At 38.9% G+C, this 144,179-nt stretch overlaps 2 protein-coding genes across 3 annotated transcripts in view; one reads left to right on the top strand and one right to left on the bottom strand.

The window, feature by feature from the left end:
• Window positions 1–46,698: 46,698 nt before the first annotated feature.
• Window positions 46,699–107,154, top strand: ndst3 (N-deacetylase/N-sulfotransferase (heparan glucosaminyl) 3). Of its 2 annotated transcripts, XM_082164675.1 has the most exons (15): window positions 46,699–47,091; window positions 48,710–48,888; window positions 48,974–50,228; window positions 67,129–67,216; window positions 68,387–68,541; window positions 74,301–74,486; window positions 78,412–78,540; window positions 91,320–91,502; window positions 92,583–92,679; window positions 93,256–93,379; window positions 94,469–94,643; window positions 96,466–96,636; window positions 96,755–96,864; window positions 101,384–101,486; window positions 106,166–107,154. In XM_082164675.1, the coding sequence occupies exons 3-15, from the start codon at window positions 49,245–49,247 to the stop codon at window positions 106,283–106,285; spliced, it is 2,625 nt and encodes an 874-aa protein (XP_082020801.1). In that variant the 5' UTR covers window positions 46,699–47,091; window positions 48,710–48,888; window positions 48,974–49,244; the 3' UTR covers window positions 106,286–107,154. The 2 variants fall into 2 exon arrangements, with proteins under 2 accessions (XP_082020801.1, XP_082020800.1); XM_082164674.1 differs by lacking the exon at window positions 48,710–48,888.
• A 7,914-nt stretch (window positions 107,155–115,068) lies between these two features.
• prss12 (serine protease 12) overlaps window positions 115,069–144,179 on the bottom strand; it is a 50,094-nt gene continuing 20,983 nt past the window's right edge. Inside the window, exons 8-13 of the mRNA XM_082164676.1 lie at window positions 138,861–139,002; window positions 127,786–127,988; window positions 125,960–126,038; window positions 125,685–125,807; window positions 120,338–120,636; window positions 115,069–115,761 (exon numbers count right to left, since the gene is read on the bottom strand). Coding sequence (XP_082020802.1) covers window positions 115,454–115,761; window positions 120,338–120,636; window positions 125,685–125,807; window positions 125,960–126,038; window positions 127,786–127,988; window positions 138,861–139,002 — 1,154 coding nt within the window. The 3' untranslated portion in view covers window positions 115,069–115,453. The remainder of the gene's footprint in view (window positions 115,762–120,337; window positions 120,637–125,684; window positions 125,808–125,959; window positions 126,039–127,785; window positions 127,989–138,860; window positions 139,003–144,179) is intronic.

Genomic DNA, 144,179 nt, shown 5'->3' with positions numbered 1-144,179 from the left:
AATAATTGTGGCCAACGTGTTTTGGAGAAAAACAATTATTTGTGCATTTTTCTGAATGAAAGATCAAGAGAATAAACAATGCAGATTTATTTTTACAGCTATCTTTGATCATATTTACCATGGGTGTCAATAATTCTGACCACAACTGTAGGTGGCACAACACAATTGAAGTCTGTAAAATGTGTACCTTGAATGCAATGTAAGTCGCTTTGGATAAAAGCGTCTGCCAAATGCATAAATGTAAATGTAAATGTAATGTAAATGTCTACTTGAAAGGGAAGTTCTGACTTCCCATTTCTTTCCTATTGTGACTTGTGAAATGCTTCTCGAACAAGAAAAAATGTAGGGCAGGACTTGATTTTGTCTATCGGGAATTGATTAGTTGGCTGTGGTTTGCTATTGCTTTGATCTCATGTGAGTGACAGGTTGTCCCGCCCTCGCACCAGTAAACGCGTCATCATAGAAGAGATGTTGTTGCAAGAGGAAGTGGAAGTTATTTAAGTAAAAGATTATGAGGGCAGATGAATTTGCCTGAAGCCAAGATTCAGCTGTATAAAAAAAAAATAAAAAAATGTTTTTAAACATTTTGCTCAATATGATGTGCTGATAAAATTTTCATGCAATGTATTTTTAAGTCAATTTTATAAGCTCTGAGGATATTTTTAAAATAGCCAGATAGCTACATTTCAGCATCAAGTGCAGCAGGCTGGAATCAAATTCGGGCATACTATCTTTTTCTTTTTTTGCTGTGAGGAGAGAGTAGAGCAAAACTGCAAAATCAGCTCCAAGTCACACCAAGTAAAGAGTAAATTGAGCTTACTGGTTTACTGAAAGTGAGACTCAAGCCTTCCTCTGGCTCTGTGTGGGATTCAGCCTTTAGTTTGATTTGAGGTCCACCATTTGCTTTTCCTTTTGGTCTTTTTTGGCATTTTCAAAACTGTTGACAATATGAATAACTTGACAAAAGATATTGTGTTAAACAAACCAATCTTTTATGGGAAATATCCCATGCAGAATTTATCTTTTTGTCAAGTGTCTTGAGAGTTTGAGTACATACTGCATCATTCCTGCTATCCAGTACATTTACAGTACAGTACAGTCCCCATCATATCTTCTTAATATACTTGGGAAAAATAACTGCAATGACTAACGTACGCTCTTTATTTCCATCCTGTTAGATGTCATTTTCTTGTAATTGTGTAAATAATCAAGTTAATTCATAACATTTAGGTGTCTAAACTTTACCAGTCTGGTCTGGTGCAATCTTTTATAGAAATCATTATATAAATTACAACACAAACATTTTTAAATGTTAGACTTCAACAAAATGTACTTCATAACAGGAATGACCTTTTGCCAAAAATAATTGAATAACAAATAGTCATAATGAAGATCATTCATTAGGAGTATTTTTAAATTGATTATTTCTTGCAAAAGTGGAACAGATTCCCCCCCATTTGATGCCTGTAACACACATTCTGTCCCACAATTCTTACAACGGAAGGTTTGGCCTAAACCTGCTGTCAGACACTTTAAAGGAGGTGGCTATGAGATTTTAACCATCATGCCAAGTGGTGGGTGGCTATGTTGTGATTGGTTTCTAAATGGAAGTTGTTTCAAGGCCAATTAAGCAGCTACTGAAATTAATAGCTTTACAGCAGTTATAAATTAAAGTCCATCACTGCTGGCCAAACACTGCTGCAGAGAATGAGGAAAAACTGGTGAAAATGACGGGTGAAAATGACAGTGGAAATAAAGGTAAAGTTAATATAAGGGTGGACTAGATGGAGAAACAGAAAAGCCAAACTGAAAAGATGGAGAAAGTGTATGCGAAATCAGAGAAGAAATGTGTGAGTGTGACTCACTCATTAACCATATTTTGGGGACAACATTTTTATCTCTTGATCTCTTAAATTTGAGGATAGGGATGCCCTTATTTAATATATATATATATATATATATATATATATATATATATATATATATATATATATATATATATATATATATATATATATATATAATATAGGCCTATATATAGCCAAGTCAGGGTTTGAACCCTGGATCCCTTTTCACTAAACTGCACCAACACCATCTTATCTTATGCATATATAAATAATATCAAATATATGTTTATTTTCAAATTTCACGTCTTATCTCACCTATCCACATTATTCCTACACTGCATGACGCATTGTGCGAATTATGGGTGTATCTTACGTTAAACTGTAAACAATCAGTGAAAGACTAGCTCTATGGTGTAAGGCGTCCACTGGAGGCAAGTTGTAGAGAACCCAAATGCAGCTTTATTTCCAAAAACGTGATCAAACATAAAACAAAGGCATGTCAAGGCATGAAACTAGAAACTCAAAACATGGACATGGCTTCCCAACAGTGGTTACATGAAACACAAGACACATGGCAGGATCACATGACAAACAGGGGATCACATGACAGACATGAAGCATGACATGAGACATGAATCAAAACCAAATCGTGACATATGGACGCAATAATATATATTTTTTTAAACTGTGTACAATGACATTACATTATTCTACTCATCCTTCAACCATTGAACATTAAAAGGACATTTAAAAGTGTAAAAGCCTCAACAAGGTACTTTCAGACCATGAATAACCCCAAAAGCGTGAATCTTTCCACAGCAAAATCGGAAAGTTAAATATCACTGTGGTAATCTGTATTATGTAACATACGTTGCCTTAATAGTTAGTTTTTGTGTGTGTTTTTAGAAATTGTTGATTCGGTGTGTTTGAGTGCTCATTGTTACAATTACACAGCAAAAGTTCAGTGACATTTTTATTTGTGCATGGTAGAAAGCAAATACTGATACTGACATAATGACATACAATAAATATGGAAAATTGAACTACACGATTGAGGGAGCAGGCTACATAGTTAACTCAGAGAAAACGCTATACACTTGAGCAAATAGTTTGTGAATAGGCCACTACAAATGATGGCCGTGAAAGAGACTGTGAACACATTGAATAGGATATTTTTAGTTGATGAATAGCATTGGCTACTATTACACAGTAGCGATAACATTAAGCGCTCCAGAATAAAATATAATATTCAGAAATAAACAGTGTAGCTGACTTACAGATTTAGTTAACATCCACAAATGAATAAGCGCAACGATTCAGGGAGCAGGCTACACAGTGAACTCAGAGAAAACGCTACTTAAGCTCTGCTGCTTTCTTCGACACTCTCTGGGCCCTATCTTGCACCCAGCGCAATTGACTTTGTACACCGACGCATGTATCATCCCTATTTTGCACCCGCGCAAAGCGGACTTTTCCCTCCACAGAACCACGTCGGTTAACTAAGAAATACACTTGCGCTCCCAGGGGCGGTTCAGCGCAAAGAGGAGGCGTGTTCCGGCGCAAACGTTCCTTCATGCTATTTTGCAGGTTTAGAAAACAATTGCGCCACTAACCAGGAAAAAATAGTTTAAAGTCAGTGGCGCGTTGCTATTTTAAGGGCGCATGCTTGGCCATAATCAATGTAGCGTGTGCACAACGCGCACTTTGATTCTCTCATCTACACAGAAGCAGCAGTTTTCATTTTTGCAAATCATACATTAATAGATAGATAGATAGATAGATAGATAGATAGATAGATAGATAGATAGATAGATAGATAGATAGATAGATAGATAGATAGATAGATAGATAGACAATTTATTATAAAAGCATACATCTAACTTACACATTTACCCAAATTATCATACGCCTGTTTAACCGAAGTTAATTTGGGTGGGTTTCTCCATCCCCAATGTCCCTGACGAGAACGTCGGTCTCCTCGGCTGTGAAACGCTCCTGGCGTGCGCCTGGCAAATCCGCCGTTATAATAGGAATCCGCTTTAGAACAAGCGCGCCTGCTCTTAAAGGGAATGTGAGATGTCGCTCTGATTGGTTTATTTCACGTTACGCCCAAACCACACCTATGAATAATGAAGCTACTTCAGACCAACCCATTTTAGATTTGCGCCGGGCGCAAGAGTCATTTATCCCGCCAGTATAAAAGCAACAGCGCCGGAGATCCTCCCACAAAGTTACTTGCGCTTAGCGCTTGACACTTGCGTTTCAGATCGTTAAAATAGGGCCCTTTGTCTCTGGTCCTGCGCTTTGCTCACTCAGTGTGCAGTGTGAGAGGGGGAGTGGCCTGCGCTGTGCTCACTCAGTGTCAGTGTGAGAGGGGGAGTGGCCTCTGGTCCTGCGCTGTGCTAACTCAGTAGGCTTGTTCGACTTCATGCAGCTCTGTGCAGACCGATCGGCGGCTGACTTGAAGCAGTGCATGCCGGTTAGAAATTTTGTCCAACTTGATACAGCGCCGACGCCACGTGACTGTGACGTATGCCATCAAAGTACCGCGAGAGCGATTCGAGAGTAGCCGGAGAACTCAGCCTGCGCAGCTTCTCAAGAGCGGCTGCACTGGGCTGCACGAGCTCTGATGACGACACAGCTGTTCCACGATTGGCCGGATTCACCGCTTGACAACGATCACGTGTTTCATGTTTATTCGAACACCTTTAGTTCCTCTAAAGCTCACAAAGCAGTTTTTTATAACAGTAAACACTCTTTTCATGTAGTTGCGATGTTATATTGTGTCATGTTTATCAAATTAAAACTGATTAAAAAACGTAGACTCCACTTCATTGTTAGTAGCTTATGTTGAACTTTTTTCTTGTTCAAACAGATGCTGTATGAAGCAGTACATAAAGTATTGAATCAAAATGTCTCTGAAACATCTGTGCATTATTTGGCAAATATTGCATTTATTTCACTTCAGCTGTGGTAAAGTATGCAAACACCACGTGAGCGGTCACTACAGGAACCAGAAAGTGCCCGACTTCACGTCTCCGTTTGCAGCTCCTCCACGCCTACATACTCAGTGTGCAGTGTGAGAGGGGGAGTGGCCAGCTGCTAGAGCGGCAAAATGCCGGTGCGCGCTTCTTTTACCAATATATTTAACAATATATTTTGCATTTCTTATCCAAACAACGCCAAACTTGGCACTGCACTTACTCATGCCCGTAGCAAGACACCTGTCAATCCATCGGACTTACGGTCCGAGAGATATGTGAATAACAGACACACACACACACACACACACACACACACACACACACACACACACACACAAACAGACAGAAAGACATTCCTGTAATTTATAGATATAATATTCAGAAGTAAACAGTGTAGCTGACTTACAGATTCAGTTAACATCCACAAATGAATAAGCATGACAATTCAGGGAGCAGGCTACACAGTGAACTCCAAAAAAACGCTACGCTTGAGCAAACAGTTTGTGAATAGGCTACTACAAATGATGGCCATGAATAAAATATAATAATAATAATACATTTTATTTATAACGCACTTTACATCAATTCAATGACCTCAAAGTGCTACAATGCAAAACAGAGTAAAAACAGAGACATTAAAATAATACTTTTAGCCATAAAAGGCTTTTCTAAAAAGATGGGTTTTAAGGCCTTTTTTTAAAAGAGTCCACAGTCTGTGGGGCCCTTAGATGGACAGGGAGAGCATTCCACAGACTGGGTGCAACTGAACAGAAGGCGCGGTCACACATAGTTCGAAGCCTTGTCCTCAGAGGCTGGAGGAGGTTGGCCTGTCCAGAGCGGAGATGGCGTGATGAGGAAAGGGGGGTGATGAGTTGTTTGAGATATAAGGGGGGAGTGCCATGGAGGCACTGGTGGGACAGAATGGAAACTTTGAATTCAATCCTGTACTGGACAGGAAGCCAATGGAGTGATTTGAGGATGGGTGTGATGTGGTGGTACTTCCGCACGCCCATCAGGATCCTAGCAGCACAACTGCTGGATGTAAGCACAAATGTACTGCAACTGCTGGATGTTCTTGCTTGGGATCCCGATAAGGAGTGCGTTGCAATTGTCCAGCCTGGAGGAAACAAAGGCGTGGACAAGTTTTTCGGCATCGGGGAAAGTGAGTATGGGGCGGAGTTTTGCAATGTTCCTGAGATGAAAGAAGGAGGTTTTACAAAGATGTTTAATGTGGGCCTCAAAGGTCAAGTGAGGGTCCATTCTAACACCGAGGTTTGTGACTGAGGATGAGAGGTGGATGTCGTGGCCGGAGAAGGTGATGCTGGTGATGGTGGATGACCGGGTCTGGTGCGGAGTGCCAACAAGAATGGCTTCCGTTTTTGAGCTGTTGAGTTGCAGAAAGTTAGCCGCCATCCACGTCTTTATCTCCTCCAGGCAGGTGGAAAGTGTGGAAAGGGCTGCAGAGGGGGTTGGGTTTGTTTTGATGTAAAGTTGGGTGTCATCAGCGTAGCAATGGAAAGATATTCCATGCCGGCTGATGACATGACCAAGGGGGAGCATGTACAGTGTGAAGAGGGTGGGGCCAAGGACTGATCCTTGAGGGACACCACAAGTGACAGAGTGTGTGTCCGATTTAGCAGCACCCAGGGATACATACTCAGTTCTGTCCGTGAGGTATGATGTAAACCAGGCCAGAGTAGTATCAGAGAGTCCAATGAAGGAGTGGAGGCGGTGTAAAAGAATATGGTGGTCCACGGTGTCAAATGCTGCGGTGAGATCGAGAAGGATGAGCAGTGATGGAGAGCCAGCATCAGCCGTCATCAGCAGGTCATTAGTGACCCTGACCAAGGCATTTTCTGTACTGTGGCCAGAGCGAAAACCAGACTGGAACTTCTTATAAAGACTGTTTGTTATGAGATGATTGTGGAGTTGAGCAGAAACTACCTTTTCCAGCACCTTTGACATGAAAGGGAGGTTGGAGATGGGGCAGTAGTTGGCAGGTACTTCGGGGTCAAGGCTGGGCTTTTTGAGTAGTGGCTTGATGACCGCAGTTTTCAGAGACGTAGGGACTTGGCCAGACCGGAGAGACTGATTGATGATTTTGGTGATCATGGGACTTATTGCAGAGGAATGACTTTTTATCAGGGCTGAGGGAAATGGGTCCAGGTCACAGGTGGAGGGCTTCATCTTCCTTAGAAGGTCTTCGATGTCATGCTGAGTGATATCCATGAAACAGCAGAGGAGCTGTGTAGTCCCAGATTGAGGGTCAGTGGATGTTACTGGGGGGGGCAGAGGGACTAGGGAGAAGAGGGGGCGGGTGCGAGGGAGCAGATACAGCGGGGGGCTGAAGGGCACGGGGGCTGGAGAGAAGGGAACGGATCTTTTCAACTTTTGTTTTGAAGAAGGAGATGAAGGTATTGCAACGCTACTGCGTGTTATCTGAGTGTAGAGGGATCTGAGGTTTGAGGAGATGATTTATGGTTGAGAAAAGTAGCTTGGAGTTACCAGGGCTATTGTTGATTATGTGGGAGTAGAACCGGGACCGTGTGTCACTGAGGGACTTGCTGTAGGCCCTCTAATGTTCCTGGTACGCTAGCTTGTGAACAGCAAGTCCTGAGTCCTTGAAACGCCGTCCTTATGGTCGGACACGCCCAGATCGTGCACCGAGAGATTGCTGATAGAGGTGGAGTTGTTGATCAACAAATCAAGAGTGTGTCCTCTGGAGTCTGTTGGGACATTGATGTGTTGAGTGAAATTGAGACTGTCGAGAAGATCAATGAATTCAGCTACCGAGTAGGAAGGGGGATTGTTTACATGGATATTAAAATCACCAAGTATGATGATATTCCCTGGGGTTGAGTAGAGTGTGGTGAGGAGATCATGTATCTCAGGAATGAAAGCTGGGTTCGGTTGTACCAATCAGGAGCATTGTAGTGGAAAGTGGCCGTTTGCATTTGAATGCAAGGCATTCAAAAGAAGAGTGGACAGGCAGGGACAGGGGGGACAACTAAAAATCTACCCGGTGCACAACGGCAAGGCCACCACCGCGGCCAGTGGTGTGGGCCTTGCTAAGGTAGGTATAGCCAGGGGGACAGGCTTCATTTAAACTAGAGTAAACTTCTGGTTGTTGCCAGGTTTCAATTAGACACATGAAGTGTATATGCTCGTTGATGATGTGGTCATGAATAAAAGATGCCTTATTATTAAGGGATTGTGCATTTGAAAGTTCCATTTTGACTGGGGGTGCTGGGTTGACGGTAGCAGAGTGTCTCTGTAGGGGCCGGAGTAGGCTGGGATCCACTCCACGTTTTCTGTCCTGCTTGGAATGAAATAGCCTCTTGGTGGCAGCGCTCTGATGACGTGTCAGTTGTGCAACGGGCGTCCAGATTGAAGGAATGTACTGCTGAGCCTGCTGGTGGTGAACAAAGCATCTGCGTGTACTCCGGTGGACATAACGGGAGTGATGCAAAATTCTGAGTTCATTTATAAGGATGTTAAGTCCAGAAGTGATTGCAGAGTTGAGTTTGTGGAGTTGTGAGGAGGAATAACTGAACGCCATGCCAAACAAGGACGGAAGCCACCTAGCCTCGCTAACCGCTGGCCGAGAAGGTAGCCTGTCTGCCGATAGCCCGTTTTCGTGTGCCAGTGCCGATAGCAAGCCCCGTGCATGAGTCCCATAGACGGAAAGCAGTCAGACATAGAAGGACAGCCCAGACCATGAGCAGCCGACAAAAACCATTCCCTTTTCAAGCATCCAATGAAACTGAGGTGAGCTGCCGAGGGAGGTGGAGTCTAGGCTTTCATCCGCTCCAGTGTCCAGTCGCTCTCTTTGTGTTGCTGCCAGTCCCTCGAGAGCTGCACAGCTTTCTGGAGTAGGTTTGTAACAAATTTGCATAATGTCAGTCTATGGTCTTCACTGGCTGCATGTAGGGCCGGGAATCGAATACTTGAGTCTTCTTGATGTGTACAGTTAAATCCAATCTCTTAATTCCTTGGCACTGCACTTAAGCCCGTAGCAAGACACCTGTCAAGTTTGAAATCCATCGGACTAACGGTTCGAGAGATATGCGAATAACAGACATGCTTGTAGTTGTCCATCGAATCCGATGATGACGTCCACTTCCGTCTTTTAATGGTGAGTTTTCTGATGGCTGAATAATCCTATTCTGGATCCACATGTTCTATTGCAGGTCGGACATATATACATGGTATTGGTGTTACTGGTATTTATGGGAGTGTTTCTCCTGAGCCTTCTTTGTTGTCTCCTGACTGTCCTTTCCTTCTCCAGTGCTTGGGTCCCATCTAGACATAGCTGCCACCAGCTGTTGCGGTCAGCAGCCATGTTCTCCAGGTCCCCAGGTTTTATTTTGTACTTCTTTAGCACTGTCTTCAATTGGTCTTTGAAGCGTTTCTTCTGTCCTCCAGCAGAGCGCTGGCCTTGTTGTAGCTGGCCATATAGCACTCTGCGGGGCAGACGATTGTAGGGCATCCTTATGACATGCCCCAACCAGTGCAGTTGGTGCTGGGTGATTGTGGCCTCAATACTCTTGCAACCTGCTCTTCTGAGGATCTCAGTGTGGGGCACTCTGTCATGCCAAGTGATTCCCAGGATGCGCTGGAGACAGCAGATGTGGAAGTGTTCCAGGGACTTGATGTGGCGGCTGTAAGTAACCCAGGCTTCACAGCTGTAGAGGAGGGTGGTGATGCAGACCGCTTGGTAGACACAGATTTTTGTGTTGAGATGAAGGTTCTTATTCTGAAAAACCCGCCGCCGGAGTCTTCCAAAGGCAGCTGATGCTTGTTTGATTCTGTTCTGGATCTCATTGTCAATGCTATTGTCTTCAGAGATAATGCTCCCCAGGTATTTGAATGATGGAACAACCAACAGTTTTTCATCTGCAACAGAGAAGATGGGTGGTGCGGGTGGGAGGTTGCACTCCACTGGCAGATTATCACTGTTTTGGCAGTGTTGATGGTCAACCCCATCCTGCTATATGCCCTCACTGCTGTATCTAAGACAGACTGGAGGTCTTGTGAAGAGTGAGATACAAGAGCGCAGTCATCGGCATACTGCAGCTCAAGTATCCTCACTATGGTTAGTTTGGTGGTTGCCTGCAGTCTCCTGATATTAAAGAGGTTGCCGTCCAGCCTGTACGCTACTGTCACCTCACTGTTGTCTTCAATCTCCTTGTGGAGAAGCTGGGTGACACATATGAGGAAGATGTTAAAAAGCACTGGTGCCAGTATACAACCCTGACTGTTGACCTCCTATTATCACCCTAGCAGTCATTCCATCGTGAAACTGACGGAGGATGTTGACAAACTTAGTGGGGCATTCGAACCGGAGGAGGACTTCCCACAAGAGATCTCTCTGCACAGTGTCGAAGGCTTTGGAGAGGTCAACAAAAGCCATAAACAGATCTTTATGTTGCTCCCTGCACTTTTCCTGGAGTTGCCGGGTTGTGAAGACCATGTCGACTGTACTCCTGTTCCTTCTAAACCCGTACTGTGACTCGGGTAGCATAGATTCTGTGATGTCATTGATCAGTCTTTTGTAGCATCACCTTGGCCAGGACCTTACCTGCCACAGCAAGAAGTGATATGCCCCTATGGTTATCACAAATATCCCTATCCCCTTTGCTTTTATATATGGTGACAATACTAGCCCAAACCTTGGTGATGTAATGGTGTAGTGTTCTTGTGCAGAGATATCCTCCCTGTTTTAGCAGTTCTGCAGGAATATTGTCAGAGCCAGGAGACTTGTTGCACTTCAGGGAGCGGACAGCTGTCATAACCTTCAGGAAAGTTGGAGAATGGCTAAGGTTGTCAATAGGGGGAAATTCAGGAAGTGCATCCAGGATGGTATAGTCTGCATAAGAGTCCTGATTCAGTAGGGTGTTCAAATGTTCAGCCCACCTCTCCAGATGCTATTCTGTTTTTTCAGGACTTTGAGCCCATCTGCTGTTTTCAGGGGAGTGATGCAGTGACTTCTTGGGCCATAAATGGATTTGACTGTATTGTAAAAGTTGTGCATATAATTTCTGTCAGCGAATGACTGAATTTCATGAGCCTTCTCCATCCACCACTTGTTCTGTATGTTCCGCAGAGTTCTCTGCACTTCCCGACGATATTTTTGCCATTGCTGTCTGGCGGTGCTGGATAAAGGTTTTTTTAGGCTTTCCTGATGTGCTTTGTGCATGTTGCTTAGTAGATTATGTATGGACTCTGAGTTGTTATCAAACCAGTCTTGGTGGTTCTTGCTCTTATAGCCGATTGTTTGGGCTGCTGCTTAATGGAGGGCCGTAGTAATAGAGGTTCACTGCTGTTCTGAGTTCTAACTCCCCTAGTTTCTCAGCCAGGGAGCGACGAAACTCATTCCTTACAGTTGTGACTTCCAGGTGGACACAATCTAAACGCCTCCTACTGGGTCCATGTTTTCGCATGGGGGGGGGGGGCATTTTCATGAGGACTTTGGTCATGATCATGCGGTGATCTGTCTAGCATTCCGCACCTCTCATGGCCCGGGTTATGAGAACATCTCTGATGTCACAATGTCTGACGATGACATTGTAGCAACAATGACTATGGCATCCGGCCAGATGTTCTGAATTAGCGAATCCTGATTTGCAAAACACAGCTCGTTTCTTCTTGAGTAAACAAAGAGCATTCTGTTTACGACCCCCTTGGGGCATGTTGACCAGCGGGGGCGCCGCTTAGGCTAGGGCCTCCCTGGCACATGACACATTTATAACAAGCCGAGCGTTGAGCAAAAGGGTCGACCTAGTCCCTTGATTCAAATCTCGCCAACTCACGGGACTCACATCCTGAAAACCCCCGAAAGGGTGGGGGAAAGGACAAGAGTTCACCAAAGCAGCCTGAATTCTGAATGACACACACACATGTACATACACACACACACACAAACATCCTTTGTGTTTAACTTAACATCCTTTAATGTATGTAACTCAGACTTGTATCTGAACTTCCTGTATGTATGTGTGATTAATGTTGTTTTGATCATATAGTTATGATCTTCGAGTGTTTGGCTCTGAAATGTATTTTTGAAGAATGTTCTCCCAGTAGAATCGCATCCCGTAACCCGATCTCATTGGCAGGTCATAAAATTTGACCACCAAGCTCATCCAGCCCTATGCAAAGGAGACCACGGGGGCGCAACATTCCAACGCACACACACAAACACACTCTGGACTTTGAAACGGAAACCCCCTACAGAAAAGGACTTTTACCCATAAAGTCACTCTTAAATGTACTAAATATATCCCTTTTTGTGTTAAGAGGTGTGTGTAAACCATAGGAAAGCATATGTCCTATTGTAACATTAATAGAACTGCAAATGCCTATACTAATGCATAATAATGTATCTTTGCATTGCTACAACGTCTATATTCTATTTTTGATATCTCTGTAATCCTCTCCAGCTAACGGAGTTAAATTTCGATAACCAATTGCAGTAATTTGTATTGTTTGACATCTTTCATATGTCTGGAGCAAATCTTCTCAATTTCGATCTCTCACATGACTGTCAAAGTAGGCGTTTCTTCACAGACAAAGAAACCTCTTCCCGCTTCAGATCAGAAGATCCGATTCGCTGTTGCCATGAAAAAGGGGACGTGGGACACCGCTCACGGGACACTGATAAAAGTCCAAACTTTCAGGTTGCTCACTCTCTCAACGCTCTCAACTCAACGCTCTCAACCCTCATCTTCTTCTTCTCCACGCGCAGCGCTTCTCCTCCCAACGCAACCAGCTGGACAGGCCTTGGCTTCTCCTCTGGGACGCATGCCCGTGTCATGTAGAAGCTGCCGTTCTTTTGCAACTAAGTTCCTACTCGCCTTTTCCCCTCCACAAGGGAAATGATCTGAACTTTCTCGGTAACGTTAAATTCAAGTGAGCCTTTACATCGTCTTGCGAAACGACCCAGAAGACGAAGCTAGACGCAAACCAGCCGGACACGTGCACACGCGCGCCCCCTCTTCAGCACCACACTGAAAGAGCACAGAATCTTGCAAGTAACGTTATCTCTCTCTAAAAGCTGATTTCAGGTGTCCAGCTCTTAGGTCTGTGAATTAAGTTACCCTCTATCTCTTCTCTCTATTTCTTTCTTTCTTTCTTTCATTTCATTTTATTCTCTCTATCACGTTATGTTTTATGTTTTTGTTTGGTTAAATGTTTGTTTGTTTTACTGTTTGCATTTTTACGTACGTTTATATTGTAGCTCATATAATCTCTCTAGTTTACATTTATTAAAAAAATCCATTTATACTTTAACTGTCTCTGTGTTTGAAAACCCACCTTATGAGTCAATGAAATCAAAGATCTAAGCTACAAGCTCGATATTGACTACCTTGAGTAGTTTTAATTCATAAACTCAGAAAGTTTGATGTTCGTGGCCAGAAGATAAACTTTCTTGGAGTTTGTAAACAGGGATACTCCTTCTTAACTGTGATAGTCTTACATTTATTCGCTGGACGAATGACTGATGACGAGACCAGTTACAGAACGAGGTATTTCCGAAAATTGATAAAGTAATGTATATGCGATGTATGAATTATGACCATGAGTTATGATTAGTAATATTTCCCAAATTCCCTATATTCTTGAGCTAATTCGCATTGACCCAGAGTAATTTACGTTACAACATAATCAATCAGGTGCCAATGTTTGGAGCGTGGGTGCATCCATGATGTTTTGTATTTGGTCTTTTGCTGGAAGATGGTGTTGGTTATGGTCAGGTTGTGCTCAGAGCAGAGGGTAAGTAACCTCAAGCCATTTGTGTTGACCTGACCAATCTCGTGCCTGCCAAGAACTCCTTTCCATATCCCACTGTTCTGCCCAACACGAGCGTTGAAGTCCCCAAGCAGGAGGATCTTATCGTTCTTGGGGATCTGGTGGAGAGCCTCATCCAGTGTCTGGTAAAAGGAGTCTTTAGACTCACTATCAGATGGTAGAGTTGGAGCATACACACTTAGGAGAGTGGCATACTGGATCTTCACCACGGGTATACGGAGGGTCATTAGTCTTTCACTGATGCACACTGGTGTTTCAGAGAGTCTTGGCAGTATTGTGTTCTTAATGGCGAGTCCCACACCATGCAGATGTTGTCCACCTGGGGGGTAGCCTTTCCAGTAGAAGGTATAGCCCATGCCCTCCTCTGTTAGGGACCCATCACCAAGGAGCCTGGTTTCACTCAGGGCAGCAATGTCGATATCGTAGCGGCTCAGTTCGGCTGCAACCAGGGCTGTCCTTCAATGGGGTCTTTCGGACCTGTCATAGGAGTCCATGAGGGTTCTTATGTTCCATGTTGCCAGTTTAAGGGTTTAGAATTTGTTTCTTTTGTTTCGACCGCAGAAGTGGAATGACCCGACAGGCGCAGTATCCTGTCCAGGTGTAAATTGAGTGGGCATTTTTTAGGCCACCTTTTCTAGGCCCTTCCTCAGCTTGAGGTGAGCAGTGCAGTCCCTGAATAGGGCTGCTCAGTCGCACAAGGGTCTGCCGAGAACAGCTGCCACTCAACCCCAGCTGTTAGCGACCATATACCTTGTGCCGCTGACGTGCAGGGCTCTGACTAAGAGCTCCCAGTCTATTCAAACCTGCCCCCGTCGTCAGACACCCCATCGCCGCCAGACTTCAACCATAAGTAGATCCAGGAAATATTCACCGTTGGTCAGAGGTAAAAAACCTGCGCAAAGAATTTTTTTAAGTGCTAAAGGGGGTGCGCTCTCCCCAGTAGCACTAACTTCACCATGATGAGGTAGGTCTGGTGGCATGGGTGGGCCCAGGACGACCAGCTCCTCGTCCTGGCTGCAGGAGGCTGCCGGGACCTAGCTCTGTTTAGGCCCGCCTATTGCGTGTCTCCTGCGCATTGCTTTCCTGTTGGGGTGTGCTCCCTTAGCCTTGCCTCAATAGGCTAACCCACAAGGCAGTGGGGCTATTTACCCATAGCTGGGGCAGTGGTTGACGGGCGTCAGGGCGTGTCCACCGTGTGGTGGGCCTGCACACCACATCTCTGGGGCCCACTGCTGCTCCGAGATCCCCTGCAGTTTAGCCTGGGACTGCGAGGTACCCAGTTACCAAGTGTGGCAGCGAGGAGGCACTGCAGGAGTCTTGGAGGTGGAGAGGCTGTGTACTGGCAGAGGAGACTTACGCACTCGGCTCCTCTTTTCACCCCCTATGAGGGGGCTAGCCAGCGGCGGTAGTTAAAAAGCAGAAAGTTGCAAGCAGCATGCACTAACTACAAGCAGCTCCATACTCCACACTACTGCACTAGACGCTTCACACACACCCTGTGTCACACACACACACACACACACACAGACAGACAGACACACAGACAGACAGACGTTTCTGTAATTTATAGATAGATAATAAATTGTATTTACCTGTGAAAACAAACCTGGAAAGAGACTTTGAGGAGAAAAAAAGAGAGATTCTTCGTGCATTCCAGTGAATTATTAATGGCATATATCGTAAATTAAATCGGGAGAACAGACCACAAATGTGCAGTATTGACCTTTTTCATACTATTACAGCGGAATGCAAAAGGAAAAAAAAAGAAAAGAATCATGAGGAAAAGAATGGAGTGACTAAAAAGAGCTCTTGCCATATATATTCTTGTTATAACATGTCACGTTAAAATACCAAGTGTTACGTTATTCTCATGTTATTCTTAAATAAAACATGAACGAAAACTGATAGCTCACAGAGTCAAACTGACGGATAAGCTTTATATGTAGGGCAATCTTATGATTTGAAATGATTCGTTTCATTCTTTTTGAATGGAAGTTCCCCAAACCGGAAGTGCCACCCATAATTCAAAACGCAGTAAGGTGGATAGTGCAATGGGAACCAATGATTCCATTTCAAATAAATAAACAGGTTCTGAACACACTGCTACCAGCCAAACTAATCAACAAGGCCTCACACTGTGTGTGTGTGTGTGTGTGTGTGTGTGTGTGTGTGTGTGTGTGTGTGTGTGTGTGTGTGTGTGTGTGTGTGTGTGTGTGTGTGTGTGTGTGTGTGTGTGTGTGTGTGTGTGTGTGTGTGTGTGTGTGTGTGTGTGTTTGTGAATGGTGCTTCACTTCTGACTTTTTCCACTTAAAATGAGTTTGGTGTGTAACATTTGGTTTGTGTGTTTCTGCTTTGTTATAACGGCAGGTGCTATGGGAAAGTTTTGGCCTCTGAGGAAAATAAAAACTCTGCAGGGATCCTAGTGAGAGCCGTGTGTGTGTGCATCTATCAGGAGAGTGTGAAGGAGACTATTGTCTGTAAATTTTCAGTGGAGTGAATCTAATATATGTGGCTGATTTTCTTTAAGATCCAGACACACTCCCGCAGTCACACAGCATGAGACAGGAGTGTAAACAACGCATATGCTAATGTATAATAGTTAGTCAAAAACGTGTGGATGTCTTCCTGTGCATGAGTTCAACATGTATGTGTGTGTGTGTGTGTGTGTGTGTGTGTGTGTGTGTGTGTGTGTGTGTGTGTGTGTGTGTGTGTGTGTGTGTGTGTGTGTGTGTGTGTGTGTGTGTGTGTGTGTGTGTGTGTGTGTGTGTGTGTGTAGCCCATTTTTCCTGAAAGGCTTTGCAAGCCTCTGAGCTGAATGCTAACTGCCTTGCCTGGGGCACAACAGGCTACTACAACCTACACACACAGACACACACTTGCAAGGTTAAGCACTGGTGAAGCTCTAGAGTCCCACTTTCATATATTTTGCAACAGAGGTTAGCTTCGGAGAAACTGTGTGTGTGCTTTCGTGTGTGTTGGAAAGAGATTTGTATCTGAGATTGAAACTGTTCACTTTGTATGCATTTGTTTAACTAGCAATAATGGATTATTTAATATTATTGTACACAATTGTATCATTATGCAAAATTTAAATTACTCAGGTATTTGTTTCATTTTGTGAAGCCACATTGCACAAACACATTTGAAACCAACACATTTGATTGCGACAAACCAAGTTTGATAAAGTGCAAATAAGTCTTCAGAGCTACTGAGGAGGACAAGATTTTTTCAAATGCCTCAGAGGATTTGGATTATTATAGAAGTCCTTTTCCATCTTTAATTGTGAGATGAAATAAAGGTTTTTTTTATTTTTTATATATATATATATATATATATATATATATAATGGACAAGTCATAAAGACTCCAGTTGTGTATTGTTGTTTTTGCTGTTGTTGTTTTTTAAATGCTACATTTTGGGAAGTTCAAATCATTTTAGTTATGGCTGGTTCAGATTACACGATTTTAGCCCGATTTTGCCACGATCCGTTTGACTTAGAGTGTCGTGGGAATTCGTATAGACAACGGGCGTCGGGACGCAAGATTCGATCGTTTCATCTCGTATAGTGTGTCATAGCGGGCGACAGCCTACGTTGCGTCTGCGATGCTTCACGACACCACGACAAAAAGACTAGCATGTTTAATTTTTTTTTCGGTCCTCCACGACGGGTTCTATCACGTGTGACATTGACCAATAGGAGCACAGACGCATTTCAATACACAGCTTTCAAAAATGCCGAAACGAAATAGAGACGATGGTGTTGCTAAGTGGAATTATGAAATGGAGGAAAGGTTCGTGGAGCTGTGGCAACAGTACTCCTGCCTGTATGATGTTTCATCGAGAGAGTACCATGACAGAATTAAAAAAGAAAAATGCTGGCGAAAAATAGCAGAAGTACTTCAGCAACCCGGTGAGTAACTGTGTTAACTGACTGGAATTAGCATTAAGCTAACTAATCATTCATTAAATTGTACTTCGCTATAGATAAACTTGTTTGTGTGAGTGTGATTATGTATGTGTGTTACGAGTGAGAATGCGTGAGTGTGTGTGAATGAGCGAGCGAGCGAACATATTTTACCTCAAGTTCTCTTTGAAGGATTGACAGTCCATACTGTCCTCTTCGTGCAATCCAGGAACGTGTCCATTGTCGGGTTTTCTTTTTTTTTTTTTTTATCTTTTTCTGAACACAAGACAGCCAATACGAAAATCACCGCTTCATCCATTGTTTGTTTACGTTCGTTTCCGGAAGTCAGGCGCTACTAGTTTCGCCTTCACGCGCGTCTTCAAAGACGGCACGCGATGACTGGTCTGGAAGAAACGTGTAGTCTGACATGGTTCTTGTCCACGACACGACACGATTTTAGGAGTCAAAATCGTGTAATCTGACATAGTGACTATCGCATAAGACAAAAAAAATCGTGTAATCTGAACCGGCCATTAATCAATATGGATGTGTTAATTAAGTGGTTCAATAAATGATTCAGTGATTTTGATAGAAGTCTCTTATGCACACCAATGCTGATGCTGGTCAAAAATACAGTAAAAATAATGTAGTATTGTGAAATAGTATTACAATTTTAAATAAATAATATCTATTTTAATCCATTTAAAAATGTAATTTATTTGCTGTGATGGCAAAGCTGAATTTTCAGCAGACATAACTCCAGTCTTCAGTTTCACATGATCCTTCAGAAATCATTCCAATATGCTGATTTTATGCTCAAAAACATTTCTTACATTTCTGTAGAAAACATTTGTTCTCTCTCTATATTTTTGGAAGCAATTTATTGTTATGCATCACTATTATATAAATGATGGTGTTTTCTAGGTGGTGTGTGTGTGTGTGTGTGTGTGTGTGTGTGTGTGTGTGTGTGTGTGTGTGTGTGTGTGTGTGTGTGTGTGTGTGTGTGTGTGTGTGTGTGTGTGTGTGTGCGTGCGTGCATGTCTGTAGGTTTGGCTATTCCTTGTGAGGGCCAAATGTCCTCACTTATAGTGAAATAATATGAACCGAATAGTGAGGACATTTAACTGGTCCTCACAAGTTAAAGGTTCAATATGTAAGAAAGTTGTACTAAAATATCCAAAACCCACTTGCACTGTGTTATATATTTCTTTCAATTGTGTAATTACATTATCTTAAATGTTTCTAAGAATTTGTAAATTCAGAGAAATTCACAATTTGAAATAGTGCTCGTCCCTGACGTAATATCCCTGGTTTCCGCTTGTACTGCCATAGTAAACACGGCGACAGATGTGGACAACTGCGTAGTGCGTAACGTCTAGCGGAACACTGTTGTTGTTTCATTCAAACATTATGGACCATAGCAAGCAGACTTTGGGACAAAAGGAGAACTAAAACGAGGATCAATATAGGCTGCCTCGAGATGCCTAGAGCTCCGCGACAAACTTGGACTTGACAGAGCTTCACGACTTGACAGAGTGACGCCTCTCTTGCATGTACTTTATTAGACAGGTGAGGATACATAAAACGAATCAATGTTATATAGCTCAACATGATGAAACGTTAGAATATGATCAGTAGCCTATGTTATTCTAATGTTGATCTAGCTTACTAGTCTCATATAGCCAACAAACTAACACATAGAATAACACTATAACTTTCAACACACTCAAGTGCAGTTTAGTTTGATAGTGTAGACCAAGTGAAACAGCGCTGCGTTACCTCACAAGTTTAATTCATCAAATAAACTGACCTGTATGAATATTAATTCAGCATTTGCGGGTAGTTCGGTAGAATGAAATGTCCTTATTCCTTTATATCCTTATAACATTTATATATGAATGTTTTCACTCATTCATAAACATTATTAGATCCATCGGCATGACGACAAGTTCCATGATTCCGCTTATCACTGCTTCATCAATTTATGCCTCTGTTATTGTAAGAAGTTAGCGACCCCTAGCAGCGAAAAAAATGCATATTGTAGATTTAAAAAGGCTTATAAATCAGCAAAAACGAATATTATTTAAATCTAGTGTTCTACACATGTTTCTGTGATTTAGGGGTAGGGGTTGGATTAGGTCAAATGGAATATCATTAACCTGACATCACATCAGTGGAATTCTATGCAATGTCTATGCAATTTCACTAATATTGTAAAAAAATAAAATAAATTTAAACGTGTGTGTAAATATGTTCAATTTAATGCTAAATGAGATTTTGTGTGATAAATACTTTTTTATAATTTATAATTATATTTTCTATAATTTTATAATTAACCAGATCCCCCCCCCCCCCCCCTTAGTGTTTCTAGCTTCTTTTTATTATTAGCATGTATGCTAACTACTTATTTTAACTATGCATTTTTTCTTTAAATCATGAGTTGCTTGTAACTTAGGAAGCTATTCAAAGTATCTTCCCCACACTTTCATTTAACTTTTTCAAGTTAAAGCTAAATTTCTCCTTTAAAAAGAGAATCACACGAGTTTGGAGCAACATAAGGGCAAGTAGGCCTAAATAATGGCCGAATTTTCATAAAGTACAAAAGTCAAGAGAGAAAGTGAAAGAGGGAGAGTTGGTGAAGAAGGGATGATCAAGATTTAAAAGAAAAAAGTTGTGTATTGTGTCGAACAGGTCGTGTGTGTCGGCAGTTATACGCCTACGTCCTCCTCACAAACATGGAGGAGGGGAGAGAGGGATGTGGTTCACCACAACAGCAACCAAGGTGACGATCTACCTTAACGCACAGAAATACTCGCATGTATGCGTACACATACACACACACACACACACACACACCACGTTAAACTCCCACGCAGCTCCACATAACCCACAGACCCACGTGCTTTCATCAACATGTTTACAGTTTAAGCCACAAGAACACTTGTGACTGACACACACTTTAAACATACGCTTATAACACAATAACCCCAGACACACACTGTTACACAGCCACAAGGCAATTTATGAAGTGGTACGTCTGTGTTGTCTCAATGTTACTCCTCTGAGTCTGCAAGCAGCCTTTTTATGATTAGATAAAAAAAATTAAAAAATTAAAAAAACCTTAAACACGTCTCCCACACATGCGTTTAAATTCTCAGCCCAGATTCTGTCATTTCTTTTACTTGATATAATTACATTCTGCTCTCTGAATGGAAGGCATTTTAAAAAGATACAACTCATCAAATTGTCAGTCATGCCAGATTATTTTTCTCAGTGCAATATGAGGTGAATATTATGTCCTCTGTCTCAGATAATGAATAAATGTTATAATAATAAGTGACTCTTTAAAAGTCATAAATACAATGAAGTGCATGACTGTTTTGGAACTTTGGTGCTGTTTATATATTACATATAGTATTAGCATCATTGTGAGTGATTATTGCTGTTAGTAAAAAGCTGTATTTATGAAAGGTTGTTACTTGGGAAATGAAGCCCTTTGGTACGGCACTAGTGACAACACAACATTCTCATGAGAACAGTGTTAATGTCATCGATGTAATTACTGACGCAAATGTTTGTTGACAAATGTGTTTTTAGATTTCATTAGTGATGACAAAGATGAGATAAAAAATATGCACTACCTTTAAAACGTGTGGTCAGTAAGATTTTTTTTTTTTTTCTTATTGTTCATCAAATAATCCAGAAAAATTGGCCGTTTTCACAAAAATAAATACATTGTTTTTCAACATTGATAATAATAAGAAATATTTTTTGAGCACCAAATCAGCATATTATAATGATTTCTGAAGGAACTCTAAAAACTGGAATTCAACTTTGCCATCACAGGAATAAATAAAATTTTAATGTATATAATTTATACAGGAATTTCCGTCAGGATACAATGGACAAAAATTTATGAATATGACATATGACTGTTTAAAGGACATTTTCATCAAAGATCTAACTGAGTAAAAAAGTAAAAATGATCAGTGCATGAGACACTTTAACAAACTTACCACTAAACAATGGTGCTCTAATATATAAGCTTGAGAAACTACAAAATCCCAGGTCGATTCCGATTTTACTGCTTTAGGTCTGTGAGATGAAACGTTTACTTTATGCTGAGAAAACATTTCGCTGTCATGGGTGCTTAATAAATCAGTTATCAGATCCCAAATATGCGATTACTGCCTGAGCCCTCCGTGTCATCATATTCATATTACTGCACTCAGCAAAAGAGCAGTTGCCAAAAGTAAAGTGGTTTGGCCAGTGTGATGGAGGGAGGGAGAGAGAGAGAGACAAGGAGGGAGGTGGAAGGGAGAAAGATGGAGGGAGAAAAAAAGAAGTAAAACAGGAGATACAGAGGTGGGAGAGACGGAAAGGGAGGGAGGAAGGAAGAGAGAGAAAGAGAGATGACTTGTATTGGCTGTGAAAAACGTGTCCAGAATGATCATATCTCAGTGACAGGGAAGCTACTCAGCAGAAGGGGGAGTGTGTAAATGATCTGCCCCTGGACACATACACATGCACACACACTGACCTTGCTCAGTCATGGGGAAAAAATGAAGAAGAAAAAAACTTGAGATACGGTGTGAAATTAAAGGCGATCTACTGCACCTCTCAGTCATAAATCATCATGTAATTACTAGAGTCTATCGATCCCTATCTCTCTCTGCTTCCTCCCTATGTCTCTCTTACCCTCGTTCCTTTTGTCATTCTCTCATTTTTGCCTCCCTTTGTCTCATCTCTTTCATTTAACCTTTTACAGTCGACCCATCTCTCTCTGTCTGGATGTATCTATCAGTGGGGCAGAAGTGAAGAGGTGGGTGTAGGCTGAGGGAAGATGAGCACTACTCCTCTTTGAATGTTGAACCTTTGCTTTGGTTGTCGAATAACGAATAAGGTCCTGAAGTTGCCGGGGGAAACCACTCTGTTATTATCGACAGCCTCGGCCACCACCTTTAACTTTGTTACTATGACTCTATCAGAAATAATGCAGTAAATATAAACTCAACACTTCAAACACAAAAGAATCACTGGGATTTCTATTAATTCTCATATAATTGCTGCACAATTATTTAAAGGGTGTCACGGTTGGTTGCAGTAATGATGAGATAGCTGGGATCTATTCGCAGACAGTAACAGCTTATTTAACTCTAAACTACCAAAACACGAAAAAACAAACAGGAACAGAACAACCGAAAACGTGATGAGAATGGACCTAGAACTGAAAGAAATACAAAGCTTAAACACACAGGGCAAACTGATTATTAACAAAATAATAATACAAAAAAAGAACTACTGCAACCTGTAACGTTCTGGACTGGGGAGGATAAGCAACAAGCACAAACTAGGAATTCTCTAAAAAGACTTTAATGAGGTACACAGGAGTAACACATTTACATAAGACAATAGCCGACAAAGCACTAAACTGAACATGGAGTAGGGGAGAGCGGGGCACAACCTAACGCTTTTTGACTTTCTCAGTTTGTGTAAATCTACTTATGGTTCAGAGTATTTATTTTTTCCCACATTAATTTCCCACATGTCTAGTACCATTATGTGGTTTTGTTTTATTAATACAGTATGTACTTTTTTCTTGACATACCCCGAAAGAATGGAAGTGAAATGTGACAACATGCCCCATAGGTGGGGTACATTGTAACATGTGTGGGGCACATTGTAACATAACATATGACAGCTTAAAATGTTATCTGATCTAATAAAAAATATATACAAAACAAACTAAAATATTTTCTAAATAAAATACAATTAAAAAACTTTTTCATATAAAATAATGGCAATTTTTAATAATTAAATATAAACAAATTTTTGAGTTTTGACTACGAACACATGAAAACAAAGCTATACAACATAGTTCAAAACAAAGAAATAATTATTCATTTCTGAACATTGACTCTCAGTCTTTATTCACCTTTTTCTCATGTTTTCCCAATAAAATGAATAAAAGTATAGAATATAATAGCATATTTCTAATAGGGGCTCATTGTAACGCAGTGTTACAACATGCCCCCGCCTGCACAGCTGGGGTTTAAACCCTGCTAGTGTCTTCTGCTAGTTAGCGAAGCATTAAATAACTATCTCAACTGTTAAATAACATCTTGGAGATTAAAATAATATCAGATTTGTCTTATTTTAAATAAACACAAAAAATAGAGATGAAAAATTAACTTAAGTAAGAAATTTACTTTTGCTATGGTTTAATAAATGTCTATGGATATCTTCCCAAAAAAAAAAAGATTTTGGCAGATTTTTTTTTTTCTGTATAGTGTTGATATGGCAACTAGTAAATACACAAAGTTTCGTCATCCAAGCATCTGCGGAAGTATTTCAAACAAGCGTGTTACAACTAGCCCCGCGTTAGGTTGTGCCCCGCGCTCCCCTATATGTACAGGGGATAACAAGGAACTAAATTAGAAACAGCTGTTGATAATTAACCATATAAACAAACAAGGATGTAAACAGAAACCAAGGAAACCGGGACTAAACATAACAGAAACAGGAACTAAAGGAAATGGAACAAAATATCAAAAGTCCATAATCATGACACAACCACTTATAGCAACGCATTTCATTCCCATGCAGTGATAACATTTTATACATGGAATTAAAGGCCGCATACCAACAGTATAAACCAAGCTTTAATAGCGTCATTTCTAGCAGGTCACGTTAGTCAAGCTCGCATTAGCTGATCAACGTCTACCTATAGGAATACGACGCCTATCACTGTATATATATAAGCTCCTTCAGTATTATCAGCAGCTATCGCGTTTCTCAGGAGCTGATTAAATGTTGAAGTTCGGCTGGCAAACCACATCATCAGAATCGTGCAATCGGGAATTTAGCGAGATGAATTCATTCCCCACAAGGATTTCACCTCAGATTCATTCAAGTTCATGAACTTGAACACAAGATTCGCCGCATTGATCATAAGCTGCCTGATTTGGAAGTGACCTCAGTCTGCATTGCTGCTCGCATTGCTGCATTATTGACATGGGACTGATGTGATTCACTTCCCATTCATCTCTGAAAGTCTACACAAAGCTAAGCTATGTTTCTTTTTAATGCTCATTGCTAAAAGCTATCAGGGTATTGACAACATGCTTGTTGCTAATACTATCCGTGTTGCTTGGGCCTATCTAGTCTTCATTAAAATGCTCTTGCTAGGCTTATGCGATCATATTGGCTATGTGCGTTACTTATCTGTTGTCATTGGCAACTGCTCGGGTTGCACATGCTGTGCTTTTAGCACTATGCAGCACAGATTCAAGCAGCTTGCGGTGATAGTTAGGAAATAACAATTCATGGTGCAAACGGAATAATTTCTGCTGTGGCACAGCTCTAAAAAGACATAGTAAACAGTCACTATTCAGTTAATTCAGTTCAGCGTTGATTATGTCGGGTATCAGACACGTTTGGTCTATCAAGTTCTTGAAAACATAACGTTCTTAAAGCTATAGTGTATTGGAAATATGCTTGCTCTAAAGGCTATCTGTTGTTATTGAAACATTCTTGTGCTTAAGGCTATCTGGTTGCTATTGGAAACATGCTCAGATTTTTCTTTAAAGGGGGGTGCGACCAAAGTTTTAGAACCACTGCTCTAAAATCTGTTAGTTGCTGTTGGAAATATGGTTGTTTTAAAGTTATTTAGCCCAGTCATTGTTTGGAACATGGCTGTGTTTTAGGCCTATATCTGGTGTCATTGTCACATGCTGTGCTAAGCTTATCCAGGTCTCAGCAAAATGCTTGTCGTTGTTTCAGCAACATTGCTATCAGTACTGTACTGGTTGCTAATAATAATAAAACAATTATTTGTTACATTTATAACGCTTTTCTGGGCACTCAAAGCACTTTACATATGGAAGGGGGAATCTCCTCAACCACAACCAATGTGCAGCATCCACCATTTGCAATGCAATGCAAATGTTATTGAATATACGCTCATTACTTGGGCTTCTAGTATTATTGAGCATACTGTACTAAGCGACATGCTGTGGTAATCAAAGCGTTGTTTTAGCCTTATCTGATTGCATAGAATAAAGAATGAGCTTTTTTTTTTTCAATCTGATTATTGCACATGCTTGTGGCTTAAGCTTATCTAGATTATTGGTAACACACTGTGCAAATACACATTAGGTATGTTCACCGCAGAGGTCTGTCAGTCAACACTAACAACATCGTAGCTTGATGATCCCGTGAATGAGTGTGGAATCATGGCAGTTGTCATCTTCACCTCCACAACAATGGAATTCAGTACGACGGGAGCAGAAATCATGTTCATGAATGAGGAAGCACACTGTACTTCATTGCTTAGCTGTGCACTGCATATGACTCAGAGCTACAGGATGTATGCTTCCCCGACCGGACTACACTAGTTTTAATACTATTCCCATGGTTATATAACATGCTTGTTGTATCAGTTTTGTTGCCGCTAGTCAGAGCTATTACTGTAGGGTGTATGCTTCCCCTGCCAAACTACACTAGTTTTAGCAAATAGCAATAGTACCGCGATTTATACAACATGCTTGTTGTATCAGATTTTGCTGCTGCTAGGGGTGTAAGCTTCTCCCAATAGATCCCATATTGTTAAATTGTCTACAGCAACATGCTTGTTGCAATGTGTCCTTGCTTGCTCCAGCTTGGGGTGATGCTTCCCCCATTAGATTGGATCTATAGTGCCACTAACCTATATATATGCCACTAACATCATGATGTATTAACCATTTTATCAGCATCAGTCGTGTTGGGGGTAGTGTGTAAAAGACATCCAGAATTTCACTGTCAGTTTGTGTTGGGGGATATTGGCATGTGGTTTTGTTTTGGGGGGTTATTGCTGCTCTCCCTGCTCTTATCCATGCTAGGCTGCATGGATGCACGGGGAGTTCTTGCCCAGAACAGAACCGTACCGCCAATCATAACTGTATACAATTGCCAGTCGTATTTGACGATAGTGGTCCTGACAGAACTGAACTTCAGTCATAATCTTAAACTTGAAACAAACACAAAATAAATGTTCAGAACTTTAAATTGCCAATACATTAAATAGGATTACACATAGGAATATTTCTTTTTTTTTTTTTAAAACAGCAAGCCATTTAAAGTCCATGAGCTGTCAAAACAGAGAGCATATACTGTATATTCTCTGGCTCTGTGGGCATTATTGTCCGACTCCGAGTCAAAATGTTCAAAAGTTTCTGTTTTGATATTATCAGATGAGATTGTCCTGACTGAAGCGCGAGCTCGTGAGGCTCCGCCCTCTGGGCCGGCAGCAGCTGTTAATTTGCATTTAAAGGGATGCACACTAAAACAGCACGGTTTTCTGAGCCCCAAAAAATGACAATTTAAACATGCTGTAAAAAAATATCTGTTGGGTATTTTGAGCTAAAACTTCACATACATACTCTGGGGACATCAGAGACTTATTTTACATCTTGTGAAAAGGGTCATAATAGGTGCCCTTTAAGAAAAACCTAACTTGGCTTTCAGCTATTCCAAGAGATGACAGGAAATTAACGTTTTCAGTTTAAGAACATTTTAAGCAAAGTTAGTTTGACCTACCATGGCACTTTGATTTAGAAGATTCTGCCAAATTGATAAGATTTTTGGTGCTTAAATAATATAAAATACATCACATATCCTATGTAAACAAGTAATTGTTATCTGTGTTATTACTTTATTGCAGTTATGTTATCAACCAACTTCGCATGTGTGAATGAAACCACAAAAGACCATTTTGCAAAACAACAACAACAACAAACAAACAAATCTCATAAGGGTGCATGCCCTGGGACCAACTAAACGGTTCACACTTCAACCACCTCAAACTACGCCCTTGTTCAAACCAAAACTACGCCCTTGACTCACCCTCATGTCGTTCCAAACCCACAATACTTTTTTTGACAATAATGACAATTTTCATTTTGGAAATAACACTTTAAGAAAGTTTGTGAATGCAGATTTTTTATTAGGATTAGATTTTAGAAAACATTTTTATTTAGCTGATTTCTTCATGTTTGATTTATAATTTTTGTTTCTTTTTATGCAAAGTTAACAGCAAAATATAATTCTCCCCAAAGCAATATTGTAAGGAGATCATTCAACAGCTTCAAATATATGTGTGTGTGGTCTACTGAGGTTAAATCTGATTACGATTGGTCATTAAATGAAATGAGATGTTTGTCTTATACTCAGTGATTTAAATGTCACTTTTGCTATTTATGAAAAAATATTTGTTGAGTATGCTGTTTTTTGATATCTGGATGTTGTGTGTGTTTATTCAGAGGAATTGTGGGTATTAATCCAGAAACTGGATTGAAGACAAGAAAACAATGCAAGGAATAAACCAACATACTGTATACTGTATGGAGATTGAACAGGTATAGTTTAGCTTAATTATGGTTATAACTTATTTGTCATCTGCTTTTATCCACTATTAATACAAGCCTGCTGTAGCAGACCCCGTCCGAATGATGACCAAAATATACTGATGAGTTCAATTAAGTTTATTGTACATGACACAAAAGATGAAGCGTTAGTTTTACTCCAGAAAATCACTGTAACAGCAGCTAAATAAACACAGTATAAGATGTGAGCATTAAAGTCTTATCCATAAACTCTCTCTCTCTCCATTTCATGATGGAACATACACAGCAAAGTACACAAAACACTTGTTACAACTAACAGTAAACAAATATATACACACCTTTTCAGTCTGTGCTTAATAAACTGGTACACTGTAAATCCGAAAAAACTATTCGATGAGCTGTCATAAAGTGCGCGCTCTCACTTTCATTTCTGCCGTGATCAGTAGGCCTGTCGCTCCGGAGACTGTAAGCTGGATCACAAACAGTTGGTACAGATCCATCCTCGAGTAACAACGAGAGTAAATGAAGACTGCTATATTCATTCTTAGACATTCAATCTTTTCTACAGCTGCTCAAGCGTCGAAACAATGGAGGACTGTGTCCAGCTCCCTCAGGGCAGGTCTATGCTCAAACTGCAGTTTCAATCAACAGTCGTGGGAGGGGCCTGTGCAATTCTACGTCACATTGCATAGAATCTGAGAACAGCTCATTCTGAGACAGTGCTTATGATTTATTGAGATTGTAAAAAAAACACTGTGTGGATTTTTATCATTCTAGGGTGGTTCCCTTTCAAGGGAACTCGCGTTGCGTCGAAATTGACGCTATGGGGAACGCTTTGCGTGATGAGGTCTTGAAGCACATGTAAAATCAGTCCAATGGTGTGGCGGAACGTCAGAGGCGGGTGACGTCACGTACCAGGAAGCTATAAAAGCCAGCCCGAAACAGAAAACTGAAGCTTTCTGAGTCTTCAGTTGCGCTCTGTGTGAAATCTGTCCTTGTTATTTGGTGTTGTCTGTCTATATTGTATTATATATATATATTCAGAACTATGGCGAGTAAGCAGCAGCAGTTTAGAGTGTGTGTTCACCCCTGCCCGCGTTATTTAACGAGTGGGGACACTCACACTCTTTGTGTTGTCTGTTTGGGTGAAGAGCATGCCCAGTCAGCACTCGAGGGTGCTGGCTGTGAGCATTGCGATGCGCTTCCTATGCGTACGCTCAGATCCCGCCTGGCTTTATTTAACCAGGATCGCGTTCCCCAGGTCTCTGGTCCCGCCGCTGCCGAGGCACGGCGTCGATCACAGACCTGGGGTTCGCAAATGGATCTATCAGTGGATGTTGAGACGGGCTCTGCCTTATCTCAGCCTCTTTCTGATAGATCCAGTGCCTCTCATCAGGGTGTGGAAGCACGCGTTGCGGTTTCTTCCCCCCCCCCCCGATGGAGGCACCAATACTGCAATTGTCCAGCTCTGAGGAGTTGGACGTTGTTAGTATTGACGCTGAGTCTGAGGATTCGCCACCTCAGTCTCATGCGTTTGAGGAATTGCTTGATGTTGTTACAAGAGCTGTCGAGCGATTATCTGTTGAGTGGCCAGAAGATAGGCAGGGCGTTCGTTCGAAAAGCAAGCTCGACGAACGTTTCCTGCCATCTCGTGCACAGCCTCAGTGCAGAAGCCTTCCGTTTTTCCCCGATCTCCACACCGAGGTGTCGAGATCGTGGGGGAAACCAGTGTCATACAGAGTATATACTGCACAAACATCCCACTACTCTTCTATACACAATTATAAAGAGCATGGTTATGGGGAGATGCCGAGGGTGGAAGAGACGCTTGCGAGCTATCTCTCTCCAGCAACGGCATCTTCTCTGAAGGCTCCTGCATTACCATCCAAACCAGTAAAATTCACTTCTTCCCTGGTTCATAAAGCTTATGCCGCCGCCGGCCAAGCTGCAGCATGTTTGCACACTATGTCATTAATGCAAGCATACCAGGCAGAATTATTGGGTGATTGTGAGGAGGGCGGGTTATTGGTCCCGATACTGTGTCCGAACTGCGTAGAGCCACAGATTTATCTCTCAGGGCCACCAAGGAGACGGCCAAATCCATCGGCTGCTCTATGGCAGCCCTGGTGGCCACTGAAAGACATCTGTGGCTCAATCTAAGTGATATAAAGAACAAAGAAAAACATGTTCTTTTGGATGCACCGGTTTCCACTGAAGGTTTATTTGGAGACGCAGTTAATAGTGCTGTAGCGAAGTCACAAGAAGCTTCAAAACAGGCAGCTGCACTTCAGAAACTTCTCCCCCGCCGTTCTTTCTATGAGGCTGCTGAGCGGGAGCAGCCTCACTCCTCTAAAAAGAGCGCTGAGCACCGTGCCACTCAGAAACAGAGCGTTTCCTCCCGTGCTCCCCCACAAAAATCTCGGGGACACGGAGGGCGCTCTCAAACCCTGCAGTCTTCGAGGGGTAAAACGGATCTGCGGACCGTTATTACCGCCAAGAAGGCTGCTGGGAAAAAGTCCTGATGTCTGAGGGCTCAGGACAAATGAGGGTAGTCCCCCCCGAAGCAGAGCGGCCAACACCTCTTTTTACGGTGCCCTCAGGGGACCGGTCTGCCAACCCTGCCGCCTCCGGTGTTTCAGGGCGCAGCGGTCTCCGGCGAGCACATATCTCAAGGACCACCCGGAAACGTAGTGGCCTCGGGATGCCCGCCCCCTCTGAGGAGGGTGTTAGAGCAGTCTGTTCAGTCGTTCCCTGCCGGTGCGCCGTTACAGGGCGACGAACCGACTACTCAACAGCAACACAATCCAGAAACCAGTCTCGAGAGGCTGGTACCTCTAGTAGAATCTTTGACAGCGTGGTAGCTACTGTCAAATGTTTCTCGTTGGGTCCTGCAGACCGTGCAAAAAGGGTATCAGATACAATTCTAGAAACGCCCACCTCGGTTTATGGGGGTCCTGCCCACAGTGGTGGGCCCCGAGCAGGTTCTGGTTATGGAACAGGAAGTAAACACTCTGTTAGAGAAAGGGGCCATAGAATATGTACCTCCCTCCAACAGGGAAACCGGGTTTTACAGCCGGTACTTCATAGTTCCAAAGAAGGACGGGGGATTGCGTCCCATTTTAGATCTTCGAGTTCTGAATGAGTCAGTCATGCAGCTCAAGTTCAAAATGTTAACATTGAGACAATCGTGCCACAGATCAGGTCCGAGGACTGGTTTGTCACGATAGACCTCAAGGACGCATATTTCCATCCGTCCGTGTCATTGGAAGTTCCTGAGGTTTGCTTTCGGGGGCAAAGCATACCAATATCGAGTTCTTCCATTCGGCCTGGTTTTATCACCCCGCACTTTCACCAAATGCGTGGATGCAGCTCTGGTGCCTCTGCGCCTCCGGGGTATTCGCATCACGAACTACATCGACGATTGGTTGATTTTAGCTCAGTCGCATCAGATGGCGGTTCAACATCGAGATGTTGTTCTCGCCCATATGAAAGAGTTGGGGTTACGGCTGAACGCCAAAAAGAGTGTGCTTTCTCCATTTTAGAGGACCACTTTTTTAGGCGTGGTTTGGGATTCAGTGTCGATGCAGGCGCGCCTGTCACCGCCACGCATAGATTCCATCCTGGCAGCTGTGAAAAGTGTAAAGCTAGGCCAGCTACTCACTGTCAAACAGTTCCAGAGACTGTTGGGTCTCATGGCAGCAGCTTCCAACGGGATACCTTTTGGACTGTTGCACATGAGGCCCCTGCAGTGGTGGCTCAGGACCAGAGGGTTTTCCCCGAGGGGCAACCCATTTCGCACAATCAAGGTCACGCGGCGATGCCTACGTGCCTTGGTTATGTGGAAGAAACCTTGGTTCCTGTCCCAGGGCCCAGTGCTGGGAGCTCCTTGTCATCGCAAACTGCTAACGACGGATGCTTCCCTCACGGGTTGGGGAGCGGTCCTAGAGGGTCGCTCATCTCAAGGTCTGTGGGAAGACCATCATCGTTCCTGGCATATCTATCGCCTAGAGATGTTAGCTGTCTTCCGGGCTCTGAGGAGCTTTATCACAGGTCTCAGGGGACACCATGTGTTAGTGCATACGGACAACACGTCGGTAGTCGCCTATATCAACCACCAAGGGGGTTTGCGCTCGCGCCCATTATCCAATCTGGCATGCCATATCCTCTTGTGGTCCCAGGGGAAGTTGCTGTCACTCAGGGCAGCCTACATCCCCGGGGTCCAGAATATAGGAGCAGACACTCTGTCGAGACAGGGGCCGAGGCCCGGGGAATGGAGGCTCCACCCCCGAGGTGGTGGAGCTGATATGGACGAAGTTTGGCCAAGCATAAGTGGATCTGTTTGCATCTCGAGAGACGTCTCACTGTCCACTTTGGTTCTCCCTCACGCATCCAGCTCCTCTGGGACTGGATGCTATGGTACAGACGTGGCCGAGGCTACGTCTGTACGCCTTTCCCCCAGTTGCTCTGCTCCCGGGAGTTCTGGAGAGAGTTCGCAGGGACCGGGTTTCCCGATCTTGTGTCCCTCCTCGACGGGCCTCCTCTGGAGCTACCCGTCAGGAGGGACCTTCTGTCCCAAGCAGGGGGCTCGATTTTTCACCCCCGACCGGAACTGTGGAACCTGTGGGCTTGGCCTCTGAGGGGGCCCAGCTCATAGAGTCAGGTCTCTCAACTGAGGTTGTTGAGACCATTCTACAGTCCAGAGCTCCCTCCACGAGGAAACTTTATGCCCTGAACTGGAGAGTATTCACCTCTTTGTGTAGTGACCGTCGGTTGGATCCAGTCAACTGCCCAATTGGTACAGTTCTGGAGTTCCTGCAGGACCGGTTCACTGCAGGTCTGACCCCGTCCACTTTAAAGGTTTATGTGGCGGCCGTAGGTGCTTACCACAGTCCTTTGGGTGGAATGTCTGTGGGGAAAGACCCTTTGGTATCTCGTTTCCCTCGTGGCACTTGGAGGCCTTCTGTCCTCCTCCCTTTCGAAAAGCGGACCAGGAGGCGAATAATTTGCTTTGCCCTGTTCGGGCGTTAGACGCTTATGTCCACAGAGCTGCCCTGTGGCGTAAAAGCGATCAATTGTTTGTATGCTTTGGGTCCCCTAACAAGGGAGGTCCAGTGTCTAAGCAAAGGATGAGCAAGTGGGTGGTTGAGGCTATCTCACTTGCTTATGAGGCGGCTGGGCAGCCTTCTCCTTTGGCTGTCCGGTCGCACTCTACTAGGAGTATGGCGGCCTCTAAGGCTATATCAGGAGTATCTTTTCAGGACGTTTGTGATGCGGCAGGCTGGTCCTCACCGCACACCTTTGTCAGATGCTACTCTTCAGACCTAGACTCTACTCCAGGGTCTCAGGTTTTGTCTTCCTAGTGCTGCTCACTTGATTTCACACAGGACAGACATTTGTAGCTATGGTGGCGTTGGTATAGACGTTCCCCATAGCGTCAATTTCGACGCAACGCGAGTTCCCTTGAAAGGGAACGCCTCGGTTACGACTGTAACCTCGGTTCCCTGAAGAGGGAACGAGCGTTGCGTCGCCTTGCCATATCTCCTTCATGCCTGTCAGCACGACTTCAGACACTACGAAGCTTTCGTTTTCTGTTTCGGGCTGGCTTTTATAGCTTCCTGGTACGTGACGTCACCCGCCTCTGACGTTCCGCCACACCATTGGACTGATTTTACATGTGCTTCAAGACGTCATCACGCAAAGCGTTCCCCATAGCGTCAATTTCGACGCAAAGCTCGTTCCCTCTTCAGGGAACTGAGGTTACAGTCGTAACCGAGGCGTTTTGCTCACACACTGCCAACACACATTTATGTTCAAACACCATGTAAAAGTGAATTTTGCATAATAGGTGCCCTTTAATCTCCATTATTAGCAGAACACATTTTACACATGGGATAAACACTTTAGTCAGTAATTCAAGAAGGTCCATACACTTTAATCTTGATTCTAGCTTTTAATTGGCCTTATGTAACAGTAACATAGTTCTTGTAATATTTGTTACAATAAGGATATAATTACAGGATATAATTAATATTTTTCCTATTGCATTTGTTATGAAACATTGTATTTGAAGCGAACATTTTAAAATGATTTCTTACAAATTATAAATTAAAAATGTATTGCTTTAGTGTTATGAACTTATTCTAGAGAAGCACCAAAAACTTTCCTGTACAGGAAGACTGGCATTTTTTCTTTCATGTTTCAATTAAAGCAAAATACAATAACAGTAATTTAAAACTATCAAAAACAATATATTATTGTAATTATGTACAATATCTTATTTTACTGTAGAATTTACAGCAATTTTATCATACTCTCACAATTCATATAGCATAAAAACAGTAATACTGTAAATTGCAAATAACAGTAATTCTAAATATTTACTGTAAAATGTACAGCAATTGTTTATAGTGCACCCCAAAACATAAAATGACACTGGTACACTCTAAAAGGTTTAACTATGATTTACTACATTTTTTTGGTGAAACATTTTTACACTCAAACAATTGGACTACATTTAAAAGCTGTGAAATCAATGAAATATGTATGAATTGAGTAAATGCAAGTAAAAAAAAAAAAGTAAATCTGAGTAACTGCATCTGGTACATTAACAAATAAATTTGAGTAGAAATAATTTAACATTTAAAAACCAATATTTATGAGTAATATTAACCGTTTTTATTTATGAGTAATATTAACTTTTTTTATTTCCTAAACCTTTGTAAAATAGTATTCCATACAACCACCAGTATACATGACATTGGCCTTTATTGTCGATGAGTAGGCCACAGCAATACAGCATATTTTACACTGTTTTAACATGTAGCCTATACAATATTGCCTACATTTAAGCTCATTTAACAACCATTTTAGAACTAAAAATTAAACATTTAAACATTCAGGTATAGCCTAATTCAAGTGTAATCAACCGGTCTGTTATCCAATTTCCACCGGATCAGCGCTGGAGATGGACTCCTCTGCGGGTGAACTTCTAACTTCAGACTGCCGTCCTGCGTTTCACTCATAGCCGAAAGATACTGCGAGCGACTGACTCCATAACCTGCCAATAAACAAACAGTGCACAGTTCTGAGGACATTTTATCATCCAAATTAATTATATTCATTATCATTAGGAATAAAGTCGTGTGTTTTATGCAAGGCGTTTCTATCACGAGAAAAGACAAGCAAGTCGTTTAGGTGTCACATTAGGCCTCTGTATGTTGTTTTGCATTAAATAAAATAATTGAAAGCACAGTAATGATTTTATAGATTAAATAAAACATACACAAACCTGAATTTCACAGAGGAAATGCTCCAATTCTGCGATGCTGAGAAGAGAGAACTGTTCTGGAGACTGAAGAGAATTCAAACAGCCCGCGCTCACTCAACCGATGAGTTGTCCTCAGTCAGAGGGTGGGGAGGGGTGCATTGTTTTAATTGAGTAAACTTACTCAATTTCTTAAGAGTGTGTTAAAATATATTAATAATGTTGATTTGAATTAAAGGTATAGCGGAGGATCTTTCCAAATTTTAGATAAGACCCGCCCTCTCCACTTTTTGAAAAGTTTGATTGATTCACCAGAATGATTGACAATTAGGAGGACCAATAGTTTAGACTACCCACCAGGAAGTAAAACATCCTCCGCTATACCTTTAAGTATTTTTGTTTCTTCAAACAGATCAGTTTAATTCTCCATTCTCAAATATTTTGATAGAAATTTCACAAATATATTAAGTGTATTATAAATAAATAATTGGTTAGTCAAATACTGAATTCTTTTAGTGAAAATGTTTTAAATAACTACATTTTAGATAAAATTAACTGTTGGATTTTTAGTCGATTATTTTGTTTAACTCAAACAATCAAGTAAACGATATTTAGAGATTTTATTAAGTTAATAAAGTTAAATATTACTGTAATATTTACTAAGCCACAGAATTATTTTTTAGAGTGTAACCCATTCCAAAGGGATATGTTGCCCAAAAATAAAAGTCATTAATTACTCATCCTCATGTTGTTCTAAACCTGAACAAAAAAATGTCTGTGCTCTGGTGGGGGTTTCCCCATACAATGAAAGTCAATATACAAGTCACATTGGTTTGGAATGAAATGAGTAATTTATGAAATGTTTTTTTTTTTTTTTTTTTTTGGGGGTGAACTATTCCTGTAAGCAATAAGCAAGATATTTTGTTCTTTTTCAAACAAATTATGATTGCAAGGCAGTTGATAAAGACATTTCACATGGCTCATTGCACAATATGATCTCAAAACACTTTTACCATAACTAATACACATGTTAATATGGTAGCCTGTGTTATTTTCAAATGCAATAGAAAATTAACCTCTTTGCAGCACTCAACTGCTATGGTACATACAACAACCAATATAATAAAATGTTGCCAGATTTACGTTCTGGCAGAAAATAATTCTAATAAAATTAAAATCGCCACTCATTGGACATTTTTACTTTGAAAGTGTCACTAAACATGCAAGACGCAATGTAATATATTTGCAGAAATTTCACCACAGGCATCATTTTTCAGTGAGAGAAAATTACAAAAATCTTAAATCTCTTGCCAAACTTACATTTAAACTCGCCAATAACATCTAACCTTCAAAGAACACTAAAAGGCTGTATATTTCAGGTTGGTCTAGCTAATTCGCATGTGCAGAGTGAGCAAATGCTGAGTGCGAGTTTCATGACTCCAATTGTTATTAAACAGCAAGAACTATCGTAAAGACTTAGCAATGACTTTGTTGTTTGGCAATTGGCTCTTTTTATTTGAAACTTCCTTTACTTTACATATTGGTGGTTACAATTTCTCTCATTTACAATACATATAGAATTCATTTGTGTAACACAAGTGGCTTGTCTTTGTGACCACTCTCCTTTCCGCTCCACACCACTTACATGCTTTGACATGGTACAGTATGCCATCAACCCAGTCGGGACACTTGAAACGCTGAATGTCAAGATTAACAAATTAAGTAATGTTGTGAATGGATGTTTCTGTTACACAATGACAACAACATTTACCAGTTACAAAAATGGTGCTTAAAACCAAGAATGTAAAACTGGATATGTGAGTCACTGAGCGAGAGAGAGAGAGAGAGAGTGTGTGTGTGTGTGTGTGTGTGTGTGTGTGTGTGTGTGTGTGTGTGTGTGTGTGTGTGTGTGTGTGTGTGTGTGTGTGTGTGTGTGTGTGTCTTTACATCACTACAAACGAAACTACTGAAAACATACATCCTCACCAACTGAAAATTAGTGAGGTGAATCTGAATCTTTTTGCTTTTAAGAAACATGACACATGTCACACGACACACAATCATTGATGAACACTTTTGTAATATATCAGAAGTTAAAACTGAGTTACAGTGAAATTTTCTTTACACAAAAGGTTCTTACAGGTGACACTAATGTGCTTAGTTCATTCTTTTCCGTTACTTGGAGGAAATGTGCAATTGTGGTTACTTTGATTCAGTTAGACTGAAACTGATCAATAAAGAAAGTCATTTCAGGAGTCATTTAGACATTGATCAACTGATAATGTGTGTGTGTGTCTGTCTATTTGCTCTGGCCTGAAGGCAGGTTTATAAAATATGATGTACAATGTGATGAATTACGAGTACTCTATAAGCAGGCTGCACAGCTTTTGAGGACTGATTATTGAAGTATTGCCATATTCAGTATAATTTGGAGATGGATGCATGCATAAATTATTAAGGATATAAAGTTTCTTCTTTTGAAAATAAAATGTGACTTCCTGTCTGACTAACTCAGGCAGAAATGGAAAGTATAAACATGTTTGCTGTCAAAACTGAAATGGAAATGCACTTTGTCTTGAATGTTTGAAACTAGTTTTTCAAAAATGTTTTCAAAAACGTACATTCAAGTAGTCTTGAAGTGAACACTTTCATTTCTACTCCGCTAGATTCTGTTTGAATAAAATATTTCAACCCTTTTACTATTGGTGCAAAAACACGCAGCTCACAGCATCTTTATATCTCTAAATCCTATTTTAACCTGACACCAAGATTATACACTGTGCAGTTTTAATACAACCTTCGCTTTCAATTAAACTGATTTGAAGTATAGAAGCCTTACCGACCAGTTAAAAATAGCTATTCAATTCAGACATGCTACACACAGTACATAATCCTATGCGTTTCATTTGCATTGGTTTGACGTTCTCAGTGATGGGTAATGCTGGGGAAAACCACGGTCTGTTAGTCTCAGGCATAACCAGTTCAAACTCTGTATCCATTTAAAGATGTCTTAAGTGTATTAGCAATGAAACGTAAAACTACTGTGGAAAATTTCTGCTGCCCCAAAGAGAACTAAAAACATAATGGGCCCTATTTTAACGATCTGAAACGCAAGTATCAAGCGCGAAACGCAAGTAACTTTGTGGGCGGGTCTTGGGCGCTGTTGCTATTATACCGGCGGGATAAATGACTCTTGCGCCCGAGGCAAATCTAAAATGGGTTGGTCTGAAGGTTCATTATTCATAGGTGTGGTTTGGGCGTAACGTGAAATAAACCAATCAGAGCGACATCTCACATTCCCTTTAAGAGCAGGCGCGCTTGTTCCATGGCGGTTTGCTATTATAACGGCGGATTTGCCAGGCGCGCGCCAGGAGCGGTTCACAGCCGAGGAGACCGACGCTCTCGTCAGGGCCGTAAAAGACAGAGAAGTGACATTGGGGATGGAGAAACACACCCAAATCAGCTTCGGTTAAACAGGTGTATAATAATTTGGGTAAATGTGTAAGCTAGATTTATGCCTATTTTTTCACATCTTCATGGACACAACAATGATTTCCCTCATGTGTTAATATTTTTCCTTGTAATAATGTATGGTTTTCTAAAAATGAGAACTGCTGCGTCTATGTGTAGATGAGATAAGCAAAGTGTATGCGCGTTGTGCATTGGCACACATTGGTTATGGCCAAGCATGCGCCCTTAAAATAGCATATGAACAACATGCGCAACGCGCCACTGACTTTAGACTAGGTTTTTCCTGGTCAGTGGCGGAATTGTTTTCTAAACCTGCAAAATACGTTTGCGCCGGAACACGCCTCCTCTTTGCGCTGAACCGCCCCCAGGAGCGCAAATGCATTTGCTAGTTTACCGGCGTGCGTCTGTGGAGGGAAAAGTCCGCTGTGCATCGGGTGCAAAATAGGAATGATACATGCGTCGGTGTACAAAGTCAATTGCGCTGGGTGCAAGATAGGGCCCAATGACATGATAGTTAAGATAGTTTCCTAACATGCTTCCTAAACACCAATATCTGTTAGCATTCTCAATGGCAGTTAATGGTGGATATTTACAAAGATAAAGATGAAACAAAGATATTTACACATGAAATGACATAAAAAAGCTGATTTAAAGTCAAATGGCCAGTAAACCACCAAATGTTCTTTCCCATGCAAAAGCGCACATTATATAATTGTATTTTTTAAAAGCCAGGTTTTTTTTTTTGTTTTTTTGTTTTTGAGAATTTTCATTTAAATGTAGGTGTCACTGGTTGTACAAATGTTTTGAAAGAGGAACCGTGTTTTCACTTATCAGGAAATGCGTCCGAATGGCTTACTCGTCTTTGCATATCAAGCTGGGATTACACAAAATATTTTAACATCAGAAAGATTTCTTCTTTTTTTATCATCTCCCTTTTAAAATTTCCACCAACAAAAAAATACTATCTGAGTTTTTTTTAAGCTAGGTTAATCTACATCTATTAAAGAACCATTTAAAGTGCTTGTCAAGGATGCCTGAAGAACACTCAAAAACGTTAAGAGAATGTATCACAGATAAGCCTGGCTGATTTGCTGATGGAAAATGATGTGTGTCTGCTGAAGGCTGCTTGAAGCTGCTTGGCTGTCATAGTGGTGCTATCTCTTCACCAATCAAAGCGCAGGTAGGGGGTGACAAGGAATTTATCTCAGTGTTAGAGAGCTCTATATCTCATGGCCTCAATTACAGCATAGAGTGTTAAGCCTTCATTCAGAGTAGTGTGTACTATGTACGTGCGTGTTTTTTTTTTTTTTTTTTTTTTTTTGATGGTGTAAAAGAGGAAGAAAGACATGAATCAACAGCAATACCCTGACAGCAGGCAGGAGGTTTTGAAGCCTTGATAGCAAGATCACACAGTGGCGATGTGCTTGAGTGAGTGAGTGAGTGAGTGAGTGAGTGTGTTAGTGAAATAGAGACTGGAAAAGAAGGCTACAATATACTTGTCATAAAACGTGAGACTAAAATTTGACACTTTCAAATTATTGTTGGTATGCATAAAAATGAAGCAACTTATTATCTGCATCATTTCCAGCTTTCACTGGAAAGCAACACAAAATATATATTTATTTTTTTATTCCCGCATATATCAGGATGGGAATAAAAAAAATAAAAAATAAAAAATTGTGTTGCTTTCCAGTAACAAAAACAAAAAAAACATCTAAACATCCTTGAAACCGGATAAATTTACCTGACAAACAATTGAATAATAAGACTTGTTTTTATTTAATATATCTTGCTATTAAATATTTATGTTTCTTACCTCATTGGAAATTAGTTTTAAGAATAAACTAAATTTTATTAGAAAAAATTAAATATTTGCCCGTGAGGTCAGAAAAATAAACTTATTTGAAGATATACTCTCTGAAATTATTATTTTATTATACACATTTTGTTCTTATAAGCAAGCCACCTCAGCATAGGGCCCAATGAGAAGAGGACCTTAGTGAGCACCCTCCTGTCGGGGTTCTTCCCTTACAGCCTTGTCTGTGTTGTCTTTGTTTCATGTCTCTATGCTTTGTCTTTGTTTGTGTTTGCCATGTCCTGCTCTTGTTCCACCTCCTTGTTTCCCGTTACCACGCCCCCTTGTTTAGCCCTTGTCTAGTCCTCGTTTGCTTGATTGTTTTCACCTGATCCTCATGTGCTGTTCCCTTTATATTGTGCCTCTTTCCCTCATGTCTTTGCTGATTTGTTATGTGTGATCTTTGTGAGGCTCTGTTTACATGTACGTGGTTATTTTGAAAAATGGAGACAATGCCCCTCGTTTACACGCAGAGAATTTACCTCTGAAAATGATTCTTTCTAAAAACTCCGGCCAGAGTGGAGATTTTGGAAAACTCTGTTTGCATGTAAACGGAGAAAAACTGAGTTTTAGGCAGGGGGGTAATCGAGCTCTCGATTTCCGTACCACCCCCGGCGGCCGCCATTGGCTAACAAGCCTTCACCTGCTGTTAGCATCCCATTGACTCCCATTCATTTTGGCGTCACTTTGACAGCGAATAACTTTACATCTGAGGCGTTTAAAGACTCCATTTGTCCATTATTTATTTCTAAAGAAACACGACAATGTATAAAATGCTCCATTACCTTGTATCTTACGCCCCGTAGAAGCAGTTTTTGTAAAAACAGGCTAACGATTGCGTCATAACCACGCGACTCTCTGGAAATTACCGTAGAGACAGGAGGAGAAGCTCGCAGTCAATCGGGGGGACGTGGAGGCATAAAGTCCGATAAAGTCAAGGGAGAAGCCCATAGAGAATCGTAAAGTTTCTCCTGCTCCTAGCTCATGGACAGCTCCTACTCACGCTCTCCGTCTCTGCAAGTTTCGGAAGGGAATGATTCAGATTTCTCTTGGCACAGCTCCTAGAAGACTTACAACTGTCAGACAGGCTGCTCACGTCACATCCACGTCGTCAAGCTCAGTTTGAGTCTGCGCAGTTCGCTCGGCAATCAGGAAATGAGTGCTTCTAATTTGCTTCACTTTTCTCCGTTGAAACCTATGGGGTCGCTGTGTCCAGTTTATATACTGTCTATGGTTTTAGGCAGTTGACGTCACAGTATGCGACAGAACTTGCACTGCTAACCATAGACAGTATATAAACTGGACACAGCGACCCCATAGGTTTCAACGGAGAAAAGTGAAGCAAATTAGAAGCACTCATTTCCTGATTGCCGAGCGAACTGCGCAGACTCAAACTGAGCTTGATGACGTGAGCAGCCTGTCTGACAGTTGTAAGTCTTCTAGGAGCTGTGCCAAGAGAAATCTGAATCATTCCCTTCCGAAACTTGCAGAGACGGAGAGCGTGAGTAGGAGCTGTCCATGAGCTAGGAGCAGGAGCAACTTTATGACTCTCTATGGGCTTCTCCCTTGACTTTATCGGACTTTATGCCTCCACGTCCCCCCGATTGACTGCGAGCTTCTCCTCCTGTCTATACGGTAATTTCCAGAGAGTCGCGTGGTTATGACGCAATCGTTAGCCTGTTTTTACAAAAACTGCTTCTACGTGGCCATAACGTAAGATACAAGGTAATGGAGCCTTTTATACATTGTCGTGTTTCTTTAGAAATAAATAATGGACAAATGGAGTCTTTAAACGCCTCAGATGTAAAGTTATTCGCTGTCAAAGTGACGCCAAAATGAATGGGAGTCAATGGGATGCTAACAGCAGGTGAAGGCTTGTTAGCCAATGGCGGCCGCCGGGGGTGGTACGGAAATCGAGAGCTCGATTACCCCCCTGCTGCTAACATGGGCTTGAGCTTCTCGTTACACTGCCACCTACAGGTTTGGCATGCTCTTGATGGCATATACACGGGTTTGTGTAAACGAACACTTTTCTGAAAATGGAGAGAAGCCTGAGAGTGTTATTGTTCAGCTTGTCAGTCAGTGCTGCAGTTACTGCAGTTTCTGTCAGTTCTAGCTTTTTTTTGTGCTTTTTTTTTGTCTTTTCTTTGTTCCTGATTTTTAGTCTAGTCAAATCCTAGTCTTTATTTTGCTCTAGTTCTTCCAAGTGTTATTTTTGGTTCACCTCTTGTTTTTGCTTTTAACTAATCTTTTTTTTTTTTTTCTCTTTAGCTTTTCTTCAAGGTTGCAGTCTTATTTCTTTGTTTACTAGTTCCAGTTATTCATTTATAGAATTTATTGCTCCAGTTATATTTAGTTTCTTATTGTTTTCTGGTGTTCTATTTTTTGCCAGGTTTTTATTTTGCTCTTTTTGTTATCTCTTGTCTTGAGTTTTGTCTGTGTTGGTTCCTGTCTGCTCCTGAGATTCCCTGCCTGCTGGTTTCTTCTGCCTGGCAGGTTCAGGGTCTGTGTGCAGCAAGTATCAGATTTCTGCTTCATGGTTCCTTGCCCTGTCTTCACCACAACCACCTGCCTGGTCACGTCCTCTGCAGTACTTCGACATGTTGTCCTCTGGAGTTGGTTCCAGCAGTCACCCACAGCTGTCCTGTCGTTGTTTACTGTTGACCCTTCTGTTTGGACTGTTCTTGCCTCACTATCTTGTATGGTCTTCTGTTAATAAATATCACTCCTTTGCTCATTCTGTGTCTGGGTCTCCCCTATCTGAATCCTGACACCTCCCCCATATAGGAAAATGCACCCCTCCCCAACTTAATTGGCAGGCCAGCTTACTAGTGAAAAATTAGAGACATTTCCCTGTTGAAAAATCAGCTGACGGCAGCATGAATTTCCATTCTAATTTATGCAGTATAATTCTGGTTTGGTGCTGGTCTAGCTGGTTCACCAGCATAGCCTTTCTGCTTGATCAAGTTGTTTTGCTGATTCAGTTATTTTTGCTGTTTTTTTTTTTGTGGGACAAATCATCATATGCTTGAGAACAAGTATCCAAAACACAACATATGCTGGTGCTCAACTAGTGTCACAATCACGTTTGTTGTTTCGTCGTCTGCCTTAATCATTAATTTGGTGTCACAGACAATAATTATGTTCAGATGTACACTCATCAGTTATCATCACTGTATCAATCTTATCACCAGTATATAGGCTATGTTCGGTTCTGTTTCAGTTCAGTGTCCGGTGTATGTTATGATATGTTGCTTTGTTCTCTTGGATTTACCCGTGGATAATATTAAACCCTATATTTGAGCTCTTAACCTTCATCTTCGTCTTCATGTACATTACACAACACTAGTTGTAACAGCTATAGTCTTTTTAGAGTATTATTCAATTGTAATTATAATGATGATCTTTGTGCACTGGTGTGACTGTTCCAAGTTAATATTCTTTCATTTTAAATAATTTTATTAAAATGAATAAGTGTAATTTTATATATACATTTTGGCACTGTTTTGGACCAATTATTTTGGACCAAAAAAGTTAATGTCCATGTCATTTGTATGCAATGTGTATTGCATTTATATTCTGTATATTCGTTTAGCACACTGGAAAAAGAATTATAACCTAAGTAAATTCATAAAATGTATGGGTTAAATCATGCAGTTAAATATCTTTTAAGGCAGCAATTGCAGATCTACACTTTTTACAGTGCAATTTAATGAAACACAATTTAACATGCAACATGTTGTAATTCAAATTTCCAAATTTGCACTATAGAAAAATTCAGCTTGAGAGGTACACAGAACATTACAAACATATTTTTTTTAAGTTTAGAGATTAGTTGGAAGATTATTAAATGTGTTAATGTTTGAGGGGGGAGTTTGGAAGTTCATAATTTCCTTTAATTTTCTTTATGTGGGGGATGGTTTTGATAATTGTTAGTCCTATTGGGTTTAAATCTAAACGTTGACTTGAGTGTAACACAATGAATCCATAGACAACTGAGGAGCCACAATTAGAATAACAAATACGAGCTGGGCTTCCCCTGTCACACACACACAATACACACTCATCACACACACAATTACCCCCCCCCCCCCCCCCCCCCCCCCCCACACACACACACACACACACATACACATTCTCAAACACAAAGTCTCTCTCACTTACAATTTTCACACATATTCCCATCGTTCTCTCACAAACATACCTTCTCTCTTCTTTTACTTTCTTCTGGCTCTAGGCAGAAAACAATAGGTAGTAAATAATCAAATTAAACGCATGTTTTAGCAGAGAACTGCTGGAAGCTTTCAGCCCCATTAGCTCCAGATAGGAAGGAGGGAGAGGGGAGAAAGGGGTGGCATGGACAGGGAGGGAAACAGGAATGGAGAGGAGTGGTGGGAGAGCAAGAGGAAGGAGAGCTGAACGCTTGCCAGACCATCACATTTGGCCCAAATGAGGCATACACTAATGCTGCCTCTTCAGTGTATCTAAGAAGTGTGTGTGTGTGTGTGTGTGTGTGTGTGTGTGTGTGTGTGTGTGTGTGTGTGTGTGTGTGTGTGTGTGTGTGTGTGTGTGTGTGTGTGTGTGTGTGTGTGTGTGTGTGTGTGTGTGTGTGTGCTTGTGAGAGAGAGAGAGAGAGAGATTCTTTGGCTCCTGTCTGTATCAACTCATCAGACTTGCGGGCCACCCAACAGAAGCTCTCATCCTGCTTTAAATAGCTGTTTAACTTTGAGCGTGTGTGTATATGTTTGCATGCAGCGAGTGTTGGTTTGTTAATCAAATCACACTCAGTGTTTTAAATGGTTGAGTGCATGCACTCATGTTTGAACATGTCTCTAAAGAGCTCTTATGTTGTTTATGAGTATACAACCGTTTTCACTTCGTTATATTGTCCATTGTAAAATGACCTAATCATCAATCAAATCTGAACCCCCCTTCATCCTGTTTATAATCACATCAATCTTTTTCATGCCAGTTGTAGAATTCTGCAGAACAGTTTGGTCTACTCTGCCTTTAGCATTTCTGCAGTAGTCAGCACTGTCCTGTTTCATTTTGAGTTAAACCCTCAAACCGTTTTGATTTACGAAAAGCAGAACAGAAAATCCCACTCATGGAGACCAGACTGAGCATTGGAATTAAATGCTAGAGAAGTATGATGTTATGGTTTAAGTATCTACAACTGGGGATTTTCTTTTTCTTTTTTCTTCTACTACTTCTTCACCACACTGGAATGAATCCACCAAGGGTCAAATATGCTATTTTCTACACATTTTCTTTTACATTTTCTTTATGTTAAAAACCAGCAGCTGCAACAAGCATTACACAATGCCATTTTTGTGTTTTTTTATTATTTATTTTTCATTCAATTAAATTAATGTTAATAAATCAACATCTTTGAGACATTAAAATATGTTGCTGCATTGAAAATATTATGTAGGTTGTACAATAGAAATATGATGGCTTGAAATTAATCAAAATTGGCCTCTTCTGAAAATGCAGTCAATAATAAAATGACAAATCGCAATGTTACAAACACAAAATATTATCAGCAGTAGCCTATAACTGATTACAAAAATAGTTTTTGAATGAAAAATCCAAACAGATGTGATTGTTCATGCAGGGAATTCTGAGAATGCCCATTTCCCCATATTATAAGGCAATACATTTTATTGTCAAAACCCTAATTTTAGCCATATTTTATTTCATTTTTAACAATATTTAGAGTGCTATTTACAATATTTTTCAGTAAATTACATGTATTGTCTTTTAAAGTAGGCTACAATATATTTTACAGTATATGGTAAGGTAACTTATAATAGGTTAGCAGGTTTTTACTGTATAAAATTACTCTTTTTACAAACACTGAGTACGCATATTTGTATAAAGTATGACTACATGTAGGCTAATGGAGTATTATTTTGCATAGCTGCTTGCATATTTATTTAAATATAGGCCTACTACTATATTGTTATAACTATTATTAAGCGAAGAAAATAATTAGTAATTATACCGTGATAAAAAAAAGAGTAGCCTATAGCATAATAGCACTTGTCACACTTTCCATGTATTCGTAGGATATATAGCTACTTGCCATACCATTACGTAACATACCATAATATAAATTGCCAATCACTCTGAGCATCTCTCTCTCTCTCTCTCTCTCTCTCTCTCTCTCTCTGTGTGTGTGTGTTGGTGAGCTAAAGCGCAGAGAGCGGCAGCGACTCTATTCAGTCACTGCTGACAGTGGAGGGGAGTCCTGTGTCTCAGCGCTCCTCTCGGGATATTCTCTTCAGTTCGTCTTTTGAGCGCTTTTCTTTTCTCCAGTCCTGTCTCTCCTCCTGTCTCCAGACCTGTCTTCCCCCCCGCGCTCCTTTAATCCGTGTCGCAGTGAGAGAAAGGGGAAGAGGGCGCGGAGAGAATAGCGAGCCGGTCCCCGCATCATTCCAGATGGCTGCCTCTGAATCAGTGGATGAGATTGGGCGCTCGGGTTCAGAGCTGTAAGGAGCTGGTGTTCCGGAGAGAGGCGGCTCTGCTGTGACAGCTTCCCGCTCAGCTGCACCTCAGGTTCGGCTCAAGGTAAGAAAGCTCGTCGTCGGAGATGACGAAAGTGCGTCTAGTTTTGAGTTACGTTTAGTATTGTAACTTTGTGCTGTTTGGGGTGCTGAACGTCTTTGTGTGTGTGAGATTTAGAGATATGCTGTGCTGGAATGTCACATTACCGATATCGGACCGGAGATGCTGTGCGTTTAATTTCGCTCGCGTATTTAACGGCTTTAATAGTCTTTTATTTTAATACAATTTCTCTTGAGCAAAATCAGTTCCTAAGCGCGATTGACAACAGCCTCCGGTTTAGTTTGAAAAACAACCGTTAATACGCACAAACAATTGCACATGTGCATGTTTGTCTCCATTGTATAGCCATATCGTCTTGGGCTAATTTAAAAGTATTTGAAAACATTTTCTAAAATAATGTTCTAGCTTACAGAACATCGTGAACATTATAACTGTCTTAGTGTTCTTTTTAGAATCATTGCATGTGTTGAGGCTGCATTTACTTGTAAATTTAGGCTACTTTATGTTTGTTTGTTTGTTTCTGAATATTCGACTTTCATTTTCTCTTTTTGTTTTAGACTTTTCCTCAGGTTATTTTTGACATATTTTTTTAATCTTAAACAGAAACTGTAGTTTATTTAGGATTTTAACCAACATGTAGCCTATTAATGTAGTCTTGTCAAACATAACAGGACTGAGCAAAGACATGAATTAGGTATTCATATTTATATTATTAGAATTAATGCAATTAATGTAGCCAAAATATCTCATCTCTGGCGATGCTTCCCTTTTTAAAGAATGCGCCGCCTCGCGGGGAAACACGCACACGTGCGCGCACACGTCGGTTTCACTAGCCTATATAAGTGAGGACATCTCTTAGGCGCAGTTTTTTTATAAGAAGGTAACGATATTTACTGAAGCATACCCTCATCATACAAACCTGTTGACGTTAGATTTAAAACAAAAAAATATTTCATTTGACCAATTTATGACCCTTTAAAATTGTAAGTAGCCTAAATGTACACACAACTACTGAAAGTATTAGCAAGTATTAGCCAAATCTGCACAAGTTGCACTTTGCAGCCCGCAGACTACACTAAACTTGTTGATCATTACGTTTTCAGTAAACATGATAGAATAGTAAAATATTAAAATAGACAGAGACTAAAAAATAAGCACATGTTTTCATATAGAATGTCTTGTAAATGCAATTGCTACTCCCTAAGTAAACCTGTGCTCTTATGATGCAGAACTAGGGAACACTCTTTTGGTAATCTAAGTTTTTCTCGCCTTATAAAATTCATCCCCCGACTTTTTTGAATTCTCCTGTGATGTTCCAGCGCAACGTTGTAATCTGTTATTTCAATCTTGTGTAATTCATGTTCCTTTAATTACGTACTCCGATATTACACCAATCATGACATGCACATAGTCTCACACACACATAAACAGAGAGTGAACAAGTGCACTTGTTGGATGTACTGCATTTGCAGTTTATGAGAAAATATCTTGCCGCCATCCCTTTTTCTACTGTAGCAACATTTTGAAGACAAAATGTGGTCATGTAGATTACCTTATGTACATGCAGTATATGAGCGACACAGTCGATTCCTATTGGACAAGTGATGAATTTCTCCCTTAGAGCCACCCTTAGGCTCCTACTGGCTCAGCCTCCAACTTCCTATTTATATACAGCCAATCACACACTCCTCCCGGGAAGTGTTGGCCACAGCTGGTGAAGTGTTGATTGAAAACAACCTGGAGGCTGACGGCTGAATTGCCCCTCAAGAGCATCCATACACACCCCTGATGAACACTTCTGTGAGAAGAACACACACCTCAGAGATGCTTAAAGTTGTACTAAAACATGAATTTGCTTGTCATTTGTCATCTGTATTATCTCCAGGTTTGTTGGGGGTCAGGAAAAATCTCAGGACATGGAGGGCTGCTAGTTGGGTGAAGTATTCATTTCCGTAACAGCTGGTGTCTTGGCTGAACATTGTGCCACATTATCAACCAAAAGTGGCCTGTCTTGGAAGAGGATTTGCCAGTTTTGTGAGATGGTCACATGACTGCAGCATGATCACCAAAAAAGCCAATTTGCAGCTTTAGCCCGCATCAGTGATCAATCAGAGACTCCCACCCACGCACACTCCCACACATGTGCGCCGTTTGCCATGAATCTGGCCACCAAGCTGCGGAGGAATCTGAGGAGGCTGGTCATCCTCCTCGCCACCTTCTGTATGGTCAGCGTTTTAGTCTCCGCCTACTACCTTTACACAGGCTCCACCCAAGAACTGGATCTCGCGGACCGTGCCATAGGTCCAGACTGTGCTGACCTCAGGGCCCTCCCTTTCCGACAGTCAGAGCCTCGGACGCCAAAACCAATCGATCCGTCACGTAAGGATCCGGTGGTGCTGGTATTTGTGGAAAGTCAGTATTCTCAACTGGGACAGGACATCATCGCCATTCTAGAATCCAACCAATTCCTTTACCATGCCGAAATTGCACCAGGGAAGGGTGATATCCCACCTTTAACACACAAAGGCCGTGGACGCTATGCACTGGTAATCTATGAGAACCTTCTCAAGTATGTCGGAATGGATGCATGGAACCGCGACCTGCTGGATAAATACTGTGCCGAATATAGCGTTGGCGTCATCGCATTTCACCGTGCAAGTGAAAACTCCCAGCCTGCACAGCAGCTGAGGGGTTTCCCTCTGACATTGCGAACAAATGTTGCACTTCGGGACTGTTGCGTAAACCCACGCTCACCTCTGCTCTACGTAACACGAGCAGAAGTGGATCGAGGGCATTTACCAGGAGAAGACTGGACTGTGTTCCAGTTCAATCACTCCACATATGAACCAGTCCTATTGGCTAAAGCTCGGCCCAGTGAGAGTGGGGCGGCCCAGATGATCCCAGGTCCCCAGGGTCTCCATGCTACCGTCGTGCAGGACTTGGGTCTGTACGATGGGGTGCAGCGTGTGCTATTTGGACATGGGCTAAGCTACTGGTTACACAGACTCATACTGGTGGATGCCATCGCTTATCTCACAGGCAGAAAGCTGTCACGATCTCTGGAACGCTACATCCTGGTTGACATAGATGACATTTTTGTGGGGAAGAAAGGGACGAGAATGAATGTCAATGACGTTAAGGTAAGAGTATGTGTGTGCTAATTTGAGTAAATTTAAAATATAAAAAAATAAATGTAAAAAAATAAGATATATTTATAAATTGATTATTTGGGCATTTAAATGGTGCCATGATAGGATGCATCACCAGAGACATTCTACATTTTACAAACACATCTACCACAAGATTATTTCCAACCTGTTCCAATTATTCACAAACGACAGAACGAAGACTCAAATCTGAGCTCTAATTAGCTGTGTGGGATTTTTAAATGCAGCATTTGGTGAAAATGGTGAGGAAAAAACATTTAGTAAATCAGACAAGAACACCTGTGACTAAATATAAACAAAATAGACTAAATATCAATAAGTCTATTTGGTTGATTTTTAGTCGCAGGTGTTCACGTCTGATATACTAAATGTGAATGTTTTTGTGAGGACAAGAAGGGGATGTTGTGTGTGTGTGTCACTGAATTGGAGTGGGTGTTTGAGTTGGCCTCAGTCAGTATAAAGAGGCTATTTAGAGGGACAAGAGCAGTAAAATGGTGTTCATTCTCTCTTTCACATACTCATTCATAATCTCGTTCCCACGTTTGGCCCCTCTCTGAGATTGAAGAGCCGCTCACTCTCCATTGTGAGATGACTTCATGACTTCCAGAGCTTTCAGTTTCAAGTGCATGCACATGAGTGTATATGAATTAATGCGGACATTATGCAACGATTAGAGATGGATACAATAGGAGAGAGTCAAATGTTTAAAGGAACAGTTCACCTATGAACATTTTGTCATTATTATTTGTTTGTTTGTTTGTTTTTTATAAAAAATGAGTTTTGTGTAACTCAATGTTGAGTTTTTTGAAGGATCATTACACAGCTCTTGCCAAATTTCATAATAAATTGTCAAAGCACAGAAAACACCATAGAAGTAGTCCATACAATTTGTGTGCTATATTATAAGACTTCTGAAGCTATCTGCTTTTGTGAAAAACAGTCTAAAATGAAATTAAATGAATGAAAATTTACTCACCCCCATGTATACTCATTTCTTCCTTCTGTAGAAAATGAAAGGAGATAATTTAATGAATATCCGGTTGGGTGAATTCAGTACAGTTGCGGTACCATCTGACTCACTTTAACGCTTAACAAAGCACTTAAAGAGTGTCAACAAAAAAAGTAACTGCAGCTTGCTGATTGTTTTCCAAAAGGTTTTAGTGAAAAACAGCCAGTAACATTACAGTAAAATTGTGGCGGTCACGATTGATCTGCTGTGCGCCATGCAGCACAAATCTCCTGTCCAGTAGGTAGGCCTAGTGGAAAAGCAACATCATTCTTCTACTTATGCTGTTTTAATGGTGATTGTCAAATCAATGGCTGTGTCTGAAATCGCCCCCTATACTCTTAAATAGGGCACAATTTATGGCGACAGCCATTTGTAGTGGTGTCCGAAACCATAGTGGACATTATCAAATGCACTCATTCAGTCCCACAATGCGCCGCAATAACGAGTGTACACCCGATGTACGCTCAACGGCTAGAGAATACCTATGATGCACTGTGAAAGTCGTGCGTCGAATGAATTCCCGCGTCTCACCAGAAGATGGCGCCCGCAGCTGAATCATCCATCCGTTTTCCAAACCGCTGGTCCAATGTGGCTATAGCGTAATATCATACAGGTATAAATACCTTTTTAACTGATTATTAAATTGTTTAATTAAGGCGTATACAGTTTCCATGACTGAGTTCAAGATAAATATTTTCATGACAAATGGACTGGAGCTGTCAGTTTGCTACGTTTCAAATGATGATGAGCACATACTATGCAAAAGTGGCTGCCCTTTCGGCGCATTCAGTGTCCGAATTTACTCCCTTGTTTTCATTCGCTCCTTCAAGTGAACTATATTAGTGGAGCAATGTAGGGAATAGTGAATGAGGGTACAGGGGGCAATTTTGAACACAGCAAATGCAAAAAGGTTCATTTCCGCCACCTACTGGCCAAAATGTAAATTGCCGTATGGCACCCTGGAGAGCAATGGAGGCCTCCATGATTATATTGTTAAATTGTTTAAAATGTTCCGTTGTGCTTTATTAAGTGCGAAATTACTACTTTTAAGGTGATAATACACAGGGCAACTTTTTGAGCAATGTTGCTGGGCAATCTTCCTTGGGCACTTTCCCATTGAGAATGGGCAACACATTTCTATCTATCTACTTTAGATCGGTTGTGGGCCCAGTGTCTCCTGGTTGCCCATTGACGGCAACAGTTGCCCAGCAACATTGCTCAAAAAGTTGCCCAGTGTATCATCATTTTTTTTTTTACTTGATTGCCACCGATGAGTACGAAGTGTTGTTCAATGGAAAGAGTTGTTTGAAATTTCTTCTAAATTCTACTTTCACGGAAAACAGCATCAAGGTTTAGATTAGAACAAAAGGTTTATTGTTTAGTTTATTCCCGTCTGCACACTTTGGTACTTATGGTAATTAGGCTACTGTTTAGGTATATGCATATTTTTGTGGAGTTTCCATAAATATTTATTAAGAGGGATTATAAATGAGGTACCTAACATTTACACGTCTTTGTCAGAAATCTAAAACTGACTGGCTTCAATTATTTCAAAATATTGAACCTGTTGGATATGGGAAGTGATGACACATTCTTTATGGTTGCTCCATGGGTAATTTCCTTGTTAGCTGTCACTTGGTTTCAAACAGACTCTATAAACAGTATGGTACCATTACCTAGCGTGGGTACACATTTAATTTCCGAATCTAATGTTCTCTGAGAAAGGTTAGTGGCTAAGCACGTGACACCTCCCCAGATGTTGCTAGCTAAGAATGTCCACTGTCAAATTCTTCCCGATTGGTCTGAGCTAATTTAGACCTGGCAAATGAGCCAGTGGTAAGATGGAGATTCTGGAGGGGGTGCTCAGGGAGAGAATTAGAGCTAGTCGCTCTGGAGCACGGCTGGAAATGTCAGCGGAAAATTCCCGGAGGATTCTGGAGAAAAACAAGGCATGCAGTGATGGGGGAGAGAAGTGGGAAGGCTTTGATCCACCAGCCATTGTTTTTAGCCACTGTTACTACTGGTTATAGAGAAGAATCTGTCTGTTTATGGCAGTATCAGAATCCAGAACAGGTGCATGTGTTTGTGCGTGTGTGAGGAAAGGCCGATACTAAGCCAGTGGAATGAAATGGCAGATAACAGCTAATCAATTGAAAACCCATGGTGCTCAACTGGTGGGCAGCGACCCAAAAATGGGACACAAGTCTGTTCTGATACGGTCAGAAGTGAAAAAAACAATGCCAAATGGCTCAAATAAAATGCAACTAATCATATAATCACACATTGTTAGGCTCTCTCTCTCTCTCTATATATATATATATTATATATATATATATATATATATATATATATATATATATATTTGCTGTGTATTGGTAGAAACTGCTTAGTAGAAAGTAGCCTGGGATGTTCTGATTCTCGAAAAGCAGGTAAAAAAATTTTTTTAAATACATCCCAGTCTTTGTTAAATATGTTCACTTAAATTTAATATAAGCATGGTTTTTGGAAATCATTTGATCATTATACTAAAGCAAAAACAGTTGAGAGCCACTGGTTTGTAAAATATCACAAATTATTGTTCTCCATTAGATTACTTAAACAATCATACAACAGTTACTTTTTGACTCTTGTCATAAATAGGCTCATGTCGTGTATTTGTTGAGAGTGTAAAGATGAGAGATAGAAAACAAGAGCGAGAGTGAGAAAGAAAGGAACCCTGTGTGCTCTAGATGTAGGTATTGTAGATTAGAATGTCACTCTTAGTGACTGGTTGCCATATCTCCCATCAGCCCATGGGACAGGCTGAAAAAACAGGGGACACCAGTGATAAATGACTCGATGCACACTTGCACACACTCACAAACACAAATGGGATTTACCATCACTTTACCTGTGTGTGTGTGTGGATTCCCCAAGCAGAGATTCTGCTGAAATTGCAGTTAAAGTGACCTTGTGTTGGTGGTTGTGGTTGTGTAACAGGGCATTTAAGCACAGATGTGTATGTGGAACTTTGTGTGGTGTGTGTAAGGCAATTGTGTAAATGACAGCATGTATTGAACTGAACTCACCAAGCTTAAACTCAGGGCTCGCAAAAAAATGTAATCGCTCTTCAGATTTTGGTAGCCCGAAATGAATTTTACTAGCCCAAATAAAAAGAATTTTTTTAATGTAGAAAATTGGTTAGGAGTCAAAACATCAATCAAAATCTTTTTCATCCTGACCTGTTTTTTTGGGCCGAGTAGAACTGAAATACTGCCGTAAATCCATGTTCCTCTTAACATTGTCACACACGCACACACAATGTTCGCAATGTTCTCCACTGCGCACGCAATCTCTGTCACTTAGCAACAATAAATTAAGTGAGAACGGCACTGCTTTACAAGGGGTGGAAGCACCAGTTGTCTTCCCCAAACGTCAGTTGGATGCAGGAGGGATGGAGAAATAATGACTCTTCGAAGCTTTGACACCAGTGTTGCCAGATTGGGAGTGTCCAAGTATCGTACCAGAAGCCCAAAATTATCGTATTTGGAAGAAAATTATCGTGCACGAGTCAAACATACAGAATATAGCTATTTATCTAGACCAACAACTTTTTGACATGACCTGCAAATTATTTTATTGCTAAACTATCGACCTCCGATTGGAAACGACCGAACTAAGCGGCAGGTTTGTGTGACTTTTTGTTGTTGTTGCAAAACATACAGAGATTACATATTTATGATATGCAATTTTGTTTACAATACAAAAGGAACGTTAACTTGTGCTCGTGAGAGAGAGAGAGTCATTCTCCTCGATGATTGGCTGAGAAGACGTTGGATGAGATGGAAGACATGCGTAACACCACTTTCACATTCTCCTTACGATCATGACGGTAGACGTTGAATCCAAAGCTAGACCAATTTGTACAAACTCTGATTACAGCGACACAACACAAAACTGACATTTTTCATTATAGATCGTACATCGAACAGAGGTATACAAATACGATAATTATTGTACGTCTGGCAACGCCGTTTGACACTTTTCTCTGATTGTTCCGGTACAAAATTCTAAGCATCAGGAGTTTTGAAAACAGATTTTACAATACAGAAGTTTTTGTTTCAAAACAGCTTTACAGTGATAGTGTGTTAGCACATGGATTCAAACATTCTGACACGCAAAGTAAAGCATTTATGCAAGTGGAGCTTTAATTTTTATTTATCATGTGTTTCTCTTAAAACAGGCACTGAGATTCATGAGAAATTGCGCTACGGATAAATCAGCATGATCAAAAACTTGCACAGTCATATTTTTCCTTAAAATAACTAGTCAATAATGTGAATAAAGGGAGGAATTTGATTACACTATTTCAGATAGCCCGTCGGGCAGGCCGGTTATGCATTTTGGTAGCCCGACTGGAAAACACAATAGCCCTGGGACATCGGTACTGCAGTATTTATGAAGTATTTATGAATTTCATTATGTACACTTGGGTAATATATTGCAGTAATATTTGCCTTTTGTCATAGCATTTTTAATATATTAATATTTTTATATATATTTATTAAATAAACTAATCATATTCACTACCATTCAAAAGTTTGGGGTCAGTAAGATTTTTAATGGTTTTGAAAGAAGTCCCTTATGCTCACAAAGGCTGCATTTATTTAATCAAATTAGAGTAAAAACAGTAATATTTTGTAATACATTTACTTTATATTTAAACAGTTATTTTAAACTAATTGTATTTTTAAGGTATATTTGAAATGTAATTTATTCCTGTGATGGCAAAGTTATATTTTCATTAGCCATTACAGCAGTTTTCAGTGTCACACAATGCTTCATAAATCATTCTAATATACTTAATATAAGATATGCAATATATTTTGATTTCATGGTGACTTTAAAAAAAAATCTTACACCTTGTTTATAGTTTTATTCTTTTTACAGTTTACTTCACTGTGGTTTAGGTCACTGTGTAGCATTTTTAATGGATTAAAAAGTTATAGGAAAATGTGTATAAATAAATATCGCATTTTATATGCTTATGGTTGTAGAAAACCATGGAATGGATACATTTTTTTTTACCTGGATTTTGATTGCATTTGACATCTTGAATGAATTCTTTTGAATCTTATTGGATACAAAAGCTGTATGGTCGAAATGATGGTTTCTCTGAAACAAATCACTATTTTGCCATTTCAAAGCAAATGCATTAATATTGAGATGTAGCTGTTAGCTATATCTTGTGGCCCTAGAACACTTACAGCAGATTGTGTATGTGTGTGTGTGGTGTGTGAGTGTGCATGGTGAGTATGATTCTTGGCTTTGAAGCAGCATATAGATGAGGATTAAAGACAAAGCTGACACTTCTTCAGCTTCACACTGACTTCAACATGTACTGTTAAACAGAATCACAGTGAACAATCACAATATCAAAGCTATACCTGCACACATTCAGCCAGAGACAGAAAGCAGAATCAAAGTGACTCCTGAAGCCTCCCTCTCTCTCACACACACACACACATACACACACACACACACACAAACACACACACACACAAACACACACACACACACAGATATGGGTTAGAAAACAGGGGAAATGAGAAAGAAGAACAGTACTTAGGCAATCATTTCCGTTCCAGATACATTTTAAGAGAGATAAAGTGATTTAAAGAGACCTGATAAACATAAATACATGATGGTGTCAAGAAGGTCAACAAGCAGAAAGATGGACAAAATAGAACAAAGATATTGAAAGAATTCAGACTTTGACATTATTATTATTTTTACAAGATCTCCTGAGGCCCACGGGACTTGTGTAGAAATGTATTTACAGAATAATTTCTTGTGAATTCTCATTTTTCTTCGTTTTGGTGTGAATACCAGAGCAGTTTAAAGTGACATTTGAATACTGAATATTTCTATAAACTGTTGACAACCATATACAGGAAAGTAGCAGAAAATATGTCTGAACTTATTGCACAGTTATCTCAAATTCGGCCCTCAAGTCCTCATTGTATCAACCAGTTCCTTGTTAACATGACTTTTCTTCCCTGAGGACTGATAAACTACCCTGTGAGCCTTTACTCCCTAAAGTTGTCAGATTAGAGCTTGCCAGATTGAGCAAGTGCTTTCCAGTTTTGTGTGCAATACGCATCAGACTGTGGGTGGTTCATGCTGTTTGCGAATAAAATAGCTTAAATGTGGAACTAACTGTCTTTTTGGTTATAAATATGCTAAATATTTAATTGCATTTGTTCAGTGATTCACTGTAAAATTTGGATACATTTTGATACCTTCACATTTGATATTATCAGTATGTAACAATTAGAACATTGTACAGCAGTGTACTACTGTAGCTGACTAGCCAATGGCAAGGTTGAAGGTGAAGGAAGCAAGAATACAAGCAAGAATTTTGAGTACACACATCACACATCAGCCTTGCAGTCTGCGCTCCCAACATGTGGCACAGTTGAACTTGCTTGTTGTCCTTTCCAATACCATCTCTTTCCTCTCTAATCTAAGAAAATGTAAAAAAAAAAAAAAAAAAAAAAACACTGCCACACCAACTTGGACAGCCACTTGCTCCTTTGCATTTCTGGCAAGTCCCAAGTTCATTGGCAATTTCTTATTTATTTTGGTAGGTAAACAGACTCTGCTTATCGGTAAAAGCCCCAGGTCAGAGATTGTGTAATTTGTGGACCTTGTCAGTGCTTGATTGTGTGTGCTCTGCTATGCTAGCAAGATGACAGATTTAAAGAATGCTCTATAATGTGATTGTGAACAGTGCAATAATTTTGGTAGTTTAAAAGTCACGTGAACCTGACACTTTTAGAGCAGATTGAAATAGAAGCATCAGTCTGATGTTAAATCTGAGATTCAGGAGGTCAAATACAGAGCAACCAGAGAAAAACTCACACACCATACCTATTTTCAGAAAGTATTGATCCAATGATATTTCTGCTCTGAGTAAGATGGAGCTGGTGTGTGTGTGTGTGTGTGTTTCCGTTAAAAGGGTACGTAGGTTGCTAAGCAGCTGTCTTCATTTTCAGCCGCACACTCACATCAACAACACACTCACATGTGTGTCCTCTCGCACTTGACACGTTATGAGCTTTATTGGGGAAGCTACATGCCAAGCTACGCATCATTTAAAGCTACCCTTAAGAAAGAGTTAATAAAAATAGTTAATAAATAATTAAATGTATCTAACTACATTAAAGATATGGTAACATTATATTTTAAATGATATAATTAGCCTACTGGATATGATTCAGTACTAAGGATAAAACAAAAACAAAGGATATCCGTTAGGGCATCAACCTTAGTATATTAATATGCATAAAATTACACTAACTAAACTAATAAAACAAAAAAACAGCATAATTTAAATAAATGAGTTTAAATCATAGTGATGAACAGCAGTACCATAACTAAATTAATTATTTTATTTTGCTATAGAAAATATGTAAATTATAATTGAATCAGTCAATGTAATTTTTTAACACTTAATTAAATTAAAGTCTGAAAGCAACTGACTTACTAAAATGAATCATATTGGGGGGGTACAGTACTTTTTTTTTTTTTTTTACTTTTACTATTTCCAAGACTAAAAATCATTCTCAAATATTCGATGAAACATTATCTATGTTAGCCAGCTGTCAATCAGCAGAATTTGTAAGAACAATGTGAATTCATGGCAAAAAGAAATGTTAAAGTTTGCAAGGCATGAGAACGTCTAGGTTACTAATGTAACCCCTATTCCCTGAAGGAGGGAATGGAGACGTTACGTCAGAACTGAATAAGCGCTACTTTTAGGGATCAGGTGGTGAACCTGCAAGCGCTTCCCCTAGAGGAGGCAGACCCAGCCCTTGCTTTGCTCTGTCCTGTTCCTGCTTTGCGCCTATACATTGACCAAACACAGAGCTTCAGAACCTCAGAACAGCTCTATGTCGGTTATGGAGGCCAGCAGATGAGAAAGGCTGTCTCCAAGCAGAGGTTTGCCCACTGGATAGTAGACGCCATAGTGTTTGCATATCAGGCCCAAGACCAGCCGTGCCCCCTTGGGGCGAGGGCTCACTCCACTCGGAGTCTTGCCTCCTCCTGGGCGTTGTCACACGTCGCCTCGCTAGCAGACATTTGTAGAGCTGCGGACTGGGCGACACCTAACAAGTTTGAGAGGTTTTGTGTACTGGCCACAAGTAGCGAGTAGCCTCCTTGTACAGGATATGTGCGGGGCGGAGTTCCCATTGCAAATCTCGCACGCCAATGTCCATTGGCTTATTTAGTTTACACTCGAAGGTGATTAGGCCCTCAGGCGAGATCCCAATTCATCAGTAATGGGAACATATGTATATGAGCACAGCTCTGGCCCAATAGAGTAGTAGGTTATTGTTTCGTTAAATAAAGTTGTGCTATTTTGATAAGATGCCCGTGTAAATATACATGGATAGAGAAAGAGAGACGGAAAAAAGAAGGGGAAACAGTAAGCCGTGTTGCTGAGAAAGAAGTGTTGCTGTGACAACAATATGTTTGGTATTTGTGTGGGATTATTTCTTTTTGCCAACCTTACTTTTCTTTTCACCTTTATTTTTGTCTTCTTATCCCTCTTATCCCCCTTCCCCCCTGCTGTTTGTATATAAATAAAAATGTACAAGCTCTAGCATTCGCCCCTGTTTTTTACCTGCTTAAAAAAAACATGGCTTATCTAATCGAGCCCTTCCTCTCTGCGTCTGTATCATAGTTCATGCCCATTCTAATCCAGATCTTACCCAAAAAAAGAGCTTGGAAGTGCTTTGTGCATTTTGGGCGGATGTGTTAAAGTCTTGTTTCGATGCCCCGAGTCAGCAAGTGTACACGAAAACAAACACGAAATGCATAGCTGTCATTTCCTGCTTCTCAGTTCAGATGCAGTGTTTTTGGTTGCAGCCATAGATCTCAGATTCCTGAAGAAAAGTTTGTTTGCAAAGTTTGAAGTTTGTTTGAAAATGTGCACACCTACATCTCTGAACACGACATAATAGTAACAGCATCAGAAAAATCATGTCCATTCAAACTGAGTATAGGCATGTGCCTCCTCAAATTTCTGAGCCAAGTGGATTTTGAATGCAACTTCCAAGGGAAAATAATATTTGTATCTTTTGATAATAAAGTTGCATGATTACTGTAGGTTCAAAAAGTATAAAATGCTGTGGCAGAATTTTTTTTTAGGGTGACAGGATCACCTGTCACCCTAATAATGATTGAATTTCACATATCAGAATTGCGGTTTTCCATAAGAACATGCATGTAATCACTTGCTGTTTAGTTTATTGTAGTATATAAAAAATAAAAGTATCCACTAGATTGGGATATGAATCCGGGTCTCCTTGCACACTAAACAAAGCTAATTTTGTCAATGGTGCTCCTTGAAACAAAGTGCATGCCATCCCTAAATTTGTGTTTTTGCTGAGATTAGTAAATGTAAACTAAAAATTAATAATAAATAAATTACTGTTCAAACTGCTTATAAAAGAAATCAGCACGTGATATTTTATGGCAATGTGTTTTTATACCTCAGGTACCAGATAGTGAATACATTATTTTTTTTTTTTAATCACAGCTTACAAGAATATTCAGCTTTCTGAGCCTCCATACGCCCCCTTGAGGAAAACCACTTCTGGTCCCAGGAACCAGTGCAATGTCACACACAACTCTACATGATTTAGATGGTTTCTTCTTCCCGTTGTATTCTCCAAAAATAAAAAATGCACACACGTAAAAAACTAAATGACAGACTTAACTGTTTGTTTGTTTTTCTTCAGTAATCTGAAGGGTTCACCGAGGTAGATTAATGGCTTGTATATGCACATGCTCTTTTTTCTTATGGCCTCAGGAATAAGCAATGATTTCATGTCCAATAAATATTACATGTGGAGCCTTTCCCGGTTCCCCTGGTGCACGCACACACATGTACACATATGCACACAGTCTGCCTTTAAAAAGCAGATTTGATCCACAGCCGACTGTGTTGAGCTTTTTGGCTTTAGAAAGTCATTAAACACAGACCTAACATGAACTGAGGTAAACCAGATAGATAGGTAGATAAGATAGATAGATAGATAGATAGATAGATAGATAGATAGATAGATAGATAGATAGATAGATAGATAGATAGATAGATAGATAGATAGATAGATAGATAGATAGTTTGTAATTTTTGTATTTAAGAAACATGTTGCTAACAAAACTCTAGAAATGGCTGTCTTTTTCTTTCTTTGTCCCTCTCTCTCTCTCTCTGTCATTCTCTGGGGGCATGTTCGTCTTCTTGCCTGCCCAGATGTCTTCAGCTATTTGTCAGCATTTCAACAGGTCCCCTCCTCCTCCCCTCCACCACTCTCACTCTTTTCTCCCTCTTTCCCTCTCTCTCTATCTCTCCCCAGTGAGGAATCGATCAGTGCTTTCAGGTCATTAACATGCATCTCTGTCACTCTATCTTCTCCCTGATCGGCCCTCAATGTCAGCAGAGAGTCGCTAGAAGAGAGGAGTGAAACAGAATAACATTCAGATTCATATGAAAGTGTGAAGGATAAGAAGAGATAATGTAAGAACCCAGAAGAAGACAGTGAGTTTGAAGGGAGAAAGAAATCAAGAATGAGTGATAAACATACACTCGTCTTGTCATGGATGTGTGTTTTTATCCCTCGCCAGAGGGTCGTCTGCATATGTGTATGTAATGAAAGGAAGCACAGCTGTGGTTGCAATCCTTAAATATCATTTGCTCTCTCTGCAGTCTAATAAAAAACAGTCAATCTGATTAACTCTGCTTATCAGTCCATTTCTCCCCCTCACTGTTCTTTTATGAGGATCTAAACACCATGAATTTAGTGATACAGTACTGTTGGATAGTTTTTGGGGAAACGTTTGGAATTATTCTCTGTCTCTGTTAACCCTCTGTTGCACAGTCACCCTCTGTTGATGAGTAACAATCACATTTTCTTTACTTTGTAAACACATGATGCATAAGAGAATAATAATAGGTTCAATAATGACTTATAATTAACGTTTGAAAATGTTTAACGTTCTAAATTAAATGTGTTATGAGGCGTTGTTTAAAGATCTTTGTTGCCTCGATGCAACATTGTGTTACAGTATAATGGATATTAATCTAATGAAGAACGCCATGATTGTTAATCAGATGTTTTTAAATATCTACCTTTATAGTAGTTACTTAACATTTAATAAAATAAAGGCCATTTTCATTTGGTTTCTGTCATGTAGCAGATCGTTTTTTATATTCATCATTGGCAAAGTCTTTGATTAATTTCTTCCCATTGTCACATAGTGTTGCCTCCAGGAGAAGGAGCCGCTAAATATTACATTTCAAAAATGTTTTATAATAAACTCTCTAACTTTATATAAATGGGTTCTATTTTATGCAAAAAAAAAAAAAAAAACTTTTATTTAAACATTGCCTGCAGTTAAAGGCAATTCTGCAAAAAGTCTTATGAAACTGTCCATACTGCACACCTGTACTGAGCAAGTGAATTATGCATCTCTCCATTACGTCTTAAGGGCACTGATTAAATTTCTTTGGAGAAAAAGTCAGTAGAATGCACTTTCCTTGAGAAACCCTATCTTTCTACGCTCTGATTACTTTGTCTGATTACTAGCTCGCTGGATCAGAGCATATATGTGGTTACTTATTAGGCTGAAGCTGATAAATGAATTCAAATGAGTGATTCTACTTCAGTTCATCTAAGGCATTTTTGGTCAACCAAAGACAATAGGTTGATGAGCTTAATTGTGTGCGATGCGATCTCTATTTGAAGTTGGCAAAGACAGTTTGTAAGAGTGGCAATGAATCTTATGTGTACGTGTGTGTTTTCTGGAAGCTTCTAGTGCCACAAGTATCCAGGCACAGCATCTGGATTAGTGCAGGCCACAGAAGTGATGCCAATCCTAATCTTGGCAGAAATACCCATTCATAGTGGCTGATGTTGGCACCATAAGTTCTCAACCCTTGTGTGCTTTGTGAATGCTAGAAAACTGCCAAGAAAAATGATGTAGAAATATATTTTAGAAAAAGTAAATATATATTTTAGAAAATAGTTATATTTTATAAAGCTTATCCAGTGTTGTGGAATAACAACAAATAAATAGGCTATGTTTACATAAATATTAAATTACAAATATGAACTGTTTGTTTTAATTCCTGTCTTTGGGGGTTGGTCTTGTGCTTCTGAAAGTTTGGTCATAACATTTGTGGTTACATTTTTAAAAATTAAAAGCTAATATTTTAATAAATACGCTGCCTCAATAAATGATAATGTTAGCATATTTTAAATGAAATGAAATGTTTTCATTTATTCAGCAATACTCTTGATAGGCTTCAGTGTGGCAAATACAACTCTCACATTTCAAATAAAGGTTTATTGTCTAGATTTGTTCCATGACAATTACGATAATTTCACATTTATATATTAGACAGTTCAGGCAATGTCAGTAGTATGACTCATGATTGGGGTGGATGAAATTATATTGTATTGTTATAATATAATATAAATTAATTATATTAAATTTCATAAGATGTTCAAACTACATATTTCACACCTTGTGCAAAACTGTTGTGATAAATGTGAACATTTTGCAGTGTGTCAGGTAGGACAGATTCCCAGATTGACCCAGACACAACCTTCTTACCAACCAATCATAGGCCAAACTTCATCAACACCCTAACCATAACCAACTACCTCTGGAGTGAGAGTCAGATGACTGTTTGATAAAATGCTCAACTTACCTTCAAACCTCAAAACAAGAGCCAACAAGAATATCCTACTGGGTTAAAGCACATAGAGGGTTTGGTCACAATAAATTACAATAAAACACAGATTCTTAAAAATAAACTGTTTTAGACTTTTACGACAGCGTACAATGAATCGCCAAGTTGACATGAAGCATCAGAACTATGATGCCATTATGAAGCTGCTTCTTTGGCTTATTAATGCATTAATGATTCATATGCACTCTTTTGAAGTGTGCTCAGTAAACGTAAGGAATCGATTTAAGACAGAGCTGTTTAAAACCTAACCTTTAAATAATTAATTTCGCTCTGTTTGTTGCATTTTAATCAAGAGGACCTGACAGTGGTGGATAGTGCAGACTATAGAAATGAGCTGAGGAAGTTTCAGTACAACTTTTCCGACATGTTTGTGGCATGTCTTGATATTTTAGATTTGTGTTTTGGAAGACTTGTGCGATTTATGCGTGTACCTGATTGTGCGCGCATGTCACGGCATGCTGAAAGAACGGGAAACTTTGTGTCTGTAAAAATATCCTAGAATAGCTCTGTCTCTCTCTCTTTTCCTTCTGTCATCCATTTCAGGTTCACTCTCTCCTCTTATCCTGTCATTCCCCTCCCATCTCTACTGCACTCTGGTTTGGCGTTGTTATCTTATGATGTCAGATTCCCAAAATCCCAGATTCCCACATCAATATTAAATGTGTTGTCTCTCATTCTTTTATTTGCACTCTTCTCTCTCGCTCCTGCAACTGTATTTGTCCCATCTACCTTTCACTGTTGTCCACTGAATACCTTTTATGTATTCTTTATATAAAGAGGAGAGAAGGGTAAGATGAGGTAAAGTTTGTTTGTCTCCTATACAAGGAAAACTTAGAGAGAGGAAAAGTATAGAGCTACTTTTTCCAGGCAACTGTATAATTGGATCAAATAAGACCTATGTCTATGACAAGTCTATGACAGAAAGCCACAAACCAATGTTTTTTAATGTGATTCACTGGCTGTTGTGTTGTGGTGCATTCAGATCCTCCTGGGAAGTTCATAGTTACGAGTTGGAAAGTCATGTTTAAGACGTCAGGTACGTTCAAGTCACTTTCGTTGGAGCAAGATGGTGGTGTACTTCTTAATTAACTACACAAAGATACAGAAAGGTTCCTCTACTTCTAAAAGGAAGAACAAAGAATGTGCATCAGATGTGTTTTGCTTTTTTTATGTTTTTAATTAATTTATGAAGCCCCTGCTAAATACCTAAGTATTCCGCCACATTTCTTACTGACACGCCTCCAACTCGTAAAGATCCGGGCTTAAAGAAAATCTTATTTACGACATTGTTGTGGCGTTCATAGTGTTAAACTTGTAAATATGCGATCTTTCCGACTTGACTTAAACGCACCATCGCTCATGGTAAGATAAGTTTAGGATGAACAGATAATTTTCAAATAAAATAAAATTCCACATACATTATTTCTTAAATCTTTTATTTCTTAGCTGTAATCTGTTTATTAATTACAATATAATACATTTCCTATGTGCTTTCTTTTATTTACATTGTTATACCTTAAAATAAATCACTCAGAGTTTGACACTGAGCATTTTTGTTACTTAAAGGATTAGTTCACAGAAAATTTGGACTAAACTGCTCGATTTATATGGATTAGTTTTACGATCTCTTTATGAACCTTCTGAAGCGTCAAATTGGTAGTTGCATCAATGGAGGGACAGAAATCTCTGATTCATTTCAAATATCTTCATTTGTGTTTCGAAGATGAATGAAAGTCTTACGGTTTGGCACGACATGAGGGTGAGTGATGACTCAGTGGTGAAGTTTTTCATTTTTGGGTGAACATATACTCATAATTTTTGATGAAAACATAATCAACCACATAAAATACCACTGCAAATACCAAAAGTCAAAAATCTTTTAAATTCCAAACATTCTAAAAAAAAAATTCAATAAAAACATAACTGAACTAAAATCTTTGCCAGAATAAAAAAAACCTCTCCTTTATGTTGTTCTAATAATTACAAATGCCATTAACAGAGCCATTATTGCAATAAATTGGTTTAAATAAATATATATTGCTGGAAACAATCAAAAGTCATTAAATGTAAAGATTTGAAATTACTTTGCCCAGTGTAAATTTTGACAAAATAACCAAAAACATGTCCAGTTACCTGGATACAAGAGGTGGGCTAATGTACTCACAGGTTCATCTTTCCCTCTCTCCTTTACCTTTTTTCCTGCACGCTGAGCCATAAGCCATCAAACATGAGGCCGTATCTCCCGTAAGACACATAACACACTCCACTCATTATTCAGAAAGGCATCTCATCAAAAGCCTCAGTTTTAGTAATATCACATTACGACATGAACATTGAATTAGATGACAGTTGCTTGTGAGGCCAGATCATTTTAAATTAATGAGCGCTCGATCAAAATGCCACTTTATTAGGTTAAAATGCAAAACGCACATAGACTGGTGCACCCTCACGTGGGTGAGCTGATTCGATTACAAAGATGCGAGTACCTGAGCAGATTTTTTTGCAGTTGTTTAGTTGAATGTAAATAGAATTAATTACCAAAATGTCATCAGGGATAACTGCCACACTCTCACTGGAGGATAAAATCAAATATATTACACCTGTCTCCTGGGTCCCGTCTGTGTGTGTCTGCCTGTGTGCCGGAGTGTGTGTCAGCATATCTTCCCGAGCTCTGTGAGTAATGACTTGATGACACCGTCTAAGTCAGCCAACACGCCCCTTCCTGCCTTCTGCGATATTACCATATATCCTACAAAACAGTGACACACACGCTCACACTCGCTGTCAGTTGTCAGACAGATATTGATTGTATTTGCATGGTGTCTTAGGCTAGAAATATATGAGACTGTTTTATTGGAACTGCTGCAATGAGGCACCTGCCAAACCCAAATGCCATTACTCATCCTTGAAAGATCGATCACATCCTTAGACGCATATACACAGACCACGCGCATATATACTACTTCATAATGTTAATGCAAAATAGTTCAATATTGTGATGTGTATTATTGTTGATTGACATATGGACAAATCTAATGTTTGACATTTTTCTTTTTTAGGCTCTTTTGGAAACACAGAACACGTTGAGGTCTTATGTCTCCAACTTCACCTTTAACCTGGGATTTTCTGGGAAATTCTTCCATACAGGTAACTGTGTAGCATATGTGCGTCGGTGTTAAAACATAAATGGGAAAAATTCATATAACATGCATGATTAGTTCTGTAATATTCTGATTGGCATGGTAACAGAACTGCCATAGCAACATTGAAGTTTCTCTAGTTCATTATGTTGGAGATTATGTTCTATTTGTGAGCTGTGTATGTGTGTGTTTGTGTGGATAACTAAATAATCAAATGTTTTATTGTTGTTGCTGAATACCCTTGCAAATTGTAGCTTATCCTGGCCAAGACCCACCTACTTTTTTGTAAATACTGTATATCTATATGTCTCTTTTTTTAGGTTTAGTTTTCAGTTTTAATTTATTTCGTTTATTTTAGTACTTCAACTGAAAATGAGAAATGTTGCCTTGGCAACTAGCTGAAATAAAATACAGTAAATGTTTATTTTATTTCAAGTAATAAAAAAAGTTTGTATGCGTTTAAGTTTTGGTGTGTGTGTGTGTGTGTGTGTGTGTGTGTGTGTGTGTGTGTGTGTGTGTGTGTGTGTGTGTGTGTGTGTGTGTGTGTGTGTGTGTGTGTGTGTGTGTGTGTGTGTGTGTGTGTTCTTGTGTATATATGGTTTATGAGGACACAAATGTGTATAATGCCATAGGTATTACTTCCTGTGTTCTTATAAAACAAATGGCTTAAAATAACATACCAAACGGTGTTTCTTTTCAATTCAATGGAGAGTCCACGTAAACTTCATATACAAGTGTGTGTGTGTTAGTGAAGAGTCTGCTTGAGATGAATGTATGCATGATGTGTGAAGAAAACTAACAAAAAAAACCCAGAAGAAAAATCAAGTCAAAAAGGCATCATTTCCAATCAAATCTAATTTTGTCAGATTATGTAAAACATTTCATTGCATTTAGAACACATGCTGGCTATGAAATTCACTTTAGCAAAACAAAAGAGTCATCCAATTTATTCTAAAATTATATTTCCATCACCATCTTTTTCACCTCAGAATGCTATTAAACAAAACAAATATTCTGTGGTAGAAATGACGATCATTCTTCCATGATGCCATTAGAAACTGTCAATATAGAAACTGAGAGTTTTAGGAATTTAGGATTTTTTATTAAGGAATGTTTATTTTCTAAAAGTCCACTGCCCCAAAAGAAATACCCAATATGCTAATGTTTGTTTGTGTAGGTACGCAGGAGGAAGATGATGGAGATGATCTGTTGTTGAAATATGTTGATGAGTTCTGGTGGTTTCCTCATATGTGGAGTCATATGCAGCCTCATCTCTTCCATAATGAATCCTCTCTGATGGAACAGATGATCCTGAACAAAGACTTTGCTTTGGTGAGATAAACTACACTTTTTACATGCCCTTACACAATCACTGAACAAAACCATCATCCAGGTATTATCATATCCAGTGAAAAATACTCATTCACCTAAGGAACCATTAGCCCGACAGCGAGTCATGTGTCATTTACTGAGAGAAAATGAACACTAATTATGCATGTTTTACAGGTGCTTTGAGACTTCAGTTGTTGCTCAAATAGAGAAGTGCCTCTTATGATTTTGACAGAATCATTGAAACCTACACATGAACGGGGAAGAGTGTGAGCGTGTGTGAGCGTGTGTGTGCTCTCACTTAGTTATCTCTCAGCAACACTCCTGCATTTATTTGCCCCCCTTTTTCTGTGAAGCAGCACTCTCATGCCACACTCAAAGACACTTTTCCAGCAGAATGTAATACTCTGACACATATATTTACCCTTCATGTATTACAGAGTGACACGCATACTGTAAATGGATGCGAGCAACCAAAGTGCAAATCCGGCTCATTCCATCTCCTGATCCCTTCTACTCTTCTGCTCCTTATCTTTCCCTGTATGCCTTTCCCTGTCTATAAAACGGGCCAGATATATGATATATATATATATATATATGCCCTATAAGACATGACAGAAACATTCAGATTTCTAAGTGAATTTCAAAGAAAAATAATCTAGCTGTAAGCTGGCACACTAAGGGGTGATCATTGGCATTCCTCATTATCACACAGCCTGTTTTATGTAGTTATGAGCTGTTTGGAAGCCAAACACTGCAGCTGAACCGTTAGAGAGGATATCTTCATGATCCAGTGAACAAATAAACTGTCGTGCAAGTAAACTATCCATCCATTGTGCTGTGCTGTGCAGTGCCACTCATGCACGTTTGATACAATTTGGTCAGTTATTTTGTTTCATTTTGCTCTCAGAAGTACGCTTTGTATGTTACTGCAAGAAATGTTTTAAAACATGTATACACTATATGGATAAAAGTATTGGGAAAATCCTCTTAATTATTTAATTCAGGTCTTCAGTCAGACCCATTGCCACAGGTGTCACAGCTGTACAGTCTGCATTTGTAAACATTTGTGAAAAAATGGGTCATTCTGAAGAGCTCAGAGAATTCAAGCGTGGTACTGTGATAGGATGCCACCTTTGCAGTTCGTGAAATTCCATGGTCAACTGTAAGTGGTATTATTGGAAAGTGGAAGCATTTAGGACCTCGGGGGTCCCCGGGTGCTGAGGCGCATGGTGTGTAATAGTCGCCAACACTGACAACGCTGATTCCATAGCTGAAGAGTTCCAAACTTCCACTGGTATTAATATCAGCACAAAAACTGTGCAGCAGGAGCTTCATGGAATGGGTTTCCATAGCCGAGCAGCTGCATGCAAGCCTCACATCACTAAGTACAATGCCAAGCATCGAATGGGTGGTGTAAGGCACGCCGCCACTGGACTCTGGAGCAGTGAAAACGTGTTCTTGGTGAAAACTTGATTGACGAATCAAACTTCTCAGTTTGACATTCTGATGGGTGAGTCTGAGTTTGGCGGATGCCTGGAGAACATTGCATACCTGACTGCATTGTGCCAACTGTAAAGTTTGGTGGAGATTGGAGAAGGGATAATGGTAAGGGCCTGTTCATTTTTGACAATGCTATGCTTCCACCTTTGTGGGAACAGTTTTAGGGAAAGCCGTTTTCTATTCCAGCATGACTGTGCCCCAGTGCACAAAGCAAGATCCATAAAGACATGGCTGGAAGAGTTTGGTGTGGAAGAACTTGACTGGCCCACACAGAGCCCTGGTCTCAACCCCATCAAACGCCTTTTGGATGAACCGAAATGGAAATTGCAAGTCATCCTTCTCATCCAACGTCAGTGTCTGATCTCACAAATGCTCTACTGGATGATGGGGCACAAAATTCCCACAGAAACACTCCAAAATCTTGTGGAAAGCATTCCCAGAAGAGTGGAAGCTGTTCTTGCTGAAATAGGGGGACCAACACCATATTAATGCATACTGTATGTATTTAGAATGTGATGCCATCGCTGTTGGTGTAAAGATCAGGGGCCCTATCTTGCACCCAGCGCAAGTGACTTTGTACACCGACGCATGTATCATTCCTATTTTGCACCCGCGCAAAGCGGACTTTTCCCTCCACAGAAGCACGTCGGTAAGTTAGGAAATACACTTGCGCTCCCGGGGGCGGTTCAGCGCAAAGAGGAGGCGTGTTCCAGCGCAAACGTTCCTTCTTGCTATTTTGCAGGTTAAGAAAACAATTGCGCCACTAACCAGGAAAAAATTGTTTAAAGTCAGTGGCGCGTTGCACATGTTATTCATGCCCTATTTTAAGGGCGCATGCTTGGCCATAATCAATGTAGCGTGTGCACAACGCGCATACACTTTGATTCTCTCATCTACACAGAAGCAGCAGTTTTCATTTTTGCAAATCATACATTATTACGATAGATAGATAGATAGATAGATAGATAGATAGATAGATAGATAGATAGATAGATAGATAGATAGATAGATAGATAGATAGATAGATAGATAGACAATTTATTTCAAAAGCATACATCTAGCTTACACATTTACCCAAATTATCATACGCCTGTTTAACTGAAGTTAATTTGGGTGGGTTTCTCCATTTCAATGTAACTTCTCTCTTTTACGGCCGTGACGAGAGCGTTGCTCTCCTTGGCTGTGAACCGCTCCTGGCGCGCGCCTGGCAAATCCGCCGTTACAATAGCAATCCGCTATGGAAAAAGCGCATCTGCTCTTAAAGGGAATGTGAGATGACGCTCTGATTGGTTTATTTCACGTTACGCCCAAACCACACCTATGAATAATGAAGCTACTTCAGACCAACCCATTTGAGATAGCGCCTGGCGCAAGAGTCATTTATCCCGCCGGGAAAATAGCAACAGCGCCGAGACCCGCCCACAAAGTTACTTGCGCTTTGCGCTTGATACTTGCGTTTCAGATCGTTAAAATAGGGCCCCAGGTGTCCCAATACTTTCGTCCTTATAGTGTATATGTAAATGCACAGCAAGGTATTGTAGATGGTTGTGTGCTCACTAGCTGTCTAGACTTCATCTGTACTGTTAGGCTGTATGTTAAAATCACTGTCATTTGGCAGTTTGAATATTAGAAAAACAGCGATGTGATGTGAACAGTGGAATGAGTGATAAACAACAGAGCGTAAAGTGCCCCTGCTGGAAGTCACAAACAAGCACAGATTCTGTCTGAAAGCATAACCGCCAGCTAAATTATAATTTGAGTCATGCGCCACGGCTTGAGCAGTTTAGCTAAAAAATGTGACTAAAATTAAGTTTTAACTAAGCTCTTTTGAAAACAATAGTCTGGTTTATCTATAGTATTATTATCTCTGTCGTTTATCCCTCACCCCCATTATCGTTTTCAATATCATTTCGTCTTTATCTTTAAAGAGGCCTTCATATTACAATGAACTTTGAGTGGCTTTTAGTGTGTTTATCCATCTAAGAAATTGAAATATTAGAACTCAAGTTGGCTAATATCTCTTTCACTGTGGGTATGTTTGTGTTTAACTGTTTTGGCAAGGAACTATCTACCATTTTAACTACATTTTCAGTAGCATCAAGCTACTTTTTCCAACAAGTACAGTACTAATGTAGTGTGACAAAGCACTGCATCACAGTTTCTGCATTACATTGTTTGCTTTAGATCTGAGGCAATAATCATTCATATTCTCCTAAACGTTCTTCTACAATGCCGAATTACAGCTTTAGTGATTCGAAACTGAACCAGATTTTTTTTAAACGATTGACATATTCAAACATTTGCTCAGAAGATAAGTCTCTGGTGCTATTGTGCGTCTTTTTATACCGAAGTATTTAATGAAACAATGCTGTTCATCACTTTTTTGTTGTATTTAGTGTATGTATTCTCATCATTTTTAATTGCAACGACATCTCTTCTCTGATGATGTGTTTACTGGCATGAAGGTGGGACGTCCTGTTACTCACATGAGATCAGAGCAATAGCAAACCACAACCATTCAACGATCCAATCAATTCCTGATGGACAAAATCAAGTCCCGCACTACAAATTTTCTTGTTCATGAAGCCGTTTCACTCACATATATATGTCACGATATGGAAGAAAATACTTTCGCATCTTCTGGTTCATGCCGATTTTAAACATGATTCATTTATTCAATAAGCATGATTGTTTTTGTCGCAGACCCTGATTTTCAATTTTAAAATAGGAAAGTGCCTCAAATGTCTCTATGTGTTTATGGTTCAGGTTTTTCCTACATTATGAGGACCAATGTTCTGACAAGGATAATAAAACCTGAAATCAACTACATTTTGGGGAGCAGCCAACAGTCCCTGCAAGGAAAAAAAGCTCAATAAATATACTAAATAATGCCTTAATTAAGATTTAAATATGCAGAAATTATGAAAATAGAAAATATAGAAGTAGAAAATATCATTAATAGATGCCAATGGAAATTCTCTAACATGATATAAATATAAACGTGTATGTGTGTGTTGTTTTGCAATGTAATGGAAGTATAGTGACAGATTATTTCTTCTGCATTGTGACGTGCATCCGAGTGAAACAAACTATTGAAGAAAAGAAATGTAGGGTGATGAAATGTAACATAAAAATGAAACCATTAAAAATTGATAAAATTAGTTTCCTTAATACAATTTTAGAGCTGACATTAGGATCTGCTCAAAATCTGTGGCAATCAACAAATAGCAAACTTCAAAACTTTCCCATGAAAAATCTCCTACATGAGTGACCAAGGTCAAGCAGTTAGCATGCGCTTGACTCTGGGCGCTGAGTTAAACAGACTAGTGTCTGTCAGCTCAGAGGGCAGAGACTGTGAGAGTCAAGCTGACAGAGAATTTTAATGGGCCACGAGCAGAAGTTTGATAATCTAGAGAAGACAGCTTTGATTTGCCTTTGTTGGTTTGGGGGCTTGATTAAATCAGAGCTGTGCAGCTAAGCTAACAGATGAGTGTACATGAGAGGATGGAGAATGTGGGTGGTTTTCTCTGTATGTGTGTGTGTGTGTGTGTGTGTGTGCGCGCGCACAAAATCTCTTGAGGGAAATTCTATGGATTACTGGATCCTCATGATATGGAAGTTAAATCTGAAATTTCACCTCAAAATACAGTTATCGACTCAGCTGTTCTTTAGACGTCTATTATCTCACCTATCTGATTTTAATTAGTTAGCCTAGAGAAATTTAAAAATGAAAATGGATTTTTCATAAAAAATCATAAAGTCTTGAATCAATAGCTCTGAGGTAGCTCTGTGTAACTCTGAAGATGTGTGTTAAGGAGAACGCCAGCTATATAAATGTGTGTGCGTCTGTTTCTGAGAAAAGGGATTTTTGGTTATTTTGTTTTCTCAAGCACTCAACAGATAAAAATATGTATATATCACAATGTGTTCTAACCAGACGTGACATGCAACAGTCTTTTTCATCAATCTAAATCTTTTTTTTTTTCTTTTTTTTTGGTCATAACCTGCAACAATAGATAGTACATATTAGAATGATTTCTGAAGGATCATGTGACACTGAAGACTGGAGTTAAGACTAAACTATAACTCCAGTGTATACAATACACTGTAGTAATACACTTCTAAGTAGGCTACATCTGTACTCTGTTACTTAAACACATCCCTGTGTATGTGTTTTTATGAAAGATTGTATTATGCTTGAGTTTGCGCTTGACATCCAAATATAAACTATATTTATTGGTGTGTATTTCTCATTACAGGAGCATGGTATTCCAGTAGATCTGGGATATGCCGTGGCCCCTCATCATTCTGGTGTTTATCCAGTCCATATTCAGCTGTATGAGGCTTGGAAGAAAGCATGGGGGATACGAGTGACCAGTACTGAGGAATACCCACACCTCAAACCTGCACGTCACCGCAAGGGATTCATTCATAACAACATCATGGTACGGTTCATATAGAGGACACGCTTTGAAAGATGTCTGTGTGGTGTAAAAAAGTATGACAAATAATTAATGTAGCATAAAATGCATTTTTCCTGCGATCAGATTCGCAGGAAACAATATATCATACACTTGAAAGTTTATATAAGAGATGGAAAAGATCCTATACCCTATTTCTCAATGTCTGATTAAACTGTAGTGTTATCATATTTTGTTCTACTGTAGCTTACCAAAATAACTTTTCTTCACACATTAAGTATATGCTAGTATGCTAAGCTGTCAATAATACACTTTCATACACAACATCAATGATTGTGGATGGGGCTCCGCCTCATGCTTTGTGTAGTGTCGTGTGAAAAATGCAGTGAGACTTGCCTGTTAGAGACTGCCAAAATACAAGCAACAGCTTTGAACAGCTATAAATCAATGAAACACAAACACACTCCAAAAGAATTAATGATGACACACTGGGACTCAGATGAAATACCCCATAGTGCATTCACCACAGTCAAATCTATTAGTGGTACACACACACACTGATTTTGACTAGATGTCCCTAACTGCAGCATTGAATCAATTTTTGAAATAGCTTTTTGCTGTCTCTGTCTCTCATTTCTGGTCCAAGGCTTTCTGGTTATCTGAAGATTCCTCCTAAAAGCATAGTTTAGTCCTTTAGTCCATCCTTAAAATTAAAGTTTAGTCATAATTTACAGTCCTGCACGTGGGCGTATATTCAGTGTAACGTGGTATGAAGTTTTGCACCGTTGTGCATTATAGCCAATCACGCTGAATTGAAGTGATTGACAGCTTCAGTGATTATATAGGGATCATTCTTTGCTCGCTTTCTGTATATAGTCTATTCACAATTTGAATACGTTTTATTTTTCATGCTGCTGAGAGGACCAACAGCAATGTTTTTAAGAGAGACAACTGCATTCTAATGCGGCTGCGGTTCGGCTTACAGTCTTTGTCAAACGGGTTGGGTATGGAATTAAATTAGCGTTGCTGTCGGAAAACGGGTCGGTTGTTCTGTTAAGTAATGTAGGGACAGATGCAGGTTTACCAAACAGGACCCATGCAGGATTCTGCCCTCGTGTAATGTCCTTAACCTTTCTTCTGTGGAACACAAATGGAGATGTTGACATTCTGCCTAAAATCTCCTCAAGAAAGAAAGTCATACATATACATTTGGAACAAGGAATGAGGTACAGTAAATGATCAAATACAGAAGTAAAATTTTGCATAATGATAGATAATAGATTATATATAACAACATCTCTTGAATTCATTTTATTTGTCTTACCTAACTGGCAAATCGGGATTTTTTTTTAGGTCAAAGCCTAAACTTTATTCAATTTAGTTAGATTTATGCTTGAAATAAGAAAAAGCAATTTGCCATTGGGGTAAAAAAAGAAACAACTTTTAATCGTTTTTGCAATTTTAAGCTGTTTAGATATTTTAATGAGGGGGAAAAAACTGATTAAGAAAATGAGTTCTTAAAATGCAGCGCAATATCTTTCATAACTCTTATGAAACAGCAAGAATTAATGCGCCCGTTATTTGATTCTTATGAACACTTGTGACTTTTCATTTTTTTATTTCAGAGAAACAAATTAGAGTACTCTCTTTTGTTAGAACACCAGCCCACTACATGTTCTATTCTTTGTTCTTTCTAGTGAATTGGAGATGTGTCACTTTTTCTCATTCACAATACAAAAGAACAAGCGTTGGCAGGCCTAACTCAAATTACTGTTGTTTCACGTGCAATTTAGCTATCATCATCTTAAGCTTTTTTAAGAGTGTTTTGAATCTAGCTAAAGGCAGATATTTTAGAGGAGGTGTTAGTGAGCACTAGTCCCTAGCTTTTTTATTTAGAGGATGCACCGAAAAGGTTTTGGGTCAGTTGTTCGGACACCTGCGGCCTAATTAATGGCCTCCTCTGTGTGAGCACGACAGGTCTCAGATCAGAGATCCAGAGCGCTGAATGATGAGTGTGGTGGATACATGGAGCTTAAACATGAGCTATGAAGCATGTCAGACTGTTACAGGCTCCGCAATACAGCAAGCCGACAACTCGCCATAGAACTATTTGCTCCTTTCACAAACCACCACAATAATATACTGACAGGGCAAGTTACATTCAATGAGAAAAAAGAGCAGGGGAGGTGGGTGGCAGAAAAGGGAACGGGAAGGACAGAGCACATGAATAGAGTCTCATAAATTCCCCAGGCGTTCTGGTGGGACAGGCAGTTTAGTGTGTTTGCACTGGAATTGAATTTTAGGAGATGGCGTAGATTAAAATATTAAATCAAGGCCACATGCGTGCAATACAATTGTGCTGCGCCCCTCAAGTGTGTGTGTGCGTAGTTTCAGCTATGGAACACGTTTAGTTGAGCACGCATGCCACACAATACTCTGCAATAAAACACAGAGAGAGATGTTAAAGCGGGAAAAGCAATTAGGTTTAAGTTAGATGGAAAGATTGGACAGAGTCCCAAAGATCTGTTCCAGCTCAGTCAAGCAGTCCGAAAACAAGCATATGGGTGATGAAAGCTCTTATCAGTGCATTAGAGACCAGTGTGTTAGTGGGTATGTTAATGTATTATATTTTGCTGTTTTAGCAGTTTGCTGGAGGAGTCTAGCTGCCTCTCTGATATTTACACACTGTTACAGTGTTGAGAAATGGACTCTGTTGCTCCTTGCAAACTCTCAACCTGTCTGACTGCCACACACAGAGCAAGGATGCGGACATAGAGTACAGTATACAAGTCAAAAGTTTGCTGTCTGTAAGATAAAAAAAAATACAAAAAAAGATGTTTTCGAAAGTGTCCTATGTAATACTGTGAAGTATTGTTAATATTTAAGATAAACTTTGTTCTATTTTCATATATTTTGAATATACAGTATATATTTTAAAATGTAATTTACTGTGGAAAAGCCAATGGAAAAGCAAAATTTTCTGTAGCAATTACTCCAGTGTTTAGTCAGATGATCCCTCAGAAATCACTCTAAAATGCTGATTGGTCAAGAAACATTTCTTATTATTATTCATGTTGAAAACAGTTGAGGCTTAATATTTTTTGGAAACCATGTTGCAAGGATTCAAGGACAACAGTGAATGATGACCTGAATTTCAGTCGATCTGAATGACAACCTGAATTTCTCAGTCAAAGCTCTTTTATACATTCAGAACACTTCAGAGGCACAACGAATCTCGTAGACTACATTTTTTGATACTTTGGTATCCTTATATTGAAACCTGAATTCCTCAGTCCACATTTTTTGTAATTACATAGAAAAGAGCTATTATTTTGTCAAAATACAAACATATAACATGTTTTACTGTAGTTGGAGAAGTACCCTAGAGAAAAAGAGACAGAGCTTTTCTGTTGTTGTCAAGAAGTAATTTTGTCACATTGAGTCACAGTATATTTCTTATTCTCTTTTCTTCTTGTCTGTCTTTGCCTGTTTGGCACATATTTTATTGAAACATTCAGCTTTTTCCCACTGAGAAATGAATCCGTTTTCTTTGACTGATTCAGACAGGAAGTGAATGGATGAATATATAAGTTGTCTCCATGCAACACCTGAATGCAGATACACTGACATGAGACTTAATAAAAAGTTATGTGTAAAACTGAAACTGGGAGTATTAAATTATAAATGTCACAGAGTTTTATAAATTTACCATAAGAATATAATTTTTTTCGAATACAAAGCAGGGTTTGAACTGTGTTGACTAAAAACCTTTGTAGTCTAAAACTCTATGTGTGTGTGTGTGTGTGTGTGTGTGTGTGTGTGTGTGTGTGTGTGTGTGTGTGTGTGTGTGTGTGTGTGTGTGTGTGTGTGTGTGTGTGTGTGTGTGTGTGTGTGTGTGTGTGTGTGTGTGTGTGTGTGTGTGTGTGTGTGTGTGTGTGTGTGTGAGCAGGTGCTGCCCCGTCAGACATGCGGCTTATTCACACACACCATCTTCTATAAAGAATATCCGGGAGGCCCTAAAGAACTGGACAAAAGCATACGAGGAGGAGAGCTGTTTCTGACTGTCCTGCTCAACCCTGTAAGTGTAAAACACACAGGCACACACATACTGCTATTCCCTGTTGTCTCTGCTCATTTCATCCTATCAGCCTGCTGTATTGTTTTTCTCTGTCTTATTCTGTCCTCATGCCCCCCTCCTTTCTCTCGCTGGGTTTCCATGTTAGTGTTGCTTATAGATTTGTTCTCCCAGCATGAATCACTGTTCTTATGTTGAAACTCTGCCCTGCTTGAATCAGCAGCAAAATGAAAAACAATAGTGTGTATACTGTCGTGTACTATGTGTGCTGTGTTTATACATTAAATCAGTGCTTCTCAACTAGTGGGTTATGACCCAAAATTGAGTCACAGGTCTGTCCTGATAGGGTCACAGACCGCAGGAACAAAATAATGCATCTAACCATATGGCAATACATAGTTTGGGTAGCAAAAAGGGGTTGTTAAATTTTAATAGAAAATGCTTCCCATGGCAAAGGTCGTGCATGCAATTTTGGGACAAATCTGTGTTGTACTTATGTACTATGAACAGATTTGTTGCTGTGTTGAGTCTATTGTTGTTATTATTAAACAAAATTATAACTAAAACTATTACAAATAATTTTCAGTAATTGAAATAAGACTGAAATAAAATAAAATAAAAATATTAAATGAAAAAAAAAACACAAAAAAAAGTAATAGTAATAAAAGTAATAAAAATAACACTGAAAAAATACAGCTAAATAGAAAAAAGCTTATACAATTTTGAAAAAAGCACGTAAAAAAATGACTAAAATTAAACTACAATTAAAATTAAAGCTGTAAATATAAAAATGTAATTAAAAATGTTAATAAATACTATAATAGTATATAAATACTACTAAAATAACACTGATTGAGTCGCCACTGGATGCTTAAAGTCCTGAAGAACAGCTGTGGAGCATTAATGTATACTGTAGATTGACTGATGGATGGATACTGTATTGTGAATGGCTAACATCCTGTGCTGCCTTTATGTGTATAAGGTAAGAAAATGTAATGTTTAAAAAGTCATACTCTGGATGTTTGTGTGTGTGAAGAAATCATCCATGTGTATCTTCTCCTTTTGCTAAAGGCAATTTCTAAGGGTTGACTCATTCCCATGATACTGCACTGACCTGAATCAGAGATTGTGTGTTCTCATGTTCACAAAGATCCTGGTCATCTGCTTATACCAGCAATAATAAACAACCCACAGACACAAATAGAGAGAGGGTGGGTGAAAGGAACATAAGGAGATATGGAGGTGTGAAGATGTAGTATATTGTATTCACTCTGTGTGGAATAAGATTGTTCACTTCACACTTACCTTGCCAAAGCCTACAATGTGTGATAGTGTGTTAATAGTGTGTTAAGTGTTTGTCTGTGTGGTTGTCTGAATAAAAGAGGATCCGATGAGAAAGAGATACTGAGAATAATTTCTCTTTTCGGCTTTTTGGTAGTGTGGATCAGTGCACTATTTACTTCTATATTGAATTTATATTTTAAATTCAGCATCATAAGCCAGTTACTATAACATTTTTGCCATCAAACTTTTTTGTCTAATTATTTTCTATCAGTGATTTGATCTAAAATTGAAAAATACAGTCTTCACTTTTAATTTTTACATTATAATGTATCTTTTTTAATATATAAATCTTTAATTTTTAGTTATTTTTTAGTTTATTATTTTATATATTATATTGTATTATATTTGTATTCTTTAATTTTTTATGGTGAATGTGGATTATTTTAATCATGGATTATTTTGTGAATGAGAAACAACATAATTTTTTTGAATTAAAGGCTTGTTGAATATCACAGGCCTGTTGCATGAAGCTTGTTGAACAAACTCTGAGTTTCAGAGTAAGTTTAGTGTAATAATCAGGGGCTGGAATATAGGTGCCATGTATGCTGATGTCTTTTATTGTGAAATTTTTACTTCCAGTTTGTTACGTCACTTGGTATAGGTGCATATTACTTGTTAGTTTGCATATGGATAGCATGGAGGAAGGGGGTGAGTAGCTGGGAGGCTCACTTTCTGTTTTTCATTGCATATTTTCTTATTTTACCGTCATCATTCAACGTACTGCTGTTCTCTTCATTATTACAATAAACCACCTGGATTTGCGGTTGAAACGCGTCAGCTTTTACTCCCTCTACTCAGCCTTTTAGTGGAGACTGGGTGCCGCTATATTTAGAGTTGACAAAAACATACAAACGCTCGGTATAAATGTTCTCTGTCAAACCAGGGTTTGACCCAGAGTTTGCATTAAACTCTATAAATCTTAGTATATCAATGCATGTGAATCAACTTAATTTAAATAATAATTTATACACGTTTACAAACAGCTTAAAAAAATACACGTAAGCTTAGTCAGTTTAAAAGCTTTATATATTAGTTTTTCTCAATCGATTTGACACATTTCTCCAAATGAATGTAGTTGCTCTCAAAACAATTAACACAGCTCGAAACACACTCTTATGTTGGCCTAACAGTTCAATTTTACTGCATAATGAAGCACTGCATTTTATTCTAGTAATGCATTTATCAAAAATTATTATAAAGTGTGTTCTCTGTAGATTTGATAACAAATTCAGCTGTAGATACATAAATACATGAATGAAAATACATGTTTTTCGTGTTCTTTAATCGTATTCTTCTAAGTTCTTTAATGACGAATTTAGTTGTAAAACGATTAATTTTAACCCCCCAAAAATAAAAAAATATAAATAAATGTACTGCAATCATTGAATCAGTTAACCTTATAGATATTGCCTCTCATTAACATCTGGTCAAAGAATTTCATCAACATCATAGCATAAATTTTCACGAGTTGTGGGGGAAAAAAGCAGTGAATGCTGGATCCATTCTGATGCCTCAACTTCTCCACAGGCCTCTTCCATCGCTAGAAGAAGACTTGGGCCCCGATCACACCTGACGCGTTTTTTGCAGCGCGAGGCGCCTTTTTTCAATTGTTTTCCTATGGCAGTGAGCGTTCTGCGCGCTGTTTATGCGCCTGCTGCGCCTCACGTTTTTGCAGTTGAAAAAAAAGCAACTTCGAGCGGAAAAAGCGCCCGACGTCATTGCGTTTTTTACCACTGTCCAATCGAATGAATGGAGAGGCGGGCCTTCCGTTTTAGTGACGAAAGCTACAGTTGCTTGAACGCCCGGAGAGTGCGATGATGGAGGATAAACTTGTGGTGCTCTCGCGGGTTACCAGGAGCTTAACGACTTCACGAACCGTAATTACCACAATGTTAACAGAAAGTAAATAAAGTTAATAAAAGGCTGATTTGACGTTTACTTGACTGACAGGACAGCTGTTTCAGTGGTTGCCTAGCAACATAAAAAACGCAGCGCACTGCTTGTTCTGTGTGATGGGGCAGTGCTGTGTGCCTCGCGCTTTCGAACCTGAAAAAACGCGTTAGGTGTGATCGGGGCCTTACTTGGTTGTAAGGGTTGTGATCATATAATTTCCATCTTCAAGAGGAGAATATGCTGGAAGGAACACCATCCTGAAATGTGGGTGATGCTCAAACCACTGTGCTGAATGGTTACATTGGAAAAAGTTTTCTGTTTTGTGCATCCTCAAGACAGCGCTGTGTGCCACAACACCATTGGATTGCAGCACTTGTTGTCCAGGGACATTGACTGTGGCACAATGTTTATATTGGGCTAAACTCTCTGTCCAGCTTCCCCCAAGGAAAGACCTTAATTTATGACATGGTCAATTAGGGTGGCGCTGATTTCATTTGAAACCTGTCTGTACCCTATCCTTCTATCTCTCCTTCCTCCTCTTACACCTTGCTCTTCCTTTCCCCTCTGTCCATGTCTTATATATTCTTCTCTTGCTCTTTGCACTAATACCATTGCCTTCCACTCTACCATCTCTTCACCCTCTACCCCTCTTTCTACATCCTCAGCTCTTCTGGCTCCATCTCCTCTTCCAATACAATATATTCCTTTCCCCTCGTCTCTTTCTACCCCTTCCACTGTTCCTCTCCAAAATCTCTCACTCTTACATTTCTTCCTTTTCCCATTCTTCTTTTTCTTGTCAATTGGCATTTCCTGTGTTGTGTGTGACTAACTCATTTATTTATTAACAATATTTATTGGGGCTAATTGAGAACATTCCAAGTGCAACTGAGAATTTAACAAATAGCAGAGTTTTGTTTGTTGTCTTTGGGGAAAATAGTGCACAAATGATTGGGATTTTCGTAAAACCAATAAAAAGAGCTGCAATTGTTGTAATATATACACTTACCGGCCACTTGGGTACACCGGTTCAACTGCTCGTTTACGCATATATCTAAGCAGCCAATCACATGGCAGGAACTCAATGTATTCAGGCATGAAGACATGGTAAAGACCATCTGCTGAAGTTCAAACTAAACATCAGAATGGGGAAGAAAGGTGATTAAAGTGACTTTGAACATGGCATGGTTGTTGGTGCCAGACAGGTTGGTCTGAGTAACTGCTGCTCTTCTGGGATTTTCATGCACAACCATCTCTAGAGTTTACAGAGAATGGACAGAAAAGGAGAATTTATCAGCAGTTCTGTGGGCGAAAATGCCTTGTTGATGCCAGGGTCAGAGGAGAATGGCCAGACTGGTTTGAGCTTATAGAAAAGCAACTGTAACTCAGATAACCACTCGTTACAACTGAGGTACTGTATGCAGAAATGCATCTCTGAACATGTCGAACCTTGAAGCAGATGGGCTACAGCAGCAGAAGATCACACCGGGTTCCACTCCTGACGCTACAGTTCGCATGGGCTTACTAAAATTGGACAATAGACGATTGGAAAAACATTACCTGATCTGATAAGTCTCAATTTCTGCTGCAATATTCAGATTATATGGTCAGCATTTTGCCTAAACAACATGAAAGCATGGATCCATCCAGCCTTGTATCAATAGTTCAGGCTGGCTGGTGGTGTAATGGTGTGAGGGATATTCTGTGGGCACACTTTGGACCCCTTACTACCAATTGAGCATCGTTTAAACGCCACAGCCTACCTGAGTATTGTTGCTGACCATGTCCATGCCTTTATGACCACAATGTACCCATATTCTGATGGCTATCCAGCAGAATAACGCACCATTTCACAAAGCTCAAATCATCTCAAACTGGTTTCTTGAACATGACAATGACTTTACTACACTCAAATGGCCTCCACAGTCACCAGATCTCAATCTAATAGAGCACCTTTGGGATGTTGTGGAACTGGAGATTCGGATCAGGGATGTGCAGCCAACAAATCTGCAGCAACTGCGTGATGCTATCATGTCAATATGGACCAAAATCTCGGAGGAATTCAAATCAATAATTAAATGTTAATTAATATGATATTATAATTATATATAATTACAATCCACTTAATATAGATATATAATAAATAACTAGCAGCAATGCTAAATGTTTCGTGTGGTAATTATTGAATGCGTTGAATGGGGAGACTGGAATGCAGGTAATATGAGGATGAGGTTGTGTGGTCATGACTTTAGAGTCTGGATTCCATGTCTAGTAAATTAAACATTAGTCTTTCATCTCCAAGCAACACTTCCTGTCCAATCAGAACATCACACTGAATGAAGGAAGATAAAGCAGACAAGATTTAGATTCCTTTGTGGATCTTGTTTGAATATTCTTCTACAATAAGCATCCAAACTACTATTGTGCTTTAAAAGTGCTGTGAGAGTTCTGTAGATGCACATTACCAGTAACATGATCACGCTTCTGTCTTTCTACATTAAACTCAAACCCATCACATACATACATTAATCTGACCGTAGGCTTTTTGATTTATTCATCACAGCCACATTCTTCTGTGTTAAAATGAATCACTGTTAACATGAAGACACAGCACTACTTATTAATGACATACATCACTCTTTTCTTCTCTTCATTCAGTAGCATCGATTAAACATTTTATGGCAGTGATAAAATTGTTATTATATTGAAAAAAAAAAACATTAGTATAACATTGATTGAAGTGAAAAAGAAAAAAATTCTGCCATGCCTTGTGCCTTCTTTGTCTCCTTGTCCAGAGGGCTTTAATGGAAACTCATTTATCTGCCCATTCATTATTGAGGTCCTCTCTCTGAAATGAGGTGTGTGTGTGTGTGTGTGTGTGTGTGTGTGTGTGTGTGTGTGTGTGTGTGTGTGTGTGTGTGTGTGTGTGTGTGTGTGTGTGTGTGTGTGTGTGTGTGTGTGTGTGTGTGTGTGTGTGTGTGTGTGTGTGTGTGTGTGTGTGTGTGTGTGTGAGAGAGAGAGAGAGAGAGAGAGAGCTGTGCTGTCCTTTGCTTGAGAACATCAGGTTAACAGAGCATAACGTAAGGGGAGAACACTGTTTTTGACACTCCATTTTACCCTCGTTCATGCCCATTATTATCATCATCATATTGCTATTGTAATATAATTGCACTTTAAAATAAAATTTAAGTATTTCACATTAAGTATAGATTAGTAAAATTACAGTACTTATTTCTGTCTTAATTTCTATACTTGCAAAAGTTGAAGATTTCAATTTGGTAGAAAACTGCAGGGAGACCTTTGAGCTTCTGTGACAACAGGTTTACAAACACTTCTCATTATAAATCTAGTAAAATGCTGTAATCATCTGTCCACAAAAAATTATGTGAATGCGAAAATAAAGCACAGCTGGTACACATTGCATTACTGCATTACTCTGAACTTAGCCACTCTGAGACGCTGAAAACACCAGATTATGAGCTGCACGCATGTAAATATTGGATCATGAGCTGCTCACGTGTAAATGGAAACAGTGTCTTGCTTCACTCTGAAACACACAGCACAACAGACTATATACTTATGACTATAAGACATTATACGTTTGTGCGATTGGATAAGCCCAATAAGACATTTCATAATTTTGATTTTAGTTCGATTTATAGATGCTTTGCGAAATCAAAGGCGATAGACATTGTGATCTTTGCGACTTCAGTGATCTTTTATGTTATGAGAAGGGTAAAAAATATTCTTCTAGGTAATTAATTGGAAACACTGTGGTCTTTATAAACGTACATAAAAAATTATTCTTTAAAGATTTTATTTTTCACGGAAAAACAAATATTGGAGACTAAAACAACATGAGGGTGATGAATTTTAAAAAATGGGTGAGCTATTCCTTTAAGAGCAACACAACAAATTCAGCTGACATCATTATGTATGTTGATGTCAACTTTCAATTATCCTGATAATGGATGATTGTCAAAGAACTTGTGAGAGACTGAGAGAAAGAGAGACTATAAGCGGAACTAAACAGTTTGTACAAGAAAAGGAAGGATGTCCAATCAGAGAAAAGGAGAGAGGGAGTATAGTTTGTTTGTGTCTAGTGAAAGAGAGACTGTATAAAGGACAGAAAGAGAGAGAGAAATGATACTTGAGGCTAAAATTTTCCAGCTGGACTCTCCTGTTAAATGAGCCGATGGGGGATGGGGGGGGTGTCTGTGTCTGATTTTGAGTCTTATTAAGCTACGCTTGCTTAGAGAAAGTTAGAGTATGATACAAACAGCAAGAAGGTTGTCCAGCACCACTGTTTTTGGATATATATTATTCAATACATTTAGCAGTGAAAAATCAGCTGTAGGTTACACATCAGAATATACAAACATGAAAATTCTCCTATTCTTGCATTCCTGAATTTTTAAACCTTTTTGGGGGGAAATGCAAAATCATGAATTTTACCATTTTTAATCATGAAGTTACACTGGACTGAAGCTTTCAACAACAAAAAAGTTGTCAACGTGCCATAAATGTATGATAAGAGTCCAAGTCCTTTGGGATAGCTTTCAGAGGGGAAGTGAATGTCAGATCTTTAAAAAAAAAGAAGGGAAAAAAACTGGTTGGTCCTAAAAATAATAAATATATATTTGAAATACATTAATTTTATGCTAAGTATACTACAAATACATTTACATATTAATGTACTTAATTAAAATACCCTGCAACTGTACTTTTAGTATACTAAATTGGTATACTTAAAGTCTGCTAAATTAGAACATTTAATTTTGTATTTAATGCTCTTTAGTTATCCAGAAATAGTGCTGAGGTCACACTAAAGCTAAACTTAACTTAAGTACAGACCTTATGTGCCAGAGAAACGAGGGCGCAGCCATCTTTACAATATTGTCTTTGAACTTCCGTTTTTGCGGTCGTTCTGTATATTTCTATGGCATTGCTGTCCAGGAGTTATTAGCTTTTGAAGTGGATTTACTTAATGTAAAGTTAACGAAAGTTATCATGAGGATTGTAATGTTTAAAGCAGACTTAACAAATGTCATTAGAACGGGAAGATTTTAAAACGAGCTGTTCATTCATAAATACGTAAGATCGCTGTGAAAATACAGACCGGAAGTCAAAAGACAACGAGCGCAGCGCTGGAAAGGGGCGGGGCTACATAAGGTCTATACTGTATATGATTATGCTAAAGTGAAACTATTGCAAGTATACTTTAGGCACACTTTAAATATCTTGCATTTTAAAACTGATATTATACAGAGATCATACTATCCTTACTAATAGTGATATTAAACACATTTTTATTTAGGTTTTGTTTAGTGTAAGTGGATAGAATATACTGTCTGTACTTTATTATTATGTCTATGGAAAGTCCCCCTAAAACATGAAAACCTAACCATGTGTGTGTGTGTTAATGCCATGGCCAGGCCAAGTCATTACACGTATACATGTGATAATCATGTTGCGCCAATCTGAACAAGTAGGTCAAGATTAATACTACATAGAACAGAAAAAAGAGATCAAGTTGGATTTTGCAAGTGTACTGTATAGAACCGAATAGAATAGAACAGTAGAATAGACATTTATGTTGAGACTACTAAAAGTATATACAACATTAAAACTGGTTTATTATGGTGAGCTGACTAGAATACACAATTAACAGTTTTAGTTTTCTAGTAAAATTGATTGTTGCTTATTGGGGAATGAAGAAAAGTTTAACTTTACCTGCTCTTACAGTATGTTTGGGATTGTGTGTGTTTGTTAGTTTGAGTGTCCAAGGTCCAGTGAGCAAGCTTTGTTACAACTTAGCCTGGTTACTGAGAAGTTCTGTGATGCACCAATAAACGTTATCTTTTACCATCTACAAAATGTGTCTCAGATGGCAAAATTGTGGCATTTATTGAAAAATAATAAATTGTTTAATGTTTAAATTGATTGTAAAATACTGTTCTTTTTCCATTTTTATATTTTGCCACTTATTAATATTTAGAGTTTAGAATATTTATTTCTTTAATATTTGCTATATTTGGATATTTAAATATACGATTTATTATATTTCATGATTATTTATGTATTGTATTCACTGTTCTTCTGTTCAAACTCAATGGAAATGTAATTTTGTTGCTACTGACCGTTATGTAAGGCAAAACAAGATGAAATGAAATTGGAAGACTGTTTGTTGGTTTATAAAGGTAAACATCATGTTACATGACTACACATTACAGAGAGCTAAGTCTTGCTTTAAGGCCGAATGATGCAACCAAATAAGTTCACAATAACTGTACTTACAAACGAAGTACTATTTATTAAGCCTCTTGTGTGAACTTCACGTCCCAATTGTGTGTGTGTGTGTGTGTGTGTGTGTGTGTGTGTGTGTGTGTGTGTGTGTGTGTGTGTGTGTGTTTGTGTATGTGTGTGTGTGTGTGTGTGTGTGTGTGTGTGTGTGTGTGTGTGTGTGTGTGTGTGTGTGTGTGTGTGTGTGTGTGTGTGTGTGTGTGTGTGTGTGTGTGTGTGTGTTTGCTGGTTAAATTTTCATGTCTTTTCCAGGCTAGTGATTTATAATTTTGTCAGGTCCTGAACCTCTTCCAGAAGGAACATCTGTTTGGAACCCTTTAGATCCTCTCTGTGTTTGTGTGTGTGTGTTCAATAGGTAGTCCAAATTTAGCTGTTAAAATGGTAGCTTGTGCTGGCATTCTCAAGTGTGTGTTGGACAAGCAGGATAGATGCTTTTGGAACCTGAGATCCTTTAAGGATGCTTTTTTTTTTCACCTCTTTTTTTTTCTTGCTCTCTTTCTTTGCCCTGGCTGTTAGCGCTAGGTAAAATGAATCATATGACCTATGGCTGTGTGTGTAGGCGTTGTTGCTTTCTGGTGTCTATTTTACAAAGCCTATGTGTGTGTTTGTTATTGATTGCTGAAAGCGCAGCATAAATCATATCTTGATCAGTCTGTTTGTGGTACAGCAGAACTCGTTCAGTGGTCAGATTGATGTTGTATATATGGGAAAAGCCTGTGTTCTTATGTGTGTGGAGCAAAGGCGAACATTCACCACAATCCCACCAAAATACTTTATAATACTTGACATCTTTTTAATATCACGGGTCCCATTCGTTTTCCCGTGAGGGTTAAATTGAATTCAGCGGCTGCGAGTGTGTACGCGAGAGTGTGTGTTACACCAGTCCGGCATAAAGCATGCCAGTGTGACAGAAGCTGCTAAACTTGTCTCATTATCCCATAAATATTCCCCGCCCTGCTCACGGTCACCTAGCATCCCATCCATCAATCAAAGCCTTCTGCCATTGCTGTGCCGCTACCACATCCACTGCAACCTTCTGAGGGAGCCGCACTTAGACCCTGATACAGAGTCCATTACACGCTCCAACCAGATCCTGGCTGATTATAAAACACTTTCAGCTTACAGGAGACTGCCTGTTCTAATGGATCACAGTCTTCTCTTTTACCTTCAATTTAATAAACAGATATATATATAATATAGCAGATCTCATTTCATGATAAATGTAGGAGTTATGTGGAAAATGAATTGATGTCGGTGCTAAAGTTCTGCTAAAACTAGTGGATGCTTAGTTAGCTGTAAAGTTTGTGCTGCTTCTGCTGTCTTTTGTTGTTTTGCTGGTTCATGTACTTATGTGTTTATTAGAGATTGACTGTTATTGTTTTTTATAATTGAAATGAACAACCGATTTTTTTTTTTACTTTGTAATGTGTAAAAGAGTAAAAATAAAACAATCAAAGGTAAAAACATAATGTCCATTATAAATATTTGTTATTATTATTTTATTTATATACAGTAGCCTATTTAATTTACATTAATATTAATAATAGTATTGTTTACATTATTGCATGTTTAAAACTTTTCATTTATGCATTATTACAATTTACAATAACTGTTTTCTATTTTAAAATATTTTAAAATGTAATTTATTTCCTGTGATGAAAAAAGCTGAATTTTCAGCATCATTACTCCAGTCTTCAGTCAGTGTCACATGATCATTCAGAAATCATTTTAATATGCTGATTTGCTGCTCAAGAAACCTTTCTTATTATCATCAATGCTGATAATATTTCCATGTTTCCACAAAATATACTTTTTTTCCCCTGGAATATTTGATGAATATTTAGAAACTTTTAAAAAAACGCATTTATTTTAAATATTTTAAATGCCTTTACTGTCATCTTTGATCAATTTAAGTGTTCTTGCTGAGTAAAAGTATTAAGTATTAAAAATCTCACTGACACCAAACCTTTGAGTGGTAGTGAATATTTATTAGTAGTGGCCTAGTAGTGTTTTATTTTTTTTAATGCCGTTACATTTATGTAGTGTTGAGCACTGTTGTTTCCTGTTAAATTCACAGTATTTAATGGCATTGTTTGATACTATTACTTAACATACTTTAAATGGGATAATATAAAAGGACTGATTATGTATTAGTAGCTGTAAAACAAATATAAATCAAGCTGATTATCAGTATATGTAATTTTATGTGATTTTATTGTAGAAGTGAAGGATGCCTTGTTTCAGGGCCGTCATTGAGGAGGGACAACTGGGAATGTTGTCCCGGACCCTGTGATGAGGGGTGCCCCTAAAAGGGCCTCTATCTCATTGCACCTGAGTGAGTAGGGGAACCACCCATAAAAACTTTGCCCTGGGTCGGGTGTATTTTAGCGACGGCCCTGCCTGGCATTACTGGGAGTGTGTGTTTTAAACTAGGCCACATATTCCCTCTCCTCTCCTCTTGCAACGCAACCTACTAAACCAGTCAAGCATAGAGACCCAGTAAAACTTCTCCACTCTTCCTTTTTCTCTTGTCTTTCCCCCCCTCACTCCTCTCCTCTTTTCTCTACTCTCAGCAGACCCTTGTTAATTGTATTGATCCTAATCTCCACAGACACTGTCCGCAAATGACCTTACTCTAGTGGATTACATCAGAATTACAGCTCCACTCCACATGAAGTGGACGCATCCGCTGGGCTTACCTCATATGAAAGACCGCTGATCGGCCTGCAGTAATTGAATGTGCCCCAGGGGTGCCATGCACCACCCCATAAAGGGGCTGACGCAGGAAATCAGCACACCCTAGTGAAGTTTACAGGGTTGCTAGGTGACATTTAGCCTTTATCAAACAATGCCAGCAAACCAAATGATCAACATCACCTCAACATCTGCTGGGCTGTTTACAACACATGTTTGACATATAAAATCATGCACTAATGCGACTAAAATGGACAAATGTGGGTTGGTTTGTATTTAAATGGTTTTCTCTCTCCTCTAATGCTGTTATGAGAAAAGGTGTTAGTATAATGGAGGAGCAAAGGTTTAAGACCTGAACATTAATATACACAATACTGCCACCTACAGGAAACACTGGGATATTACAACTAAGGTCATCACGTTCATATGTCACTGTAGCTGAAATTAGCTTAAATGTTATAGTAGCAAAGGCTTCTGTTTACTAATGGCAATTTGAAGTATTTACTTATGATGGATGAATGAAAAGTTTCTCTCTTTGTTCCTCTCTGTAGATCAGTATATTTATGACTCATCTCTCCAACTATGGGAATGACCGCTTGGGATTATATACATTCAACAATTTGGCTAACTTCCTAAAATGCTGGACCAACCTGAGGCTTCACACACTTCCCCCTCTGCAGCTCGCACACAAGTACTTCACACTCTTCCCGGAGCAGAGGCACCCGCTATGGCAGGTCAGTCATAGAAAGACACAAACTGTCTTTAATTCAAATATTTGAATTTATTTACGATTAACACTTCATGAGTTTCCATAGTTTAATGAAAACTGGTTATAAATTATATTTGAATGTTAGATCAGAATATCAGAAGGATTTCTAAAGGATCATGTGAAACTGAAGACTGCAGAAAATTCAGCTTTGCCATCAATTAATTATTATTATTTTGAATACATTTTGAATAAATTGCACATTTATTTTCAACTGTAGGAATATTTCAAAATATTACTGTTTTAACTATATGTTTTTTATATATATATATAAATGCAGCCTTGTTGAGCATAAAATACCTCTTTCAAAAACATTTTAAAAATGTATTAATTTTTTTTTATAATTTTTTTTTTTAGACCAGTTAACAATTTTTTTTGACTTCTTAAATACAGTATCTTTTACCTTACATAAAATGTCCTCAAGAAGTTACCACAGGGAAAAGCAGTCCTTTGCAAATTGACATGTTGTTAAAAAGCTTACTCTCTGCGGCCTGTAGGCTATGTAACTATCGCTGTACATCAAGCACTCCAAGTCTCAAGTGCGCACTGACCAATGACAAGCCACCAGAAAATGAACAGTTGCACTTTACAACTTCTCACAGGGACGACGCTTGGATTTATGGGGGTTTTGCACAATTTTAGCATCTTTTTCTCAAGCATTTTTCTGTGGTTGTTCAAATTTTGTTTTATATTTAAAAGATGCCACATAGGTGTTACAGCCTTGACTAGAACTACAAAAAAAGATGTCAAGTGAATTTAATATTGTCCTGTTCTCGACATAAATTGCTTATTAAATTGCTGCAGTAACAATTACAGTACAGACATACTGTATGTCCTGAAAACGAATTCCATCCGAATAGGTTTTTAGAATATCTATTAATATCATCATATGAGATCTGAATATGATCCCAAGGATGATCCATATACTGTACAGGCATCGAGCTACAGACAATGACCTGTCCTCTGTCTCCGTGCTTCTGTTAACAGATAATATATTGATTTGATTGAACTTTAAGCCTAATCACATTTATGATGTTGTTTTTTTTAGAACCCATGTGATGATAAACGGCATAAGGACATCTGGTCCAAAGAGAAGACTTGCGACAGGCTGCCCAAGTTCATGGTGGTCGGGCCTCAGAAAACAGGTAATTCTCTACTTCTGTTACGAGAGCGTGTTTCTTCCGTCTTTCTTTTTGCAGGGCTTCAAAGCCGTGTGTGTGCACGTATCTCCTCGCTTCGCTGTTCCCCTTGATCCTGCTTCATATCTCACCTTGTGCTGCTAGAAATGATGAAAGTGCAACCATGGGCGTTGAGCTTGAGAGGAGAACAACACAGACACATCCCCAGAGGGCTGAGGGTAGAACAAGGCAAAGACAGAGCGCTGTTTTGGGGCTGTAAGGTTTTGATTGGTGTCAAGACACTGTCTTGTTAAACACTTCTCCTCTCTGCACTCATCTTCTTTCCTGCTGTATCACAAACTCGCAACACACACTCAGAAGAAAAAAAATCCATAAGGTAAATGGGGTATTGATCCCATGTCTCTTAGTTTCTTGGTCTGTGGGCTGAATCTCCTGGCCCGAAATGTTTCTCTTCAGCGCTATCAGCTGCAGATATAATTTCATCATTAACAGGGGAAGGGCGCGCTGATTTACTTCTCCTCCTTTTTCCGTTCTCTTCTGCCCTCCTCCTTTCTCCCTTCATCTCTTTCTCTCTCTCACCAGGCACGACAGCGCTCTACCTCTTCCTGATCATGCATCCCTTCATCTCCAGCAACTTCCCCAGTTTGAAAACATTCGAGGAAGTTCAGTTTTTCAACACCAACAACTATCACAAAGGCATCGACTGGTGGGTGTGAAACATGTACTTGTGCTCCAGACACTTTTGTGCATGGGTTTCACTTTTTTAAAGGTGTTTTTGGCTGAGTATGCAATGGTTATGATGTCACAAAATGGTGAAGACGTAGCTCATGAATATTAATGAGATAATACGCAAATAATTTAACATGATTTAATTTTACATTTAATAATTTAACATTTTGATAAATATATATAAACTCGCAATTGTGAGTTCTAAAGTCTGAATTGCGAGATATAAACTTGCAACTGCGAGAAATAAATTCAGAGTTGTGACTTTTTTTTATAATTGTGACAATTGTAAAACCCGCAATTGTGAGTTTATATCTCACAATTGTAACTTTATAACTTGCAATTTCTCATATCACAAGTTTATATCAGGCAATTGTGACTTTTTTCTGTTGCAGAACCAAGCTTACATAGTATAGAGAATTGGTTCATGTCCAAATTTAAATTTAAATATAAATGATAATATTACAATCAGAAAGGTTTACAAATATTTTTTACATCTATTTCTGTCTGAATTGCTATTGTGACTTAAGTTCTTAATTTCTAATATCAAAATATTATTAATTTATGAATTGTGTGTGCTAAAATCAAAGTCATAGTGTTCCTAACATGCAGAAAATAGAACAGAAAATTACATCATAAAGTGGACCCTCTTTAGGAAAAGTCTTTTAGAATATCTCTTAAGATGATTTGACCTGTTTATGACAGGGCAAAGCAAAGTTTACATTTTTTTTAATTTACTTCCAATAATATATTGAAAAACCTTTTGGAGGGGGGGAGGGGCAACTTATTAATTTGTGGCCGTAGTAATAACAAATTAGTACAACATATCTAGAACAAATAAGTTGTGGGAATGAATTCTTAATTAGTGGCTCCGAACATATGTATTCAATGTGTTAGGGAAATATCTTCTTATTTATAGATATTAATAATTCCTTATCTAGGAAACTCTTATTTGTCATTGGCCCTGATATATTCTCGCCTCAAGCTATTTCAAAAAGTGGAGGGGACTAAATCTGATATGGCAAAATGTCCCACCGTTCTCTAACTCAATACACCTCTCTTCTCAAAGGTACATGGAGTTCTTTCCCATACCCTCTAATGTCAGCACAGATTTCCTGTTTGAGAAAAGTGCAAATTACTTTCCTTCTGAGGAGACCCCCAAACGAGCCGCTGCTCTCCTGCCTAAAGCCAAGATCCTAACTCTGCTGATCAACCCTTCAGACAGGGCGTACAGCTGGTACCAGGTACGACACTGACCAATAACAAAGCAAAGACTAGTAGAATTGCCCAATCAGAGTTGTATGGGTGGATTAAAGAGACTGCTTGTACAGTAAAAGAAAATCAATGCCATTGATCATGTTTACATGCACAAGAATTTGATTATGTACACTACCGTACAAAAGTTTGGGCTCTGTGTTTTTAAAGAAAAAAAACGTGAAATCAAACGTGATTGTAAATACATTTATAATGGTAGAGAAGATTTCTATTTCAAATACATGTTGTTCTTTCTATTTATCATAGAATCCCAAAAAATTTATCACAGTTTCCACAAACATATTAAGCAACTGTTTTCAACATTGATGATAAAAATAAGAAATGTTTCTTGAGCATCACATCAGCATATTAGAAGGGTTGATCATGTGACATTGAAGACTGGAGTAATGATGCTTAAAAAAATTTGGCTTTGCCGTCATAGGAATAAATTACATTTTCAAATATATTAATAGAAAATAGTCTATAGTCATTTTAAATTGTAATAATATTTCACAATATTGCTATTTTTACTGTTTTGATCAGATAATTGCTGCCTTGGTGAGCATAAGAGACTTTCAAAAACATTGAAAAATCTTACCGACCCTAATCTTTTCAATTGTAGACAGACTTTTGGGTCATGTAAACGCCTTTTGTGGAATATCCAGAGTAATGGAGCAGTCATTTATGTATGCGCATGTCCAGACAAAAATCATTCTGCTTTACAAAATCAGCAGCTGTGAAAAGTCAAGCTGTCAAACAAATACGTCAGAATACATAAAACATTAATGTGATAGGTAAAGGATAGGTACATGAGAATGAAAATGAAAATACTGTAAAGAATTACTAAAATCCAGATTAATAAATGCATCAAAATAAACTAAACCCATTTATTATCCCATAAAGGAATTACATAAAACATGTCTTATATTCATATTATCATATCCATCTTATTTTAAATATACTATTGTCATGTTATATTCATAGTAATATTCAAAAATATTTACGTAAATCGGAAAGTCATGCGCATGTAAACTTTAGGGGAGCAAGATTTTTCCAATAGAAACGGGTTAACTTGAGTTAAAACAATACAAAAATCATCCATTAAGGTATAGGTATAGAAGGTATAGAGCTTAAACAAATACCTGTGCAGGTCCTCATGACTTCTCCTGACCTATAGAGGTTTGATATTTTCTTATACTTTAGTACACCCTTTCAGTCTTTTAGTGAAAAGTAGTATATATACAGTATATATCCATGAAATCACTCAGAGTTTGTGTATCCTTCCTTGGTGGATGTATATAGGAACCAATCATGCACATGTTCATGTGTGATATTGTGGAGAGATTGAATATGTGTAAGTGTGAGTGATAACATCACCGGGTGTAAACGCGAGTTAGAGATTGTGTCATCAACAGGATGCACAGGAGGGCACAGCTTGAAGCTGCTATACTGCACATCACAAGCACATGAAAAGAAAAGCATTGCAATCTCATATCCTGTATTAAAGAAACATTAATTACATTTAATTAAATACCATTTAAGCCCTGCACATTATCTCGCTTATTACATGGCTACTTAACAAATAAATATTATTTTGAGTTCATTGGATCATTGGATTATCTTACTTGCAGATCATCTTCAGATAATAAAAAAGAATTGGCCTAACAACAAGACAGACAACAATATTACAATTATACAAAAGCATTTGACCAATTTGCAATTGATGACCAGTCAGAATCAGAATAAATACTGATATTTAAGTCATTGTGTAGTTGGTTTTGATTTGTAAAGTAGTTTTAATCTCACTGGCAGCATCAGAGGGCTCATGAAGACCCAGCAGCATTGCAGTTCAGTTTCTATGAGGTCATTTCAGCAGACCAGCTCGCTCCACCTGAGCTGCGCTCTCTCCAAAACCGCTGTCTCGTACCTGGACTGTACGCCACACACCTGGAGAGATGGCTCACATACTACCCTCCAAACCAGGTAACACACATCTGTCAGTGGTCGACTCTGAACCAACCCTGGCTGAGTTCAGGACTTTTATTTGGACATTTTTCTGAATCCTCTACTTCTGTCTGTCTCTCTCTATCTCTTCCTGTAGCTAATGATTATTGATGGACAGCAACTGAGGACTGACCCAGCTAAAGTGATGGACGAGCTTCAGAAATTTCTGGGTGTCACTCCTTATTACAACTACTCCCAGGCACTCACGTAAGGCTCACACACATAAACACACACCATATGTTTTATTTCAAGTGGGGACATCCCAGTGATTGCATAATTACAATTACTATATACTAACTTTAACCCCAAGCCTGAACTTTTCTAATTGTAATCTTTTATTTTTATTTTTATTTTTAAAGGAAGTCTCTTATGCTCTCCAAGACTGCATTTATTTGCTATATACAGTAAAATACAAAACAATAAAATTGCAAAATATTATTACAATTTAAAATGAATTTAAATGAACTTTTCTACTTTAATTTATTTTGAAATAATTTATTATGAATTTTAAGCAGCAATTACCCCAGTCTTCAGTGTCACATGATCCTTCCGAAATCATTCAAATCTGTTGATTTGGTTATTTTCAATGTCTTTACTGACACTTTTGATCAATTTAATTCATCCTTGCTGAATAAAAGTATTAATTTCTTTTTTTTTTAATACTGACCCTAAACTTTTGAATGGTACAAAATCTCAAACTGTATATAATGCACAGGAAATGCAAATGCGAAAATGTTAATCTCTAATAATTTAATGATAAAATAAATTTCCCCACACTTTATGGATGTAATCTTAAATGTTTAAAGATGTTTTAGCCACTGGCCTGCAGTCCTCCACTGGTGTTCGCATTACCATTTCAATCAAGGACGATGCTTCACTCATATATATTATACGCATGTTGAATTTGTTGAACACTAAACATTAATGAAATATATATATAATTGGTCATAATGTCCAATTGAATAAATAAATTTGCATTGTTGTTGTTTTTTCATTAAGTACAAAACCTATTGAATAAATTGCGAGCATTACAAATAAACAATTACTTTATGCAGCTGTGTGATGTAGGTCCAGACAATGTAGTTGTTGTTTTTTTGTAGGTTTTATTATCTCTCTGGGAACATTTGGTCCCCACTTGGATATGCAAACGAGACCATACACATACTTACTGTACGCACACAGATGGACACAGGCTCATCCAGAGATACGATACAGGAGTAAGCCTGCCATCCATGCTGTCCCTAGTCCCATGTGTTTGAGAATCAGCTGATAAAATGAGTTGACAGATCCGTGTTCTCAGCAGTTGATGCCTGTATAATCTATACAGAGTCTGAATGAGATTAATTGTGATAATTTGGCTGTAGCCATTAGCACCGCATGAGAGGAAGAGGATTAACTTCATCTGGCCTCTCCATTTAAAAACAGCTCATTAGGCATCTGACACTTTCTCTGTGTTAAATTGCTCTTAAAGTGTCATGTACATTCTCACAATTCTGAAAACATAATAGGAGTAAGTGAGGAGAGGAGGGAATGATGTGCGCAATGCAACATTTTGCAAAAGTCATGTTTGAACTGTAAGCAAGATCCAACTCTTGCTGTGAACACACACTACAAGCCGTGGACACACACACCTGGAGCAGTGGGCATCCATTTACTGCGGCACCTCAGTTGTTTTGAGCCAGTATTGAGATCAAACCCGCAACCTTTGGGTTACAAGTCTGACTCTCTAACCATTAGGCCACGACTGCCCCATATTTGAATGATTTATAAAATCTATAAAAGAGTTTTTAGAGTTATAAAAGTCTAAAAGAAAACAATTTTCACAACACATCTTCTAACAACATTTACCAGAGTTTTTTATTTTCTCCAGAACAGCATGTGGTAACACATACAGTATGTGAAATATTCCTCACATTAAACCACAAGATTAATATGATTTTTCACTGAGTGAAATGAAGGCAAATATATATATACATATTTTTTTAATTAAAAACGTGAAATACATGGTTATAAAAAAGGTAGAACATGCCAAAAATAAATCTTTTAAAAAAAGAAATACCTGGCCAGTGAGAAATGTTTGTGGCAGATACATTTTCCTTGTCCACCCACCATTAGCAAGTGTGGTAAAATGTTAATTTTGAACCATGTGCATAAATCATATTGTATTTTAACATATTTAGTGAAATTACATTTACTCATTTCAACTTTGGAAGAGAAAAATATGTCAAAAGTCCCTAAATAAAAAGCCTTTCCTTTAAAGTAATGCATACGATAATTGTATTGAAGATTATTTGTTAGTGCATCCTGAACCAATAAGGACCTAAAATGAAAGAAAAGAAAGAAAGAAAAATAGTCGCTGCTTGTGATTTCGCATTGTGATCAATGGTATTATCAATACCATTGACATAAGAGGCCGAAAGATTAAAGATCCTTTTCAGTCCTCTCTCTCTCTCTCTCTCTCTCTCTCTCTCTCTCTCTCTCTCTCTCTCTCTCTCTCTCTCTCTCTCTCTCTCTCTCTCTCTCTCTCGTGTGTGTTAAATGCTCTGTGAGTCTCTGCATGTGTTCTCTACCACAGACAGCTCCATCAATCTTTGGCTTTTATTAATAACCTCCCTGTGTAGTCTCTCTCACTTCATCTCTCCACACATCTCCTTTCATTCTCTCTCTCTCATCATGCCTGTTTCTACTTTTTCTTGTTTTCTGTCACTTTCATTTACGATCACTTCTTTCTGTGGCTTTGCTTTCCTCATTTCATATTTTGTTTCAGTCTCTGTCTTTCAACAATCATCCTCTGCTTTTCATTCGTCTCATATGTCATACATCACTCCCTCTGCCTCTGTTGCTTTCATTTCTTTTATGGGTGCTTCTTGGTTACTTTTGGCCTTGCTGAATTTTAAAATAAACCCTCTTAAAACATACTTTTCACACTCACTGGTTTAATTTGTCCACTAAGATTGTCCAACAGTTAATGTACAAGCATTACAGAAGAGTTCTGTCATTTTCCCCAAAGCTAATGAATCTCCACCACATCTCATAATATATATTGTGTTTCATAACATTCTTTGAAGGAAATTAATATTTGAAACATTTTCTTTTGGAAAATGTGAAAGCTAACATTTTATTTATCCTAAATACACACAATTAAATAACATTTGCACAATTTTGCATATCAAAATGCATGGGAAACAAACAATGAGTCTCATTCTCTAATAATCGTGTGGATTATTACGTATTTGTACACACAGGAGAACTTCTCACGAAAAATCTCTGCATAATTCACAACGTGAATTACATGATTTACGTGTACGTAAATAATTATTATGATTATATGACACGTGTACGCACATCTTTTTTTTTCTTAATCTCGTTCTAATGTTAGTGAATTTATAGTATTTTAAATTAGCGGCACAAGGTTAGTTATTTGCATAAAACACGCCCAAACCATCTCCATATAACCTCCGCATAACCTTTCCTTTACAGCCTTTCGTCACTCTCGTCAACACGCAGACACGCTCTCGCCAGATCCTCGAGAGAGCAATGCCAGTTGTGTCATTCTCAAAACCTGTTCAAACACCATAAACACCTTTATTCATACATTTTTTATAAAATAATATAATATAATATTAAAGTTGTGTTAAGATGAAATAGGACTTCTTAGCACGATTATAAGGCAGCACAGAGAAAGTGCTTTTTTGTGCGTGTGGTTTCAGTTGTTCCTAAATTAATTTTAGTACGAACATTTTTGGTGCATCATGATTTGTTCTTGAAAACATTCATATGTAGATTTCACGCACAAATTTGTGCATACACACATGCTTAGTGAAAGAGACCCCAATGTTCCCAATACTTTATGTATCCATTAATGTGTAAAGATATTTTAGCCACTGGCTTGCAGTCCTCCACTGCTGATTGTTAATTCCATCACACAAAGAATCCAAATGATGTTTGTCTGGTTATTTTTAAATAAATTATCCATAAAGAATCTACATTTACAGAATAATGCATACTCTCCAAAATCAGCTCTGACTGCATAATTTGACAAAATTACAGATGATTTTATATAGGCATTTAAATATAATGCTTTTACCTTGCTAAAAAATAGAGCATGGTAAAAAGTTTCATAAAGCGAAAAAAAAATCTCTTAGTTTTAAAATATATGAATCCCCGGGGAAATAAAAGTGCCCGAAGTTGGGAGAAAATGACTTATATTTGCTTTATTCTCTTTGTATTTTCTGGGACTGAAACTAAACAAAGAATATCTGAGCACATTTTTGAGCAACAAAAAAGGAAAACGAGTAAGTGTGACCAAAAAAAGAGCGAGAGAAAGACAGGCGAAGAGTGAGAGAGTGAAACAAAAATACATTGCGCCAAGTGTGACATGCAGTTCATGTTTTAAAGTAACACTCTGCTTACTGCTTTGTCAAAGAACCAATACACACACATATTTTATATCGCATTTTGCTGAGAGCTGTTAAAAGATTGCTGATGTGTTTCTGAATGCTTATTAAACCAGACCATGTCGGTTACAGCAGACATCTGTCAGTCAGACCGCTGTTTGTGTGTGAGGGGACACACATTCTGGAGTTTTCCAGATTTTCTCCTTTGCTGAGTGTGAGAAAGAAATAACAGCAATATGCACAGTATATATTTCAATGAATATGCAAATTATATGTTTTTTGAAGAAAGAAGTCTCTGAGATTGTAAAGAGTTCTCTATCTGTTGACAGGTTTGATCCTCAGAAGGGCTTTTGGTGTCAGCTGTTGGAAGGAGGCAGGACTAAATGTTTGGGGAAGAGCAAAGGCCGCAAGTACCCAGCCATGGACTCTGAGGTACCACATAACAACAGTAAACTCTGAGCAAAATGGAGCCTTTAATTTTTTATGATTAGAGCTGCATTATAGAGGCATGCTATCATTGAGTAATTTGGGTCATAGAGAGAGAGAGAACTCACTCTGACCTCTGACTGTTCAATTTTGCAACAGCTAACATGTACTAAATAACTGAGACCAACAGAATAACTCTCACTCTCGCTTCATATTTCTCCATTTACCTTCTCACTGTTTTTCCACACACACACACACACATAAAAAACTGTTACAAAACTTACATTCACCCACCTCATGTCACTCCAAACCTGTACGACTTTCTCTTCAGCAGAACACTAAAGAAGATATTTTTAAGAATGTTTCAACTGGGTTTTTTTCCCCCATACAGTGAAAGTCAGTTGAGTCCAAAACAACACTGGACCACATTGACTTTCATTGTATGGACAAAACTTCTCAAAACATCTTTCTTTGTGTTTAACAGAAGAACAAAAGTCAAAGGTTTGGAATGACATGAGGATGAGTACATAATGACAATTTTAATTTTGTGATCTCTTTAAGAACATTGCACATATTAAGAACATGGTTCATATTGTACATATTAGGGGTGTAACTGTACACAACAATTAAGTTACGGTATGTACTTCGGTTTTGAAGTCATGGTTCGGTACGTTTCTGTACAGCAGTGGGGGAAACAAAACAAAATTCTGCTTCTATTATTTTTTTATTAAACGGTGGTATACTGAACAGATATATTGAAGCAAAATAATGTATATTTTAGTCAGAATTACTGCATTGTGTCTGTTTGATGCATATGTGCCAATCCTTTGGAAATGTTGCTGCAGGGAAAACTCTGACCTTTAAATTAAAACTACAGTTGTCAGAAGAAACAGAGGATCCAAGTACAAAGGCAAGTTCTTGCAATAGTCTTTAATGAAGAATTAACATAGACAGTCTGTCATGCAACGACACAGAACTGGAAAAAACTCAAAGTTAGTGTACTTTACAGAAGGTATGCAAAAAACGGAAGACTCCCGTCTTGGTAATGGTTTGCAGAGCTGGTAATTCACGTGGCAGTAACACAGTCCTTGTGGCCACAAAGCCGCAGAGAGAAGACTGTAGAAGGCCACCAGCAGCAGGATGACAGGCCAGAGAAAGCACACAAGACGAGCACAACTCCTCTAGACTAGACAAGATAATAAAAGTAGGGATGCACCGATGCATCGGCTGAACATCGGTAACGGCCGATATTTGCCTCGTTAACTGCCATCGGCCATCGGGAAATAAAAATGACATTCGCCGATGTCACATGGGCGTCAGTTTGGTTTGATATGCTGGGGACAGAGACGCATTCGGAAGTGCATTTTCAGAAGTGCTGGGTACAATGACGCATTTATTTATTTATTTTCTATGAGAAAACTCCTTTTCTCGAGAAAAGAACGACCATGGTGTGTAGCAGAAGAAGCGGCGGAGTATGCACGATCCGCGAGTGCTGAAGACGTTCTGCACGGCTTTGAAGGGTGCGCAGGAGGACACAAATGGGCGGCGACTGCTTCTTCCAGTGGCGGGAGCTTTTCCCTCAGCGCCGTCAACAGATAGAGCGTTAACTGTACACACCGCCGCCGACTTGAGCTGCAAAGAAACTCTGGCCTCCCTGTCAAGGACTCTTGTCAAAAAGTACGGGGAAGCTTGACCGCTCTGAATAGTGAGTGAGAGCGCGCGCGCGGTCGGGGCTCTCTCTCTCTCTCTCTCTCTCTCTCTCTCTCTCTCTCTCTCTCTCGCAGAAGAGCGCGTGCGCGCTTAAAATTAAATATTTTGGTATGAACATTCACCCGTGTTTTTTCCCTCATAAATGCGAACACGAAAAATAAAATGAATATTATAATGTTTTTTTCGTTGGGTCAGACAATGATTACCAAATTTCTCTCTCATATTGCTCTTCATAACAACTGAAAAAGAACTTATAAATAAGGTTATAACTGTCAACCAGAAAGTGACATTAAAGGTTTTTTTTGTTTCATAAATTGGTCTGATTGAATTTGTGCTCATTCTAGGATAGTGTGATCAAGAGCCGAAAGACTTGTATGTTTCCGTGGCACAAAAGAAGGAATAAATAACAAAAAGAAAAAACATCGGCATCGGCATCGGCCATCGGCCAAGTTGTTATGTTAAACATCGGTATCGGTATCGGCCCAGAATTTCCCAATCGGTGCATCCCTAAATAAAAGTTAAATCTTTATGGAGATTACATATCACACAGGCATGACTCACGTACACACGAAATAATCCGACAAAGAACAAGGGGAACAAACGCTAGAAGTAGAGAGAAAGTAATGAGACTAAAGTGAGAACAGGTGTCACAGAGAAGCAGCGCAAACGCTAACAGGAGGGAAAATAGACAGGCAGGGCCAGAGTGAAAGAGAAAGAGAGAGAGAGAACAAACCCAGCTCATGACAACAGTATGTAACTTATGGGCTTCTTTTGGTTAAAAAATTTAACTGAATCTGTCTTGCGGAAGAACGTTGTTTTGGTTCTTCTCTCAATGGATGGTGCAGTTTCAGTTCCAATTTACACATGGAAATCTTGGGACGGCCCTGTTGGAAACATTAATGTTTTTAAATAAATTAACAAAACTTTACAAGTTTTTAACATTAGACATAACAATTGCTAGTCTGACAAGGTCAAATGTTATTATGAACTCACACTACTGTTAGAGAGATTAAGCGTAGCGTCAGTTCTGGCAGGTCACGTTTGTCAAGCTCGCATCAGCTGACTCTCAGCTGATCGACGTCTACCTATAGGAATACAACGCCTATCACTGTATACATATATAAGCTCCTTTAGTATTATCAGCAGCTATCGCCTTCTCAGGAGCTAATTACCCTCCTCCATCCCCAGCTCCTCCTCTCGTCAGTCAGTATGGTATTCTGATTCCCCTTGAATCAGAATAAATTCTTGAAATATGTTGTACTTTAAAATCTTGAATTAATGATATCTGCAATATATTCATGTTGGTTCTGTTCTGTTTACCCTAAGGGGGGTTATTGCTGCTCTCCCTGCTCTTATCCATGCTAGGCTGCATGGATGCACAGGGAGTTCTTGCCCAGAACAGAACCATACCGCTAATCATAACTGTTTGCTTATTGTCAATCGTATTTTCTATATTTGACTCTCAGCTGATCCACTGATCACTGTATACATATATAAGCTCCTTCAGTATTATCAGCAGCTATCGCGTTTCTCAGGAGCTAATTACCCTCCTCCATCCCCAGCTCCTCCTCTCGTCAGTCAGGATTTGGCATTCTGATTCCCCTTGAATCAGAATAAAATTCTCTAATTATGTTGTACATTAAAATTAATTAATGATATCTGCAATACATTCATGTTGGTTCTGTTCTGTTCACCCTGGGTTATTGCTGCTCTCCCTGCTCTTATCCATGCTAGGCTGCATGGATGCGCAGGGAGTTCTTGCCCAGAACAGAACCATACCGCCAATCATTAGTGTATGCAATTGCCAGTCGTATTTGACGATAGTGATCCTGACAGAACTACATTGCTATTTATCAATGCAATAAAACACCATATCAAATTTAATATATTATATCATATATTATATTTATCATATCAAATATATAATAAAATGTTGAGTAAGAAAAAAGCCAGGCAGCCATGCCTACACCGTACATGCGCCAGAGCAGTGGCGGGGCCAGAAATTTGAAAGTGAGTGGACCTTGTTGAATAGGGTGGACTTCAGTGGCAGCAAAATATTTGGACTTGCCGGATTTTTTCGTGCGCGGAAACTCACGTAAATGGGGCTGAGTGAGCAGGTGGTTCAAGTGTGGATAAATCAGCCGGTAGGTTGCTTTTCTGAAGGATGGGCCTGGGTTGAGAGGAGGTGCTGGTGGACGGGAGATAAGACGTTGTGGGGTAATCAGTTGACATGTTTGTACTGTCGACATCATTGAGTGTAGTTTCAGGCTCTATTCTTGTTTTGTTTTTTTAATAGTTAATCAAGATATCTGTTTCAACATGCTCGCCTCGTGCGTGTTGAATATTAGTCTATTTCACTAGTAAACTCATCTTCCTCTCCCCAATACAATCTGTGATTGGCTAAAACAGTACTACTAGCCTATTGATTGGCTAAAACAGTTTTTCTGCACTAAAATAATGATTTCTGAAACTTGATATTCAACAAAAAATATAGCCTAAATTCATGTTTTTGAGCAATTATTCTCATGTAGCCTACTGTATGTGTGATTTTTTTTCTTTCTTTTTTTTCCCTTTCCCACAAAAATATTTTGTGTCTTATTTGATTGGGTGGACTAGCCATCAGTCTGAGTAGGCGGAGCTATCTTACTCTGTTTATGGATATTACATGGCACACACAAGCGAAAAACATATGTTTGCAATTTACCAGTAATTTGGAAACGGTCCTGTTCTCACATGATATCTAAACGGTCATTTAGCAGTAATTTAACAGTAAAGACTGTATGTGTGAAAGATGCTATAGTGAATCATAGTATAACACAGCATATGTTCATTACAGATGCGTGCCAAACCATAAGACCGAAAATAACAACATACCGAAAATGTGTCCTGTTTCACCCCTTTATTCTAAACCAAGTTTGCAGCTGCTCTGCTCACTAAAAAAAATTCTGTTCGCTCTTTTCTTTTCTTTTTTTCAGTCACGAGCGTTTCTCTCCAGATTCTACAGGGATCAGAACATTGAATTATCTAAGCTGCTGCACAGACTGGGTCAGCCGCTACCAGCCTGGCTCCGAGAGGAACTACAGAAGGTCAGGTAGCCCTAACCAAACCACCGCTCCTCAAGGTTCAACCCTCACAGGAAACCAGACACTTGAACAGGACTCAATGCCACCTACCTGAAAGCTTGCGAAGCAAAGGTCAAAAATTCAACTCACCAATCATTGGTGCCTCTGGTAATCCAAACAAAGCAGTATGTGTCCATGGCAACATGACATTTTTGTTGCAAAAGGTCAGATTTTGTCAGTGAGATACGGTGATGTAACTGTGACCCTTGAACTTCAGATGCAGCCGAACAGAGACTGCATAAAGACTGCGTAACTGAAAATGTAAACCTCCACAGACTTCCTCTTATATTTACTGTCCCCCCATCAGACACTGGATATGGCTTTAGATTTTATACGTCATCAAGAAATTTAGAACTGCACAACCACTGTTCATATCCTCACTCTTGCAAATATATCAGTCAATCTATCAGCCAATCAAAGTGAAGATGCAAAATGTTAAGAATGAATATGGAAAAATAAAGAGCACAGTCAAGTTTGCTGCGTCAGCTTTAAACTGGTCAATGGAGTGATGTCATTGTGATGTCCATGTCCCAGAAATGGCCTGAAGAGCGGATATCATTTCATCATTTCAGTGTGTGTGTGTGTGTGTGTGTGTGCGTGCGTGCGTGCGTGCGTGCGTGCGTGCGTGCGTGCGTGCGTGCATGTATGTCTAGGCATATGTCTGTAGCCAGGTAGCCTTAGCCCTGCCCACTGGACTGCAACTGGTTGGCTGATGAATTTGAAGTGTGACTTTTATTTTTAAAAACAATTTGCCTCAATATGGAGAGAAAGTGCTTTGAGAAATATGTAAATAACTATATATATTCAATAAACACTGGAGAAAACATGTTTCCGAAAAACAATCCTTGCAAAGTTCTGTCTCATTTGTGCATGATATACCTGGAAAACATACATTAAATATATTTATTAGATATTATTTATCTATTATTTTAGATATATATTTATTTGTATATATTACTACATGTCATCACATGGTTAGGTATACTCAAAACCATAAATGTGCCCTTTCAAATAAAAATACTCTAGGGACTTAATTGTCTGAGACATCTTAGGCAATTCATTTTTGTTTTTGTTGTTGTTTTGTTTTTATGACAAAACCGCTGGGCTATATAGTGATCTTGTTTTTACAGTTTTTCTCGATTGTTTACACACATTTTCTGAAAGCATGCCTCATATTCTCAGAACTCTACACACAAATCCCAAAAAAACACACACAATGGGCAAAACCCCTCAATTCTCCTGCAAAATGAAACTTTACATTCAAAACAATGTTATTTCTTCTCAAAATGGTATTTTGTTTTCAAATGACACACACAAACCATCATATGAATAGACATTTATAAGAACCAGTTGAACACTGATGTGCTCAATGTAAAACACTATGATGAATGGAAAACACTTCTTCTCCATTCATTATAATGACTTAGGCCTTTTTTTGTTCAGTGTTACACTTACTACAGACAGTACATACATAAGTGTGTTGTAAAATATTTGAGAATATTGTTTTTATACTCAGAACACACAAATACACGGTAACAAATATATTTTATTTTTCCCACAAAAACAATGTACACAGTGTACATCCCAACCAACACAAAGTTGTACATACAGTGGTCTACATACAAAACAACAGAAGAATTTACTGTATACAGTTACAGTAAAAAAAATAAAATCCAATGTTGGCATCCATTGCACCATTGAAGAGCGCACCTGTTGCCCTTTTATGCTAAAGCTCTGATTGCTAATTGTAAAACTGTGTGACGGGTGTTTGCCCATGTGATGAGTCAGTGTGCATATTTGAATGGTAGTGTGTTCCTTGTGAAAACAAGAGATTTTCTGCATGAAAATTGTGCCAAAAGCAGAGAATTGTGTGTAGTGTTTTGAAAAAAGTGTGTTTTAGAAGTACAATTTGAGTGTAAAGCAGGAATTGTGCTTGTAGTTTAGCTGAATTGGTTCAGGGGGTTGGTGAATGAGTTACATGTTGTGGTCATTGTGTCTCAAGTATCAGAAAATGTGTGTAAACAATCGAGAAAAACTGTAATAAAATACCTCCCTCTAGTGGTCACATAAATAATGGGACCCTCACAATAATTTTTTAGGCCTACCCAGTCAACCAACAGATTAGGTAGGTCATGACATTTACAACTGAGTTTACGGTTAAGATCTGATGTTGTGTAAAAAAATTATTATTAATGTCATATTACAGAGTTCGAGAGAGATTAACGGTTACAGATTAACCGTTAGAACTATAGCTGACGTCACAAACATTTAGAACGCTTCAACGAGACGCTTATCATGTGTCGTCACTGGGAGCATCGGAGCGTTTCTTCATGAGCGCTGGTTACATGGGTACCTGGCTTAACGTGCACACTCTGGAGTTATAGGGGCCCATATACTTTAGGTTAGATTAGTACTGGGCGGGTTTAGCATTATGGACCCCCAGGGGACCTCGTGAAGCTGGAAGTAGGGCACCGCCTGCAAGGTTGGTGGGTGGGCAGCAGGAGGCGCCCTAGATCCTAACCAATTTTTTTCCCTGTTTCCAAAAATAGACTGACTATTCATGGGTTTCATCAGGTCCCTTTTCACAGGTGTATAAAATCAAGCACCTAGATTATGAATGCAGACTGCATTGTGCTTGATTAATACACCTGTGGAAAGGGACCTGATGAAATCCATGAATACATCACCTACACCTGGGGCCTGTTTCAGAAAGGAGGTTAAGTGAAAACTCTGAGTATGTTAACCCTGAAATGAGGGAAACTCTGGGTTTTCTGTTTCAGAATGGGAGGTATGTTAAACCTGAGAAAGCAGAGTAAGTCAAGCCCGTTTCTGAAAGAGAGGTAACTTATACTCAGAGTCAGTTACCATGGTAACTTACTCTGTGAACCTAACCTGGTCGGGAGCAGGTTTTCTTCGGTAAACCCAGAGTTTCTATCGGTCTCCTCCCCTTTTTTAAAGAAGTGGTGTTTAAACACCTCATTCATTCTTTCAGTACATTTTTATTAATAAAATTAATATTTTATTAATAAATAAAATATCGCTATTTTTACTGCACTTTTTTTTAATAAGATGAAGTCTATATAACTCCTTTACAACTGAAAATACAGTAGTAGATTAGAGTTACATAATGTAGTTCTAAACAAATTCTACAGAATTAAACTGTGGCATTTACTGGAAATCACTGAACTGTGTTCATGTGTGCACCAGAAGTTGATGTTCTTCCACACTCTGTGGGCGGGGGGAGAGATAAGAATACCCGTTTATACTTAGATTTAAACATTGATTCTATAGGTTACTCCACATAAAAATGTGAAATAATCAGAATGTGTAGATTGTTTGATGTGTTGACACATAATATTACCTCTGTAGGCCTCTAAAATAGCCTAAAATAACACATATGTAAACCTCTTATATTTTATGAAGGCCCTTGGATCTTCGGGAGTGACTGGCTCTGAAGTCCCTCCAGGAATTCCCTCAGCCAAAAATGCTGCTGCACTGCTAGGCACTGGATGCTCTTTAGTTATTTAATATGTCAAATGTAAAGTCAGGTAGCCTACACCCATGATATGCTCAAGCCTTACTTGATTTGAATTATGTTTTTATATTTAATTTTCAGCTGCTGCCATGTTCTTTTAATGCCTGCCGGATTGCACCTACATGAAAATTAAAATGAGGTTGAATAACATACTGTTCTTCCAGTTTCACCTCTGATATTATAACAGTTGGGTAAGTTACTTATATTACTAACTACAAATGACATCTTCAACAGTGTAATTAGATTATTGTAATAATGACTATCTTTAGAAAGAATTGGTTTACTTATTACTAAATCCCATATCAACCTCAACCATTTGAACAATACAAGGAGAGACAAGAAACTGCACTTTTAATGCTTTCAAATAAACAATATACAATTGCATGAATTATTCTTGAATTGACCAAAGTGTGTAGAGGGAGAAGGTTACATAAAAAATATACCTTTTAAAAATGTATGTTAAATATGCAGAATTGTTCTATAGTCTAATGCAATTACATCAGATTTTACTTTAAATTACAGAAGAATTAAGAGTAATCCCTTTAATTAAATGACAGTGTTAATGTTCTAATACTGTAAAATTACAGTAACAATGTTCGTACTGGTGAGAAATACGAAGACCTCTTTATGTCTGGCGCTGTTGCCATGGTGACTCATAATATCTGCACTCCATTGATAATGGCTTTTTATAGTTGTGGCGCTTAACTTAGAGTAGGTCAACTCAGAGTTGATTGAACTAACTCATTTCAGCTGTTCTGTAACCGAAAACTCTGAGTTGACTTACCCTGAGATGGGAAACTCTGAGTTCAAGTTTTAACTCAGAGTTGGTTGAACCTCCTTTCTGAAACAGGCCCCAGGGGTCTCCAACCCTGCTCCTGAAGAGCTACCGTCCTGCAGATCTCAACACACACGTGAACCAGATAATCAAGGTGTTTCGGGTTACGTGATCATTACAGGCAGGTGTGTAGCAGGGTTAGAACTGAAGTCTGCAGGATCGTAACTCTCCAGGAGCAGGGTTGGAGGGTTGTACATGTCACATACAACAAAGTGCCATGGTATTACCAAGGTGTTTTGTACATGAACCAGAGTATCATGTAAAATCATGATACACGAATTCCAGTATCATTATGTACCATGGCATTACCCTATGATACAATGCACTATATTACTACCACAGTATTTTTTGTGAGGGGTATTAAACAATCTCCATCATATAGTTGCAGCTTGTTTATATTAGTGTATTTCTTTGTTTTTGTGTCAGAGATAGTGATACCCCTATAGACATTATCATAAATTAAATGATTATTAATATGGTCAAGAACTGATTTTGCCTAGTGAGAAGTTTAACTGGTTTTTAGGCTACTACCAGTTTATATAGTGATATGATACTTCTACTTCAGAAAGGGAAAAGGTCTCAATTACATTGGTTATTTGTACTCAATTACTCAATTACATAAGCTACGTAATATGCTATTAGTTTCTGATGCAGAAAAGTTAGTTCATGCATTCATGACCTCGAGACTGGATTACTGTAATGCTTTATTAGCTGGATGTCCTGCATCCTCAATAAACAAGCTACAGTTAGTCCAAAATGCCGCCGCTAGAGTTCTTACGAGATCAAGAAAATATGATCATATAACACCGATTTTATCATCACTGCATTGGTTACCTATAAAGTTCCGTATTAATTACAAGGTATTGCTACTGACTTATAAAGCCCTAAACGGCTTAGCTCCAGTCTATTTAACGGATCTTCTATCGCCCTATAATCCATCGCGCTCTTTAAGATCACTAAATTCAAGGCTTTTGGTCATACCTAGGATATCCAGAACCACCAAAGGAGGGAGAGCATTCTCACATTTGGCTCCAAAACTCTGGAATAGTCTTCCTGATACTGTTCGTTGCTCAGACTCGCTCTCCCAGTTTAAAACTAGATTAAAGTTGCATCTCTTCAGCCAGGCATTCATATAATCTTACAGTTCAAACTACAATCCGGCCTCTAGCTCATAAATGCCAGAGGAGAACTGGCCCCCGACTGAGCCTGGGTTCTCCCAAGTTTTTTTTTTCTCCATTAGGTCACCTGATGGAGTTTTAGGACACCATTAGGTCACTTGATGGAGTTTTTCGGTTCCTTGCCACTGTTTCCTTTGGCTTGCTCAGTTGGGGATATTTAGGGGATATTTAATCTAATTTTATCAATCAATAAATTCCTCTTGAAATAAACTTTGTTGTATTATTTTAATTTAATACTGTGAAGCTGCTTTGATACAATCTGTATTGTGAAAAGTGCTATACAAATAAACTTGACTTGACTTGACTTGACTTATTTAATAATACTGTGAATTACTGGAGACATATTATGTTCGTGTGCTTGGAAGATCAGAAGGCTATACGTTTATGAGGTAAAGCATTATAAAATCACTGGGCTATACATAAAATGTTTTAAGTTAAGTTTCATTTAGAGAGTTCCAATTTGGCCACAGGATGGCGCTGTAACACTGCTCTCAATGTCAATCACTGAACCAGAGCTCTCGCTCTCGCTCTCGTTCTCTCTCTCAGTGAGCTATCTGGATTGTCACATGCCAGAACAATGTCACTGGTCTGGATAAAGAGTCATAGAGAAACAACTCTCCCTCCTGCCTAGAACTGCAGAGGTCTCATACGTAGCGGATTTACTTTTAGGCCTTCTTACTGTATTTGTACTTCTGGCAGGACTCTTGAATTTTATTTTCATTCAGTGAATCAATATGAATGAATTCTAACAAATAATCTGCATTTCTTCAAATTCATTTCAGCATTTCCCATCATACAGTAAACTTGTCTCCATAGAGAATAGTTTAAAGGAAGAGTGTATTAGAAATGCAGTGTCAACACACGTGCACACACACAGGGATCCTGTAGGTAGGCCTACATTGTAACTCATGTAAACAAAGGGCTTTCTGAAAAGACTGTCCTAACACTGCACTGTCAGGTCTGTACACACTAATTTAGACCACTGTGTGAATGAAAACACAGAAAGCTGGACTTGCTAAAAGTGTAGCTTGACTGTGTATTTAGAAAACCTAAAGCCAACGATTGTTAGAAACGTCCTCAAATACAATATATGGATGTGCGTTCACACAAACACACACAGAATATGCTGTATGTTGGCAGTGGCACCATTACTTGTCCTATAATCTCAGTCAAACCATTTTTAGATTTCCCTCAAACAAAATGTTAAGAAGCTGGCAGTTCTTTGACAGTAAGGTACTATATTCCATCAAGTATTCCAACAACAAATGTTTAATGCTCCAAACTGAGGTTGTCAGACAATTGTATATCAAAAGTTTTTTATGATTTTAAGTTGACATGACTTGACATACTATTTTTAGGCAAGAATAAGCACCATGCCACAAGTTCCGAAATACTTTAACATATACAATGGAAATACTAAGCACTACTGTGTTATAGACCCTGTGTGAAAAATTAACACTTTTTACAGTTTTCATAGTTAATTAACACGATATTACAATGACTGACTCGTGTATAAGAAAAACATGAAATTTACAAAAGCCTAAACACCATAGTTTGTGCAAAATAACAGAGCTTGTTGATCAGAGGTTTTCTCTTTTTTTAACAATAATAACAACAATAATGGATTGCGTTAAAAAAGGGGTGTAGTCTGTAGCAAAACTACGTTCATACATCATGCTCATGGAAGTCACAGAAAATTAATGCTAACATGAAATGCTCCTCATCACAACGCTAAAACAAGGAGGTATAAACAGCTTTGCATTGCACATAATTCCCATATCCCACAGATCTCTGGCTTCTGGAAGTGAGTGTGGCACTGCAAAAATATTAAGCAAATGATGATGTCCTCATGTTGAAATATGGCAAGCCTCAGTCCAATTATCATGAACATCTGATCTATAACACATAATATGTCCTGATTCCTGTGGAGGATTATGATGTCATCTAATGTGCTGATGAGGTGATGTGGTCAGTTGCTTAGCAATGGCATGGTAACCTTATCCCAGGAGTTTAGAATTACCATACATTTCTTGGCAGGAAATCCACAATCTTCTCATTTCAGCATTAAAGCCTGATGTGATTTCAAGCCATTGGAACATTCTTCAGTCCGCTATGTATCAAATTGGAACCTTACTTGTACCATTTGACATGTTCAAATAGTATCTGTTCCTCAATGGCATAGAGTATACAGTCACATAGATACAGGTTAATTTCTCCTTTTAAGGATCAATAATTTCATTCTCACAATTGTGGTCTCTTCAACCTAGAAGTGCTTTCATAAAAAAAAAGAAAAAAAAAAGGATGAAGACCTGAAATGATGTCAATTTAAGACCACCAAATGCATCGCTATCAAGACGGGCCTTTAAAACTTCTGCAAATACTGATTTTCTTTTTTAAATCTGTGTTTTTCTTAAAATATCTAACCATCCTTAAAACAAGATACATTTAGTGTTAATTTAACAAATACAAAAAGTTTTTGTCTGGTTTTAACCCTTAAACGCATTCCTCGGGTCTTTAGCGACCCGGGACGTCACTCCTACCTTCCCTCTCATTCATTTTTTCAAGTTGGACATCAACCTTCTTGGTATTCCCCAATCAATTCATTATAAACAATATAACAAGAATAAAAACAACAATAAAAAAGTGTCTGTTTTCTTATACATTTTTTGTAAAAAGTATATAGGTTCACTAGCGACCTAAGGTATGTAATAGCCTACTAGTGTAAGTATTTTTTTTTCTGCGCAACAATCAAGTCTGATGACTCTGTAAGTGCAATTCACCTTTATTCCTCAAGGTGGCAATGTCTGACACAATGATGGTGTGAACGATCAAAATATTGATTTTGAAGACGATAATGAGCACTGTAGTTTTGAGAATAATTGAGATGGCGAATAAGAGACAGATGTTGAATGTACTGGGGAAATGAGCTCTGACGATGACAGCGATGATGGTAAAAAACATCTGCTCAAATTTAACCCTTCCAAGTGTCAAAAGGTAACGAAATATGCTATATTTTATTCGTGTGCAATAGCTATTAAAATGTCAAGAGTTTTATACTATTGCGGCAGGTAGAGATCCATCCATGTTAGATATAGATCCGGGTCACTAAAGCCCCGAAAATGTAATAATGATTGGCGAAACATTCATGCATTTAAGGGTTAAACAAACCTCACAAACTTAAAAATTTATGCCAAAAAAAAAAAAAAAAAAATTTGCAATGATGTAAGATGTATTTTCTGAAAACAAGTCTTAATCTAATCTTTTTTTAATATTAAAAATAAAAACGTATCGATATATTGTTTCTCTAAATTCATTCAGGATGTTTCGATATTTTTACTGGACAGCAAAAATACTAATTAAGAAAATGTTTGTTTTTTCAGAAGCAAAAGTTCAAGTTTTGTTATGACTATACTGACGCCAGGCACTACGTAATTGACATTTAAGACTTATTTGGAATACTAGACTTAATTTCAGCTAGTTAACTTCAACAAGTTATAAAATTGTTTTCAACTATTATCTAAAAATGTGCTTAATTTTTTTGCCCGCATAGTCAGAAACGTCTGTTATTAGTTGATTGAAATTTCCATCGGGTCCTACTGGCCAATGACCTTCTTAATCCAGGGCACGAAGGCGGAGACTTTGGTGTAGACGCCGGGTGCGTCTTGTAGCCGACAGGCGTGACCCCATGATGTGACCCCATACACAACCCAACTTCCACTCGGCCTCTCACACACCAACGGACCTCCGCTATCTCCACGACAACTGTCCACGCGGCGGTCGTCGTGGGAGGAGCCGGCACACAGCATGCGATTGGTGAACTGGTCCGAATAGCGCTGCTCACACTGACGCTTGCTCAGAACAGAAATCGAGGCCTGCTGAAGAGTTTTCGAATATGCACGGCCTGAGAAAAGAAAAGAGAGGGGGAAAAAAATCCAACAGTTCAGAAAGTCCTCCATTCTGTTAACTTGAAGTCTGGAAGTGATCAGACTTAACTGTTCACGTATGCAACGGAGTGTGCAGTCATTTTTCTGATCAAACACTTCATTCATCCCACTTTAGAATTCTGTTAAGTCCACTTACTGAGAGAAGACTACTCAAAGACTGATTTACAACACAACGTGGCCCTTAGAATGAAGCCCCACCATCAGCACATCACATGATCATCTGTAGATGCTTGACACTGACATTATAATTACACACTGTAGCTCCTTGATGGCTTCCTCATGTTCTGTGTCAGCCTCTGATTACAGCTCTGTCAAGTCTGTCTTTTTTGATGAGACTAGACAGCTGGAAAGGTGTGGCCAGAAAAGAACTGCACTTAATTGTAATGAATGTGCACTTAAATTAAATAAAAGGCCACTTTAAGTGTAGTTCACCCCGAAATGAAAATTATCCCATAATTTACTCACCCTCAAAGCCAACCTAGATGTATATGATTTTCTTTTTTCAGACAAACACAATCGGAGTTATATTAAAAAATATCCTGGCTCTTCCAAGTTGGATTTTGAAGCCCAAAAAGTGCATCCATCCATCATAAAAGTAATCCATTCGGCTCCATGGGGTTAATGAAGGCCTTCTGAAGCAAAGTGGTGCATTTTTATAAGAAAAATATCCATATTTATAACTTTATAATATAAACTATAATCACTGGCTTACGGTAACGGCCGTAAGTGAGTCTACTGTAGTTGCGGAGGAAAAGTGACCTCTGACCCGACGCATGACGTCGGATGTAGAGTAGACGCCTCTCGCGGTTCAAACAAACAGGGCTGGGCAAGAAAATTCAAGCTCCTCTGACAAATTTTCTCTTTAAAAATTCTCGTTTTAGACTTCTAATTCAGTGTTTTGTTTTGCTTTATCCTATGTGCTTCTTCGTTCGTCAATACGTCACATGTCGGGTCAGATGTCACTCCTCGGCCGGAACTCTGAAAGCCAGTGATTATAGTTTATAAAGTTGTAAATATGGATATTTTTCTAACAAAAACGCATCGATTTTCTTCAGAAGGCCTTCATTAACACTCTGGAGCCGGCTGGATTACGTTTATGATGGATGAATGCGCTTATTTGGGCTTCAAAATCCAAGTTACCATTCACTCCCATTATAAGGCTTGGAAGAGCCAGGATATTTTTTAATTTAATTCCAATTGTGTTTAAAAAAAAATGGCTTGAAGGTGAGTAAATTATGGGATAATTTTTGGGTGAATTAACCCTTTAAAGGGTACACTTTAATGGCTATGTTTCGTAAAAGGTGCACTTTGTAATAATGTCAAATTAAAAGTTTTACTAATTCCCCACTAATTCCATTTAATATAAATTTAAACTATAATATACTGTACTTTACTTTAACTGCCATTATCATGCAATTAAGTGCTCAAAAACATTCAATTCTGTTCACACACTACTGTACAGTAAGTACATTCTTTTAACCCTTAAACAGGCAAGAGTAGAAAATGATAAGCAAAAAATAATTTCATGTAATTTTTTATATCATCTGGACTTAAGTAAAACATATCCAAAATAATTTTTGAAATATTTGATATATTTTGGATTTTATGAGTTGTGACTCCCGGGTCACGTTGCCTGATTAGGGTATAAAAAAAGGACCAAGTCATTAATCTGTTAACTGTTACTGGCCCACTTGCCACTGCATGTTTAAAACAATTATATCCTATACTTCTTCTGATGTAATGTTGACAAATTATATATCATTCGAAAGCTTACGAACTCAAGATTCAGCCTGTGAAAACTGTTTTGAAATCGGACATAAAAAGGGTACTTTAACCCCTTAACTCTCACCCCCCTTTTTGAGAATGGACATTAAAATGCACTATTCAAACTTAAATGGTTTTAATTCAAGAATTATTTTGGGTATAGACCTAAGTTTGGTCTTGTTTTAAAGAAGACACTCAGCAAATTATTGCTGAAGTGAAAGGACTTAAAAAAATGAAAGTATGAAAAAGTTATGGAAGTTTAAATTTACAGTAAATCAAATATACTGTACTTGATATTCTTTTATATAAAATATATATTTTACGAAATATTTTTTACTCTAAAATTAATATAAAATCAAAGCCATATATCTAACCAAGTTGTGTTCCAAATTTGAAGTTGATTTCACAAAACTTGAGGTTCCCATGAGATTTTGTTTAGGCGTAATACCAAAAATAGCCACCGGGTGACATACATTCCATTGAATTAAATTGTATGCATTCTGCCGTAACAAATTAATACATTTCTGTCCAAATATCACTTCTGTCACAAAATATCGAACCTTGAGACTCAGACCTTTCTGAAAATATTTTGTCAAGATTAGAAAAGGTTTTGATCATAAATTATGAAACATGATTACGCCCAAAAGGGGTGGAGCCAGATCAAAGAATTTAGAGTACCGTTTCTATGGTAACGCAACGTCCAATTTCAAAACGGTTTTCACAGGATGAATTCTGAGTTTGTAAGCTTTCAAATGATACCTAATTTATGATAACTTCTAAAATATGTGATGTAATAAAAAAGGCGATAAAAAAGATAATCTTATATTTTAGAGGATAATATATATATATTATACTTTTTAGAGGATAATATTATTTTATCATTTTTTATCGACAAATACTAGATTATATGTTTTATTATGAACTTTTAGCATGAAAACCAAAGTTTCAATTATTAAAAGTGTGTGTGTCGACTTTTTGTGACAAACGCCAGAACTCCTGTTATGATGTAGATTTTTTGAGGTGCACTCATGTCATAAATTCATCTATTACTGTTCCTACATAATTTGTAACAAAAAACAGTGCTAAAATATCTATTTAGGAGTCTTAGACCATTCCAACGATATATAGTTTGTCATGATTAGATTAGGATTTAATTGTAATATAGTGAATTAAAAACTCAAAATACACAGATGGTCAAAATTAGGGTTAATCCCTTTTTTATACCCTAAACAGGCAACGTGACTCAGGAGTCACATATATTTCAAAACGTGCTAAATAACAACATGAACAACATATTAATTAATTTTCTTCTTCAGCACCTTAAGACAATGTTTACAATTAATGTTAGCAGTATTATTATTATTTTTCCAGAAGATAAGTAAGTTTAATATACATTTACTTTCCTCAAAATCTGAATGTCCTGCACCACTGGCAGCCATGTTGAATTTAGGTCAGGCTGACTAATTTACCACACAAAAATTTAAGCAAATCATGTGACCAGCATACTCAAGACAGACCAGGCTGTGATAAATGATAAAAGGATTTGATGAAAAAAATCATTCTTATGCCCCAAAAAAGACAATAAAAACTATGTGACTCGTGAGTCACGTTGCCTGTTTTAGGGTTAAAGTACATAATGCCCATAATAAGTAAAAGTATGCTAAAGAGGACATCTTTTTCACAAGAGCATAGCCTATTTACTATTTAGTTTATAATAATGTTAAAAATCCCCGCTAACACATTCTTTTAAAGTATATAATGTCCATAATAAGTAAAAGTATGCTAAAGAGGACATCTTTTTCACAAGAGCATAGCCTATTTACTATTTAGTTTGTTGTATGTTAAAAATCCCAGCTAAAAATGTTTGTAAGAGTATATTATGTGTGTGTAGGTATCTGCAACTGATGCTAGCTGCTAATATTTTAGTTATCTCTGTCTCGCTGGACATCTGGTTGGAGAAATTTACAAATGACATCATTTCACAGCTCCATCACAGAACACTAATGCAGACTAATTTTGTGATTATGAACATGTTAAAATGGCACTCATTCATAAACCAGTGCTTACAAATACCCTCACGCAAACATGCAACCTTGTTTGCAAATACCACAAAGGATACAAGTAATTACTAAATGTTTGAGATGGATGATGCCTGATTGTTGCAGAAAAACAGATGTTATACTGATAAAATGATCTACATGTTCAGCAAACAGAAAATCAGAAACACAAAAACAATATGATCATGTATTAGGCAGATTCCTACAAATGCTGACAAATGTTTAATTGTTTAAAAATTCCACACTTGTATTGTTCAAGTTCAAGTGAAACAAGCTGTTTTCCATTCAAATCAGTGAACTTTTCACACCGAACAACTTTAGAACATATGTTAGTTATCCTTTAAGTAGACATTCTATTTTAAAACAAATAATTCATAATCTAAATTCTGAACAGATGAGCCACGAACAAGAACACACCTATGACCTTAAAGGAATAGTTCACCCAAAAATGAAAATTCTCAGTGTTTTCGATCCCCATTGACTTTCATTGTACGGACAGTAACAGTTCAAACATGTTTCAAAATATCTTTTGTATGCTGCACATCAAAGAAGTTTGGAACGGCATGTAAATAATGACACAGTAAATGCAAAAAGTGTAGGGAGAGTGTAAATGCGTGTGCGTGCGTGCGTGTGTGTGCGTGTGTGTGCGTGTGTGTGTGTGTGTGTGTGTGTGTGTGTGTGTGTGTGTGTGTGTGTGTGTGTAATCTCTGACCTGTGTCTCCCCAGCCTGTGATGTAGCAGTTGCCGATGTCCTTTGGCGCTTTTTCCCTCCGCATTGGCAAGCAGGCGGGCAGCACGAAACGGTTCAGCACGACGCACTCGCCCGTGACACCCCTGTGAGCTCTGTGGCCAGACACACGCACCAGTGCCAGGTCGTAGTCATTACTGGCAGCATGGTAGCGCGGGTGAAGGACGATCTTCTCCACGGCGTATTCTTCCTCGTACTCTTCAGGAACCAGAGAGTGATAATCACCCACACGAACTTTATACAGCCCAGTGCTGTTACCGTATCTAAGAAAGAGCACACAACAGACCCGTAACTTACATATTGGTCAGACATCACTAATCAGCCAATTACCATGACCACTTGGTGATTAACAGAACTGAATCCATGCACAATATTTAGGTGAAAACATATATTTGTGATCGGTGAAAACACATTGGTAATCGGCTGATATTACGAGACTTTTTAATTAGGGTTACTACATACACTACCATTCAAAAGTTTATTTTACAAAAGATTTCTATTTCAAATATATGTTGTTCTTTTCCATTTTCTCTTTATCAAAGAATCCTAAAAAAAAATAAAAAAAAATGTATCACAGTTTGCACTGAAATTTTAAGCAGCACTGTTTTCAACATTGATAATAATAATAATAAGAAATGTTTCTTGAGCACCAGATCAGCACATTAGTATAATTTCTGAAGGACCATGTGACACTGAAAATTCAGCTTTGCCATCACAGGAATAAATTACATTTTTAAATAAATTACATTTTTAAATATATTAAAATAGAAAAGTGTTATTTTAAATTGTAATTTTATTTCTGTTTTTACTGTATTATTTATCACACACAAAAATGCAGCCTTGGAGAGCATGATTTATGCTCACCAAGGCTGCATTTATTTTTATTATATAAAAATCTGAAAAATTATTTGTGCATGCTCATTCTCTATTTTTATATTTAGAATACCTTTTCCATCTAATGATCACTTAAAGTTAATCTTTAAAAACACACAAAAAAATAACAACACTCCTAATTGTAATTTTTAAATCTTAAAAATGATTATCTATTTTTCATGCTGTACAATTGTAATGCTTAATTGCACTTAAAATGATGGATATTGGGTTTAAAGGGATACTTCACCGATTAGCATTAAGCTAGTATCAGTAGAAACCCGGTAGTATTTTCGAATGACCGTGCTTGCCTCCATCATGTCCCCCTGAGACGAGAGATTTCTGTATTGTGTGTCTGGAAAAAAACCTCTGATGATGCAAAATTCATCATTTTGGGTCATCGGAGGCTTTTTTGGCCAGAGGCTAGAGACTACAGCCAGTAGTAGGAGCTAGCTCCGCATGTTTTCAACCCGCCCATAGCGGGTGGGATCTCACGATAAAATGGCGTCTTTTCAGTTTCGAGTAAACTAGTAGCCTAGTTGTATCATTTCTTCCGATTCTCCCCTCTGTAACCGGTAGGTGTGGCTTGGGAGTGCATGGGCAGCGAAGCAAGTGCATTCTGGGAGTTGATCCACATGAGCCAAAAATACATTTTCTGGCTTTTCTCAGTCTAGAAGGCACCAACTATTAAAATAATTTCACATTTCTACTACATAAATGACCCAATTTTAATATACATTTATCTTTCCAGTGGTGAAATATCCCTTTAAGTGTTTTATTTTTCATTTACTTAGGTCATTTTATTTAGTATAGGCCATTAACATTGGCTATACTATCATAACTTAAGGCAAAAAGTTAGTAATAAAATTGCTAAATAAGAGATAGAGAGGGCATACAGACAGGACACATTCAGTAAGACTGAACAACACAACTGAACAGAACACAGTGAATCATCAAACAAGTATACGGGACAGCACAGCAGCGTAATACATTATCACAGGATGATTTATGACTTCTCTCTATGCCACTCAAATAAGTCCTCAAATGAAAAATCTGGTCCCTTCCTCAGGAGCTTCATGTCAACCGATCTTATGGTCCCAAAGCCAAACCACGTGCACTCACAAACACACACTTGCAAAACCACAGTCACGGTCGGTTGGTGAAAACAGATACATACAGGAAGTTTTCTTTTTCCATAAACCCAGCACCATGACATCACACTCACAAAGGTCTTTGCATGAAACAAAGTCTCCTGTGCTTGCCAGTCTTTAATATACTATAAGGTTTTTTCTTTTTTTAACTTATTTTAAATATATAATAATTATATATATAAACAAGAAAATTGTGAGATTAATTACAATTATTGTATTCTATTGGCAGCCACAGTTGCATTTTTCTTCACAGGCTTATATATATAACAAGGGTGGGTAGAAAAAAACATACAATGCCTATTACTTTTATAGTTCATAAATATTTTCCTTATAATGTGTATATGAGTAGGGAATAAACAGAATCAAGAGCTGTTGTTTGCACTGCAGTGACTGTGTGTGCGTGTTTGTGCCCTCCTGTCTGCTTGTTAGTGATTGAAACCATTGGTGTGTAACGGAAATATACATGTGGTGCCAGAGAGAGAGACAGCAGTGTCCCGTTACACGGTCAGGTCTTTTCTGGAAAAAGGATCTGCCCTGTCCGGAATGACACTCTTGGTCTGGCAGGAGTCAGCAGCAGGATCAGCACCACATTCTCAAAGTCTCTTCATGAGAAACACTCTGGAAAGGGCAGCTCTGAGCCTGACACTGTATATACTAAGCTTCTAATACTCACAATCAACATTAATCCCAACTGTAGTACTGATCTCAATTAGGTTATTATGAGGTTATTCTGTCTGACACATGGCCAAGTGGGTAGTGCTCTGACATATTGCACTTGAACCCAACTTTGAATCTGGATAATTTCTCATTAACAACCCCCAACCATTTTCCCTATAGTTTGTGGTCACCTATATAGCGTCTTACCTTATTAAACCTATAAATGCTAGTCTATTCGAAAATGTTTTTAAATAATGTTAGGGAAAAAAAAAATTGATATATATACACGTGTGTGTGTGTGTGTGTGTGTGTGTGTGTGTGTGTGTGTGTGTGTGTGTGTGTGTGTGTGTGTGTGTATTTGATGAAAAAGGAAACCATTTTAATGCTGATTTGCTGCTTAAGAAACATCTCTGATTATTATCAATATTGAAAACAGTTGTGCTGTTGTGTTTAATGCTTCCTTACTGAATACATTTTTAAAGTTTAATTGTAATTTGACTAATGGACTATTCTAGGCCTGTAATTTGACTAATGACTATTCTAGGCCTGGAAATTACAACTTAAACTTTTACTATAGTATGATTAAACTTTTTACTCATTTTAAGTGAGTGTTAACTGACAGCAAAAGCCAATATAAATGTAGAAATAAGGAAATTGGCATATGCAATTAAATATATCCAAATTCAGCTGCTACCAAATTAAAAGATCTCCATATATGGCCAATAACTGATAAAGTTCAGTGCTCTATTAATTGGTAACTCACATTTGCTCACTAGTCTAAGACTCTGATGAACTGATTTTCCGAAGCCGGAAGCTGGATCTGTTGACAGCTATTAAACTCTTAGGGTGTACATTATGGCAGTTCCGACATTAGGGCTTTAATACCACGTCGGTTGTAATACTTTAATACCACGTCGGCGTTTAATTAAGGTTTGCCAACAACTGGGCACACAGCATTAAAATAGTTTAGAGCTAATGTGTGTGTGTCTTTGTACATGCTATTTTTGCACAAATGTCATGTTACCCTCTGTAAACTCGGAAGTGAGAGACTAACTTTAGTCCTCTCGAGCTAAATGGTCTCAAATTATTTAAAACAACTGTTATGCTGTTCTGCATGCTATTAATTGCATTCTTGAAAAAGTGTGTGTACGTGTCTGAGGAAAAAGAGGGAGGGGGCCGCAAAGGTATATAGATTTATAGCTCTGTGTAGGAGAGCGTGTAACTAGAGGAACCTTTAGCAGTAGTCTGATGTCATGGATCATATTCTGAGGGCTCAGTGCTTGGACTAGTTGATAAAAAACAGATTCAATCTTACTTAAACCGCTCACACAGACCACGTATTTCTACTGAGACCCTTTTTTTTTTTTTATGTAACCTTAAATGGTTCAAGAAACTGCCACTAACGTACATTCTTCACAGTAATGTGGAAATGCAGCACAGTCTCAGACCTGAACTGAAGACAGATCATTTACTAGACCGATCCTTATGGGAAGCTGAAAGTGTTTGTGTGGACATGTTTTTTATTGCCTTTCCTCTGGCATACTATTATTATTCTTCCTTAATGTGAACAGCTAAAATGTTTTATCCCTTTGGTGAAAATTCATCAAATGTAGCATGAAGGGTCTGTGGCTAATTGCATGTAGCGTCATTTTGGGATAGATAGGACGTATCATTGCTTAGCAACAAGCCATTGAGTTAGCAATATTCAAAACAACAGCCCTGCTACCTCCGTTTGAGCTAGATCTTACTTCACATGAGAGTAACTCTCTATATGAGGAACAAATCTGCCTTAAAGGCTCAGTTTTGCTAAGATTTCTTTTTTAATTATTGCTTTATTTTAAATGATTACTTTAGGAATTGTATAATTTTGCCACATTGTGGATCTACAAATGTAATAGTGTCAATTCAACTCTACAGACAGTCAAATGTGGGTTATCTTTTCTATAAATATTTTAATATTTTATAATATTTTATAAACTTATTTTGCCTTGAGTGCTCCAAAATCCTTAAATAATGCTGAAGAAAGCACTCCATATTTCTGACGTGTTCAGGAACAGAGAGAAATGTTTGCAGTCTTATGAGTAAAAGTAATGTAGATGAAGTTGACCACACAAATTACTCAAGCTTTACATTACATTTTAAATTTAAAAACTATGTGTGTGTGTATATTTAAAACAAATGTAGATACTGTATATTTTTACTCGAGAACAAGGTGAAAGTATATTTGATGTTTTTTTGCAGTGTGACATCTTCACTGAATTGCGAATATTTTGATTTGGTTGCTCTGCTTTTGTTATTGAATTTAAATTTTTGGAACTATTTAACTATGTTTGTTTTGCAGCTAGAATGATTAAGAGTGTTTATTTGCAAGTCACAAATAATGGTTACATAATTGGGCACAGGCTACAGAGGAAGTGTGGGAAGCAATACTGTTTAAAATAGACAATTAGAAATATGTTTTGTTTGTATTTCAGCCTATTTGTGTTATCTAGCTGTGTGAGTCACAGTGGAAAATTGGAAACACAAGAAAGAAGTGTGTGTACATATTTGTGTGTGTGGGTGTACTTTATTTATGCCTTGCAGATGTGATACAGAATGAAGATATACCTGTCCATGTGTATGCGTGTAAGTACCTCTTAAAGCAGTGAGCCGAGGTGAGGATCCAGCAGCTGTTTATCAAAGTGGCTCCACATACCAACCTTCCATCTGCCTGAGACCCCCGCATACGCACAGCTGCCTGCCACGGCCAGCCCCCACTACACCACAACACAACCACAAATACTCTGAATTTCCATTTTACCCGCTCTACACTTTCATCTTCTCATTTCGACCACATTAACAATTATTTTAAAATGTGTCATTTGTTATGTCAAAGATGTTTGTATACATTTTGACCCTCTCTGCTTACCGTATAGAGTTTTCCCCTCCTATTATTCTCTTCTGACGGGTGTGAGAGGGTCTTAGACCACACATGGAGCCCACTGCCTCTGTAATGTGAAGCAAACACATGTTTCTATAAAGCATGTATGGGTGAATCTCACGAAACCTGTTAGGAACATCTGCCTTGGTTCTATTTCACAGCAAATCAGAATAAATAAATAAATATATTTTGATTTATAAATGATTTATATAAATAACAAATAACAGTATTATTTACATCATGTCAGTGTTTGTTTACTGCCTTTATGCTTAAAGAAAAATGGGTAACACTTTAGTTTAGAGTTCAATTCTCATTATTAGTTGCTTATTAGCATACATATTACTACGATACTGGCTGTTTATTAGTTTATCTATTTATTAGCACATATTAATGCCTTATTCTGCATGACCATATTCTACGTCCCTTAATCCTACCCAATATCTAAACTTTAACTACCTTACTAACTATTAATAAGCAGTAATTAGGAGTTTGAGGCAAAAGTCATAGTTAATAGTGAGAATTGGACCCTAATCTAATGTGTGACTAAAAAAAATGTATTAGAGTAATTTTTACTATAAAAAGATTATATTGAAAAGTACCACTGAAAATAATGGGGCATTATGGTAATGAGATGCACAATATCATTTCTTTATTTTTCACCTTTTTGATTTGGGGGTGAAATGGGACATGGGCATGTTTTTGTGCATGCATTTGTGTTTGTGTGTACATACAGAACTGCTTGATGGACTTAAGACTGTAGATTAGTATAACATATAATAACACAAAAAGATGTGTGTGTACACTCTAAAAACTGCTGGGTTGTGTTAACCCAATTTCGGGTCAAATATGGTCTCATCCAACGTTGGGTTAAAAATTTAATTTAAAAATGGACAAACCCAGCCGTTGGTTTACATTTTTAATGTAACCAATGCAATTTGTCCATTTTTAAATTGCATTTTTGTCCATTTTTGATTTTGTCCAAAATGCAATTTGTCCATTTTTAAATTGCATTTTTTAACCCAACGTTGGGTGAGACCATATTTGACCCAAAATTGGGTTAACACAACCCAGCAGTTTTTAGAGTGTAGCTTCAGGGTTTAATGGAGAAAGCACTGCAGGCCGGATAAACTAGCGAGTTATTAGATTGATAAGAATAATAAAGCATAAATGAAGTCTAAGTGCCAGTGATCATGAGATGGCGAGCCAAACCACATCCTTTAGAGCAGACATAACACACAGTCCACTCCAGCCCAAACTAGACATCTGATCTGATAGGTTTCATCTTTCACTCTTGCTTTTAAATGGATTCAAGTATTTTTACAGGTGTGAGGATCTCTAAATCTATCCTTCAAAGCCACTCTCCAGGACTCCACATTTACCTGTGCTTCCCTGAGTCAGATACTTCAATTGCAGTTCATTCAATGTGCCTAAAAGAAATCCTAACATGAAAATGCTGTCATTATTTACTCCCGTTCCTGTCTTTCCCAAACCATGTGAATTTTATTTTTATTGATTTTTACCTGTAAGAACACAAAAGGAGATGTTAGGCCGAATGTTCACACTGCTCTTTTTAATTCAGTTAAAGTAAACACTACTTTTCTTGCATTATTATGGATTTATGTCATCTGTCATATGAATCTTGAACTTTTATTGTATAGAACAGAGCTGCATCAACATTCTGGTAAACTAACCTATAATGTTCCATGAAAGAGATAAATTCATACAGGTTTGGGAAATATCCCTTTAAACCTTGCCAGTATCACATACAGTACGTGAATGCTGTAGCTATGAGAGGATCAAGAAGAATGTCCCACCTTTGACCCCAGCAGAATCCTTCTGTAACCCATAGTCACAAATTACACCGGCATCTTCGCTATGGCGACAGTTGTGTGTCCCAAACTGCTGTTTGATACAGTCAGTCAGAGAATGTTCCCCACCCGTACACTTTACGTTGTCAATGTGAATAGGCCCCTCGCCTTCACCAAAATACGCCATTACACGAGCTTTAGCCAGCCCACTGCAAAAGAATGACAGTAAAAGATACATTGTTACTTTTTTTTTTCAAAACTGTTGTTATTGTTAAGTAAAACTAAATCTAAAACTATTAAAAAAAATTCATTAATATTGCTCGTTGTCATTAATTGAAATAAAGCTGAAATAAAATATAAATATTACATACATTAATTAAACTTTTAAAATTAGAAATGTTTCAACAAAACAAAACCACATAACAAAATGACTATAACCTAAACTAAAATTAAAACATAAAATATTAAAATAAAAGTTAATTCAAAATAAATAATACTAAAATACCACTGCTGTTGTGTAAAAGCTTGAGATGTGTGCTGATTGATCAGAATCCTGTAGTTTAGCAAGGGTCAGTTCCCTTGCTCAATCTGAAGTGTGAATGTTACCTACTGAACAATGAAAGATCTGTGTGGGTTTCAAGTGTATTCACTTAAGAGAAACATAGCATATCGTAACACACATACGCAGGCAAGCACAGAATATCAAACTTAACACAAGAGAGAACTGTCACCAACTCCAGCTGAGAGAACTGAGCTCATCAGATATGAGCATCAGTTACAGTGTAATAACCTGACCTCTGACACCCCCCTTAGGAGGTGAGCGTGAGGGAAGGTGTTGATCACATTAATGTGTGTAAATCTGACAGTCTTCTCAGTTTTGTAATCTGAGCTAAACAATAACACATATCCATGATTCATAACTGAACTTAAACAATTTTATTATCACTTCCAAACAAGAAAAACAAACCATTGATGAAATGGACCACAACCTATTGCTAAATAAATCTATTGTGAAATGAATTTTCTATTGTGATAGATAATAACTATTATGCTAATAACACCAAGTAACATGCTAACAATGCCTAACATCAGTCTAACCATCAGTGCCTAGAAATGTGGTCTGATGTGATTTATTAGTGATCTTGCGGTCTAATTGGGTCTGTAAAGGTTTATTAGGGACTGAACTGGTTTAATAAGGTTAATAATAACAGTCAATGTAGCATGGCTCTTCTAGTCAAAAAATTGCGTTGGATCCAAATGCAGCATGCAACTAACAAGGCACAAAGCAAACATGATCAAAACACAGAAAGTGAACACTGAAACAATAGGAACCAGAACCCACTTCAAACTAAGGGCAAGCTCCCATTATATAGGACTACAAGACTACCTGAATTCCTGTGATGCACACACTACACAACAAGGTAATCTGTCATTGTTTTGGCATAGCAGCACGCATACACAACACAACACTGCCGAGGTGCACAAACTACAAGACACTTGGCCAAGAGGCAGTCCCAGCCAACAGCACAAAAAAAAGTGATTATGAGATTTTTCCGTTTATACCATCTGCATAGTGATCAGCTTGAAAATATTGCAGCGTCTGTGACTGGCTCAGGCTCAGATCACGTCACTGACCTGCTCATACTAAACGTACATCACTGACTGCAACGAGCACCAATTTGGCATGATCCAGGTTTTTTTTTTTGCAGACCTTGGAAATCTGTCTGCGACAGCAAAATCCAGCCAAAAGTCGCTTAGTGTGAGCTTGCCTTAAGAGACCCCCTTAAGAAGCGGATTCCAGACATTCCAACAACTAACAAGTCCAGGAGGGTGGTGGAGCAGAGGTGGCACAGGGGGAGGGATGGAGGGCCAGGCCCATGAGGTGGAAGCGTGACTGGAGACTGAGGAGGATCGGGCCAGGGCGGAGCTAGCAGAGCAGGTGGCTAGGGCTGAGCCAAAGATCACCCAGAACTGAAGACCCAAGGCGGAGCAGGAAGAACTGAAGACCCCCAAGGCGGACCAGACGAAGCTGGAGATGACCACAGCAGAGAAGGTGGAGCTGGAAACCACCACGACTGAGCAGGCGGAGCAGAACACTGGAGAGCACTATGGCAGATTAGGCTAGCGACCACCATGGCGAAGCAGGCAGAACTGGAACAGAGAGCACAGAGAGTTCAGAGAACGCCTCCCCGGCTGTGCCAGAGCAGACAAAAAGTTCAAAGATGGCTACCTTGGGTGTTACCAGACAGGCAGAGAGTTCCACTGGAAATGGACATGCCAGGACCACCGGACATGGGACCACTGGACTTGCAGTGCTGGAACCACTGGATTTGGGACCACTGGATTTGGAAGCGCAGAGACACTTGGACTTGGGTCCATCGGACTTGGAAGTGCTGAGAGCACCGGACTTGACACCACCAGACTTGGACGCGCTGAGATCCGTGGTTGGCCAAGCTCTGCGGCCACTGGAACTTGAGATACATAGCCACCGCAAAAAAAGTGTTTAGGGGAAGGGTTTTTCCTCTACCTCGCCCACAGTGAAGGGGGATCCACTTAAATGGATTAAACCTTGAGGACCATCACAGATAAATGTTGACTGGAAGTGGTTATTTAGTCCATGACAAAAATCAATAAGTGCAAATTTCGGGAAGTAAGTGAGATGCAATGTCAAAAAAGTCTCTGTTGTGGTCCTCGAGAGACTGTGTCCATTGGCGGAGCCAGATTAATCTTACTGCTGGATGCGCACAATACATCCATGAAGGACAACACCAGACAAAGCACATGAGAAACACTGGGGTATGAATACACAAAGTAGCAGGGCTGTGTAACATATATAATCAATTTTGGCATTGTGTTCAGCTCCTGTTTGACCGTGTTTTCTTAGCTGGTCTTAGCAGGTATTCCTTGTTCCGTCAATTATCTTTATGTGTATATTAGCCCTCAGTTCATTCAGTTCTTTGTTCCGTGTTGTCAATGTTATGGGCGAGCCATCGCCCTGGAGCCTGAGCCTCGCAAGATGTCTGAAGAGGTGTGTCAACAGTCAACACCGTGCGTCGCCGTAAGAATGCTCATGGAGCCCCACCCACACTCCTGTCACTGAGGGTGTGCTGCCGCTGGTCTCTGTGTTGCGCTTGATTGAAGAGGATGTTACCCTGTCTCTCATGTTCCCGCTGGTGCCGTCCAGTTCCAGTTCTCCTGTGTCTACGCTGGTCCCACCCAGCTCCAAGTCTCCTGCTTCTCCTATGATACCTCCCAGGCTCCCTCTCCCAACTCAACTTCAGCCAGTTCCTCTGCCCAGTCTCTGATGTCTCCCATCAGTCCCTCAAATCCTTCACCTCCACCTCCCCTCTGTGGCGTGGATCCACATTGGGCCTTCTGCCATTCAGCTCCTCCTGGACGAAGGTTTTCCCTGGCTCTGCCTCCAGCCACTGATCCCATCACTCCACCTCTGCACGTCGTCCAGACTCTTCCGCTTTGGCTCCTCCCACCCTCAGCTTCACCTGGAACCAACGGACTTACGCCTCCACCGGGCTCCTTGGTCGGGCGTCGCCTTGCCTGCGCCACAGACTTGCAAGCTGTCCGCTGCACTCCCTCTTTCCACTCCTACGTCTCCGTCTGGCTCCACCCTCCATCAACGACACTGTTGGCCTCCTTTCTGGCTGGATTCTGGGTTTCCATCGGACTCCCCTTGCTCCTGTCTGATGGTCTCTCCATCGGTCGTCAATGTTATGCGTGGCTTTGTTCTACCAACGTTCTCCTGAGTTTTGTGGATTAAAATAAAGACTGTTTTTGTTTGTGCACTTTGTACAGCCACAGTTGCTGACAGGCAGGAACAATGAACAGGTGCATGCAATGAGTAGCCATGGTAAAAGACTAGGGTAACTATGGAAACTAACAAGGCACAAAGCAAACAGGTATTACGCCGGTTTCACACATACTCCGTTTGCAGTGCGTATGCGGTGTGTATTTTTTCCAGTGCCCATGTTACCAGTTTAGAGCGTTCACACTGCACGTGGATGCAGTCCGGCAATCCATTCCAGGAGTTGAGCGTCTAAAGCAGTCTAAATCAGAGTCTATTTTTGCAGTGCTGCATGCGCTGAATTAAAGTGACAGTGGATGGTTCGTGGTCAAAATGAACACAGATTGACATGAACATTTTGTTATCTCACCAGAAATGCATTAAATTTAATTATTTGACAATACATTTTTCACAGTCATCTTTTTACTTTAAGCCCGGGGTAAAGCAAAGAAAAGAAAAACACTTACCATGGAGTATCAAAAATAACTAATGCGGTTTTTATTGTGAAATACACTGCACAGTTTGTTATAATATGTGTGACATGACAGGCTGGTGGTCCAAGAACTACACGGAACAAGAAGGCTGCACAATGGATGACACTGGTTGTTGAAGTGGACAAAAGTTCTGTACGACCCGTGGAACTTTTTATATAAAGATTTAAATACTAAAGAAAAAGCATGAGAGTCTAGTCTGGCTATCACCAGACGAAGCTCAATCTTTTAAGATTGAACATTAGTCTGGGGAATCTGCTCTGTATTTTCTACTGCACAAGAGGCGTGATCATCGGGCATAGTTCAAATGAGTCATTTGGATAGTCCTTCAACCAATCAGACCAACGATCCGGGTGACGTACTTTGCAGAGCGACGCGAAAACTCCAGGCAGGAACGTGTCAACAAATGTTTTGGCTTGTAGCATTGATCAGCGGTTTGCAGAAGTAGCAATGGCATCGAGCGATTTTTGCAGGTTGTGCAAAAAAAACATGAAAGTGAGTGGTATTTACACCCACTCGAGCGATTTGTTTGCAAAAACTAAAGAAGCCATTGAGCATCATCAAGGGGTTAAAAGGAATTGGATTGACGGTCATGCGAGAGACGTCATCGTGTTATACCCGCCAACAGCACGCCAGGTGGATAAGCCAGTTTGTGATTGGTCCCCGCAGATTTGTAACGGAAGCAGAATAGAAAAATGTACAGGTTTCCAGCCTGAGCTGCAGGGCGAAATCAAATCGCCGGCAGATCGGGCTGGGTTTACCCAGTCTAATGAGAGTCAGCTATTTTTGCCAATAATACGTTTTAATTTCATTTTGTGATTTTAACATAAGAAAAGTATGTTTAAATGTTTTTGCCACTTGTTTGAGCAAATTAAAGGTCCCATGGCATGAAAATTTCACTTTATGAGGTTTTTTAACATTAATATGAGTTCCCCTAGCCTGCCTATGGTCCCCCAGTGGCTAGAAATGGCAATAGGTGTAAACCAAGCCCTGGGTATCCTGCTCCGCCTTTGAGAAAATGAAAGCTCAGATGGGCCAATCTGGAATCTTCCCTATATGTCATCATACGGGGAAAGGTTACCTCCCGTTTCTCTGCTTTGCCTGCCCAGCCCATGAGAAAATGAGCTACGACCGTGCGAGCGCGATATTGTTTTTTCCTCGAGAGACATCATGGCTTGCAAACGAGCGAAGCATGGCAGTTGCTCGGTGTTTGGATATATATATGACAGAGTGGACAAGCAGGTGTTGAGTAGAGGTAAATCTTCAGGAGAAAATTATGGGCTATGTGTAACATGACTTCAATATACGTGGACATGGAGAACTTTGTCATTCAAAAATTAGCCAGAATACAGTCTTCTCTAAACTACAAAGATTACTGATATAGATCAACATGAAAAGACAACAACGTAGGCTTGCATTAGCTACATGATAATAACTGTAACAGCATACATAAACAACCCAACTAAAGCACCGTATCCAGACAATAATTTTAACTAACCATTCGGAGATGTCCAACTTCTTCAGGTGCTTCTCCATCCGGATCTGGATTCTGGGTCAAACTGGAGAGCTTGAACGACTGCGTGTCTACGAGCCATTGCGATACATCCACTGTAAACATTAGCGCATAGTACCGTGGCCGCAAACTGGTCAAGGCCACACCCCCACCCTCCACCTTGCCCCGCCCCTCTCCTCATTAGCATTTAAAGCTACAGACGCAGAAATGGTAGCCTGGAAATCCAGACCTAAATCTAAAAGATTAATGGTCTGGTGTCGACTAATGAAAATCGCCCAGCTCGAGGGGCGGCACCAAGCATGCATTTGAAAATCTCATGGATAACACTACGACCAATCACAACAATAAACCTATACGCTTAGCAACCTGCGGAGCTAACTGGTAGATTATACTCTTACCGTATCCGGTCGGCAAAACAGCAAAAACGTCCTTCTTGCAAAGGAACGATTCGAGCGGCGTCTTCTGTTCCTGTTTTAGATAAAAAGCCAAGTCTAACTCGATCACTGTAGTGGCCAAAGCCATTTCAAACAACTGGTATTCATCCATAGCCATCTTGCAATGTTTACTAATGACTTCGACGTCACAGCGCTGTCGTCATCTGTTTAGCTCACCTCTGGCCCGCCTATATCAGATAACTCGATGTGATTGGTGCAACTCAGATCGAGGGGCATATTTAATGAGCATCATTACTCGACACCAGAGTAACTCGCTGAGCAAATTCAACTTGTGCTCTCGCGAGAACTCTGGGTTACCAGGATACAGAAATGGGACCACTAAGGCATATATAAAAGCATCCAAAAAGCAGCATGTCGTAGGACCTTTAATATAATAATCTATATAAAAGTAATGCGTTGAATAATACGTTGTTTAAAGTGTCATGAAATTAGCCTGGTCGTTCACACCTTTGAGTTGAAAAAGTCTGAAGAAATGGGCATGTAAAGCTGTGGAAAAGTGGGAGAGTAGGGGGCGGGAAGAGGGGAGACAACAACCAATAAAACACAGACCTACAACACACTCATTATAAAGACATATGAATATTAAAATATTATCACAAAAAAACAGGGCACCTTGATGTATTTTAAAAATATAATCCTATATGACAACAAACTCCCAAGAATGAGGGAGAAACGCAGGAAGAATATTTAAAAGGTCTAATCATATTTTCATTACATTTACGAGCACTACAGTCTCTGAACAAATGAAACACGTCAGTTTAACACAGAAAGGATAAAAGCATAGTTCCTTTTTTGACCATTCTTCGTTGAATTCTGTCTAAATCATTATGAAATAAAATAAAAATCATTGTGTCATCGCGCTCATGATCAGACATAGAGCTGTATCAGTGTCCTTATTTGCACATATATTTCATTTGAAGAAGACGTGATTAAATATGTGCGCATACACGGTGCTGGTTCATGTTTAGAGCACTAGAGTATATGAAATGTCTCCATAAAAACTTAAAACAGGCTCGCTGCAGTCCGTTTACGATATGATCCGCATTGCAAGCGTTGTTAAAGACCCACTCCGATGAAAATCATGTTTTTCTAGGTGTTAACATGTTCTTGTGGCATTTTTCTTATGCTAGAGGACATATCTTGAGAAAAATAAGCTCAAAGTTGTATTTCTGAGTATTTCTGCATTCAAATGGCTGTGAATCAGTAGCAGACGCTAAAATGCCGGCTAAAATAGACTGGAGTTGTGACGTAGTAACTCCACTGGGCGGGGCCCGCCCGGTCGGTCAGGTTCTGAGGAGTAGAGAAGACGATGGCGGATCAATACCTATGTGCGGTAGCGGGTTGCAATGCTAAGAGGAGAGATATTGGCAGGGGCGCCACCATCAATTTTGGGCCCTATGAAAGAATATGAGGTTGGGCCCCCTACCGCACCCATTCCGTTAATAAAATCGATCTCTGGGGCCCCCAAAAGTGCCTGGGCCCTTAGAATCGTCCTAACTTTCCCCCCCTTAGCGGCGCCCCTGGATATTGGTATTAGCTTTCATGCTTTACCAAAACATGTTGCTGTGAGAGATGAATGGATTACGTTCCAGGGTTCCAGACTGCGACCATTTTTTGAGAATGTGCGAGTTAAAATTGTATGTGGTCGCATTTGTGCGAGTGCATGGTCATGTACTACTCAGTTAAATTCACGCATGAATTTTCCTGCATTGAACTTGTTTTAGCGCCCGCCAAAGTGATTTTTTTGTCCCGCCAAAGTCTTATTTGATCGGTGAGTAATGTAGATGAACTGCTGCGCTTGTGACAGGACATGTTTATACCTGAAAGAACGAGCAGAGAGAGAGAGACCCGGACGCGCGCGCGCGCACTCTCTGTCTTCGGAGCCAGGCGAAAATGTAAACAAGACCTCACCGTCTCCAAACTAAGCGCTGTCTTGCTCTCTCTCCCTCGCACATATTAATCAAAATAAATCGACACGGCGGTAAAAGGTCGGAAGACCAAAGTTTCGTGTGGAGCATTCGGAGATTTTTTTTTCTTTTTCTGAATTGCCGCTGGGTGTGAATTGTGCTTAAAAAGTTGCCTTATCTTCTCTGAAAAGCGTTCCGGACATTCAGCTGACATAAAACAACACTTTAATTAAACGAAAAAAAACTATCCAGTGATGAAATGTTTTCTGTGTTGACAGAAAGAAAGAAAGACAGAAAGAGGCTGTTGCTGCCTATGTATCTCGCTTCAGCCAACGGCTCCGCCCACAACGCAGAGGCGAATTGCTAATGAGCTACTGCCGCTCTGCTGAAGAGAAGTCCCAGAAAACGGCACAGGTTTTGTGATTTTGGCTAAAAACGGCATAATCATCATTTAAAGACCACTGAGAATGTTTAAAAATAAATCAAAATATGATCGGTGTGGGACTTTAAACTCATCGCGGCGCTCTGCACAGAAACCATTTTAATGCATGTTGTTACAGTTATATTTCCCATGTATTTGCAGTCAAACTCCAGCTCAAAATGCAAACAGCACTCTTACAGAGGCAATATACACTTACGACACATGTGGCCGAAGGACAACAACACAGCAGAACATGAATGAACAGTGCTGAACCCGGTCTTCACGACATTTAAATTCTCCGTTGTAATGCGATCTCATTCTCATGCATACTACAGCGCGGTGATTGGATTGAACGCAAGCTCTTTCTCATGAATAAATGCAGAGAAGCACTGACGTAGTATCATACCGGCAGCCAATCACACACTCCGAAAGCACGCTTCTACCTCAGATTTCGTGAAGTTGCTTCAACTTTGCTTTTCAACCCGGAAGAACGAAATTCCTCTGAAATTTCCACTTATTGGTGAAATTTATAAGGGCTTTTAGTGTTTTCAGGCTTTTGTTGTGTTTGTGGTATACAGCGGATCAATTGCGCAAAGCACATGAGCGCGTGCTGCTCCTGCATCGCATACGTACTGCAACACGCACCGCATACGCGCTGCAAACCGAGAATGTGTGAAACAGAAGTTAACCCTCATAAGGTCTTCGTTTCCTTTTACAAATCTGGTCTTTGGGGTCTATATGACCCCAACAATTGATAGAGAAATTGTCCAAAAAATATACATTTTTAATTATACAAATAATATATGTTTTTTTTTGTTTACTTCTCATCTATTCAGTAATGCTGTGTTTTGGGGGAAAAGAAGTACTTTTTTACCTATTTATTGCAAAATTCCTCAACTACACCATTAGCATAAATATGAAATATATATTTTTTATGAAAAAAACACATTAATGATGATCAAATTTAACAATGAGTTGTTTCTGGATATTGATCTAGGTGTTAGATGCATAATTCTGCCATCTGCTGGTTAGATGTTTTTTTGTAGCTAATATAGTTTTAGCCACAAAGTGTAATTACCATATACTTCCAGCAGAGGCCCCATAGAGATCCATTCATTTTTCTGGATGTGACTTAATGCTCTTATAATAGCTTTTTTTATGAATTACATATTTAAACCTTTTAAAATACATTAAATCAGTATTTTGTCAAAGTATAGAATTTGTTTTTGTTGTTGTTTGAGGTCTTTTGAAGTGTCTTGTTATTGCAATAATGCTATATAAATTTGCAATAATATCTTTATTGTTTGTTTGTGTTTGTCTCTCTGTGTGTATTTGATCTGTGTGTAGTCATGTTCTTTCCACGTTGCATTTGTGCTCTCATACCATACCCTCATTTATGTGTGAATTTTTTTAGATTTATGCAGAAATTATTGATTTTATTTCACAATCTCAGTAAAAATGCTCTCTATTGCAGTCACACCCTTTCTCTGTCTATGTGTGTATTTGTGTCTGTGTGTGTGTGGGCGCATATGTGTCTGTGATAATGTTCATTCCACATTACATTAGTGCTCTAGTACCAGGCCTTCATTTATGTGTGAGAATTTTCAGATTTATGCTGGAATTATTGATTTTATTTGTCAATTTCTATAAAAATGCTTTCTTTTGGAGTCAGACCTGTGTGTGTGTTTGTGTGCGCAAACATGTGTGTGTGCAAGTGGTCATGTTTGTTCCACATTTCATTTGTGCTCTAGTACCAGAACTTCATTGTGGTATTGAAATTTTCAGATTTATTCTGGATTTATAGATTTTTTTTGACAAATGAAAAATAAAAAACATTTTTTCTTCGATTTTCCCATTCATTTCAATGTGGGGTCATATTGACCCCAAGGGACAGATTTGTAAAAAAAATTTTTACATACCTTTAGAACGACCGAATCAAGCCCAGTTTTTTTCTGTGTGTATAGATAGGTAATGTAGAAAAAGTGACAAAATTTAATTCCACTGAGATGAAGGGAACCATTTTTTTTTATTAAAGAAAAGTCGCTTGGGGTCATATAGACCCCAAGGACCAATTGAGGGTTAAGCACAGGAAGTGAACAGAAACAATAGGAACTCACTTTAAACTAAGAGTCACTAAAACACAAGACAGCAATCATGACAAATAGGTCTATTATGGTTTTCCTTTCTTCATGCGAATTTGTATTATGACTATATAACCTTCACACATACAATTTCTCAAGCCAACTTCAAAGTTTATCATCAAACCTAACTTCTCTAGTTTGAGTTTATTGCTTTAGTGTGTGTATTTGAGTGTGGGTGCAAAAAAAAAAAAAAAAAAATTCACATTAATAGCATTTAGATTTGCTTACACATTGCATTAATTGTCTATGTCATGATTAAATTATTATACATTTATTTTACCATGTCATCTCTGAATGACATGAAATGACTGAACATACAAGGCTGTTCAGATGACTCTAACATGTTGATTTCACCTGTAACCTAGCTGTCTGCACACCACCTCTGCATCCCGATCAGTCCATCCGTCATCACAAACCGTCCCCCACTGGCCACCCACCAGGATCTCGACACGCCCCTCTCTCTCATTCTCTCCACCCACCAGTCTCACAGGTAGACCTGCCAGATAAAACAAAATACTGTATATGAATGCACACACGCACATTTCGCTTTGATCATCAGGTTGTAGTATAGTGGTTCAGCATCTAGACGGATCTGATTGGCTGTAGGTTCAAGTTAGCAGTTGACCGCTAATAGGCAAAAACATTTCAGATATACATATATTTTATATGTTCTGTATAATGTTGGTAAATAAACAGTTTTGGTTATTGACTTCCAGTGTATGGACAAAAAAAAAGCAGACATTTCTTTGACTTTCAGACATGACTTTCTTTCTTCTGTGGAGCACAAAAGATGAGAGGAAGAAAAAAGGAAATGAGGGAGGCTATGGAAAGACATCTTATGTCTACATATATGAGTTTGTATGAGTGTGTGTTACACAGTAAGAGACATAAAAAAACACCTTGTGCTGAAGGGAGAGTTTTAGGTTTCCATTCATGAAACATCTGCCTCCACTTACACATTACACAGATGCAGATATTCTGCTCAATAGCTGAATTCTATATTAATGTGCCAAGTTGCTTTATTGCGTGACAACCATACACAGCCTACAGGCTTGGATTATTTGGGATTTAGTGTTTGATTATTATTTTTATCACTTGAGTCACATTATAATAACTTGTGTGCAAGTTCTTATGGTTTGTCACTCTACTGCATATTCTATATGTCTGTGTGACATTCTATACATTACAAGAACATACAGCTTTATGAACATCTGCATTACTAATCATTCCTAAAACATGGTTCATTTCTCACAGTCATGTCTCATTTGTCAGCCGCTATTCAAGTACTTTTTTTATTAAATCAAATGTACTTCATAAAGCCTTCAGCACCAGCAGCACGCACACACATACAATAACATACGATAATGATCCCTGCTAAAATAGTTTTTTCAGATGGTCTCTACTTTTCATCAGCTCCGTCTATGAGATGTCATGAAAAACACTCAAAAAACCCACAAAGGCACACTCAGAGGGGTTTTATTTATTTGGACACATCCAAATACCGTGTTTCTTCTGAGTGCATGTCGAGACTGAGAACTTGAGTGTTTATGTATATAATGGTCATCTTTCATCAGTATATAAGATTTTCTGGTGTGTGAGTAAGATAGACAGAGACATAGATGTAGAGTAATAATTCATGTTAAAATGATCGCAGCAAAACCGACATCACTGTGCTGATCTGGGAGGTAAATCTGTTGCTTTCTGCAGAATGCATTTAAGCATGTGTTAAACGGAGCTGAGAGTATTACTATTGAGAGGAATGACTTAAAAAAAACGGGTGTTCCGGTTCTGTGGAAATCTGCGGAAATTCTGTCTTGTGGGCACAGATTCCATGTGAACCCTTATGGATTCCATGTGGCTCAAAGGCAAATGGGAACTAAATTTAAGTTCATTCAGAGAGAAAGAGACATTATTCAAGCCCTGAGAGTTTCCCAGTCACACTCACCACATTTTCATAGAGCCATCAACTTGACAGAGGAAGCTGTGGGTGTGTGTGTGTGTGTGTGTGTGTGTGTGTGTGTGTGTGTGTGTGTGTGTGTGTGTGTGTGTGTGTGTGTGTGTGTGTGTGTGTGTGTGTGTGTGTGTTTCTGTGTGTGTGTGTGTGTGTGTGTGTGTGTGTGTGTGTGTGTGTGTGTGTGTGTGTGTGTGTGTGTGTGTGTGTGTGTGTGTGTGTGTAAGATGAATTCAAGCAATGCTTAGGGTGTACTAGTAATACAAAAAAGTGAATCTTACAAAAACTCTTTTACTTTTATTTGAAATATCTTTGTGTAGGTCTATAGTAATTAAAATGAATGCCCATTTAGATTTATGCACTGTAGTTCCCTTTCAAGGGAACTCGCGCTCCGTCGATGATGCTTTAGGAACGCATTTAGGTTGCGTCTGACGCACGTGTCAACTAGTCCAATGGCGAGACAGAACGACACAGGCGGGTGACATCACAACCAGGAAAGCATAAAAGCACATTCAGAATGACCGACGTAATCTTCTGTGCCTCAACAAGCACTCTGTGTTCATACAGTTTGTCTTATTTATTGTTGTCTGTCCCAAAATAGTACAACTCAATATATATAAAAGAATGGTGAGCAAACAAACATTTTTTTCCGCTCTCGCCTGTCACTCTTTGAGAAGAGTATTCAGGTTTGCATTTCCTGCGGTTCTGGCACCGAAGATGAGATTGTGCCCCGCCCTTTCTCAGCCTTTACCCGGGGGATCCAGTACTCTCTCTCCGGGATCGGAAGCCCACGCTGTGGCTTCTCCTGCCCCGAGGGAGACCCCGGTGCTTCAGCTGTCCAGTTCTGAGGAAGTGGATGTGCTGAGCATCGAGACAGGGATGGAGGATTCGCCATATCTTTCCCCTGCATATGAGGAGCAGGTGTAGGTAGTTTCTCGCACTGTGTCTGAGTTGAACATTGATTGGCCAGCCGTGATCCAGGGTGATCCTTCACCCCCGCCCAGAGATATGGAACCTGTGGGTTTGCCCTCCAGTTCCCTGCCCAGTTAGTTCAGTACTAGAGTTCCTGCAAGATTGTTTGTCTGCAGGGCTATCCCCGTCCACACTGAAGATGTATGTGGCGGCCATAGCTGCTTACCACATCCCTTTGGGTGGTGTATCAGTGGGGAGAAACCCTTTGATAACATGTTTCCTTCAAGGCACTTTGAGGCTGAGGCCTGTAATTCATTACCAGAGTTCCAGCTTGGGACCTGGCTATTGTACTAGAAGGCTTATCTGCGGCTCCCTTCAAGCCATTTGATCCGGTTCCAGAGAAGTTTCTGACCTTAAAAACAGTGTTCATTTTAGCCATCTCTTCACTACATAGAATAGGATATCTTCAAGCTCTGTGGGTATCCCCCATGTGCCTTGAGTTTGCACCAGGGATGGTCAAGGCATTCCTTTTCCCTAAGACGGGCTATTTTCCAAAGGTGCCGACCAACGTACCGTGGCTTATCGTTTTGCAGGCATTCTGTCCTCCTTTCAGAAATCATGTCCAGCAAAAGCTAAACCTTGTTTGTCCAGTTAGAGCGCTGGATACTTATGTCCACAAAGCTGCCCTGTGGAGGAAATCTGATCAGCTGTTTGTCTGCTTTGGATGGTCTAAAAGGGGCTCCCTGCGTCCAAACAGACAGTCAGCAAGTGGATAGTTGAGGCTATTTCTCTTGCTTATGAAGCTTCTGGCCAGCCGTCACCTTTGGCTGTCAGAGCTCATTCTACCACGAGTATGGCGGCCACCTAGGCCTTAATTTCGAGGGTCTCCCTTCAAGATGTCTGATGCGGCGGGCTGGTCCTCTCCGCTCACTTTCGTAAAGTTTTATAACTTGGACCTGGATGCTGCTCCAGGTTCACAGGTGCTTATGTCGTAGTTGTGCTCTCACACGACAGGTACTTGTGAGCATGTCGTTTGGGCATTATCGTCCCCAGAGCGCCATCGACACAGTGCGAGTTCCCTTCTCAGGGAACTATGGTTACAGTCGTAACCTGAGACGATTTGTTTGTTTGCACTGTTTGTATGCACAAAAAAAAAAAAAAAAATTCTTACACTTCCCAAATGATGTGACAAATAAACAATAATTAACATATTTAATTATTGCAGGTTTGCGTAATATGCTGAGTTTGCATTTCACTATTTTTATACATTTTGAGGAAAACTGAAATCTATTTTTGTGCAAGTGAGATGAATAAACAAATGCTCCCACCATTATAGTCTAGAACTACAATAACCAATCATGTTTACACAGCACACAACACCTCTGCACCTCACTCCAGATTTCTCTCACCATGGCAACAGGAGAGGTCTCAGTCAATAAATGAGAAAACAAAGTAACTTGCGTTACTTATTTGAAAAAGTAATTTAGATATTTTGTTGTAAATTAAAAAGTAATGCGTTACTTTACTAGTTACTTGAAAAAGTCATTTGATTACGCAACTTACGTTACTTGTAATGTGTTACCACCAACGCTGTATATATGAATGCTGAAATGTGTGTTTAATAAGAATACAAAAAAACAGACTTCTTATACACAAACAAAACACACTCATCTGAATTCCTGTTTGAGTAAGATGAATTAAACAGGAGATCTCCTCTATAGTGAGTCTCTTGAAAGCATCAGCTGCTCAATAAAGTTAAATCAGCCCGAGAGTGCAGGAAAAAGGACCGCAGCAGGCATTTACACACAAACAATAGTATCTAGTGTGTGTATGTGTGAGTGTGTAAGTGACATACCTCACCGTTTCCCAATTCCAGTGTTGTCACTCATTCTGTTATTCACACTCTGACTGGCCTTCTGCCCATAAAGATCTATTACACACACATTCTCTTTCTCTCTCTGCTGCATTTTACAAAAGGGCTCTGGGATAGAGGGGAAAAGTTGGAATCAAACTGAGATACAGAAAAGCTGCAAAATAATGTGAAAGTAACGTTACGTCTGGATATTTTATTCATGGTGATATTGTATTCACGTGAATGGTGAACTCTCTGCAAAACAATTTAGTTAGCCTGTCTTAAATGGATGTAAATTAAGGCAGGAAAAAATGTGGTCTTGCAGTGTAAATGCATCACTATAGATCTGTCCCAATCTGTTACAGTATTTTGTAAATATTAAATCAAACAACAAATTGACGAGACAAAGAGATGTTATGCTCCTAAAAATTTGTTCTACAATTCAAATTTATTTATATCCTTGTGATTAATTTCTTAAATCATTTCTTGAAAAACATTTTTAATTAATTAAAATCCCCCCAAAAAATACTATTTATTAAATACAATTGTTTTCATTTAATTTGTTATATTAAATTAACTTAAGTTATTTTTTTAACCTAGAGTTATAATCATGGAAATGAAGTGAATTCTGACATCTGGAAGTGTAGGAGTGTTTTCCATATGTATGTATGTATGTGTGTAATTGTGTGTCTGTCTGGATCAGGTAAAATCATCAGCTCTTTATGAAGCTCAGCAGGAGTCAGACATGATAAGTCTAGTGGCAGCTGTACTTGTTAAACGTCTGACTTCATGTCCCATGACCATTAGGAACACTTGTTTAATCTGTCTTGAGCTGGCTAATACATTATGCTGAATCAAAGAGTCCTGAGATATTAGAGAGATACTAAAGATCTTTCAGATCATAACTGTCTGTGTGGATTTTGCATACATATATATTCAGTAGTGCGTTTAATGTAAC

Source organism: Leuciscus leuciscus (assembly GCF_965113295.1).
Source record: "Leuciscus leuciscus genome assembly, chromosome: 3".
NCBI lineage: Eukaryota > Metazoa > Chordata > Actinopteri > Cypriniformes > Leuciscidae > Leuciscus > Leuciscus leuciscus.
This window is presented reverse-complemented; position numbering and strand designations above follow the sequence as displayed.

What these genes read in the sequence shown, in the direction of transcription:
- ndst3 (XM_082164674.1), top strand. Translation starts at nt 49,245, where the DNA reads ATGAATCTGGCCACCAAGCTGCGGAGGAATCTGAGGAGGCTGGTCATC. An exon ending in TGACTGTCCTGCTCAACCCT is followed by an intron (nt 78,541 to 91,319) that starts GTAAGTGTAAAA and finishes TCCTCTCTGTAG; the next exon opens with ATCAGTATATTTATGACTCA. An exon ending in TATCACAAAGGCATCGACTG is followed by an intron (nt 93,380 to 94,468) that starts GTGGGTGTGAAA and finishes CTCTTCTCAAAG; the next exon opens with GTACATGGAGTTCTTTCCCA.